General features: G+C 45.5%; 3 protein-coding genes across 15 annotated transcripts; 2 read left to right on the forward strand and 1 right to left on the reverse strand.

Annotated features, from left to right (window-relative positions):
• The first annotated feature begins 48569 nt into the window (after positions 1-48569).
• RHBDL3 (rhomboid like 3) lies at positions 48570-81028 on the forward strand. Its single transcript, XM_032591193.1, has 7 exons — positions 48570-48725; positions 52900-53124; positions 56075-56223; positions 58569-58681; positions 64159-64259; positions 74246-74306; positions 77476-81028. Exons 2-7 carry the CDS (start codon positions 52900-52902, stop codon positions 77745-77747), a joined length of 921 nt encoding a protein of 306 aa, XP_032447084.1. The 5' UTR covers positions 48570-48725; the 3' UTR covers positions 77748-81028.
• A 2388-nt stretch (positions 81029-83416) lies between these two features.
• Positions 83417-94780, reverse strand: CE1H17orf75 (chromosome E1 C17orf75 homolog). Of its 3 annotated transcripts, none has more exons than XM_030295823.2 (10): positions 94607-94780; positions 93836-93916; positions 92629-92754; positions 91606-91749; positions 91310-91367; positions 88938-89057; positions 87905-87969; positions 87615-87751; positions 86147-86250; positions 83417-85570 (listed from the first exon to the last, which is right to left on the reverse strand). In XM_030295823.2, the coding sequence occupies exons 1-10, from the start codon at positions 94744-94746 to the stop codon at positions 85355-85357; spliced, it is 1191 nt and encodes a 396-aa protein (XP_030151683.1). In that variant the 5' UTR covers positions 94747-94780; the 3' UTR covers positions 83417-85354. The 3 variants fall into 3 exon arrangements, with proteins under 3 accessions (XP_030151683.1, XP_030151682.1, XP_030151684.1); XM_030295822.1 differs by having other exon boundaries at positions 87615-87769; positions 94607-94774; XM_030295824.1 differs by having other exon boundaries at positions 85451-85570; positions 86194-86250; positions 87615-87769; positions 94607-94774.
• Positions 94781-99026: 4246 nt separating this feature from the next.
• ZNF207 (zinc finger protein 207) lies at positions 99027-116992 on the forward strand. 11 transcript variants are annotated; one of them, XM_030294699.1, is made up of 13 exons: positions 99043-99221; positions 100604-100730; positions 104764-104902; positions 106277-106447; positions 106573-106648; positions 107161-107208; positions 108272-108342; positions 110131-110288; positions 111445-111537; positions 112555-112797; positions 113401-113560; positions 113694-113840; positions 116967-116992. In XM_030294699.1, the coding sequence occupies exons 1-13, from the start codon at positions 99181-99183 to the stop codon at positions 116975-116977; spliced, it is 1485 nt and encodes a 494-aa protein (XP_030150559.1). In that variant the 5' UTR covers positions 99043-99180; the 3' UTR covers positions 116978-116992. The 11 variants fall into 11 exon arrangements, with proteins under 11 accessions (XP_030150564.1, XP_032447112.1, XP_030150559.1 ...); XM_030294697.1 differs by having other exon boundaries at positions 113694-113877; positions 116967-116984; XM_030294696.1 differs by lacking the exon at positions 116967-116992 and adding an exon at positions 114095-114544 and having other exon boundaries at positions 113694-113877.
• The last annotated feature ends 25482 nt before the right edge of the window (positions 116993-142474 follow it).

The following is a 142474-nucleotide window of genomic DNA, read 5'->3' on the forward strand; positions in this document are numbered from 1 at the left end:
TCCACACCCAGTGTGGAGCTTGGACTCAACCACCCTGAGATTAAGAGTTACATGCTCTACCCACTGAACCGGCCAGGCGCCCCTGTAGCCACTCTTTTAAAAGCACTGTGTATGATTTTTGTTTAATATTCTTAAACTGCTAATTTTGAAAAAATATTCTCTCTTTTTTTATTTATGGGTAGAAAAGTACCTTGGAACAGAGGCTCTACTAGAGGGGAAAACTCCTTGAATCGTGTTTTGTCACTGACTTAACTCTTTTTATCTCCGCTTCTCTAACCTCCCTCTCCAGCCTCCTGCACCCTGGCCACTTCTGGGTACCACCTCGACCCTAAGCGGCTCGGTGGGTCTTCACACATCTGCCCTCGCAGATCTCTTACTTTCCCCCCAGATTCTCCAAGTGTGGTCACAGTGCTCGGGGACTTGGAAGGAATAGGGTTCAGGCCCCACCCCAGACCTACTGACTCAGAAACTTGGGGGTTGGGGTTCAGCAAAGTGCGTGCTCACAGCCCCCCACCCTGGGACTCTGGTGCATGCTGCAGTTTGGGAACCCCTGCACTGGACACCGGGGGACAGAGTAGTTCGGTACTCAGTCTTGGCCTTCAAAAGGGGATAATGTTCATCTCAGATAACTGAGATGACAGGGGTTACAATTATTTTCCAACAGAGTGATTAAATTGTGCATGCGTGTTTAAAAAGTTAGCAAACTCTAATGTCTTTCCTCTCCTCTCGTGATAAAACTCAAACCTTAAGGTGGTTGACAGGGTCCTGCAGACCTGGCCCAGACCTTATTTGTCCCCAGACTTGCACTCTCACCTCTCACTACTACACTCTACACTCTAGTCAAAGAGATCTTTCAGTTCTAACAACACCCACTGTCTGTTGGGCTCTTTGCAGATGCTTCCTCCAAAACCCTTGTCCTCCCAGCTCCAAATCCTGTAGGTCTCGGGAGGGTCAAGGCCAGGCCACCAGTATCCAGGAGCTTAGTCTTCATCACCCATTTCATTGCCCTGCTTGCAGCATGGCTCCCCTGCCCTCACCTGTATTTTGTCCAGAGAGTCTCTTCTAACCTCTCTAGAGGCTCCATTAAAGGGTTTAAACAGGTATTAGGCAGGTCTTGGCAAATTGCCCCTTCCCCTGTCACTGAGGAACTGAACTCAGAGTAGCTGACCCATCTGTGTCTTACTGGTCGTGCACGGAGTCCCAGATATTTGCCCTGCTTGCTGTGTCCCTTGCCTACTCTCAGAGTACCCAGGGAGATACATGTCTGTCTCTTGTGTCTAACTTCATTTTCTTGATTTAAACCCTTTCGTGAGAAGCAGCTTTACTCAGTGACTGCCACCCTTGTGGGGACACTGACTAGCAGCTCTAGAAACTAAATGATCTCTTAGTGGTATTGGGAATTCACTGCGTGCGGGAGTATAAAAGCATGACCTTAAGAGGTAAGGCCTTGAGCTTGAATCTCAACTTTGCCACTTCCATTGCGCAAAGTACTTGAATTTTCTCGTTCTGTTTCCCTTTCCATAAAATGTTAGGATTGTTGTGCACATTCACTGAGATCTGTCCCTGGTTGTTTCACCTCCCTCTTTCCCCAGGTGAGTAAGAGAGCTGCTGTCCCCACAGCACACACCATTGGGCGGCAAGGCTCTGGTCCTCCCACACGTGAGCAGAGCTGAACCATTGCATCTGGGAGAGCAGAAGAGGCCTGGGCGACAGCCAGTTTGTGTGTGTGCATATCTGAGAAATGTCTTGATTAGGATGTCTGAAGGACTGGACCCAATAAAATGTCCCTTAACCCCCTGTTGCCTTGGCAGGTGGCACAAATAGCTGAATTTCCTATCTTTCTGGCTACCTTCTCTTTTTCAGTCTCACTTGGCTGCTTGACCTCTGCTGAACTTCTAGAGCCATTGGTGCGCTCCAAGGTTCTGTCCTGAGTTTTCTTACCCTATCTATACCCTGCCTCTAGGTGATCTCACTGAGTTCCTTGAACTGTATTTTTCTTAACTTTTTATTTCAAAATAATTGGAGACATCTTTATAAGTTACAAAAATAATAACAGAGTTTGCCTGTTCTGGACATTTCCTATAAGCAGAGCCGTCTAATATGTAGTCTTTTGTGACTGGCTTTTTTCATGTAGCATAATGTTTTCAAGGTTCGTCCACACTGCATTGTGACACCAGTTACTTCATTCCCCTTTTTTTGACTGAGTGATAACTCATTGTATGGATGTACCACATTTTGTTTATATTATCTGTTGAAACATTCAGATTGTTTTTACTTTTTTTTAACAGTTTTAATTTTTTACTTTATTTTTTTTAAGTAAACTCTACACCCAGTATGGTGCTTGAACGCAACAACCCCGAGATCAAGAAGTGTATGCTCTGACCCAGTCAGCCATGCACCCCTTTATTTTTTGACTCGTATGAATAATGCTCCCATGAACATTTGTGTACGGGTTTTTGGGAGGAGGTATGTTTTCACACTTCACTCGGGCATGTACCTGGGAGTGGAATTGCTGGGCCATCTGTAACTCCGTTTGAGTATTTTCCAAAGTGGCTGCACCATTTTACATTCACCCCTGCAATATATGAGGGTTCCAGTTTCTATGTATCCTCGCCAACGCTTGTTATGTGTTTTTAATTGTAAACGTTCTAGTGAGTGTAAAGTGGCATCTCATTGTAATATTGACTAATACTAATCTTGCCCAGAATAGTTATTACTGTGATACTTGCTACATTTTCTACTTCTATCATTTATTCCATGCTTTTTTAATTGGAATTGTGCTATAAGGAAAAACCATGCCATTTCCTCCATTTATTTACTCAGTTATTTATGTGCATCAGTATGGACTTGTGGATGTTTATTTTATGGGTCATAACCCATTACTTTATTTATTTATTTATTTATTTATTTATTTATTTATTTATTTATTATAAGTTTGTTTATTTTGAGAGAAAGGAGATGAGCTGGGGAGGGACGGAAAGGGGGACAGAGCATCCAAAGCAGGCTCTGTGCTGACAGCAGACAGTCTGATCCGGGGCTCAAACTCACGAACCATGAGATCATGAACCATGAGTTCAGGCCCCACCTCAGACCTGAAGTCGGACACTCAACTGACTGAGCCACCCATGCGGCCCTATCAGTGTTTATTTTGTTGCTCATCTGTTATCCCAGATTTGGGCATCAGGAGTGCCTTCATCTTGGTTCACGGATCCTTTCAACATGTACCCATGGTCTTCTTTGTGCTCCTTACTTTCTGGCTTCATAAAATGTTCCAGGCAGCTTTTGCACTTCTTTGCTCCCTTGGCATCCTTCTGTACTTAGCCCCGGTCCTAGCCCTGACACCAAAAATTTCTCCAAGGAACCTTGGTTCCTTTACTGGAGATGTGGTTAGAAACCAAGATCTGGCACTAGGTGTAGCTCATTGCTGCTAGCAACTCCTTGACTTTAAGTTGAATCCTCCAAAGACCCCCACATTGGTATTATCATCCCTAACCTCATTCCAGAAATCCACACGCCTATTCCCAGTTTCCTGCCTTTTGTTTCCTCTTGGATATCTAAGGCACTTTCAGCAGAGCCCTTGATATCTAGCACTAACTGCCCCTTTCCCAGTTTCCCCATTTTAGCAGACTACACCATCATCTATGTAGTTGCCCAATGTAGAAATCTTGAAGTTCTCCTCTGCTCTCCACCACCCATGCTGTCCATCAACAAGTCCTGTTGACTCTACTTTCAAAACCTGTATCTGTCCACTTCCTTGATCCACTACTGTCCCCTAAGTCTGGGCCACACGACTTTCCACCTGGACTAAATGCAAGTGACCTTCTAACAGTTGGTTTCCTACTTTGATTCTTTCCTTCTCAAATCCATTCTCTTTACAGCAGCCAGATTGCCATGACCATGCTTAAATTCTCTCAGTGTCTTCTTGGCACATTTTAATAAAATCATATTCCTTGCCTGCCTTCTAACCTACCTGACCTGCTCCTTGCCTGCTTCCCTGACCTTACTCTGTTTCTAGACTTTGCACCTGCTTGAGCCTCTGCCCTGGCTGTTCCCTACTCAGAATGCTTTTCTCTGATTTTTGCAAAGCTGCCTCATTCTTGTCATTCACATCTCAGTTTAAATATCACCTCCCCAGAGAGGAACCCTTCCAGACCATCTACTCCAAAAACGCTCACAGAAACATCACCCTGAATTCTTAGCATCTCACCGCCTGTGGGTTTTTTTCCTCATGTGTATCCCTTCATATGTTGAATGTCCCCACCCCCTGCTTGCTTGTAAGCTTTGTGAGAGTGTGGCCTTGTCTGTCTTTCTTTCTTTCTTTCTTTCTTTCTTTCTTTCTTTCTTTCTTTCTTTTGAGGTATAATTGGTAATATTAATTTCAGGTGTACAACATAATGATTCACTATTTGTTTATATTGTGAAAAGGTCATCATAATATGTTGTTCCTATCTGTCACCGTACAGGTACAAAACTTTTTTTCTTGTAATGAAGACTTTTAAGATCTACTCTTAGCAGCTTTCAAATACGCAATAAGGTATTATTAAGTAGAGTCACCATGCTGTACATTACATCCCCGTGACTTATTTTATAACTGAAAGTTTGTACCTTTTGACTTCCTTCATCCAATTTGCCCATCACACCCCAACCCCTCCCTGGCAACCAATCTTTTCTCTATATTTATGAGCTTAGTTTTTGTTTGCTTGTTTTTTAGATTCCACGTATAAGTGAAATCATACAATATTTGTCTTTCTCTAACTTTATTCACCTAACATAAAGCCCTCAAGATTCATCCATGTTATCTCCAGTGGCACAATTTCATTCTTTTTGGTGGCTGAATAATATTCCGGTGTGTGTGTGTGTGTGTGTGTGTGTGTACATCTTCTTTATCAACTCATCCATTGGACATTTAGGTTGTTTCCATATCTTGGCTATGGTAAATAATACTGCAGTGAACATGGGGGTTTTCATTTTCTTCAGATAAATACCCAGAAGTAGAATTGCTGGATCATATGGTAGTTCCATTTTTAATTCTTTGAGGAACCTCCATACTGTTTTCCATAGTGGCTATACCAATTTTTTGAAGATTTTATTTTTGGGGCGCCTGGGTGGCTCAGTCGGTTGGGCAGCCGACTTCAGCTCAGGTCATGATCTCGCGGGCTGTGGGTTTGAGCCCTGTGTCAGGCTCTGTGCTGGCAGCTCAGATCCTGGAGCCTGCTTCGATTCTGTGTGTGTGTCTCTCTCTCTGCCCCTCCCCTGCTCGCTGTCTCTTCCTCAAATAATAAACATTAAAAAAATTTTTTTTGAAAGATTTTATTTTTAAGTAATCTCTACACCCAACGTGGGGCTTAAACTCACAATCCTGAGATCAAAAGTCGCAAACACCACCAAATGAGCCAGCCAGGTACCCTTGTGGCTGCACCAATTTAAATTTCCAACAACAGTGCATAATGATTTTCTTTTTTCCACATCCTTACCAGCACTTGTTACTTATTGTCTTTTTGATAATAGCTACTTTAACAGGTATGATGTGATATCTCATTGTGGGCTTTGGGTCTTTTGAGAGAAAGAGCACGCACGCATGCAAACGGGAGGGGCAGAGGGAGAGAGAATCATAAGCAGGCTCCACACCTAGCACAGAGCCCAATGCGCGGGGCTCAACGCAGGGCTCGATCTCACAACCGAGAGCTCATGACCTGAGCCGAAATCAAGAGTCAGATGCTTAACTGACTGAGCCACCCAGGAGTCCCTCATTGTGGTTTTCATTTGCATTTCTCTGATGATGAGTGGTATTGAACAACTTGCCTGTTGGCCATCTGTCTGTCTTTGTTGGAAAAATGTCTATTCAGATCTTCTGCCCATTTTTTAACTGGATAGTTTGGCTTTTTGCCATTGTGTTATACGAGTTCTTTATATGCTTTGGATATTAACCCCTTATCAGATACATGATTTGCAAATATTTCCTCCTATTCTGTAGGTTGTCTTTTCATTTTGTTGATGTCTTCTTTTGCTGTGCAGAAGCTTTTTATTTAGTTTGATGTATTCCCATTTTTTTTTTATTTTTTAATGTTTATTTATTTGTTTGCTCTTGTTGACTTTACTTTTGGAGTCAGATTTTAAAAATCGTTGCCATGACCAATGAGAGGATGTCTTCAATCATCACTGTATACTCAGGGCCTAGAACAATAGTTGGCAAGAGTCAGTGCTCAATAAATATGTTTTGAACGAACAAATGAACAGGCAGAAAACAAAGCAGGCTGTTGGCCTTAAAACTCTCTGGGAAGTCAGTGCAACATACTGGACTGAGTAAGAAAGTAAGAACTAAAGGGAAACCGAAATATTTCCTGCTGAGATGACCCAGACAACTGAGCTGTGGGGAGGGGCCTCAGCAGAATTAACTACACAATAGCAGGGACTCAAATACTTTGGAGCCAGTGGGAGCAGCCCTCAGAATTGGGGTCTGGGCTTTTCTAAGCAAGTCATTTGATCAACTAGGCTCCTTAGCCTGAGCTCAGCGATCTCTCAACTACTGCCACGCTTGGTTTTATCAGGAGGGGTTCCATCCTGCTTGGTCATTCATTCACTCAGAGACACGTATATGGAGGCTTCTGTGTATAAAGTGCCAGGCCAGGCGTGAGAAATAAAAATGAAAGAGTTACAGGGAGAGAAGGTGCTGGATCAGAATATTTTTATCTTTATTTTATTTTTATTTTTTTTTAATGTTTATTTTCGAGAGAGACCAAGTGCGATCAGGGGAAGGGCAGAGAGAGACACACACACACACACAAATCTGAAGCAGTCTTCAGGCTCCGAGGTGTCAGCACAGGGGCCCTGCATGGGGCTCAAACTCGTGAACCGCGAGATCATGACCTGCGCTGAAGTTGGATGCTTAATCGCTTAACCAACCGAGCCACCCAGGCGCCCCAGATTCTTATCTTTAAAAAGGAAATATGTAAATAAGTGTCTACTGCAGGTAGAAAAATAACTGTAGGAGATAAAATCAAGTGCAATGGAAATTCAAGCAAAGGGGAGTTTTCTCAAGTTGAGGAGTCCCCCAAAAGTTTTATGGAGGAAGTCACGTTCAACTTGACCTTGAACAACTTATACATAAAAAGTATTCAGTTTCACTTGGGTTGAAGGAATCAAGTGCCTTCATGCTTCCAGGGCTAAAGATTAGCGATCACCCCTTTGAAGGACTTTCTCTGGCATGGTATATAAAAATGGAGACACTTGTATAAAAAATGTCAAAGTAGCAGCTGAATTTGAAAAATATGCTGCGTAGGGGCCGTGCCTGGGAGACTTAGTTTAATCCTCACATCAACTGTAGAATTTACTCAGAAAAAATAAAAAAAAATTTTTTTTTAAAGAAAGAATTGGGGTACCTGGGTGGCTCAGTCGATTAAGTGTCCAACTTTGGCTCAGGTCGTGATCTCACAGCTCGTGTTTTCGAGCCCTGCCTTGGGCTCTGTGCTGACAGCCCAGAGCCTGGAGCCTGCTTTGGATTCTATATCTCCCTCTCTCTCTTTCCCTCTCCCACTCATGCTCTGTCTCTCAAAAATAAATAAACATTAGAAGTAATAATAATAATAAAAAAAAAAGAGAGGCATGTCACCCGCCAGAGAGAGCCTATCTTAAGTAGCCAGGTGTATGGAGATCCCAAAACTGAGGGACCTCGGAAGCCGGCCAAGGAAGTTTGTCTTTGGATGTCTCCTGGCTGGTTTCTTTGTCCCTGGAGCCACCTATCTTTAGAGCTCCCTGCTGTACTCTGCTGAGTTTATATTTATGCTAGATCAAATTTTTGAACTGATTTTCTTTTTGTGAATCATAAATTTTAGAACAGAAAATATGTGGTTCTGGAATTTGTGAGAGACAGGACTGCTGTATGTGTTGCTTTACTGGGTGCTTGCTTTAGAGAAGGAAGACACCGGCCTCTAATTGTTCACCCAACCCAATATGGTTCTTTCTGGTCGTAAGGCTGCATTCCTATAAGAATTAACCTCTACCTCCTACCTCCAAGGAACAGCTCAAGTGCTGCTTACATTGTTTTTTAACTAAAGATCTCAAAAAAGCAAAAGGAAATCCCTAGAGTCTGACACTCCAAGCAAACCTAGGTCTGGGAGAATTGACAGACAAGGATTTAGGTGAATAGGCCCATTGTCCTCCTGTCTCACCTGAGGTCAGCTCACGTGTGGCAGGGGTGCTTGATGTGTCGGTATCCGCTTACTTCCTCTTTGTGTGATATTTAAGAGGTGATTACCTTACGAGGCGCCTGGGTGGCCCAGTGGGCTAAGTGTTCAACTTGATCTCAGCTCAGGTCTTGATCTTGGGGTCATGAGTTCAAGTTCTGCGCTGGGTGTGAAGCCTACTTAAAAAAACGAGGTGCTTACATTAAGGGAGTACTCAATCTGCATATCTTTCTTTACCCACTAATCGAAAAGAGTTCTTAAATTTGCAGCTAGCAGGTTGGATTCCCATTTATTCTGTAGGCAGGATGGCTCTATTTAGGGTTCCCCTTCTCAAAAAATAGAAACAGGGAAAGGCAACAAATTCTTCTGAAAAAGCATATGGGGTTATAGCAGACAAGGGTAAAATGCCTATCACAAAAGATAACCTATTTTACTCATCAATGAGCTGTGTGTCCTTTGACTTCTCAAGGTCCTGGAGAAATAGGAGTCCAGCTGGCAGTAATCTGTGGGGACCCCTACCTGTGCTTTAAGCAGTGGGTAGTTTAAAGTAGCACGCTGCCCCTCCTTGGTTAGGAAATGATTTCTGAGCCCTTGTAGGGGGCAATACAGAATAGGAAATGCTGGGCTGAAGGATGAAAGTGTCTGTGCTGGCAGGCTTCTGCCTTCAGGTTACAGTCTGGGGCCCTGCAGATGGAGGGACCCCCAAGCACTTTAACCTCTTGCCAGGACGGAAATGGAGGCGTGCCCGGAAGCCTCAAAATTTGTCAGGTCTCTGGTTTTTTTCTACGCCGCCTCTCTGCCCCACACACAGAAGGAAAGAGCACCTTGGCTCCCTTACTAGCAATATGGAAGAATGGCCCCCCACTCCCCATCTCAGGATCACCCCCACCTCCAGCCCATAGGAACTCGGATGCTTGGAGAACTGCTGGCCTATGAAATCAGCGAGCCCATCCTGCCCCATCCTCTTAGAATGCAGGCAGGGCAGAGTCTTGACTGAACTAATGAATCCTTTCTTCGGGATGTGTTCTTCCAGTTTCATTTTCCTTCCCGTGTTGCCTTTATTTCTAGAATTCTGGGAGCCGTACTGATCATTGTTTCTACCCATCATTATTAAGGGAGAGATAGGGAAACATTCCCATGGTAACAGTTTCATCTCAAAATATCTGAATGCTATTAGCTGCTTTCCCCTCCAGGGAAAAGACTAGATTTTTTTTTTTTTCATCTTCATCCTCAGAGTAGAGTTGACAAGTCCTGTCTATCCTGCTGGGAGGCCTACCCAGGTCAGGAGCAGAGAGGAAAGCCCAGACAACAGAATTTGTTTCCTAGCTGACCTCACTTTCTGAACAAAGTGAAAACATTTTTTAAAAAACTTAAAATTTATATGGTTCTCACATTGACCTAGGGAATTGCTGGTGGGAACACAGACGAAAATACCAACTTCTTTACTCCAGGGGAAATCATCACCTGAGAGCACCCGAGATGGGTGCCACACAGATGTGGCTCAAAGCCCCACATGCCACGCTATCTTACTGCAGAGGAACATGGTTTGAGCAAATTCAGACGTCTGTGCTGATCATCGGAGAGGCAGGGGAGAGGAAGGGACAAAAGGCACCATATTTTATATTCATGACGTACTTTATAGCCGGCAAGGGGCTTTTCGTATTGAAATAGGATGCTGAATGAGATGGGATGCATTTGTTTTAAGCATGGATATTTGTTGTCTCACAGTTTTGGTGGGTCAGACATTTGGGAGCAGTTGAGTTGGGTGGTTCCGGGTCAGGGTCTCTGATTAGGTTACAAACCGCCAGCTGAATGTTTGACTAAGGCCTCAGAATCCCTTTCCAAAATGGTTCACTCACATGGCTGTTGGCGGGAGGCCTCAGTTCCTCACCACATGGTCCTTTCCCCATAGGGCTGCTTGAGGTCATGGCGGCTCCCTTCACCCGAGAGCAAGTGATCCAAGAGATAGAGAACAAGGAAGAAGCTGAGTTGTCTTTTGTGACCTAGTCTTAGAGGACACACATTGCTTCTGCCATATTCAGTTCATTAGAAGTGAGTCACGAAGTCCAGCCCACACTTAGGAATCGAGGTCCACCTCTTGAAGGAAGGAATATCAAAGACTTTGTGAACATATTTTTAAATTGCTATATCATAGTAGTTATGAAAAAGAATGAGTCAGTGCTATATGTACTGATAATGAAACAATCTCCAAGATACATATTCAGTGAAAACAGCAAGATGCAGAACATTGAGTAAGTTTGGATACCATTTGGGGTTTTTAAAAGCGATGAAGGATATATATGCAAATATACCTATATATGCTTTCATATACATAGATTATCTCTTGGGGGATATTCAGTAAACTGGCCTCAAGGAGGAGGACTGGGGACAGAGGTAGGAGAGTGATTTGCTTTCTGTACCTTTTGAATTTTATTTGTGCAAGCATTTCTCTTCAATGACAAAATAAAATTTAATTTTAAAAATTGATTAAAATAATAGAAATAAAGGGGCACCTGGGTGGCTCACTTGGTTGGGCCTCTGACTCTTGGTTTCGGCTCAGGTGACAATCTCACGGTTTTATGGGTTTGAGACCCGCGTCGGGCTCTGCGCTTATAGTGCAGAGCCTGCTTGGAATTCTCTCTCTCTCCCCCTCTCTCTCTGCCCCTCCCCCACTTGTGCTATCTCTCTCTCTCTCTCTCTCTCTCTCTCAAAATAAATAAAATAAACTTAAAAAAAATGACAGAAATAGGGGCACCTGGGTGGCTCAGTCGGTTGAGTGTCCGGCTTTGGCTCAGGTCATGATCTCACGGTTGGCGGGTTCAGGCCCCACATCGGGCTCTGTGCTGACAGCTCAGAACCTGGAGCCCGCTTCGGATTCTGTCTCCCTCTCTCTCAGCCCCTCCCCCCCACCTCAAAAATAAATAAACATTAAAAAAAGATAACAGAAATAGATTACATTGTTGAAAGAACTCAGAGCAAAAGAATGACCAGCTTGAGATAGAGTTCATTTTTAAAAGCTACCAAGGTAGATGATCTGGGGGGTGTTAATGTGCTTGCTTGTTTATTTTCTTTGAAGCCAGTTTGCTTTCTTTGAAGGCATGTGTTGAGACAGGAGGCTGGAATCATGATGTTCAAGGAAAATAGACCGAGCTCTCTGAAGGAGGGCTCTTGGAACAGAACTTCCTCGAGCTCCCACACCATCTATAAACCCACCTACCTGTATTTGTATGTGGCTAATGTACTTTCTTTCCTGTTATTACACATAAACTGTCCACAAGGCAGCCCATTACTTCAGCACTGGATTCCAGCCCCTCTAATTTACTCCAGCAATTCTCTCTACCTCTTTCTCTCTCTCCCCTCCCACACCCACCCTCCTTCATCAACCATTTTTCCTCCTGGATCTCTCTATACAAATATATTGTTATCGCGGCCATCTGAAAACATTATCTTCTTGTCCTCATTCCTCTGTGCCCCTTTGTTGCTTGAAAGTTTCTCCCACATCTCCTCCTATTCTCTTTTGAAAACTTGGGATATAATTCACATACCACAAAGTTCACCTGCTTAAAGTGTGTGATTCAGTATATATATTCACAAAGTTGTAAAATATATTCACAAAATTGTAAAACTGTCACTGTGATCTGATTTCAGAACATTTCATCACCCCAAAAAGAAACCCCATACACGTTAGCAGTCACTGCCCCCCCACCCCCCTGGCAAACACTAACATACATTCTGTCGCCATGAATTTGCCTATTCTGGATCCTTCATACAGATGGAATCGTACAATGTGTGACCTGTGTCTCTGGCTTGTTAGCATGTTTTCAAGGTATATCCATGTTATAGCATGTATAAGGATTTCATTCCTTTTTATGGCCAAATAATATTTCATTGCATGGATATCCCACATTTTGCTTATCCATTCATCAGTCGATGGATTTAGGGGTTGTTTCCACCTTTTGGTTATTACAAACAATGCTGCTACGAATATTTGTATCCAGGTTTTTGGGTGGACATATGTTTTCAGTTTTCTTGAGTATATATTTAAGAGTGGAATTGCTAGGTCATGCTTTAACTTGTGTTTAAAATTCTGAGTAACTGCCGGACTGTTTTCCAAAGCAGCTGCAACATTTTACATTCCCATCATTCTTTCCCACTGTTAACACTTGTGATTGTCCTTCTCGCTTTTGTAGCCACATCCCAGTAAGTATGAAGTGGCATGTCATTGTGGTTTTTGATTTGTATTTCCCTAATGACTGATGACGCTAAGCATCTTTTCATGTGCTTATTGGTCATTTGTATGTTGTCATTAGAGACATGTCTATTCGAATCTTATGCCCATTTAAATTTTTTTCTTGCCATTTGCAGCTACGTGGACGGAACTGGAGGGTATTATGCTAAGTGAAATGAGTCAGAGAGAGACAAATATCATATGACTTCACTCATATGAGGACTTTAAGAGACAAAACATGAACATAAGGGAAGGGAAACAAAAATAATATAAAAACAGGGAGGGGGACAAAGCATAAGAGACTCTTAAGTATGGAGAACAAACAGAGGGTTGCTGGAAGGTTGTGGGAGGGGGGATGGGCTAAATGGGTCAGGGGCATTAAGGAATCTACTCCTAAGATCGTTGTTGCACTATATGCTAACTAATTTGGATGTACATTAAAAAACAAATAAAATTAATAATTTTTTTCTTTTTACTAAGCTATAAGTGTTACATATTCTGAATGCTACTCCTTTATCACATATATGATTTTCAAGTGTTTTCTCCCATTTTATGAGTTGTCTTTTCATTTTCTTGATTTTCTTTGAAGCATTTAAGTTTTTTTTTAATTTTTTTAAATGTTTTTATTTATTTTTGAGACAGAGAGAGACAGAGCATGAGCAGGGAAGGGGCAGAGAGAGAGGGAGACCCAGAATCTGAAGCAGGCTCCAGGCTCTGAGCTGTCAGCACAGAGCCCGACGTGGGGCTCGAACTCACAGACTGTGAGATCATGACCTGAGCTGAAGTCAGATGCTTAACCAACTGAGCCACCCAGGCGCCCCCCGCATTTAAGTTTTTTTTTTTTTTAAGTTTTTATTTATTTATTTGGAGGGGGAGAGAGAGAGCATGAGCAGGGGAGGGGCAGAATCCCAAGCAGGCTCCTCATTATCAGTGCAGAGCCCAGCGCAGGGTTCGATCCCATGAACCATGAGATCATGACCTGAGCTGAAATCAGGAGTTAGATGCTCAACTGACTGAGTCACCCACGTGCCCCATAAGTTTCCTTTTTTAAGTAGTCTCAACACCCAACATGGGGCTCAAACTCATGACTCTGAGATCAAGAGTCACATGTTGTACTGATTGAGCCAGCCAGGTGCCCCTAAAATTGTTCTCTTAATTTCATTTTCAGATTATTCACTGCTAGTATATAGACATGCAATTGATTTTTATATATTTACCTTATATCCTACAACTGAGCTCTAATAGTTGTGTGTATGTGTGTCTGTCTGTCTGTATTCCTTAAGCTCTTCTCTACATAAGATCATGTCATCTGTGTATAGAGATAGTTCTACTTCTTCCTTTTCAACCTAGGTTCCTTCTATTTATTTTTCTTTCTTAATTGCCCTGGCTAGAACCACTGTACAATATTAAATAAAAGTGATGAGCAGACATCTTTGTCTTATTCCTGGCCTTGGGGGGAAAATATTCCATCTTTTCAGCATTAAGTAAGTTATTAGCTGCAGGTTCTTTATAGATGCCCTTTATCGGATTGAATAAATACACTTCTATTCTTTGTTGAGTGTTTTCATTATGAAAGATTGTTGGGTTTTGTCAAATCCCTTTTCTTATCTATTGAATAATATTTTGGGTTTTATCCTTTATTCTGTTAATATGATGTTGACATCATTTTTTTTTAAGTTTGAGAGAGAGGCATGGGGAGGGGCAGAGAGAGAGGGAGACGGAATCCCAAGCAGGCTCCATGCTGTCATCACAAAGCCTCCTGCTGTCAGCAGGCCTCCATCCCACAAACCATGAGATCCATGACCTAAGCTGACATCAGGAGTTGGACACTCAACCAACTGAGCCACCCAAGCACCCCTTACCTTGATTTTTGTAGGTTGAACCAATATTGCAATTCTGGGATAAATCCTACTTACTTAACATGGTGGGATTTGTATATAAAAAGGACTTTAGGTTGGCTTCAGTTTGCTAGTATTTTGTTGAGGGTGTTTGTATCTATAAGATAAGGCCGATTGATCTGTAGTTTTCTTGTGATATTTTTGTCTGGCTTGGGTACCAGAGTATTACTGGCCTCACAGAATAATTTGGGAAGTGTTCCATCCTCTACTATTTTTTGGAACAGTTTGTGAAAGAGTGGTTTTCCTATTTTGTCTTGAATCCACTCTAATCAGGCTTTTTGCCTGCCCTATTGTGCCGAAACTGCTCTTGTCAAGATTTCCAATGACCTCCACGTCGCCAATTCAATGGTCCGTTCTCAGCCATCATCTTAAACTCATCAGCATCATTTGATACATTTTCTTCTTGAAATACTCTCTTTTCTTGACTTCCATACTTCCGTGGTTTTCTTTCTGTATCATTGACCACTCTTTGTGAATCTCCTTTGCTAGATTCTCCTCCTTTATCAGATCTTTTAATAAAGGGACCACAGGCCTTGACATTTTTCTCTGTCTTTTCTCAGACTTTTGGTGATTTCATCTGCTCTCCTGAATTTAAACACCAATTATGTGCTGAAGACTCCCAAATTTGGAGCCTATATCTGTCTCTGGATTTATATGTCTCCTGCCTAGTAGACATCTTAATGGGGATTTTGAATGTACATCTCAAACTTATCACGTCCAAAACAAAACTTTTGATTTGTCCCACGAAAACCTGCTGTCCCACCATCTTCCCCATCATATTCAGTGCAACTTCATCCTTCCAACTGCTCAGACCAAAAATCTTGAGTCATCCTTTTTGGCTCCTTTCTTTCTCTTACTCCCTACCCATTCCATTAGCAAATCCTGTGTGGACCACCTTCAGAATAACCAGAGTCTGATCACTTCTCACGACCTCTGTGAATAGATTATCACCCTGGTCTTTCTCCAGCTGGGATTGTTGGAATAGGCTTCTCACTGGTCTCCCTGCTTCTCTCTTTGTTGGCATTCAGTCTATTCTCAACGTGGAAACCACGCAGGAGTTTTTGTCATGCGTAGATGTTGAGTTTTATCAGATGATTTTCTACATCTGTTGAGATGATCGTTGTGCTGTTGTCTGGGTCGTTGTGTTTTGGTCTGTCAATGTGGTAAATTACATTGATTTGCAAATGTTAAACCAACTTTGCATTCCTCGGATTAACCCCATTTGGTCATGAGTATCCCCCTTTACATATATATTACATTTGATTTGCCAAAATTGCAAGAGTGTTTGAATCTATGATCATAAAGGATATTGGTATGTCATTTTCTTTTCTTATAATTTTTTTCTGGTTTTAGTGTCCAGGTAATGCTGGCCTCATAGAATTAGTTAAAAAGTGTTCCCTCCTCTTCAGTTATCTGGAAAAAATTGTGCAGAATTGGTATTTACTTTTAACCCATCTTTTTCTTTTCTTTTTTTTTTTTAAGATTTTACTTTTTTTTTATTTTTTTATTTAAAAAAATTTTTTTTTCAACATTTATTTATTTTTGGGACAGAGAGAGACAGAGCATGAACGGGGGAGGCGCAGAGAGAGAGGGAGACACAGAATCGGAAACAGGCTCCAGGCTCTGAGCCGTCAGCCCAGAGCCCGACGCGGGGCTCGAACTCACGGACCGCGAGATCGTGACCTGGCTGAAGTCGGACGCTTAACCGACTGCGCCACCCAGGCGCCCCAGATTTTACTTTTAAGTAACCTCTACATCCAACGTGGGGCTTGAACTCACAACCCCAAGATCAAGCGTTGCCTGCTCCACCGACTGAGCCAACCAGGTGCCCTTTAACCTATTTTTTATTTAAAGGAAGTTTCTTGTTGGGGCGCCTGGGTGGCTCAGTCGGTTAAGTGTCCGACTTCAGCTCAGGTCATGATCTCGCGGTCTGTGAGTTCGAGCCCCACGTCGGGCTCTGTGCTGACAGCTCGGAGCCTGGAGCCTGTTTCGGATTCTGTGTCTCCCTCTCTCTCTGCCCCTCCCCTGTTCATGCTCTGTCTCTCTCTGTCTCAAAAATAAACAAACGTTAAAAAAATTTTTTTTAATAAATAAAGTTTCTTGTAGATGGCATATAGTTAAATTGTGGTGGTTGTTGTTTTATATCCAGTCTTTTTTATATCTAGTCTTTTAGTGCTTGCTTTAGGATTTATAGTGTATAGCGTTAGCTTATCTCCATCTACCTTCAAGTGATATTATACCACTTTACGCACTATATTAAAATCTGTGGACAATACAGATAAAAGAGATTAAGAGGTACAAACTTCCAGATATAAAGTAAATAAATCACAGAGAGGACAAGTACAGCACAGAGATTATAGTCAGTAAGATTGTAAAAACATCCTATGGTGACAGATGATGACTATGCATATCATGGTGAGCCATAAGTATTGTAGAGAATTGTTCAGTCATTATTTTGTATAATCACATTCTATGTTAATTATACTTCAGTACTAAGAAAAAGAAACAACAACAAACAATAAAAACTTGTAACTGTGTATTTCTGTTTCTCCTGTCCTGGCCTTAGGGCTACTATTGTCGTATATCTTATTCTCAAATATGTTATATGCCCCATGATTCAGTGTTACTATTTTTGTTTTAAGAAATTCATTATCTCTGGGGCACCTGGGTGGCTCAGTCGGTTGAGCGTCCGACTTCGGCTCAGGTCACGATCTCGCAGTTTGTGAGTTCGAGCCCTGCGTTGGGCTCTGTGCCGACAGCTCAGAGCCTGGAGCCTGCTTCAGATTCTGTGTCTCCTCTCTCTGCCCATCCCCCGCTTGTGCTGTGTCTCTCTCTGTCTCTCAAAAATAAATAAATAAATATAAAAAAAATTATAAAAAGAAATTCATTATCTCTTAAAGATATATATATATTTTTTAAGATTTTATTTAAAAAATTTTTTTTAAATTTTTTTTTTAAACATTTATTTATTTTTGAGACAGAGAGAGACAGAGCATGAACAGGGGAGGGGCAGAGAGAGAGGGAGACACAGAATCCGAAACAGGCTCCAGGCTCTGAGCGGTCAGCACAGAGCCCGACATGGGGCTCGAACTCACGGACCGTGAGATCGTGACCTGAGCCGAAGTCGGACGCTTAACCGACTGAGCCACCCAGGCGCCCCAATTTTATTTAAAAAAATTTTTAACATTCATTTATTTTGAGAGAGTGTGCATGAGTGAGTGGGGGAGGGGTAGAGAGAGAGGGAGACAGAGGATCTGAAGCAGGTTCCACGCTCTCAGCGCAGAGCTTGATGCGGGGCTCAAACCCATGAACTGTGAGATCACGACCTGAGCCGAAATCAAGAGTTGGAAGCTCAACCGATTGAGCCACCCAGGCGCCCCTATTTATTTAAGTAATCTCTATGCCCAACGTGGGCCCCGAACTCACGATCCCGAGATCAAGGGTCGCAGGCTCTACTGACTAAGCCAGCCAGGCATCCCTCCTAAAGACATTTAAATTAAAAAAAAAAAAAAAAAAGACACAGGGGCGCCTGGGTGGCTCAGTCGGTTACGTGTCCAACTTCGGCTCAGGTCATGACCACGAGGTGCATGAGTTCCAGCCCCGCATTAGGCTCTGTGCTGACAGCTAAGGGCCTGGAGCCAGCTTTGGAATCTGTGACTCCCTCTCTCTCTGTCTCTTTCCCACTCACACTCTGTCTCTCAAAAAATAAATACATGTTAAAAAAAAAAAAAAAAAAAGAGACACATACTTAAGTACCCATCTATTTTTTCTGGTGTTCTTTGTTCCTCTGTATAGAGCCAGATTTCTCTCTGATATCATTTTCCTTCTGCCCGAAGTTCTTCTTTCACCATTTCCTATAGTGCAGGCCTGCTGGTGGTGACTTCTTCTGGCTACGATACGTCTGGAAAGTATTTCGCTTTCATTGCTTAAAGCCATGTCACTAGGTACAGAATTCCAGGGTCACGGCACCTTAAAGATCTTGCTCCGCTGCCTTCTAGCTCACGTCGTGGGTGTCGATAAACATGCTGTCATCTTATCTTGGTTTCCATGTGTCTAATGTGTCTTCCCCTCAGGCTGCTTTTATGATTTTTCTCTTTATCACGGGTTTTAATCAGTTTGCTTAAGAAGTGCTTTTGTGTATTTGTCTTCATGTTTCTTGCACTTGGGGTTCATTGAAGTTCTTGCATCTGTGTGTTTACAGATTTCATCAGATCTAGAAAATTGTTGACCATTATTCCTTCCTATATATTTTTGTCCTCTCCCTCTTCTTCCTGGGACTTCAAACATACATAAACATAAGCCTATCAGGCTGCTTGATGTGGTCCCACTGCTCACTGATATTCCATTAATTTTTTTTAGTCTTTTTCTCTCTCTGTATTTCATTTTAAATAGCTCCTATTACTGTGTCTTCAAGTTCACTAATCTTTTCTTTTCCTTCTGTTAATCTTTTTCTTTAATTTTTATTTATCTATTTATTTTGAGAGAGAGAGAGAGAGGCAGAGAGAGAGAATCCCAAGCAGGCTCCACTCTGTCAGCACGAAGCCCGACGCGGGGGCTCAATCCCACGAACGTGAGATCATGACCTGAGCTGAAATTAAGAGCTGGACGTCACCCAGGCACCCCGTCTTCTGTTAATCTTATCCAGCGTATTGTTCATCTAGATATGCATGGGACTTTTCATTTCTGCACCTTCCATTTTGGTCTCTTTTATATCTTCAAAGCTCCCCATCTTCTACTTTGGCCTATCTTCAGGCTTCTGTCAACATAACAGCCAGAGTGAGCCTATTAAAATGTAACATCCTACTCCTTGGCTCAGAACTTTTCAGGGGCTTCTCATCTTATTCAGATAAAAAGTCATATTTTTAAAATGACTTAAAAAAAAAAAAACAAGTTAGAGAGGGAGGGAGCCAAACCATAAGAGACTCTTAAAAACTGAGAATAAACTGAGGGTTGATGGGGGGGGTGGGAGGGAGGGGAAAGTGGGTGATGGGCATCGAGGAGGGCACCTGTTGGGATGAGCACTGGGTGTTGTATGGAAACCAATTTGACAGTAAATTTCATATTATAAATAAATTAATTAATTAATTAAAATAAAATGACCGACAAAGCCCTATGTGACTTCCTCTGACTTCATCCATTATCTCTCTGATTTTATCTCCTCCCCTCACTCCTCTCCATCTACTCTGACATCCTTCTATTCCTGGAATATATGAGGCATGCTTCCACCCCAGGGCTTTTGCACTTGCTTTGAGCTCTGCCAGAAATGTTCATCTCCCGTATATCCACATGCTTTCTCCTTCACTTCCTTCAGGGTCTTACTCAAATGTCACCACCATTAAGATCTTCCCTTCCCCCATTTTAAAAACTGCAGTCTCTTTTCATATAGACGTTTCCTGAATCCTTGCTTTATTTTTCTCATCATCTTACACACTGCACTCTTTTATTTAATTAATTGTGCTAGTTAGTCTCAACACCGTTAGCTCTGAAAGGGCAGAATTTTCATGTGTTTCGTTCACTGCTTTACCCTCTGCTCCTAACACCATAGTACTTGGCACATAGCAAGCACCCAGATATTTATTCAGCAAATAAATGAGAGTCTGTCAGTACAGAGGGTGGAGGAAGAGTTTAATAAAAAGGGGGAAAGGGGCCATTGGGTGGCTCAGCCAGTTAAGCGACCCGCTTTTAAGTTCAGCTCAGGTCATGATCTCACGGTTTGTTAGTTCAAGCCCCACATCGACAGCAGGGAGCCTGCTTGGGATTCTCTGTCTCTCCCTCCCTCTCTGTCCCTTCCCTGCTCATTCTCTCTCTCTCTCTCTCTTTCAAAATAAATACATAAACATAAAAAAAATAAATAATAAAAGAGGGGAAATTAACACATACTACAGGGCCGTTTCTAACGTCCTTTCTCCATATCATTCAATTCTCATAACTAAGAGGCACAGGCCCTATTATAAATATAACAGAACTTCAGCTAACGGAGTTAAAATCACACCTCTCGGGACAGTTAAGTAGCAGGACTGAGACTCAAACCGGCGCCCTCTGTCAGTTGCCATGACTGAGGTTAGCGCCCAGTCAACAAAGGCTTTAAGGGCTAGGCCTTAAGCTCCTTTCAACTTTGATTTCACTTGTGACCATTTCCCCCAAAGAAGGAGCAGGGTTTCTGCTGCAGGCTTGGTACAAGCAATTCCCTGATTCTGAGTTACAGCAACCTAGGAAAACTCCAGCACGGCAGAGTGAAGACACCACCTGCGGATACCCATGAGAGCCTGGGACTTATTTTTAGCCAGAATAGGAAAAGTGCCGGATATCTTCTAGGAGAGCTGGCAGCTGGCGGGCTGCTGATACAGCTGTGTTTATGTAAGCTGGTGGCAGAGGAGAGTACGAGGGTTAGCAAGGAGGCAGGAGGTGCTGAATCCACCTGACGCTTGCTGATGCTCTGATGTCCAGTGCCTTTCGTTGGAAAGTTGCGAGTCAAACGTTACCGCTGAGGAGAGAGGGTCCCGCAGATCCTTCAGAGACTGCAGAGAACATGGGAGCCCCTGGCTCCCCCAAGTCAGCATTTGTTGAAGCGGTCCCTTACAAGATCTCTCCCCTAGTTCCTGGCCTCTTCCTGCTCTATTATCCAGGAATAAACAAGAACAGAAGTGCATTCAAATAATGCATCTATAAAGCATAGCAGTTCATCTGATTCTGCCTGTACTGCTCAGACGTGCCAGGTGAAAGCAATCTCCAATACCTCATCCTACAGAAGTTGTCAAATAGCAGGCTCCCGTTTTCTCATGGGGGCAGCAGAACAAAGTTCTTTTTTTAAAGACATTTTTAAATATTTGTTTAGTTTTGAGAGAGAGGGTGAGCAGGGGAGGGGCAGAGAGAGAGGGGGACGTAATATCCGAAGCGGGATCCGTGTTGACAGCAGAGAGCCTGATGCGGGGCTCGAACTCACGAACCACGAGATAGTGACCTGAGCTGAAGTCAGACCCTTAACCAGGTGAACCACCCAGACGCTCCAGAACAAAGCTCTTAAAGGAGTCATCTGTGGGCTCTTCTTAAGAATCAAGGTCGAAACTTTTTCTAGTAGGGATTTTGTTTTTACGTTGAGTTGAAAATTTTCAAATATAAACAAAAGCAAAGCAAATTGTGTAATGAACCCTCATGTATCCCTCATCCAGCTTTAACAGTTAACATAGCCAGCCTTGTTTCATCTGTGCCCCCGCCCACTCTGAAATTATTTTTCAGTAAATCCCAGACAGCACATCATTTCATCTGAAACTATTTCAGTGTATACCTCTGAAGTATGGGTAATCTATAAAAAATAAACAACCACAATACTATCTTCACACTTCAAAAATGATGAATAATTTCTTAAAATCAAATATACAGGGTTAGAGTTCCCAAATCATCTAAACAAGCTTCCCCCCACCCCCTCACTTTGTTTAAATCAGTATCTCAAAAAAGGTTCATCTCTTTCCTCTCTTCTTGGCAATTTATTGCTGAAGAAAGCAGGTCATTTTTCCTATAGAGCTTTCCACAGTCTGGATTTTTCTGATCGCATTCCCCATGGTGCTGTTCAACATATTCCTCTATAAATTTATTAATTTGTTAGCTGTCAATTTGGTTCCTGTAAATTGGTGGTTAGGTCCAGAGATTTGACGAGGCTCAGGTTCAGTTCCGTGGCAAAAAATGTATCATAGGTTGCGGTGCCTGGCTGGCTCAGTCGGCAGAGCATGTGACTCTTGATCTCAGGGTCATGGGTTTAAGCTCCGCATTGGGTGTAGAGATTCCTTTAAAGAATACCTCAAGGTCATGCTGTGTACTTGTGTCGGAAGCAGCAAACGTCTGGGGTTTGCGTGTGTGTGTGAGATTGTTAGCAGCCTGGAATCATTTCCTCGACCCCATTAATTGACTGATGCCTCATGAATTTTCAGGAACAAATGTGGCTGCAGTGGCTGTCTCTGAGTAATGCATTCAGAAGAGCCTTTCCTGGAGAAGGTGTTGTTTGTCATTTCCGAGTCATGAAGACAGGGTTGGGAAACTGCGCTGGAGGCTGCGCTATGGCGCTGATCCGGGGCGCTTTAGGGAAACGGGCTTGTTGTGTTTGGTCAGCTCCGTGTGGTGTTATGACGGTCTTCCCCACTAGAGGACACTGTGGCTCCAGGACTTCACGTGATTCCTGGTCAGAGTTGTAACCTGGAGGCCCAGAGAAGAAGGCCAAACCTTTGGTGTGCATTTATTAGGCACCAACTGTGTGCCTCCTGCGTCAAAGGGAGAGATGAAAGAGGTCAAACGCAAAGTTCTGCGCCATTGTTTCCCCAGGTAGTCTCCTCGTATTTTCCTTTAAAAATAAACAGAAGTGTTTCTCCATCTGTTGAAACCACGTAAGCCCCCACAGGGCGGCTGCCTCCTGCTGTAAACCGAAAATTTGGTTACGTGGCCTTGGATTTTTTTTTTTTTAAACAACTGCAGTATATGGGCTTTTTGGAATGTGAATGTATCCAAGAAAGATGCCAAAGTGTATTCATCTCTGAAATAATTTATTCATCTATTCAACACCATGCATTGAGTATCCAGGGGGAAAAGGGAAGGAAAAAGGATGCTTACTTACTGAGAGCTACTCTGTGCCAGGCACTGTCCCATCCTTTTTATCTACATCCTACCAAGATGTGTCATATTAGCCTCATTTAAATACAAGGAAACTGAGTCTCAGGGAGTCTAAGTGAACTAACTTGGTGAAGGTTATCCTGCCAGATGCAAATGAAAGGCTGTGAATAAGTATGTCTGTTTTCCACTTAAACCCCTAGATACCACGCTGACAGCATGATACTAGAAAATAGAGAAAGCGAGGCGGTCACAAAGGCATGCTGTTCTTACGGAGGTCACCATGTAATACAGAAGTTACAGGTGCCCTATTAAGTGGGCACCCTCACCACCTGCAGCCTGCTGCTGCTGTGATGCTGTCCATCTGCAGGGAGGGGACCCACTGACCAGCAGAGCAACAGGGCATCACTGGGGCTCCGCAGGAGCTGTGTTGACTGCCCACCCGCCTCACCGCATCTGCCCCACGACCCAGGCTTGTGGGGGCATCTGCGTGACTGAGACCGTGACCACCAACCCACCCGGGATACGTAGGAAAACCACGACAGAGGTAGCCTGCAGTTTTCATGGAGGAAGACGCAGGCAGACACATGCATTATCAGGCAAAGGCAACGAGTTCGTGAAAATTCTGTGCTAATGTAGCCAATAATTTAAGATGCCCTTCCAGCTATTCATATTTTCAAACCCACTTAACCACCCCCGCCCCCAGCCTCGTCCCTATTGCCTTGTAGTTCTGTGCTGGGAGCACAGCTGAACTCACATCGTAAGAGCCCAAGCTGTGTAATTGACTAAATGCAGTCAAATACATTAAGGAAAGAGAATGACAGCTGGCAGCTGGGAAAATGAACTAACTGGCTTAAGCTGGGGAAGAAGATACAGGTGGCAGGTGTCTAAAGAAACACAGGAGTGCTTGGAGAGGCCCAATCCCGAAGGCCACTTCAACCTCAGGCAATCACAGCTGCAAGGTTCTGGGAAGAGGACGAGAGCGTGGGTGTGCTTTAAGCCACCACCCTCCTCCAAATGAGCCCTAGGATAATGAATGAGCCATCAGCCAGCGCCTTTGCTCTCCGAGGAAAGGACCTCCCTCTGCAGACCGTCCCTCTGCAAATACAATTGTGCCCCAGGAACCATCTGGCAAATGTGCCCGTTCCTTCAGCATTTCTGGTATTTCCCTGACTTGCAGCCCCCTTGTCTTGGATATAAATTGTTGCGGCAAGCCAAACCAGCAGAATGCTTACGGTGCTTCGGTGGTTTTCCCCGAGCCTGGTTAACGCCATGGTTCGCAGCCTGTGAGGCTGCTCACAGCTAACGGAGGTCTTGGATGCATGCATTTTCCTCTGCACTGTTCTTGTGTGCTTGGGAGGATGCAGAGTGGGCATGTGAGCTGCAGACCACAGCTGCAGCAACCAGATTGAGCGCATTTCCGTTGCAGGACGTCCTTCACGGAGAAGGGACAGGTTAACTCCATCTCTCTGCAGAGGACTTGGACTGCTCCCCAAGGAGCCACGACAGTCTGCCACAGCTGTAGGACAGATCATGTGCTCTGGCCACACACGGGAGGATGCCCAGCCACCCTGACTGCCAGCCTCCGGGCCCCATTTTGCACAGGGCCGCGTTCCTCTTCTGACCCGGCCTGATGGTGGGTCACCGGAAAAATTGTGGGTCACCTTAGGACCACTTGAGCCAGCCCCCAATTTCCAGCCTGCTTCACCGATTCTAGTCCGGAGAACAGATAAAGGCAGGAGATGGAAGGAGATACTCTTGTCAGTCTCTCACATCCTTGCTGTTGTGCCTCATGGACAGGGAGGCCAGGCTGAGCCATTAATCGCAAGCCCCCTCACCCCCATCCAGGGAGTGCTGGATCGTTCCAAAGGGGTGGGAGATTTGCAGTCAATGCAAAGACTCTCAGAATGTCCCCATCACCTAACAACGAGGAGGCAGTTTCCATGCAGATTTACACCTTCCTGCCTTAGTACGTGCAGTACCCTCCAACCTGAACACATCGAGCCTCACCCAGCTGGCGAGCTCCTACTTGGTCTTTTAAGATCCAGCTCCAGCATTGCCCCTTTGGGCCCCCTTTCTGCCAACCACATACTTGGCGGACATCTCTACTCAGTACCTATCACACTGTACCTGTAGGTGTTTTTAGCGTGTCTTCTCCACCTATCTTACTGCTCACTGTGGGCAGAGACTACGTCTCATTCATCTCCGTGTCTACAAGTTTCCATCTGCAAAGATGTTTATAAGCGCCGTTTTGGAATAGAAAGTTGGACATCATGGGATTCCAAGATGGATTCTCCTACTGCAGTCTCTTAGTCCCCAGGGTCACATGGCTAAACAGTGACAGAGTTTGGACAAGAACCCAGGTCTGTTGACTCCTGGGCCTACTCGCAAGTACTTAGGAATCACATCTTGATCTGTATTTCCCCCTTCCAGCCTGGGTGGGGAGCAAACACAGTTCTGGGTGAGTGGCAGGAAGGAGAAGGGTCCAAATGACCCAAGTGTATTTCAGGGCTGGAGGAGAGGTCACAGCTCATCTAGTCCGACCTCTGCATTTACAGGCCTACAGGGTTGAGGTGCTTTGGTCAAGGTCATGCAGCAAGCTGATGGCAGAGCGAGAATGAGGATGCAGGCCTCCTAATCCCCAGAAGAGGGGAGACTTACCCTCCCACCCCAGAGAGGCAATGGCCAAGCCCTCCAGTCCAGCGGCTATCCGAGGGGCAGGTTCCTGGAGTCCTCGACTCTTCTGGGCCTTTCTCTCCTTCTCCTGGTGGCACAGCACTTAAGTAGGGTGCGTTCTGCATAAATAATAAAGAACGCTTCCCTTCCAGGGAGGAAGGCCGCGTCTGGGCAGGCAGTGTGACAGATGGTATTTACAATGTGTGCGGAGAAGTTCTCACACAGCCTCACTTGGGCTGTGCGGCTGAGAAATGGAGGAGGCAGATCTGAGTGCCCACCGTCTCACTCCCCTGCCCGGTATCCCAGGCGGCTGCTGCCGCTGCTGTGTCCCCATCATCAGAAAGCCTGCCTCGTGGGCCCCAAGACATTCTTCACTACACCTCACCGGAGTAGGTGCCGGGTTAATGACATTCTTTCCCTGAGGAGGCCGAGAAGGCCCCATGAGGCCAGAGGCCAGGCAGACTTCCCAGGAATCCTGACCCCTGGCTTGCCTTCTTTGGCCTGGAGAAGTATAAATAGGACAGGTTTATTCACTGAGCAAATACTTTTTGAGAGCTTTCCATATGCCAGGAACCATTCTAGGAGTCACAGACACTGCTGTAAGCCAACAAAACCAAGTCCTTGCCCTCATGGATCGTACACTCGAGTGGAAAGGCTCACCATGGGCCTCGTGGCCGTTTCTTAATGTCTCTTCCTCTCCACACAGCTCGATGGACACCTCATAGGAGCCCGGCACTGTGCAGTGGTGAATGAAAGCAAACCATTCCCCTCCTTCTGGGAGGAGTTTGCACATGTAATTTTACGAAAAACAAAGCAGACAGACCAGTGGCTTTTTCTCTAAAGCCAAAGACCCCCCCCCCCCCCGATGCATACCAGCCCACAACTAGACAAGCCGCCCCACTTGGGCAACCTGATTCAGCCCTGCCCGGTTGCCCTGGGAGAAAGTCACTGCAAGCAGTAGTTGGGGCCAAGGGCACTCACCACATTAGGGTTGTTTTTTTTTTTTTTTTTTCCCCTTTGACCCTTTGTTTGTGTGTTTGTTTTTCTTTCTTTTTTTAAGAAAACTTCCTGCCCAGCTCGGAGCCCAACCCAGGACTTGAACTCATGACCCTGAGATCAAGACACGGATGTTTAACCAACTGAGCCACCCAGGTGTCCCACCTAGACTCTTAAAATAAGAAATTTGGTGAGAGGAATGGAGAATCGTATCTCCTCCGAGCCCAGGGGTTTTAGTGTCCCCATTTGTAAACTGGAGACAATTGTACCTATTCTGCTTTCCCTAAAAAAAGGCCAGCTTTTTGAGGATGAAATGGAATGACAAATGTAGAAATGCTTTGACATGAAGGCAGCAGGCAGACAATTGTATTTTTATTATGCAGAGGAATCTTTTCTCCACAACATAAAACAAGGAACGAGTTTCTTGTTGGGGGCTGAGAGTAATAACTATGTAATTAGACTTCGTGTCATATCAACAGACATGCTCTGTTTTTCATTAAACAGACATTTGTTCAGCTCCTACGGTGTGCAATGTTGCATATTGTGATGGATGTAAAATCGAACGGGCCAGATCCTCTCCTTCAAGGGACACGCATTCTTGGATAAAGAAGATAAAACTTAGAGGAAGGAGTGGTCCGTTTGGGCTGGAGGGTTAAGGAAGGGCTGGGGGAGGAGGGGCGTGCGTCACAGGTGCACAGAGAGGTGCACGTGACTGAACGGACAGGACTTACCTCTTGCATAACCAAAGGTCGCAGAGAGTGTGGGAAGCCCAAAGAGAGCCAGAAGTGGCACCCTGGGGACCAGCCAAGCCCCAAGGAGACAGAAGGAAGCTGAGAGCCAGCAAAGCAGCTTATCATTTTTCCCGAACATGGGGTTGGCTACATTTCGGAACTGGGAGAGTTTCCTCTGTGCCTTTCTGAGCTTCACTTTTGGGAGCCCACGCCTCTCTTTGAAAGGGTTTGGTGTCTGTGAACCTAGACATCTTTCAGTAATGATTTAAGTGACTCGGCAAATTGGGGGCCCTGGAGGGAGTGAGAAAGGAAGAGACGAAAGGAGAGCAACAGCGTTGTGCTGTTTGATCTCCAAGACAGCGGGCAATAAGGCAAGAATGTGGGAGCTGGGGTAGAGGGGTGGTTGGATTCCAAGTGGCAGTCTCCTCCCTGAGCGGCGTCTGCTGTTCGGACTTGCAGGCTTCAAACATGACTGGGGGATTCCTGGAAGACAAAAGAATTCAGGGCTGGGGCTTGGATCTCGGTCAAAAATAACTCATGTCTTCATCTCGGGCAGGCAAATGGCAGGAGCTGTTTGCAGGTTTCTCAGAAGATCGGGGCTCCACATGGTGGGAGGGGACCGTGAGGATCAGTTTGGATTTGCTTTAGGGAGAGAAAAGGGCCTTGAGGGGTGCATGCCTGGCTGAGGGAGACGTCAGAATGGGAAACTGTTGCTGGAGAAGAGGCCCAAGCCCCCGAGAAGTTCTGGAGAAAATCACCCCTGTTCACCCCCTGCTCTGCACGGCCATTTGCTTTGGGCAGTAATTACAGCCCTGAATATTCCTTCCCCGGTTTCTCATTAGCTCATGTTGTCCACAAACTCCTTGGCTCCCCACACCCCGCTTCCCCCTCCCAGTGGCTCCCTCTGGCTTCCCCCCCCCACCCCTCAACCCTGGCAACACCTTGTTCTGGCCCCCAGGTTCAGACCCTTAAAACTACACTCTTCCCTCTCTTGGTGGGTGCTCCTTAAAGACTCAGCCCCCAAACAGCTCTCCTCTTCCCTCCTTCCTTTTCTCACCAGGCTGTAATCAGAGGATTATCCGATTTTTCTCCCAAGAGGCCAGGGCCTGGGTCTTACTCCCTTTGTATTCTCAGCACCTCGGCCAGGGTCTGGCAAATAATGGCCACTCGCAATGTTAGATGAATTGCACTCTTGAGCGGCTGCCAACTTAATCTCCCTAAAATGCGGCTCTAGTTAGAAGCTATCACTGCTTCTCCATCGCCCACTGAGCAAGGTCCTTGCTCCTCGGCCTGGCACTCAAGGACTTTTGCTACATGGTTCTCACCCCCCGGCCACCCCAGTTTGTGCTCAATCACTGAGTTGTTCTTAACACAGTCTGTGGTTTTTCTGTTCCTCTGGTGCAGTTTGTACCCTTCCACCCCAAAGCTGCCCCATCTTTCAAGGCTCATCTCTGAACTGTGTTTGACTCTTCAGAGCTCAGACTGCTCTCCCCCAGGCTCTTACGCTGCATCGACTAAGAGTGTCTTGTTAGGGACTTGAAGAGAGGTCATGGGTGTGGAGTGCTTACAAAATGAAGAGCTGGGTATCAATCAATGCCAATCGGCCCTTGTTTGCTGTCATTTCCCACCAGACCTGGGGTTCTCTGAGGGTAGGGCCCCTGCACAGTTACCTCAGGGCATCTACAAGTGCCTGGCCCATGGCAGCCATTCAGTGAAGGTGAGTAGGCACTGATACCTATTCCTTCCTCTGTCCCCAGCGTGGCACAGAGTGTGCCGGTCCCCAGGCTATCTTAGTCTGGAGTGGCACAGAAGCTATCAGACAGCCTGGCCACTCCCATCCCTCAGAGGGGCCCCAGGCCCCATGTCCCGCTGCTTGCTGGGGAGTGGGGTGTACCTAGCTGCCGATTTCCCTGGGGCTGTGCGGTGAAATGGGCTGGCTGGCTGGCGAGGCCGAGGCAACAAGGAAGGCAAAAGGTGAGAGTGTGGCCTCAGGTTCACAGAGTTTTAGGTGTTACACCTCGTCTGCGAGTCCAGATGGCCATTCTCCTTCCAGCCAGGGCCAGGGTAAGGGAAGCAGTCTCCTGAAGGGAAGCTTCTGGTTAGTGGTTGGCAATTCTTTCCTAGGATACTTTTGGTGTGGGTGAAATGTTCCTAGGGCAGACAGAGGAACAAGCCGCCCTTCTGGATACTTCTCGGATCCTCCCTCTCCCCTAATTGCTGCTGCACTCGTGACCTCTTCCTTGGATGGCGTTGCCCCTCTCCCTATGCTCAAGCCAACCTCCTCCTGTCTATCTTCCACATTACAGCCGGAAGGATCTTTTAAAATAGGATTCTTGGGCTCACAACCCTTCAATGGCTCCCCTTTGGCCTTAGGTGGAGTCCAAGCTCCTTTCTCATGAAATTCACAGCCCTTCAAACCATCCCTTTGAGGCCGCCCTCTTCACATGAAATGCCCAGATCTCATGTGCAGCCACACCAGGTTGCGTGTAGTTCCCCTGCCAAACCAGACTGCTTCACGTTCCCAGCCTTTGCCCGCGGTGTTTCCTCTGCCTGGAATGCCTTCCCTTCAGGTGTCTCACTTTGCCTGGTTCTGGGGACGCATCCTTTGGGAAGTCTTCTTGGGCCCTCAAGGGCCCCGTCCTTTGGGTTTCTATACCCCCTGGACTTCCCTGGCTGTCTCCCCCAATCAAGCAGTTTCTGGAGGGCAGGGTCCAGATCCTACTTATCTCTGTATTCCCAAAGCCCTGTCACTGGCACTTAGGGAGAACTCCGTACATGTTCAGAGAACTGAACTGAGCCTGCCAAGGTCCCTTCTAGAGGGAATGACAGAGTCCAATATGTGGATAAGAGGTGCGAAAAAACCAAAGGCCAGCTGGGATCAGAACGCCATCCAGGGGCTGCTGGGTATCTCAGCAGAGTGGTTATGATGCCTCTCTGAGCCCTTCTTCTCCTCACCCCACCCCAGGCTTGTTGGCCCACTGGTCCAGTCCCAGAGATCTAAGTGTAACACAGCCAGCACCCATATGGGTCATGCAGATGATATCAGGAAGGTGGGGAGGAGGCAGTGACATTGACCTCAGGGCCGCATGCTTCCTTTTGTCCTTCTGGGGCTTCTTTCCACAAAGGAGTTAGGCCTCTCTTCTGTCCCCCTGAAGGCTGTTTTCAAAATCACACCCTAGGCAGACAGTTTTATTTACAAGGAAATCTTGGCAGGATCTTGACTTGTTAGTAGAGTAGGGATGGGGGAGGGTGGTAAGAAACAAAAATAGTTGAAATGATCACACTTTCTGAAACCGAGATGAAAATTGGTGTCTGTAGCAAACTCACCTAATTAGAACAGAGTTAATTTCCTCCTCTGTGTTTAAGGGGAGCAGTCCTTGTCGGGTGAGATGGTCACAGGTTAGATCCCGGGGCTGGGGTTATGTGTCTGCTTTATGATGATGAGAGCATTAATTGCAACTTTCGGTGTTGGAAAAGAGCCTCCCTCACTGAGAGGGAGCAGAGAGGAGCAGACACCAGTGAGTGGGTGGGTGTTGGGTGTTAGGAAGAGGACTGGGAGGGGACCACTGACCAGAGGTGAGCCCCTGTGCCTCTTGGGAGAGTGGCACCTGTCCCAGCAGACCACCAGACCAGTTTGCAGGCAGAGCCTCTGTTTCTGGGAGACGGTCTCTTGGGAGGTCCTGCAGGGAAACGACACCTCCCCCCCTTTTTTTCTTCTTTAAAAGATCTCCTATTCCTCCCATCTAACTTCATCACTATTTGCTTTAGCTTCTTTACCTCCCATCTCCCAGTTGGGGCACTTCTCTGGGCTTGCCTCTGTCAACCTGGTCAAATGAAGCCAGGGCGCTGTCAACATAGCTCTCCTGCAGGAAAAGAAAGACTTAGGATTGGGGATCCTGGCAGCCCCTGTCTGACTTCTCCCATCCCTAAATTACTGGACCTATCTGGATCTCTCAGAATCTGAGACCGAAAGGAGGGGAAGAGAGATGGAAGGGTGTTGAGGATCCCGTCCTCCCAGCATCCCGCCCCCAGTTCACTCCCAGTTAACCCCGACGTTGCCAACTTAGTGAAAACCTCGCCCCTGCCTCCTTTACGCATCTGCAGCCTCCGAGCGATCGTTAACCCGGTGGGTCTCGGGAAGTGGGCACTGCACCGCACCCCGGCCCCGAGACAAACCCGGGCCCCGGCTGGAGGCTGGTGGTAATGGGGCCACGGACGGCGCGGCGCTGCTCGCCCCCCCCCCTCGCCCGCACATCCCCCCTCCGCCCCGGGCGGTGCAGCCACTTCCCCGCCAGCCCCGCCGCAGCTCTGCCCCCTCTCCTCCCGGGGCCGCGCCGCTCTGACCGATTTGGCTCTGGTGGTGGCGCCCGGGGGGTGGGGGGGTGGGGGCGGGGGACGGCGGTCCCCGGGAGCAGCCCCGCCCCCGCCCGCGCGCCGCCCCCGAGGAGTCCGCGGGGAGGAGGAGACTCCGGCGCAGAGCTGGGGCCGCGGGAAGCGGGAAGGGAGCGCGGGGAGCCGCGGGGAGCCGCGGGGCCGGGGCCGGCCCAAGGGCGCCCTCGCCTCTGAGCCGGGCGTGGGGGCCTGGGCGGAGGCCGGCGGGGCCGCGAGCGCGGAGAAGTTTGGCGGCGAGGGGCCGGGCGTCCCGGGGTGGCGAGGCGGCGACGCGGGGGCCGGGGCCATGGGGGCGGGCGCGGGTGGCGGGGCTGGCGCGGAGGCGGCGCGGTGCGCACAGGGCCCCCGGAGCGGCGCGGCCCGCGCCGCGCAAAGTTAGCCCGGCGCGCCGGGACGAGCCCCACAGCCGCCCGCCGGCCCTGGACCCCGCGTCGGCATGGGAGAGCACCCCAGCCCGGGCCCCGCAGTGGCCGCCTGCGCCGAGGCGGAGCGCATCGAGGAGCTGGAACCCGAGGCCGAGGAGCGGCCGCCGGCGGCGCCGGAGGACGTGAGTGCCCCCTCCCCCGCCCGGGCAAACTTTCTGGGGGGCACTGTGGGGGAGCTGCCCCCGTCTCTCCCCCGCAGGGCAACTTGGAGGTTTCAAGGTGACGGCGGGAGCGCCCCGGATTGGCCGGGTCCCCGCGGGCGGGAGAGGGCGGAGGGACCGGTCTCCCCCAAACGCGCGCGCGCCACCCCCCTGCTCGGGCTCCCGCCGTTTCGCTGCGGGACACAGCCCCGCCGCTGCGCTGGGGACCCGTCTGCCGCCGGAGCCCCCTCCCCGCGGCTGGTGCAGTGCCCGGGACACGGCGTTTTCCCGCAGAGGCGGCCGCGTCACAGCAGTGACTCCCCCTCCCCTCCCACTCGCGACCTGCGGGCTCCCTGAGCCCGGGGAAGGAGCGGGCGCCGCAGAGTCCCCGGAACCCGGCAGCGCCGACCGGTCTGGCGACCCCCTTCTTCGCTTCCGGATTAGCTCCCTCCCTGCACCTGCCCTGTCGCGATACTGATTGAAATTCAAGCCGGCCCCAGCCCCCGAACCTGGCCGGAGGAGGAAGAGGGGGAGTACTGGGAGCCCAGGAGTCCCAGACCGAGTCGGTGCCTGCGACGGTCCCCCGGGCGAGGATGGGGAGGGGCTGCCCCAGAGGGCTTCCCTGCCATCTGCCGCCGGAGTCTCCTTCCCTTCGGTTCGGGGAGCCAGCGGCGGAGCCCGCGCCGGGGAGTCCTGGGAACTGGAATTTCCTAAGCTACTCCCTCCCCAGGTTAACCTGCAGACTGAGGGGAAAAACTGGGCAGACGCTCTGCCCTGCCCTAGCCCTCTCTCAGAATGGGAAATGGAGGTGAAGCCAGGCCCCCCAACCTACTAAACCTAAGCCGGCAAGTCTGAATGAGTGTGCCCCAGGGGAGCTTAACATCCTCCCTTCCCTCTGGCTCCGGCAGTTAAACCTCTCACCAGCTTCTGGCCCCAAAGCCCCGTACTCACCAATTAGACTCAGCCTTGGAAGGGACCACTTAGATTTCAGTGCTTTCCAGAGACCCCTCCTCCCAAGCTGCAGGCAAAATGCTAGCGTCTGTGCAGGCTGAGGTTTCCTGAGTAGGGGTCTCTGGCCCCTAGCACGTTGGGACGGTTCTGGCGGGTCTGATGGGATTGCACCTGGGTCAGCTTTCCCAGGTGTGGGAATAGACACGGCTACAAGCTTTAGGTGTAAGTTATTAGAGGCCCTTGGGGAGAGTTGAATGCCTTTATTTAGTAATTGTTGAGAATCACCCTTGTTCTGTTTATCCCTTTCTGCGTGTCTCCAAGTGAGGGACACCCCCAACCTCCCCAACCTGAGTTCCCTCCCTTTGCTTAGTGCAGATTCACTTGGGGAGCTCTTCCCACATTTCCCCTGGTGTCTTGTGGCGGGTCCCTGAGTCTGGGCAGCAACTGGGAGGCAGTGTCCGAAATCTCAGGGGGGCTAGAGAGTCCTTGGTGATAAGTGTGTGTTTCTCTCTCTCTCTCCCCTCTTCCTCCTCTTGTGCATGGCCTCCCTCTCTACCAGCACTGGAAAGTCCTGTTTGATCAGGTACGTGAGCAGTTAAATCCCCCCCCACTTCCTTCCAGCCCTCCCCACAATCAGTCTCCCTGCCTGCGTGGGCTTCCCTAGCTCTGCACTCCTGAGATGCTGACGTGGGGTGGGGGCGTGGCTTAGTGCATCTATGAGACCGAACACTGCTCTCCACTGCTCTCCAGGTTTCAGGAGTAGGCGGTGGGCTCCCCTGAGAGATCCTTGCCTCCCTCCTTCTCCCAGCTCCGCCTCACCAGAACCAGGTTTAAACCACATAGAAATTGGACAATAGGTATCGAAAGCCGGGGACATTCTCTATATGCCAGGGGATTGCAGTTGGGGCTGAGGAGGTGGGGGAAGGGCTGAGGTTAACATCCCCTCTCCTTTTGTACCTCCACCTTCAGAGATCCATGTGGAGTCAAATCTCTACCCTCCTTGGAGGATGACTCACAGTATGGGCTCTTTTGAAAGCTGTCTCTAACTTTGCGGCACGGATGAGAGTTAGGGGAAATAGTACGTGATTGTTTGCAATGCCTAGCGTCTAGGTGTGGGGGGTGGATTTGGAAATGCCACCTTTGGAATCAATTGATGGACAGTTGACCTTCGGCAAGGAAACAGTTTCTTCTTTGCTTGGTACTCCTGTTGAAAGCTTTTGTGTATTTCCCTCTCCCGCTCCATTCCTCGATGCAGAGGATAGGCAAGAGATGTCCCAGTGCAGGGGGAGTAGTGAACGCTGTGGTCCCGCGGTAAGCATGATTGTGCCACGAAGTCTGTGCAACTTTAAGAGCCCTGTCTGGTCGGGCCAGAGGGCACCTGTTGGATTGGAGAAGGAGATAGAGCTTTAAAAGTAGCTCGGACCAGACCTCGTCCTGTTGCACGCAGGGGAAGCTTTTGAAAGCTTTTTTAGCAGGGATCTGAGCAGTGCTTTGGGAAGGTCCTGTGTGATAGGATGGAGGCAAGGTGGGTTGCAGGCATGAGGGAAAGTAGTCAGGGGTCTGCCTCGGTGACGTAGTAGACGAGGTAAAAACGGAAAGGAAGAGGGATGTGACCGCGGGGGAATTGGAAGGCTTACTGCCCCTGAGTCAATGATTGAAGCACATAGATAAGTTTGAGATTCTGAACCTGGGAGGAAAAAGGGAAAGTCAGGGTGGGGGTCAGGTGTTGGCATAAATGACAGCTTTGGTTTCAGACCAGTTCGGTTTGGGGAACCCACTAAACGCAGGTGCCCAAGTGGGACTGAGACTTGGAATTACAGCTGGAAAGTCATGGCAGGCCTGGGGTGGGGCTTGGGGGGTGTCATCCGCATTAAGCATGAGGCCTGGCTGTGGTCTGGGGAGCATCCACTCGGCTCCTGTCCCAGTGGGGTGGCACATCTCTCCCTCTGCCCCCACATGCCACCCACTCTCCCTCCAGTTCCTAAGAGCACAGCCGCTGCTGGCCTGCCGCCCTGAGGCAGGAGGGGCCGCCTGCTGTCACCCATACTAAGACCAGCAAGCTGCCAGCCCTTCACACCTCCTGCCAGATTTAGAATCAGAACCTAGAACAAAGTGTTTCATTTTTTTCCCTCTGTGTCTCTTTCTCATTCGATTAGTTTTCTGTGTGTGTGTGTTTACATTTTAAAAGGAACTGTTTGGGTGAATGGAGGAAAACTTTTAGTAGGAAGACTTTGGAGCCGGGAGAGGGGAGGCTGTGCAGAGAGCAGAGAGGATGTGTAGCAACTAATAGCGGGTGGTCTGTGAAATCCATTTTCTCCTGCTGGAGGGAGGTCCCTAGTGTCACGACGACGAGCATGCCCCTACTTCTGGGAAGGCCCACCCAGAAACCTTTCCAGACAGACAAAATTAATTCTAGGAAGAAAACTCCCAGACATACTCAGGGCAAACCATTTTTTCTCACAGTAATTTCTTCCCCATCCCTCACGTGACATTAGAAGCCCATTTCTGTTGCCTTCCTTCCTGTGGGTGCTTTGTGTTTAAGGAGAGCCGCTCCTGGGCAGGGCTTGACCTCTGGCAGATTTCCTCTGTGTTCCTTCTCCCTCCTTTGTGAAGCTGCCTGGGGCCATTCCCGCATGGGGCTAGCTGGAGAGTAGGTAGGAAGCTTCACAAAAGGATGCGGAACTTCAGGATGCTAGGTTCTTCAGAAAGCTGAAGGGTTTTCCCCCTGCCTCTTCCGGTGGGCCTGCTTAAAGGTGGGACTCCAAGGATTGGTGAACCTGGTGCACTTAGGAAAGAATGTTTGGCTGGGGGTTCAGGCAGCGCCCCAACCATCTCTTACAGAACTAGACAGCCCTGGAGCACCTGGATGGCTTGGTGGGTTGAGCATCCGACTCTTGATTTCAGCTCAGGTCATGATCCCAGGGCTGAGGGATCAAGCCCCACATTGGGCTCCATGCTGAGCATATAGCCTGCTTAAGATTCTTCCTCTACCCCTCTCCTCCACTTGCGCACGCATGCTCTCTCTCTCTCTCAAGTTGAAAAAGAAAGGGAGGGAGGGAGGGAAGGAAGGAAGGAAGGAAGGAAGGAAGGAAGGAAGGAAGGAAGGAAGGAAGAAAGAAAGAGACAGCCCTAAGGAAGGAAGGAAGGAAGGAAGGAAGGAAGGAAGGAAGGAAGGAAGAGACAGCCCTGACCAGTTGAACTGTGGTGGGGGCGTGGGGCACATGACACCTATCAGAGTCCCTCCAAGCTGATGTGTTCACCTTCCAGAGGTCGATGGGATGAGAGGCTGGCCCCAGTCAGTCCTCCTTTCCCTCCTGGGTCACGGAAACACCAGTGAGCACCCAGTTTCAAACTGGGACCTGCTGTCTGGTTCTTTAGCACACAGAGTAGCTTTGACCCAGCATGAAGCTAATTAAGCCCCAACGACTGAAGCTGTTGCCCTATGCCTGTTGGTCCTGTGTGGTCAGCCCCCAACTAAATGGCCAGGATGCCTTTTGTGGGAGTTCCAAATGAAGAAAACAGGTGACCCCTGTCCCTTGGAGGTTTCCCTGCCCCACCAGGTGTTCTGGGAATCTGGCCCGCTCAAGCAGGAGAGTAACGTGTTCTCCCTCTTCACCCCACCCCTGGTTTCTTCCCCGCGGGTCCTGGAAGTTCTAGTGGGCAGGACACCTAGACATCATCACTCCAACCCCTAGACGCTCCATATACTTTCTTTCCTATGTGTACTTCTGCTGAGGGAATCGTCTTCTTATGTACTTGGGATCTTAATGGTTTCCCTAAATATTAGATTTTAAAATAACCTAAATATGAATCTGTGGTTATAGTGTAATATGCTGTAAAGTGTCTTATTTTCCTATAGTTGGATCTGTTGAGCTTTTCCTTCATGATTCTTCCTATTGCTTTGGACCCAAGACAGTCTTTATCTGTCTTTATTTTATTTTATTTTATTTTATTTTATTTTATTTTATTTTATTATTTTTTAAAAGTTTGTTTAGGGGCGCCTGGGTGGTTCAGTCAGTTAGGTAGCCAACTCTTGATTTTGGCTCAGGTCATGATCTCACGGTTTGTGGGTTTGGGCCCCGGGTTGTGTTCTGCACTGACAGGGCAGAGCCTGCCTTGGATTCTCTCTTCCTCTCTCTCTTTCTCTCTCTCTCTCTCTCTCTCTCTGCCCCTCCCCTACTCATTTTCTCTCTCTTTCTCTCTCTCTCAAAATAAACCAATAAACATTTTTTATTTTATGTTTTTTTTTTTTTTAATGTTTATTTATTTTTGAGAGAAAGAGCGCCAGTGGGGGAAGGGCAGAGAGAGAAGGAGACACAGAATCGGAAACAGGCTCCAGGCTCCAAGCTATCAACACAGAGCCCAATGCAGGGCTTGAACTCATGAACCACGAGATTGTGACCTGAGGTGAAGTCAGATGCTTAACTGACTGAGCCACCCAGGTGCCTGATTAAACATTTTTTTAAAAGTTCATTTACGTATTTAGTTAAGTAACCTCTACACCCAACGTGGGGTTCAAACTCCCAACCTTGAGACCAAGAGTCACTCGCTTTTCTGACTAGGCCAGCCAGGCACCCCATTCTTCATTCCTTCTTTTTTAGATTTTATGAATATGCACTTGTATTTCCTACTACTTTTTCTATACTAAAAAAATCATCAAACCCTTGACTCTATCCAGACCTTTTTCCTATCCAGTTATGCCAGCATCACTTTTTTTTTAATTTTTATTTTTTAATGTTTATTCTTGAGGGAGAAAGAGACAGAGTATGAGTGGGGGAGGGGCAGAGAGAGAGAGGGAGATACAGAAACTGAAGCAGGTTCCACGCTCTGAGCTGTCAGCACAGAGCCCGACGCAGGGCTCAAACCCACAAGCTGTGGGATCATGACCTGAGCCAAAGTCGGACGCTTAACCGACTGAGCCACCTAGGCACCCCTTGCCAGCATCACTTATTAAGAAACACTTCCTTTAGGTGTTGTTTGGAAAATTTGATCACTTGGTAAATTTTTATTTGTGGTTGGATTTATTCTTTTTTTTTTTTAATGTTTATTTTTGAGAGAGAGAGCACGCACGCACGTGGGGGAGGGGCAGAGAGAGAGAGGGAGACACAGAATCTGAAGCAGGCTCCAGACTCTGAGCTGTCAGCCCAGAGCCCGACGCGGGGCTTGAACCCAAGAATCTCAAGATCATGACCTGAGCCAAAGTCAGACACTTAACTGACTGAGCCACCCAAGCGCCCCAGGTTTATTCTTTATTTCTCATCTATTCCCCTGCTGTTTGTAATTTTGCAGGTAATGTACCCTTCAGTTTTTGCTTTACATTATTACATAGGTTCCCTCCAGGCTCCCTTTTTTCAGGTTATGCTTGGAAAGTCTCACTCTCAGTCCCTTCCTGAACCCCGGGGAAGTGCCCTCAGGGGTCTAAGGTCAAATAGTGAGTCAGTGGCAGATAGAGGACCCATGAAGGGCTTCCAGGCTGGGAAAACCATTTTTGGGTTCATCCTTAAAATGCCTTCAAGATTTACAAATGTTTAATGAGCAAAAGTGTTTGGGGGCAGAGTTCTGCTAAGTCAACAAAGCACTATTACTTTTGAGCACAGATGAGCAAGAAGAAAAGGAAAGATTGAAAGTAATTTGATTGTGCTTGTGTGTGTTCTCCCCCTTCCACTGAGAGCGTGAATTTCTCAGAACCCCCAAAAGAGCCCCAACTGCTAATCTCCCAGAAGGAAAGTAGACAAGTTTTGACTGTCCCACCACTGAAATTATAAACATGCTACAACCAGCTTGAAGAACAACTTAGGCAGCCTCTTGGGTCCAGAACCCTGGATTTGGACTCACAGAGACCTGGCTTCAAGCCTTACTGACTTTGTGATTGGGGGCAAGTGACATTAGTGCTCTCAGCCCGATTTCCTCATTTGTAAAACAAGGACAGTAATCTTTTTAAAAAAATTTTAATGTTTATTTTTTGAGAAAGAGAGAGAGAGGGAGAGCATGCACAGGGGAGGGGCCGAGAGAGACACACACACATAGAACCTGAAGCAGGCTCCAGGTTCTGAGCTGTCAGCACAGAGCCGGACGCGGGGCTCCAACTCATGAACCACGAGATCATGACCTGAACTCAAGTTGGACGCTTAACCGTCTGAGCCATCCGGGCGCCTCAAACAAGGGCAGTAATCTTGAACTCCAGTGGCAACTGTGGAAATTAAATGGAAATGGAGACTCTTCATAATGTCTGATACCCAGTGGACATTTGACAACTGTCTCTTGACTGGGACTCAGACTTTACTAGAAGAAGCCTAGGGCTGCTTCTGAGATCCAGGCCCCCACCAGGAAGGCAGTGGCCTCCCTAAACCAGCTCCTTCCCAATCTGGGCTCCTCGAAAGAGAGCCACTTCTGAGTCCAGAGGACTTTCTTGCTTGCTCTCCCCAAGTATCTCCCCTGCTCAGCCCCCTTTTCTCCAGTTTGGGGTCTTCCCTTGGCCTGACCCTAAAGCCTACCTCATTTGCAATTCTCCCGCACGCTGGCTTAAGTTCTGGGAGTTGAAAAGAGGTTCACACGGGGCTACTGAATGGATTAGTGAGGGGCCATGGAGAAAACACCTGCCCCAGAGACAAGGCATTGATGGCGGCCCCCGGAACACATGATTAGCCAGCAGAAAAGAGGTTCCCAGAGAAGGACAAAGCCGTAGATTTGACTGGAGCCCTTGCTCAGGCTCTGTACCTCCACTCCATTATCAGGTGGCCTCCAGAGCCCTTGAGGCTATGGAAGTCCCTCCACCACAAAGCCAGCTTTCCTACCCTGCTCCTGTCCCAGTGACCCTGGCAGTCATGCTGAATTAACCCTTGTATCCCTGACCACTCACAGAAGTACATGTGGTAGCAGTTGAACAGTGGGGCCAAGGGATCTGAGACTGTGTGCTGCCTGCCACATAATAGGCAGCCGTCCTGTCAGAGCTGGGACTAGAGCCCAGCTCTGCTCCCCTCTGACCTGTGTTCCCACCACCAGGCCATGCAGACTTCCATTTGCTCACTTGGCGTCCTGAGTGACTAGGACAACGAAGAGGACACACATCTGGCTCAAGTCCCAGTTCTCCTGCCAGCTGCATGGCAACGGGCGAGCCAGGCAACCTCTCCAAACCTCAGTTTTCTCATCTGTAAGCTGCCTAGAATAATATCCTTCCCTCAGGGTTGTGGTGAGGCTCCCGAGAGTGTGTGTGTGTAGCACTTGGGGCAGTAGGGGCAGTATGCAGGGAGCACCTGAGAAACCTGGCAGTTGTATCGTCTTACTGGGACTTAAGGAAATGGACACTGTTTTCATTTCGAAAGAACATGTGACGTGTAAGGGTCACAGGTGTTGAATCAGCATTCAGATCCCCAGGATTCCGGTGGGGTTCATCCTATCCTATCAAGCTGGCTTCAGGGCAGGAGTTGAACATCCACATTCCTCCTGAACTTTCCACAGGAAAAGAAGAGAAGCTTTGGGACAAAGGCTGGCTGGGGTGGGGATGATGCCCAAGTGTCCCCTCTGGTCACTGCCTGGCTGCCTGCGTGGCTGAGGGTGAACGGTCCCGCCAGTCAGGTGACCAGAGCCCAGAGCCAGCCTCCTCGACCTGGCAGTCCACTGTGAGAATAGGGCACTCTTCTGTCTATGTGTATCTTGAGTTGTGAGCGCCCCAGGGGGAGCCACCACCTCTGCCCCCCCAGCTTTCCTGAAGCACGTTGCAGGTTTGAGTCAGTAAATATTTCTTCAAGAGAGCAGATGTTGAGTGCCTACTGCATGCACATAGCTCAACTCATTTTGATCTCTCAGCCACCCTGTGAGGTGAGTGGTGCTAGACCTTCTTTACAGAGGAGGAAACTGAGGCCTGAGGGGGCGGGGCCTGCCCAGAGCCGCAAAGCCAAGGAGGATCCTCTGCAGAAGGGGTTGTATGTGTTTCTCCACAAGGTGGCTTCTGAAACAGGGTGGAGGGCCCAGGAGGCGGAGGAGTTTGGTGACCCTTTATCCTACCTTATCCTAGCTCCCCACCCCCACTCCCTCCTCTGGGGCTCTCAGCCTTCTCTTTTCTCGGGAATGAGGGACCAGAGGGACTCTTTGGTGGCTTCTAGGAGCAGCAGGAAGTGGGTTTAGGCTGAAGGGAAGGGAGGGATGGGACAGATGTAAGCCCCTGCCCATACCCAATCCTACTGCACTGACCCCCCCCTCACCCCGCCTGTGACCTGTGACGGCCCCCCCTCCCTGCCAGGATGCCCGCCTTTGTGGCTGATGCTGTGACTCAGCTTCAGTCCCCAGGCGGCTGTGATGGCTGTGCCTGGATGAGTCAGCATGGGCATTATGTCTGCTCCTGGGGACCCAAGAGACCTGCCTCTGAGTCACAGCCCCCAGCTGTCTCCCCTGCCCCCCGAGTCTCCAAGGCCTTCTTTGGGGGGCTCTGAAAAAGAAGCAGAGTCTTCCAAGGGGCTTTCAGGGTGGAAAGAGACAAAGCCTGGAGGAAAGAGGGGCCCCACCCCTCATTGCCCTCCTAACCCCAGCGTCCTGCATCCCAGGGAAAGTCTGGGAGCGCTTCCCCTCCAGTCCAGGTGTTGAGCACATTGGATGGTTTCTGGAAACATGCCCATTATCCAGCGACTCAGCCTGGACTCAGGCCAGGATGCCCGCTTCTCTGCTGAGGGAAGGGTGTTCTAGCTCCCTAACCAACCTCACAGCTCCGTTCAGCTGTTTGACTTGTGGGGAGGAGGGTTGCTCAGGGGCCCTCCTGAGTGACCCCCCAAGGGGGGGGTCTGGGCAAGCTGTTTATCTCTGTGTCCCTCAGTTCCTATGTCTGTTAAATGGGACTAATCACACTCACTCCAGGGTTGACGTGAGAAGAAAAGTAATAAAAGATTTGTGAAAATCAGTATTTCATAGCAAAGAGAAGTCAGGGGAACAGTGTGAGGTAGTTTTCTCTACGGGGAGAATTAGCATCCTCTTTTGCAAGGAGGGAGAACTGGAAGAGAAAACTGCTACTCCCATAACCTCACCTCCTGACCTCAGCAGCTGCAGGCCTGGACCTAATTTATGGGGCAGTAAATATCCATAATGGGCCCAAGTTCCCTGGTGAGCTCTGGCTGTTGGGTGGGGACAGCTCTGCTGAGCGTAAGCCCCTAGGTAGCCTGGTTAATTGTGCAAGGACCCAGCAGATGAGCCTTGGTAACCGCCCCCCAAGTGAGGAGGGGCAGCTGTTCATATTTTCCCCTGCCCACCCCGCACGCATGCCATGTGGTCATTTCCCAGGGCTCCTTCTGTCTTGAAGGACAGCGAGGGCACGCAGTGGGGCCAGGAATGGGAGCCTTCCCTAGATTCCAGGTCCCGACCTTCCAGACTGCAAGGCACTCCGGGTGCTGCCTTCGGTGTCCTTGGAGGTGCCCACACCCTTCACTGGCATCCTGGGGCTCTCTAGATCAAGGAGAGGGAGGGGGTCGTCCTAGGAGCAGGAAGGAAATTCGAGTGCTGGGAACAGAGACCAGACGTGTAATTGTCCTGGAAATGCAGTTTGTACAATTCACACATACATAATAGATAGAAAATAAGTGTGTGTGCGCCTTTCTTCTTTCTTGGATTCTTTGCTGCTGCTGGGTAAACTCTGAAACCTTGGCCTGGCTCCCCAGCCAGCACGAGGGGTTGGGGGGGGTGGGGTGGGGAGGGAGGAGTGGCGCCGCTGTCCTGGGTGCTGAGCAGACAGATCCTGGCTCCCGCAGGGCTGTTCTCTGAGAGCTCAGCCCAGCCGTCCCTTAGGCCAGTCCTTGATTCTTCAGCCTCTCCCTGGTGACACCCCCCTCACCCCTTGGGCTGTGGCCTGGGTCCCGCAGATTTCTAAACGCTGGGGGCCTCCAGACAAAGTGTCAGTTGACTTGAGGGCCTTTGCCACTCAAGTGATGGAGGTGACAGGCTGGTTCGGAACCATGGACAGAGGGTCAGGTTCCACAAAAGGAAGAAATTACTACTCTGTAGTGGACTCATGCGTTTTTCCCAAAGGGTGTCTCATGGAGTGTTGGTGTGAAAAATATGATGCTCAAAGGTCCAGTAAGTTTGGGAAATGCTGGGCTGAGCAAAATCAGGTCTCTTCACTGTGAGCCCTTAGTATGCTTTTATGCATCAGGCCCTTCCAAAAGCGTTTCCCAAACTTACGAGACCTTATTTTAGGCACCATCTTGGGCCTGATGTTCACAAAACCCCGAGCCAGAGGCTATATTTCGCATGCAGGACGGCACAGAGAGACAAGGAAGGGCAAGGCTAGAGCAGGTTCCCATGGAGGAGCCCAGAACTGTTCCTGTCTTGACCACTAAATCGCTCTGTAACCTTGGGCTACTTTCTTTTGCTCTCTGCACCTGTGTTTCCCTGTCCAGGAAATGCGGTGTGGTGCCTGGCACGTAGTCGATCCTTGGTAAATATTTGTTAAATGAACCGAGGAGAGGATTAGACTGGGCTCTCTCACGCTTTTTTTTTTAGCTACACTGTCCTAATGATGGGAGAGTGCAGGCTCTGGGCCCCTTCACCCGGACGTGAATCCAACTGCACCAACGATGGGCTGTTCAAACTTGGCCAACTCAGCTCTCCACCTGCTTCATTTTTCTCCCCTGTAAGATGGAGCTCATGATAGTATCTACCTGAGAGGGTTGTTGTGAGGGTTAAATGGGGGACTCTATATAATTTATCATCCAAATTGGGACCATTTTGAGGGGGAAAGGGGCGCTGGTAATAATCATGCCCAGACAATAGGTATAAGCCTATTGACTGTCTCAGCCAAACCAGGACATAGGGTGACCTGAGGTTTCAATGAGGTAGTGCCTGAAACCTAGCAGCCATTCTACATATGTAGCTTCTATCATGTTGTCGTTCAACAAGTGCTGTGCAGAAGGCCAGGACAGGAAACAACTCAGAGTGGGGTTGCCCTAAGTTTCTGCAGAGCAGTTTGAGAACCATAGAGATTCCTTTCAGCTCTGCTGGGCCATACGTTATGATCCCCTGGCCTGCTGCCCTTCTCCCCAGTGTCCCCGGGTCTCCCTGACAGCAGAGACCTCACCCCCTCCCATGTGAGCTGCCTCATCCTGATCCCAAATTTCCCATCAGCCCTTTGACGGAGCAAAGATAGAAGACTGGCTGCCTCTGTGTGCTGTGTGGGTTGTGGATTTCTCTTTCCCCAAGCCTCATTTGCATATGGTTTGCTTATATGTGCAGCCATGGGGATGGACTTCCTTACATACCCTGAGAAGGGAGAGTTCCTACCATGTGACTGGAAGAGAAACTGAGGCAGTGTGGTTAATGATCTGCCCAAGACAGCACAGCAGGTGGGACAGGGCTCCTTTTGAAACTCCCCCTACTCCTTTGCCCCAAAGAGGGAAAGAGCCTTAAGTGGTACAGGACGTGATTCCCAGGCTTTTTCCCAGCCTAGGTCGTAAGTGCACAGGAAGGGATCCAGGGCAGGAGACAGGGTATATGACAGAGCGTGTGTGGGGCCCCAGGCGGGGGAAAACTGGCAACCTGGGGGATTAAGGGGCCAGAGGGCTGGGTGCTGCTGGGATTAAATGTCCCTGAGGAGCCTCTGGCAGCTCTTTTCATGGCGGAGGCAGGTGGGCGGGGAGCCTGTGGGAGGGTCAGCTCTCAGTCTGTGCCTTTCTCCTCCCCCTGCTGCCAGCATCCTCCACTCAGGCTGAATGTGGACTTGGCCTGCCCCCTCCCTCCGCAGTGCTGGGGGCCCTATTCAGGAGGCAGCTGCGAGGATGCTCCTGACTCCTGGCTGCCTGCTGGGCCCCTGCCTGCAGCCCTTTCACAGCCACTGCCCCCCACGGCCCCCACATCAGCACCCCCCCCCCCCCCGTCACCGGGAACCCACCCAGCCAGACCTCATCCAGAAGGCGACCCACTGCTAACAGTGGATGAGTACAGGGCACAGGGCACATGGCAGGGGGGAGCTTTGGGGTCCTCAGTACATTATTAACAGGGAAAATTGCATTTGTAGGGTTTATTTTCCCCAAAGCTCCAGACCATGGATCTTATCCCCCATACCTGGCCTTGAGGGAGGCCCAAGGGCAGGAAGTGAACCCAGGAGGGGCAGCCAAGCCCCCTGACACGGGTGCCCCCTGCTTCGCTCTGAATGAGGCAAGTAGAAGTGGACACCAAGTCCGTGAAGCCCTCGGCCCTGGAGAGCGGCTGCCCCCACGTTTGCTTTAACCTACTACAACCTGAAGGGACATTAGGCATGCTTGATAGATGGGGCAATTATGGCTTGAGATGTTTACCCTAAATTATATAAACTAGTTAGTGGCTGAAACAAGAATGGGATCCCTCGTTCCTTGTAGCCTCCTTTCAAAGCCCTCGGCTTTCTCCTGGGGCATCAGAACCTACCTCTGTCCACCTTCTGCTTGCGTCTTCTCTCTGTGACTGTTTCTCCCTTTGTCTTCCTCTCTCTGCACCACCCCCATACCCCATGCCCACTGTCTGCCTCTGCTGTCCTCTTCCCCAGGTGGTGGAGGTGGGGGGCAGAAGGCATCCTTTGTGGAGCCAGCCCCTTTCCTGTGTCTCTCTCCCTGCTAGGCACCCTTCTTCATCCCTGAGGCCTCGTTATTAGGGTAGTGATGACCCCCATTGTCTGGCTTGTCTGGCCCTGGCATGAAAGGTAGAGTTTTGGCAGAGAAGGAAGACTCGGCCTGTTTCCAGCTCATTCTCAGTAGTCTGGAGCCTGTAATGTGCTTGGGGCAGGACTGGCAGGGGGTGGGGGCTCCCAGAGCCACAGGGCAGCCCCTGTCACTAGGACAACAGCAGGGAGCCCTGGAGGGGGAGGGAGAGCTGGGGAGCAGGTGGTTCTTTGTCTGGAGCTGAAACAAGGGAAAGGGGCCCTTGCCTGATCCCAGCCCCTCCACCCCACTGCCCTCCCAAGCCCCTGGGAAGCAATTGGTGTCACTGCTCTTGAATGAGAGGGCTTGCTCCCCCCGGACCATGTCAGGAGAGACTCTATCCTATAAGCATATCAGTGCCCCCCCCCCCACCACAATGCTCATAGAGGGTGGCAGTGGGGAAGAGTGGATGTTCCCAGGACACAGGGCTGCTTCTCAACTTCCACCCCTCACCCCTACCATCAGCCCACCTAGCACAAAGGGGCCTGTGTGAGGCCAGGCTGGCGAGTCAGATGTCCTGCATCAGCCCTTGGGGATGCAAGGGGTCCCAGGCATCAGAAGGAGACCCTCGCTGCCTGTCATTGCCACTTTCCTTCTCCAGGCCTCACTTTCCTAGCCGAGCAATAAGGAGGTCAGAACTGTTGCTATGTGAGGCTCTGTCCTGCTTTCAAAATCTTTGTTTAGGATGGGGCCATGAGACCCCCAGAGCCCCCTCCTCCCCCTCCTCTCACCACGGTGATCCTTCACTTTTGCTCCAGGGCAGCCCCCGGAGGCTGAAGGTCAGTGGCCACCAGTGCTGCTAAACTGTCTGGGTGGAGAACACCGCCTGCCAGGCACATCGTCTAACCTCTCTGTGCATCCCCCTGTGCCTCTATTTCCTCCTCTGTCCTATGGGGATAGTATAGTAATAGGACCTCCTTCAGGAAGGTGTCATGGGGGGGGGGGTCAAAGAAATTATACACATAAAGTGCTTAGAGAGGTATTGGCCCCATGAGACAGTCAGCAAATGTTAGGTGTTTTCATCCTTAAAGATCTTTGTGGCGCAGGGAGTGGCTGAGTTTCCTGAAATACTCAGTGGTGTGAACTAAATAGGTGTCATCCCTGGAACCTGGTATTTGGACTTCAGGGTGGGGACACAGGCAGATTTTTAAATAGACCTCTTTAGAGATGTCCTCCCTTGTTGAGTTCTGGGAAGAATTGAAATAGCCCATGACTTGTGAGTCTGGGCTGTTTCTCTTGGATTGTCTTGGAGGTACTGAACGCGGGAACAGCCTTCCTAAGATAGTCTCCGTTGACCTTATCTAGAAAAGGGGGAGAGGTGCCTGGATGGCTCAGTTGGTTGAGCCTCCAACTGTTGATTTCGGCCCGGGTCATGATCCCAGGGTCGTGGGATCGAGCCCCACATCGGACTTTGTGCTGGCAGCACGGAGCCTGCTTGAGATTCTCTCTCCCTCTCTCTGCTCCTCCCCTGCTCACGCCCTTTCTCTCTCTCTCTCTCTCAAAATAAATAAATTTAAAAATGAAAAAAAAAAAGGAGTAAATGTGGGTTTGGTCACCTGGACTCCCCTGTCGCGCACACACGGACGCCCACTGTTTGCTTTCTAAAATCTAAGCAGCTCACCACAGCGTGTGTAGGCACAGCGAATTCGTGTGGGGAAGCACTCTCTGAACAGGACAGCTCTCAGCAGTGGCGACAGACAGTTGGCATCATTCTCTAGCAGGGCGTGTGCTGTGTGGGGGACCCCGGGACGGCTCGGTGAGCAAAGAGGGGCTGTGGAAGAGGCACGGAAAGGCTATGGGCTTCTCTGGGAGAGACGAAGAAGACCGATAATACCTTCCCTGGAAGATCAGTACCTGTCTGTCCATCCCAACACCCACTATTTATACACCCAAGAAATGTTTGCTGAGTGCCGATCATGCCCGACTCCTGCTAAACGCTGGGGTACGCGGTGCGGCCGGTGCCAGTGACCCAGCAGCCCGGTGAAGAGGCGCAGGGAGGAGAGTGAAGGGCCGGGTGGGCTGGCGGCCCGAGGTCTGTCCGATGTGCAGGGGGCCAGCTAGAGCAGCCTGCGTCCCGGGGAATCCCGAGACTGCACGGAGTAGCTGGGCAGGGTGAGTGGGAGTCTCCCTGGGAGACGAGGGTGGAAAGGGACCCCTGGGAGGGGGGGTGCAAAGCTGCACGGGGTCTCTGGGGAGCCCCCACCGAAGCCCATGTGTATGGCTGTAGGTGTGCCTGCATGCAGGTGTGAGAGGCGCCTGCAGTCAAGTGCAGGAGGATTTGCAAGGCTGGGCCCCTGCTCCCCAGGCCCGGGGCCTCAGCATTCCCCACTGGGGTCCCTCTGGCCCGCACGCCAGAAGTTCCTCATCTTCCTTCCCTTCTTGCCTTTTCCTTCTTGCTTTCCTCTTGTCCAGGGTCAGGATTAGGGGCGGACAGGATGGAGCTTGACCTCTCTGAGCCTGTTTCCCTGTCCATGCATGAGATGGTTGGGTTGGGCGATCTCCAAGGGCTCTGGGGCCTTCTAGGACTTTTAAGTGGTCGTCCATGCCCTATTTGGATGTTTCCTCTGGGGGCCTTGGAAATATCCCAGAGGCGGCCTGGACCTCTGTTGGCAGAGGGCTAGGGACAGGAGCCCGTGCGTGGGGATGGAGGTGGGACACCTGCAGGGCCCCACTGACCCCACTGCTATGTGTGCTTCTCCCTCAGTTTGACCCTGGGAACACAGGCTACATCAGCACAGGCAAGTTCCGGAGCCTCCTGGAGAGCCACAGCTCCAAGCTGGACCCGCACAAACGGGAGGTGCTCCTGGCTCTCGCCGACAGCCAGGCGGATGGGCAGATCGGCTACCAGGATTTTGTCAACCTGGTGAGCATTCTGGGGCTCTTGCTGCTGGGAGGGACCTGTTTGGGGTGTATGGCTTAGAAGACCAGGGGTGGTCCTGGGTGACTCAGTCCGTTAAGCATCCAACTTTGGCTCAGGTCATGATCTCATGGTTTCGTGAGCTCAAGCCTCGCTGCCGACTCCGTGCTGACAGTGTGGAGCCTACATGGGATATTCTGTCTCTCCCTCTCCCTCTGTCTCTCTGTTGTGGGATTCTCTTTCTCTGTTGTGGGATTCTCTCTCTCTGCCCCTCCCTCGCTCACTTGCACCCTCTCCCTCTCAAAAAACAGAAAACAAAACAAAACAAAAGATCTTTTTGGGCAACTAAAGGGAACTGTTGACTTGCAACATTGAAAAAGTCCAGGCTTCAGAAGGTGGAAGGACATCTCTGAGGACCTGGTTTCTCATTGTCACTCGGTTCTGCCTTCTGCAGCATCAGCCCATACTCAAAGAAGCCCCTGGCAGTTCCAGACTCTCCGTGTGGCAGCAAAGTGGCTGCAGCTGTTCCAGCCCTTACACCCTCAGGCCCTCACCATGCAGAGGACGAGAGGGACTCTTCTGTTCCCGCACAAGGCTTGGGATTTCCTCCCGCCTATTGGCCTAGATTGGGTCAGTGGGATGTGTTGATTGACGTAGGCCAATCGGTGCCTACCCATGGAGCTGGGGGTGGGGTCAGTTCCACGGAGAGGAAGGGCTAGGAGTAGGAAGTGGGAGGTTATCACTGGAAGAAGAAGAGCTGGAGAGTGGATGCTGAGAGCAATGGGGCACTTGGGTGAAGGCCAGACCTCGTCAGACCTGCTGGCTGGGTACCTACCGTTCTGGGTAGTCGGAGGGGCTGGAGACAGGCGGCCTGTGAGCCCTGCCCACTGGTCCAGTGTCTTGGAGTAGAGACTTCTCCCTCAGTAGGAGGTACTGCTTTGCTGTCATGGGGGCCACTGTGGTGGGGTTGGGATGGCGTTCAGGGGGGCTCAGCAGGAAGCATCCCAGCAGGGATGCGGATGGACAGGACAAGAGTAGAAGCTGTATGAACTAGCTGGGTCAGTACAAGGCCAGAAGCCTCCTCCCGGTTTCCCTGTTGGTGAAGTGAAGATAGTCACCCCTTTTCTTGCCATCCGTGGAAGGGCAAGAGTGAAACGACTCGTGCGAAGTCCCCCAGGCTCCTAGAATTCAAAGGCACCGGTGATGGGGGGGTCAGTACCGCCCGTGCCTGCCATTTTGCCTGGTGAGCTCTCTGACATGGGTGTCCAGGCTTTGGGGCTATTTTAATTGCCTGGTGATGGAGACCTGCCTTTGCTCGGAGGGTAGCATGATTGCAGGGAGCAGCTGTAGGGTTTTTTAGGGCTGTTCAGAGTGGAGCCAGAAAGCAGACCTCCGAGAGGGTGGGGGATGGAGCTGAGCTAAATGGAGGAGTCAGGATTCACAGGATGGGTGGTGGGGGTGAGCCCTGTGACCTGGAGCCCAGCAGTGGCTCGGGCCAGTCCTGCGTGGGCCCATCCACATCCACACCCGGAGTGCCAGCACGACTGCCACATGCCCTGCTCAGTCTCAGGCCAGAGGGAAGGCTTGGCTGGGCCCACGAAATGCTTCTCTCCAGCTGAGGATCTGTGGGTCTTCTGCGTGAACCCCAACGGCAGATTGCTTGTTGCTGTCAGGATTTCTGTGTTCACGCTCTAAGCCGGAGCAGCCAGCCAGAGCCTGGATTTGTGTGAGCAGGGCTGCCTGGAGACCGGGACTAAGGGGGGGCTCGCCAGGAGGGGAGCTCTGGGTAAGGCAGCGTGCCCAGAGAGGACCTGGGTCCTGCTCCTGCCCCTGCCTTTGCCACTCACCGAGAAAGATCCTCTGAGCCTGTGTTTTCTCATTTGTAAAATGAAGCCAAAGGATACCTTCCCTCTTCAGGATTGTTGCGAGGATTAAATAACCTGGAGTATTAGAAAGATTTTGTTATCTCTAATGTTCCTTTACCAGCTAAACCCGCCTGCATCCTTTGTGGGCCCTTCCCCAACCCAACCCAGGTAGAATGAACCCGCCTTATCCAGAGCCCCCACAGTGCTTTGCCCAGGCCTCTCTTCTAGCACAGACCACGTTGCATTACACCTGGGTGGCCAGGGTTGTCGTGTACGGGTGTGCAGCTTGTGTACTGTACAAGGATGCCTGCCAGTGAGGTGAATGGGGACTGCAATCCGGCCTGGGTTTTGTTCACCAAGGCCTAGAATGGGTTCATCCACCTGGAAGAAGCGGCTCCCTTATCTAACTGGCACAAAATGGACTCTGGAGTCAGATGTAGCTGGATTTGAATCCTGACTCTTTGGAGAAAATCCTGGTGTTTGGGAAAATTACTCACCTCCAAGCTTTAGTCCCCATCTTTGTAACGTGAGGATAATCCTGTGCACCGAATAATTCACGTGTGCCTCTGCTTGTAAGCTCCATGAGGCCTGAGACGCGGGGTGGCCCTAGACACATCAAGGGTGCGGGCGAATGGCGAGTGTGTGTGCGCAGTGCTCGTGCTGAGCCCACCTTGCCCGGCTTCAGGGTGTGGCTGTGGGTGTGCTGTGAGTATGTGTGCTGTGCCCACTTGGGGATTGGGAGAGAGGATGGTAACAGGGGCTACAAAACAGTTTGACAACGTGATCCTGTCTCGGGTTTGCAGTGAACACGAAGCCCCAAGATTGCCTCCATTTACAGAACTCCTGCACCAGCGAGAGGAACCAGATCCGAGCTTTGTAGGCATGGAGAGAATGAGAATAGGGGATCAGTGGGAGGGGTTCATCTGGAAAGGCCTCCTGGAGGGGGTGAGCTTTAAGCCAGATTTTGAAAGCGAAAGACCATGGAACCCAGGAATGGAGCAGGGGTGCTGCAGACAGAGGCTCATTCTACCTTAAACCCCCGTGCCTTGGTCTGGCCTGGTTCACCAGCCAGCCCTCTCTGGGCTTCTGCCATCAGGTTTAGCCAAATGTTCCCTGATAGGGCCACAGTCCCAGGAATATGTTGATAACCCCCACCCCAGCTATCCAGTGGGGGTACTGGGGGTGGGAGAGTTTTATCTCCCCGTAAGAAGGATCTGGAGTATGGTTGTGGAGGACGGGTGGGACGCCACAGAGGCCCCAGGAGGCTAGAAGTCAGCAAGGCCGGCCGCCTGGTTGCTGGGAGTCAGGCTGACCACAGAGCGAGGCCGCCAGGACTCCAGTGAGGATGCATCGGGCAGCCTGAGGCTGCGGACAGTAGGGCCGGTCCTCAGACAAGGCTCTACAACCGGTCCCTTGGCGCGCCAGGCGTTCCAGGCACTCAGGAGTGATGACCTTCCACAAACACAGCTCTGGGTTCTCGTTCTAGAGACCTCTCTGCAAATTGGTCCACCTCACCAGGGCTGCCCACCTCTTCCCAAGCTGGCATCTCTAAGGACTCGAGCTCCTTCTCATCCTTCAGTTCTCGCTCAGTTACCCCCTCCTCGAGAAAGCCCTCCCTGACCACCGTGGGACAGGGCTGGGCTGCCTCCTGCGTGCTCCCCCAGCAGCCTTCACGCTGAGCCGCGATTGCTGGTTTCTTATTTGTCTTAAGCACCATTGTGTCCTCTGTGCCTGGCAATGTGTTGACACTCACTTGTGACGGATGGATGATGGGTAGGTAGGTGGAAGGAAGGTACGGTGATCATTGGTACAGGTTCTGAGTTTGAACTTGGACTCCTAAACCTCTCTCTGATTTTGTAGAATGAGGATGTTCACCGTCCTTGTCTAACAGGTAGACTAGTTAAGAATATCCAAGGAGGGGCGCCTGGGTGGCGCAGTCGGTTAAGCGTCCGACTTCAGCCAGGTCACGATCTCGCGGTCCGTGAGTTCGAGCCCCGCGTCGGGCTCTGGGCTGATGGCTCGGAGCCTGGAGCCTGTTTCCAATTCTGTGTCTCCCTCTCTCTCTGCCCCTCCCCCGTTCATGCTCTGTCTCTCTCTGTCCCAAAAATAAATAAAAACGTTGAAAAAAAAAATTAAAAAAAAAAAAAAAAAAGAATATCCAAGGAGCCCAAAACAAGTTGCTTTAGAACATCTGCCACGTGGGACCCGTGTAGAAGAAAGAGAAAGGTGGGATGAGGCCTGGTCGGTCCAAGGTATGTGCTGAGACCCCGAGACCCCAGTTCTGAGCCCTTCCCCCCGCCCTGTTTCCCACGCAGATGAGCAACAAGCGGTCCAACAGCTTCCGCCAGGCCATCCTGCAGGGCAACCGCCGACTCTGCAGCAAGGCCCTGCTGGAGGAGAAAGGGCTGAACCTCTCCCAGCGGCTCATCCGCCACGTGGCCTACGAGACCCTGCCCCGGGAGATTGACCGGAAGTGGTACTACGACAGCTATACCTGCTGCCCCCCGCCCTGGTTCATGATCACGGTCACGCTGCTGGAGGCAAGCACAAGGGTGGGGAAGGGGCTGCCCAGCCCTGGGGTGGGGGGCGCGGAGGGGGTGGGCAAGAGGCTGTCTGAGATCAAGACAGGAAGGGCAGCGTCTCCTCCACCACAAGGTGGCGGGTGAGGCCGAGTTGCCAGTCAGGCCATGTTACAGGGCCCGTGAGTGTTGTTAGAACCCCGGGACCACAAGGATATTCCGAAGATTATTATTGCTGCAGCAAAATCCCCATATGACCACCCCCTACCAAAACAGCAGCAGCAAGAACAATGTCCTAAGCTTGTTGACGTGGGGGATTTGGCCAGGCTAACTCCTTAAAACTAAGTTATTTTAGTTCCTCCCTGGTGAGGAACGTGGACCAGTCGTTTGCTCCCCCAGAACTCCATCCTCCCCGCCTCCCGTAGAGCAGGGATCACCAGGCCCGCCTCCTTCTCCCATAGAACTCCTCTATTTAGCGCAAGAGTGCCTGGTGGCGCTTTCTGAACACAGAAGCATTACCCAAAATGCATATGGGAGGGAGTGTTTATGAACAGGTAAATGTGGGCTTAACGTATTTTGAAAGAACGTTCTCCCCTTAGGGAATCATCCGTCCCTATCGTTATTCTAAACGTCTCCTGCTTATGCAGTAGAAGTCAAAGGTACCGTTTTCTGAGTGTGTGCCCCTGTGTGAGAGACTGAATTCTTTGGCTGCTGAGCCTAGAACCCGTGGGCCCCCAACCCCAGCTCCTGAATGGTGTTCCGTAGTCTGCAGCATTTCTCTTCCAGAGCCACGGGCCTAATTACCACCACGGCATATGTTCCTATAAAGCTGATGCCGAATCAAGTGGCAGGATCATTAAGCTCCATGGCGATCTTCTTCTTTTTTTCCTGAATCAGAATAGCTGGTCTGCAAGGCCAAGCACTCCTCTGTTTGTTGTTATGGCTTCATCCAAGCGCATGTTGAAGATGCGATGTTTCTGAGATATTCTTGGAATCGTTCTCCAAATGCTTACTGTGTTGGTCTATTTATTAAATTCTATTTGAGGACCAATAATAATGAGCTGCCTTGGGAGCTGTATTTGCTGCCACACCACCCGTGTCATGTAAGATGGACAGAACGGCTCCCCAGAGAACCCAGGGGAGTTCATCTGCTGGAGGGTGGGGATGGGGACGCTGGGAATGGCACAGGTCCCGCCCAGGAGGCCCGAACCCCACACCGATTACAGCCTCATTCGCTGAGTACATGACACGCACAGCTGGCCCTTCCTGTGCTTCAGCACTTTTCAAACCTCATGACCACCTGGAAGCGTGGGCATCCCCATTTCCAGATGAGGAAACCAAGGACCAGAGCGTTCAAGTAATTTGCCCAAGGTCATCCAGAGAGGCGTCCAGGTTGGTTTCAAATTTCCAGAAACTGCAGCTCTGTAAACTCAAACCACCAATCAAGAAGAAAATGCTAAAATAACTGTTTCAGAGTACTTGTACTAAAGCCCAAAACTTTTGTTTTACATATAGCTTCAGTAACTTGGTTTCCTGGGTCCACAACAGGGAATGGGAGGGACGTGGTGGGAAGTTATTAGAAGGGGCCCACAACCAGCCAGCAATAGGGAGTAAGAACCTGGCTGTCATACCAGGTTTACAACCTGCTGACAACCTGGCAGTATGGGTGAGAACAAAAGAAAATTTCGAAGCCGACCTGAGTCTTAAAGAAACACGCAAATTGGGGCCATTTACTGTAGGACTGAAAATCCCAGGGATGCCCGGCTGGCTCAGTCAGAGGAGCTTGCGACTCTGTCTCAGGGTCATGAGTTCAAGCCCCACGTTGGGTGTAGAGATTACTTGAATAAATAAACTCTAAGAAAACAAAAGCACGTGGGTGGCTCAGTCGGTTGAGCGTCCGACTTCGGCTCAGGTCATGATCTCATGGTTTGTGGGTTCAAGCCCCATGTCAGGCTCTGTGCTGACAGCTCAGAGCTTGTTTCAGATTCTCTCTCTCTCTCTCTCTCCCCCCCTCTCTCTCTCTCCCTCCCCTTGCCCCTCCCCCGATTGTGCTCCCCCTTTCTCTCAAAAACAAATAAACATTAAAAAGAAAAAAAAAGAATGGGGTGCTTGGGTGGCTCAGTTGGTTAAGCGTCCAACTTCAGCTCAGGTCATGATCTCATGGCTTATGGGTTCAGGCCCCGTGTCAGGCTCTGTGCTGACAGCTCAGAGCCTGGAACCTGCTTCGGATTCTGTGTCTTCCTCTCTCTCTGCCCCTCCCCTGCTCACGCTCTGTCTCTGTCCTTCTCTCTCTCTCTCAAAAATAAACATTAAAAATTTTTTTTAAAAAGGAAGGAAATTTGGACACATGCTATAACATAAGTGAATCTTGAGGACATCATGCTAAGTGACATAAGCCAGCCACCTGTGTGAGTCCGCCTAGATGAGGCACCCAGGGGAGTCAAATTCATAGAGACGAAGTAGAATGGTGGTTGCCAGGGCTGGTGCTTAATGGAGACAGAGTGTCACTTTTGCAAGAGTTCTGTGGATGGTGGCACTGACAGCTGCACAACATCGTGAACACACTGGATGCCACTGAGCTGTATGCTGAAAACTGATGAAGGTGGCACATTTTATGTTATGCGTATTTTACTGCAACTCAAAAAAATCACCTTGTGTAGAATTGCCTCTTCCCCCAAACGGGTATGTAAGTTTTTGCTGCAATTAGTTGAAACCCCCCCGAGCCTTTCCCGCCTCGCACCGAGGAGGTGCGGGCAGAGCCCACGTGACCATTTAACACAAAATAACCAAACCGAAGTGGGGTGAGAGGTGGCCGAGAGCTAGGCAGGGTGCCGGCCATAGGGGCTGTCCCTCATTCTCCGAGGAGGAAAAGTGACAAGTTCCTGCAGGGGATTCCGAACGTTAGCACCAGAGGGGCTCCTGGCCAGTTTCGCGTCTAGTAACAGGCCCCTGCCATTCTGTTTTCATCCAGGTTGCCTTTTTCCTCTACAACGGAGTGTCGCTGGGTCAATTCGTGCTGCAGGTAACCCATCCGCGATACCTGAAGAACTCGCTGGTTTACCACCCACAGCTCCGCGCGCAGGCATGGCGTTACCTGACGTACATCTTCATGCACGCGGGGTGAGTGCCTACCTTCGTTCGCTCTGGATAGAGTCCCCATAGGAAAACAAGAGGTCCAGAGAGCCTAGAAGGAAATATGTTTCAGTTTGTTTTTATCTTCCTGGACACAGGGTTTGAGGTGGCTCCTTGAAACTTACCTAATACCAGAAGGTAGTTCATTACTGACACAGTATGGAAAAGGGGAAATAGATGGAGGAAAATGCTAAGTTTAAGCCCACAGTGAAAGCGGTACAAATGTAGGTTACAAGTTCGTTCTGAGCTTCCTAGTGGCCAAAGCAAAAAGGGAAGTGTCAGCTACCAAGTTCATGATCCATAAACTGTGTGTGTGTCAGTGCCCCCAGAAGTGGAATAAAGGACAGGTTTCTTGAAAGCGCCTTTCTCCCAAGGTGGTCTCCATAGGTGGTGAGAGTCTTTTTGAGGAATTCTAGCAATAATTATAGTATCTGTTGATGGGATTCCCTGCCCAGGCTGCCCAAGCCTGTGACTCCACAGTGGGTAAGACTGCTGCCTTATTTCCAGGACTGACCTCTGGCCTTCCTTGATCTTTTGGGGTGAGGAACAAGAATGGACAAAGCCTCCAAAGCCTCTTTGTCCATTCTCTGCCTCTGGGAGCTAAAAGCCTGGAGGCCAAAGTGGACAGTGCACAGAGGCTCTTAGCTGAGGCCCATAGTGGTGGCCTCAGGCCTTTCTCTGGCTATTGCTTCTAATGGGGCAGTGCCTGCCTGGGAGAGCCCTTGGAGGAGTTTCTAGGTCTGTGATTTTGAGGGAGGGAGGGGCTCTTGGCTGGCGCTGCAGCCGACAGGAGATAGGGACAGCTGGCCAACATCTGGGATGAGCCCAGCCAGGTGACCTATGATCCAGGGGCCCACTCTGGACCAGTGAATCCAGTGCGGTAGAGAGGAAGGAGTTCGGATTGGGACGCAGGAGCCCTGAGTTCCCCTCACCGGGTGTCTTCTAGTCTCAGGCTCTTGCCTGTAAACCAAGATGACAGGACCGGAAAACCTCTGCAGTCTCTCTGTGAATCTGATGCTCGCATCCGGCTCTTTTCCAGTGCGTTTGTCTGACACTTCTAACCCTTCGGCTGGCAGTCAGGGCTGGAAGATTCCAGGCATGATAGGAGTGTAGAACAGAGCCCCATCTGTCTGAGCTACCTTGCAGGTGCCCTCCTGGGTAGACAGGTACTCACGTGTGCCCAGCATGGCACAGTGATTAGTCTCCAGGCAGGGCCTTGCAGACCAGGCCCAGGGCTGTGACCCAGGCCAAGGTCCAGACCCCTCATGATGTGCTCTGTTACCCTATAACTTAAACATCTCCAGGAAGCTGTGCAGGTGCTGTGGGCTCAATTTACGTGAGACAGTGGATGTTAAAGTGCTTTGTAAACTTGAAAGCACACACTGATATAGCAATAGTAACATGACAACTTTTTCCAATAACATAGGCATTCGGCTAGACACCAGTTAGCAACAAGATCTGGTCGTAGATGTATGATAGTATAAAAAGGAAAGTATTCATAGGGTAAGAAAACCCAACCCTGAGTGTTGGGTAGAATGGGATTTTAAGGGATTTCATGATATTTGAAGGGATAACTTTGAATTATTAAGTTCTAAGAGATATCTCTAATACTTACAATTGTTTTTTTTTTTTTAACGTTTATTTATTTATTTTTGAGAGAGCGAGAGAGTGAGCAAGGGAGGAGCAGGGAGAGGGAGAGAGAGAATCCCAAGCAGGCCCCATGCTGTCAGCACAGAGCCCGACTCGGGTTCCATCTCACGAACCGTGAGATCGTGACCTGAGCCGAAATCAAGAGCTGGATGCTTAACTGACTGAACCACCCACGCGCCCCTCTAATGCTTGCACTTGTCTTGAAAACATCTTTCTCTTTGAACATCAGTAGCTCTTACAAATGTGTAGTGAGCCAGAGTAACTTCGTGGCCTGGTGAATGGAGCAGATTCTGCCCATCAGGAACCCGGGCTGTGTGACTGTAAGCCAGTCAGTGTCCCTCTCTGAGTCTTGGCTTCTCATATGTGAATGGATGGATTTGCTGGATCTTAACCGTGGTGAGGCGCCTTCTCACTATGGCAGGTGCAGGCATTGCCAAGCACTGCCCAGGCCCTGCACTGTTCCTTCCTGTCCCAGGTGGCAGGCAAGGTATGCTGTTTCCAAGACGACCTGTCTGCATTGTAATTCCTGTCCCTTAGACCCAGACCATGAGCTCCTCAAGGTAGGTATAGGGTCTTATTCCCTGCTGGATCCCCAGCATCTTGGCATACAGTGTTTGTTGAATGAATGAGTGAGTGAGTGAATGAATGAATGAGTGTATGAATGGAGTGGTCTTTCTGTACAGGATAGAACACCTGGGACTCAACGTGGTGCTGCAGCTCCTGGTAGGGGTGCCCTTGGAGATGGTGCACGGAGCAACCCGCATTGGGCTTGTCTACGTGGCTGGCGTTGTGGCAGGTAGGCAGGTGGGCTGCAAGTCCACAGGGGTAAACTTCCCCAGGGTGGCTGGGAGACCCCATGGGATTGGGCAAGCCCCCGGCCTCCAGCGATGCAGGACTCCCATCGCCAAGGCTCGTAACTACCAGGGTTAGCAAACCTCCTCTGGAAAGGGGACTACCATCCAAAGAGGGAGGCATGTGATGGCAAGGGGAGGAGACCACAGGATGTGGAACAGGCAGATTGACCGGGGTTTCTGTCTTTATACTGCCATGTTGTAGCTGTGTGAGCTTGGGGAAATTCCTTAACCTCTCTCGGCCCCCTTAGGTTTTAGGAGGGAACTAATAAGATCTGCCTGTAGGGTGTTAGGAGGGTGGAGTGAGGTGACAAATGGAGTAACAGTGCCATATAAACTGCACAGGCACAGTAAGATCCCTGTAGGGACATCCAAGGTGTGGGTGGAGCCAGGCCCACCCACCAGGCCTACACCTGTCCCCTTGATTGACCCCCTGCTGACAGGAAGCAGGTCTGGCCTAAGAGGTAGTGAGCACTCACGCCAGCTGGAGGAGACTGGGGCCCTAGCTGACTCTGCTCACACGGCGAAGGACCATGACCTTGAGGATGGCCGGCCCTGTGGCCAGTGGGACACCCCCTCTCCTTCCCTGGAGGGAGGTTAGGCTGGCTGGGGTGAGCCGGGGAGAGCAGACTGCATTTCTGCAGAAAGAGTCTGCACCAACCGGGTTTCTGAACAGAGGGATCTCCCTCGTGATGTTTCCAACCTTATAGCTGGCTGCTTCTCCTCCTCCTCCTCCTCCTCCTCCTCCTCCTCCTCCTCCTCCTCCTCCTCCTCCTCCTTCTTTTATTTATTTATTTTTTTATACAAGGTTTGCCGCCTCAGCTCTTCACCTTGACAGCTGTGCCCAAGGGAGCTTTGTGTGTATGTTTAAGTAAGATCTTAATCCTTTCTGAGTGGCATTAAAGTTGTCATCAGGAGAGCAGGGTGGCATTGACCTTGTAAACAATGAGCAGACAGGGACCCTGGGAGTAACTGAGGTGGCTTCAGGAATCCAAGAGGGAAGAGTCCCACCCCACTCACCCATTCGAAGCTGGTCTGCTAGTTCAGGAACCCTCAGCTTGGGAGATTGGCCCCTCACCTTCTTCATTTCTCTGTGTGCTGCGGGTGAAAACTTGGCCACCTTGGACAGCACCCACATGAGCTTCCCCAGCATCCAGCACCTTCCACATCCTTTAGCAAAGGTCTAATGAGGATCTCTGTGTGCCAGACTTAGCCACCCACGCAGTCCCCGAGTCTTGACATCTGGAGATTCATAGCCACATTTTCTATACCTACATACCCAGAGACCCAGATGGTTAATGGCGAGGAACAGGAAAGACACTCATAACACTTGCAGTTAGTAGTCAATTAGATGGGAGTGCCAATAACCCAGAAGACGGAAGTAAGATTCAAGATGACTCAGGCCTCACCCAAACTGATGACACCCAGCAGGAAGGCAATGCAGGTGTCACTCGCCAGTGACCCCGGTGCAGAGTGGGATGGTGCACAGACAGAAGGGATCCTTGCCAACCAGACAGGAGGGGGTGGGGCTGTATCATAAAGCAAACAACATGTACTATTCTGTCTGAGGCATTGATTCAGACCAGAGGTCACTCTGGTCACCATAAATCATGTCATTGATCTTCTGGACTGAGTTGATTGATCTGCCTGCACCCCTTCCTTCCCTGTCTACTCTGTGTGCATCCCAGCTCAGAGAGGCAGCTCCATTCACAGCCAGCCAGACCCTGACCGGATAGCCAGTAGTTAGCAAGTGTTGGCCATGTGCAGGCAAGCAACCCCTCGAGGCAAGTACTATTACTCTCCCCTTGCTGCAGGTGCAGAAACAGCCTTAGGGTGTCTCAGGGACTTGCCCGAGAAGACCTAGCTGTAAGTGGCGGAACTGGCCCCAGACCCAGGCTGCCTGACCCCAAAGGCTGTGCTTCAAACCACTACCGTATGTTATGAGAACCAGAAGGCAGGCCTTGTCCTTGTGCATGTTATTTATTGTCAGAAACCAAGGGAAGTCTTTTTTTTTTTCTAATGTTTTTATTTTTGAGAGAGAGAGAGAGAGAGCAAGCAGGGTAGGGGCAGAGAGAGAGGGAGATAGAGAATTCCAAGCAGGCTCTGTGCCGTTATCTCAGAGCCCGATGTGGGGCTCGAAGTCACAAATTGTGATATCATGACTCGAGCGGAAGGTGGGTCGGACACGAACCAACTGAGCCACCCAGGCGCCCCACCCAGAGAGGTCTTAATAGACATCAGACCCCACCATTTAGCTCCTGCCCGATGAAAATATTGCAAAGGCAAGGCCATCACATTTTGTAGCAATGACAGCCAACCTCTGCTGAGAACATCCGATACTCTGGGCCTGTGATAGAGGATGCACATACGTTTTTCCTGTATTGGCAAATCTTATGAGGTGGGTACCGTCACCTCCATGTCACAGGTGGTTCAGAGAGGTGAAACGACTAGCTCAATTTTCTTAGAAGGACGAGGGAAGTACTAGAAGTGAGTGGGAGCCCCATGCTTCTAACCAATGCTTGACGTGTCTCTTGCTTCTAGCTAACTATCACGTGGCTAAAATTTAGGTACTTTAAAAACCAGTATTTCAAGGGCTCCACCCAACTTTTCTTATAGATTATATAGATGATACACCACGTGTGCATCCCCAGAGACTTAACTCAGGGTTTGGCATATGTTAAGCAGCAAATATTTGTAGAACAAAGGAGAGACTACATACATAAATAAAGTTATATTGCTCAAAGGTAGATGTTCTGCTGATTTCTATTTGGATTTTTTTTGTTTTAATGGCCAAGGGAGACGTTGGAAAACACCTGCTTTAAATTATTTCAGGCTAACATCGCAGCTGTGCATTATGATAAAGTCACCAATTTATCTGCGTGCTGGTGTGGGCCCAGAACTTTTTCAAGAGAGTTCATAGTCCAACCAGAACTAGTCCCTTGGCCTGTGCAGAGGTGCGTTTCACTCCATCTTGCCATTCTATCCCCATCCTCTGCCCCATGACGTCTGGGGCATTCATACTGGCCTTATGGAACTGTCATCCATGAGGCTAGGTTCCACACAGCTTGTCCGGAATCCTGCGTGGCCCAGGCTTCCTGCCCCAGGATGACCTTTATTACTATATTGATATGTATGCATGCCCTTGTTCCCAGTCCCTCTAGTCCAGGGCTAACCTGCAGCCACTTGAGGAAATCTTTCTGCCATACACGGAGGACCGGTGAGTCCAGATTGTTACTTTCGGGATTCTAGAACCAGGATCCAAACCTCGGATCCTGGATCCCAGAATCTCCGGCTGTTGAATCTCTCTAATCTGGAAGGAACTCTTGAGGCCCCCTCCAGTGGCTGCCAAATTTTACTCCCCAGGCCCCACCCCCACTCAGCCATAGGCTCTCCGTGCTCTGCTCCATGGGGGTAGGGGTGTGGGTAAGGTTTCCTTTGAAAAGAGAGTTTCACTGCTCAGAAGTTGGTAAGCCTTAGACCTCTTTATGTCACAGAAAGCTGAAGCCCAGAGAATGCAGGGGCTGTGCCCAAGGTCACGCAACTAGCCAGCCACGCCCCCATTCCAGACTCCTGCCACAATCCCAAATTGACCCTTGACCCCGGGGTCGTGGACCCCTCTCCATAGGTAGGGTGAGAGAAAGGTCAGGGTGGGGAGGCTGGACCCTGGGGGCTTCCCCACTGCCTCCCTACCGCTGCGGATGCCCCTGCACCCGGGAGGCCGACAGAGCAGAAGCTGGGCCTGCGAGGAGGAAAGAGGCCAGCCCAGGGAGGCTGGGGCTTCCTCTGTCCACGCGGTAATTAATGAGCGGCTCCGTCTCCAGTGGCCAGCCCTCCACAGCCCCGCAATGCAGCCTTCCTTGCGGGCCCTGCCCGGAGAGCGTGGGAATCCTTTGTCATGCAGATCCCACTGCCTGTCTGTTTGCCACCCTGGGATTATTTTTTTTTTTTCTGTTATATATGGCTGACCCCTTGGCTAGGCAGAAAAAAAAAAAAAAAAAAAAAAAAAAAGAAAATGATCTGACAATAGATCAATACCTAATTAAAGCCAGAGGGAAGGCATGAAAGGGGAGAAGAAAGATTTATAGTCACCCTGGGAGGGGAGAAGGACTTGGGAGTTCTCGGTTCATGACAGTGCTTTTTCCTGGGAGATCACATCCCCCTTGAGACCAAGAATTTGCCATAGGGATCTCCCAGCGAGCTGAGGAGCCTTGAGAGAGGTCTGAGGGGGCAGCGAGGCAGGGGAGAAGGTGGATGATGTTCTGGGGGCTCCCGATGCCCAGGTGTGTCGGGCGCCCAGGTTCCCGGGTTGAGCCCAGCCTCCTCCTAAGTAGCGGACCCTACACTTGTATGGAGCCTGCAGTTTGGCACTTCTGCCCATCTCCACCCAGGCAGCGGCTAATTGGCTCCCGAGCCTGCGGGCATTTTCCAGTGGTGGTTTCTGCACACTCACCCAGGCCAGCCACCTCAGCCTCTGAGCCCTGGGCTCTACCTCCTGGTTATTTTTAGTCTCTCGTGTCCTTCCCTGGAAGCCAAAGCATTGATCACACTTAAATGAGACCAGAACAATACATTTCCCTTCTCCTCTCTGCCCAGCTTCCCTTCCAGCACAAAAGTTTGTCATCCCCCAGACCAAAAGTCTACCCCCTTCTCCCCCCAGAGGGTATGACATCATCTCTCTCTCTTCCCTGGGACTTTTCAAGGACATTTTTCCTCTAGCGGAACCCCCACTCTAGAGATTCTGTTGGCCTTTTGTCACTCGGCCGGAGGGAGGGAGGTCGGAGGTGAAGCCAAGCGGGTTTCTAGATGCCTTTGAGCTGAGAAATGCTCTGGAGCGATGGTGGAGGGTGGAGGCTGACCTCTGTCTGTACCAGTTCGGGGAGTGGCTGCCGTTGAGGCCGCGAGCGTGGACTTTGTGTCGGCAAAGCAGGACTCAAGTCCTGGTTGCAGCCCTTCCTACCAGTGACTCTGGGCTCAGCCTCCTCACCTCTGCATTGAGGCTGCTGTCACCCTCCTCAAAGGGCGGCCTCGGGGGTTAAACGGGCCGATGTAAGTAAAACGCGTGGCCAGCGCGCCATACACGGTGGCCCACGCGTGGCAGCTGACCCTGCAGTAAGTACTGCTACCGTTTGTTATCGCTCAGAACCCCGAGGTAATGCCAAGCGGGGCAGAGTTGCAGTGACAGGCAGGTGGTCCCTTCCCTCCACTGGGTCTTCTGTAAAAGAAGTTCGAATCAGATGGCTCTTTCAAGCCATGAATTTAAGCTTCTAGGAGGCCCCAGGGCGACACCGGATGAAAGGAAGAGATAGAGCCTTTGCTCTGGGGTCTCCCCCCCCCCCCCCCAGGCTGCTGCGTGTGAGGGCCTGGGGCAGGGGCGGGGAGTGCGCGCCAGCACCCTTGAATTCCTGATGTCTCTCTGTACCAGGGTCCTTGGCGGTGTCTGTGGCTGACATGACTGCACCAGTTGTGGGCTCCTCTGGAGGGGTGTATGCACTCGTCTCTGCCCATCTGGCCAACATCGTGATGGTGAGCACCTGCTGTCCCAACGTGCCTATCTCGGCCTCCCCTCTGCATGTCAGTCCTCGCCGGGGATCTTCTTCGACTCCCCGGCTCAGGCCCAGAAATGCCAGGCAGACCTGGCTGGTATGAGGGCTCAGTGACACTCCTCACTTTTTGCAGGCTGATTTCAAATGGGGCTCTTCCATATACGATTCGTATTTTTTTCCTTCTTGCCTATGAAATTACCCATTTCCCTATGCTACCCCTTTCCCATTCAGCTTTAAAAAGTGTTACAGTAGGGGTGCCTGGCTGGCTGCGTCAGTAGAGCCTGCGACTCTTGACCTTGGGGTCGTGAGTTCAAGCCCCACGTCGGGACTAGAGCTTAGTTTTAAAAAAGAAAGACAATGTTAGGTGTCCCTGGGTGGCTCAGTCTGTTAAGCACCCAACTCTTGATTTTGGCTCAGGTCATGATCTCACAGTTCATGAGTTCGAGCCCCGCATTGGGCTCCACGTTGACAGTGCAGGGCCTGCTTGGGATTCTCTCTCTCCTTCTCTCTCTCTCTGCCCCTCCCCCTTTCTCTCTCACTCTCTCTCAAAACAAACAGATATTAAAAAATAATTGAAAAAGGGCGCCTGGGTGGCTCAATCAGTTGAGCCACCGACTCTTGATTTCCTCTCAGGTCATGATCTCTCGGTTCATGAGTTCCAGCCCCACATTGGGCTCCATGCTGACAGTGCAGAACCTGCTTGGGATTCTCTCTCTCCTTCTCTCTCTCTCTGCCCCTCCCCCTTTCTCTCTCACTCTCTCTCAAAACAAACAGATATTAAAAAATAATTGAAAAAGGGCGCCTGGGTGGCTCAATCAGTTGAGCCACCGACTCTTGATTTCCTCTCAGGTCATGATCTCTCGGTTCATGAGTTCCAGCCCCACATTGGGCTCCATGCTGACAGTGCAGAACCTGCTTGGGATTCTCTCTCTCCCTCTCTCTCTACCGTTCTCCTGCTCTCTCACTCTCTCTCTCAAAATAAATAAACTTTAAGGGGCGCCTGGGTGGCCCAGTCGGTTAAGTGTCCGACTTCAGCTCAGATCATGATCTCACAGTTCATGAGTTCGAGCCCCACATCGGGCTCTGTGCTGACAGCTCAGAGCCTGGAGCCTTCTTCGGATTCTGTGTCTCCCTCTCTCTCTGTCCCTCCCCTGCTCGTACTCTGTCTGTCTCTCCCTCAAAATAAATAAACGCGAAAAGAATTTTAAAAGATAAAATAAAAAATAAACTTTAAGAAAAATAATAAAAATTAAAAAATACAACTTTAAAGAGTATTACAATCCTTGACCACTAGCATGCGTCGTAATTGTAATTCGTTGCTTGTCACAGATGATTAAAAGTAAAGGGACCTCAGCAAAATTCTCAAAAAGGAAAGGAGCCTCTAAGAGGTTAAATGATTTTTCCACAGTCACAGTGAAGATTGTGGCAAGTCGGGACTTGAACCCATACTTCCTGACAGCTACTCAGGTGTCATTCCCTTACACCAGCCTCTCACAGTGTCGGGACATGGCCATTCCTTTCCCAGGCTCTTTTTTGCCTTTTCCTGAAGGGCATTCTTTTGTTAAGATTTTGTTTTCTAAGTCATCTCTGCGCCCAACATGGGGCTCGAACTCACAACCCCGAGACCAAGAGTCACACACTCTGCCGACGAGCCAGACATGCCCCTCCTGACGGGGATTCTAGCGTGCTAGCTGAGAGCCCAGGCTCCGGAGCCAGTCACCCCAGATCTGAGTCCTGGCTGCTTACTTCCCAAAGAGGCACCTTGGGCACATTACTTAACTGCGCTGTGCCTCAGTTTCTACATCTGTGAAACGAGTGATATTGATAAATGAGATAAAGTGAAAATAACCTATTCAATATAAAGGTTAACTCCCTCCTCCTCCAAGAAGAGGCCAGGGTTGGACCCTGAATGGAGACAGAGTCTTTAAGGAGAGAAATAGGAATCCGTCTGATAGTCCCAGAGGAGGCCAAAGTCCTTGTTTTAGAGGCAGTCGGGAGGAGGAGTCACTGGGAGCAGCCCTGCAGGCCCGATGCCCACCAGGGAAGGCCCAGGTTCTACTCATCCCCGGTGCCTGGCCCAGGGCTGGCCAAATGGCAGGTGGTGCCAAGTAAATTTTTTTAAGATTAAAAAAAATGTTGATTTTGAGAGAGCACACACATGTGCAAGCGGAGGAGGGGCAGAAAGAGAGGGAGAGAAAATCCCAAGCAGGCTGCACGCTCAGCACAGAGCCCCATGCGGGGCTCAGTCCCATGACCCCGAGATCATGACCTGGGCCGAAATCAAGAGTTGGATGCTTAACCGACTGAGCCACCCAGATGCCCCAGTTTTTTTTTTTTAAGTAATCTGTACCCCCAACGTGGGGCTCTAACTTACAACCCCGAGATCCAGAGTCGCACGCTCCACCCACAGAGCCAGACAGGCGCCCTCCTCCCACCCCCAACTAAATTTTGAATGAAGGAAGGAAAGAAGGAATGAGCAGTGTCTAGAAACGGCATCGCTTCCCCCCAGGGTCCTCCTGTTCTCACCTCCCTCCTCTGTCACTGTCTTCACCCACGTGGAGGATGTGTGAATGCTGTTACAACGTCTGGAGTTCCTAAATTCTCCCATTTCTTCTTTATTATTTATTGTCACTGTCACCTGCCAGGCTCAACACACCATCCCTTTTCTTTTCACCAAAGTCCCCTTTGTACATCGAGAGAGAGAGTGAGCGAGCAGCAGAGGGACAGAGGGAAGGAGAGGAGGGTGGGGGGGAGAGATGGACCGACAGACACCAATGACACTTACTACTCATCTGAATTTTGGCAACTTCACGTGAGCACCTGAAGAGACACAGCAGGTGTAGGAAAGCTTGCGTGGACGTGCGAGTGTGTGTGTGTGTGTGTGCACGTGAACTTACGCATGCGTGCGCGCGCGCGCGCACACACACACACACACACACACACACACACACGGCCCGGTCCGCTGAAGATCCTGACAGCACAGGGCTGCCTCACACAACCCTTTTAAATGGGTCATTCTGTATCGGTGCCACAGCTTTCCCCAGACACAGCTTTTTCTCTGGATTCCACCTCCGCCGCTCCCCCCTCCCCCTGCCCCAGTTCCCTTCTGGAGGGGATGGAAATGCTAACAAACTCCCCTCCCCGCCCCCCCCCCCAAGATGTGTACGTGTGTGAGGGGACCGACAAGCACAACTAAGAAGAAATAAATAGTTCATAGAGAGGCCCTGTTTCCACCCCCTTCCCTGCAGCATGGGAAACAGCCCTGGGGCCCCAGAAGTTCCCATGGTGAGGGCAGATCACCCCAAGAACCACGGGGTGGGGCATGGGGCTCGAGGAGGGAGGTGTGAAAGCAGTTTTGTTCCCGTTTACGCTTCTTTCTGGCAAGCAGCCCATGGCCTGTGGTGGTGGAGATGAGCAGTCCCATCCGAGAGCCCACTACCCTTCTAGAAGGACGTGGCTTTCGCCGGCCAATTGGGAGCGTCGCAGTCCCCGGAGCATGACATATGGTAGCCTTTCCCTAGAAAGTTGTGTGGTGCTTATCTGATGGTGAAACAAACCTCGTTTTCTCATTAGAAAGGTTGGTTTCCTTTCAACAAGAGGCCGCCTTTACCCAAATTAGCTCAGCGGCCCAGCACTTGAGAGATGCATTAGCACGAACCCTATACATTGGCCATTTCTGTGGGTCAGAAGCATTTAAACATTGGCAATTTCCATCTAATAGGTATGCTAGAATTTTGAATTCCCAAATGAAGACTTGTGTGTGAGTGCGCGTGCGTGCGTGCAGCGAAACACCTTGTCAGAACAGACAGGAGAAACAGCATGCTAGTCAGAGAATCTAGACGTGAGTACTGGACCGACCATCTTAAAAGCTGTGAGTTGCTTCACTTCTCAGGGTCTCCGTTCCCTCATCTGCAGCCCCTCTTTACGGGGTAGTTGTGAGACAGACATGGAGAGTGAAAACAGTGGATGTGAAAATGCTTTCCATGTGGCAAATCACCACACAGCTGGGGGATCGTGTGTGGGTGTGGGTGTGTGTTTACATATCCTTGAATACGTATAATTTTCTGTGTTTATCAATTTTGCCTGTTATCTGTAGGAGCAATTAGAAAATGTGTCCCTTTTACATCATACACAAAACAGAAAAAGTGTTCAACACTTCTGTTCTCAGGACTAAGTGAGGATTCTGCCTTAAATGAAAGCATGTCTTGTTTTTCATGAAAACTCTCTGGGTTCCAGGGGTGCCTGGTTGGCTCAGTCGGTAGGGCGTGACACTCTTGATCTCAGGGTCATGAGTTTGAGCCTCATGTTGGGTGTAGAGATTACTTAAAAATAAAATCTTGGAACACCTGGGTGGCTCAGTCAATTGAACGTCCAGTTCTTGGTTTCGGCTCAGGTCGTGATCTCACAGTTCATGAGATCGAGCCCCACGTCGGGCTCTGTGCTGACAGTGAGGAACCTGCTGGAGATTCTCTGTCTCCCTCACTCCCTGCCCTGCTCACGTGCGTGCGCATGCTCGCTCGCTCTCTCTCTCTCTCTCTCTCTCTCTCAGAATAAATAAACTACGTAAATAAATCAATAAAATCTTTATAAAAACCCCACTCTGAGTTCCAAAAAGCTTACAGTTTACATCAAGGGATTAAGTTCAGAAAATATTTCAACAAAAAAACCGGATGGCGTAAAAAACTTGCAATCAAGACTTCTTAGCTTATTTTTTTATTATTAAAATTTTTTTTTATTTTTAAATTTTTTTTATGTTTATTTCTGAGACAGAGAGAGACAGAGCATGAGTGGGGGGAGGGGCAGAGAGAAAGGGAGACACAGAATCGGAAGCAGGCTCCAGTCTCTGAGCTGTCAGCACAGAGCCCGACGCGGGGCTGGAACTCACAAACGTGAGATCATGACCTGAGCCGAAGTCGGTCGCTCAACCAACTGAGCCACCCAGGCGCCCCTATTAAAACTTTTTTTTAATATTTATTTATTTTTGAGACAGAGCGTGAGCAAGGGAGGGAGAGCAGAAAGAGGAAGACACGGAATCTAAAGCAAGCTCCAGGCTCTGAGCTGTCAGCACAGAGCCAGACGCAGGCTTTGAACTCGCAAACTGTGAGACCTCAGTTGAAGTGGGACACTTAACCGACTGAGCCACCCAGGCGCCCCAAGCCTTCTTAGTTTAAAGACTAGATGTGTTAAGATACACATAATTGAATAATTTATTAATTGCCTTTTGCTGGGGCCCACAGGCCAGCAAAAGTGATTCCATGTAGGAGATATTTACTTACACTCTCTTCTATACGATAGCTGCTTCCCTAAAATGTTCGAAATCTCAGTTTTTGCAATGGGACCATCTTGTCAAAGCACAAAGAGAGAGCGTTGTCTAAAAGACACTGGAGATCTCTATGTCGTAAGGTTCATTTCATTACTAAAAATCCTTTCACAGGAAATCAGTCCCCAATTTGTCTGTCATGCTTTCCCCTTTCCTGTGCTGGGTCTTTTTGAGGTCTTTTGACAAGATAGGTGAAACTGTGAAGCTCCCACCTGGGTTCCAGCCTGTGAGCTCTTAACTGGTTGGCTGAAGGAGATGCCCAGGGGACTGGTTACCCCCTGGTTTGCTGAGGGTGGGTTCTTTCTCACCCTGCAAGGCTCTGGGAGGGAAAGAAATGAAAAGGGGCTGCAAGAGACTCTTGCCCTGGGGCCGCAGGCATTACCACATTTATAGCCTCAGCAGGGCAGCAGGGCTGCCGTCCTGTTGTTTCACTGCAGTTTGGAGGGAATAATGGGGCGGGGAAATGAAGCAGCTGGTGGGAAGGGGTGACTGGAGTTTAACCCCTCAGCTGCTGGGAGAGGAGTCATTTCCCCACGTCCACTCAGCTTTGGAGGCAGGTGGACACACAACAGCCAGTGGGGACAGATGGCACAGACAGAACATGACCCTCAGAAGTGTGGGCAGATGGAGCTCTGGACTGTGGGCCCTAGGGACCTCGACGTTAACTTACCATGACCTTGAACCAGCCCTCCTCCACTCCCCATTTCTTCTTTGCTAAAGTGCAGGAGATGTGACTGGACCAAGCCGGTCAACTCCAATGCCTTCAGGGCCAGTTAGGGATTGTAAGCGAGGCTGGCCTGGGGGCCTGGGGAGCGCTGGGGTGAAGCTGGAACTGCCCTTCTAGTCCAAGGTCATTCAGAAGTTTTAAAGGTGCTGTGCAGGGCAAACCCACTGTCTTTGCCTCAGGTCTAGATGATCACGTCAGACACTTACGTGACGCTTACCACACGCCAGGCAGTGTTCCTGGTGTTTTATGCGTATGAATTCATTTTACCTTCGCAACCCGTGAGGTAAGTAATTGAGGTAGGCACTGATGTTGGCCCAGATTTACAAATGAAGACCTTAGCCAGAAAGAAGTTCTGAGCCACCTCACCGCTGGCCTTGCCAGACCAAAAATATGGACGGTGCTTTTGAAGACAGACCCCAGATAGGGCCTGAAGGAGGGAGGTATGGACCTCAGCTGAAGGAGAGAGCGGCCAATATGTTCTAGACGGATTTTGCCTGATATTATCACTCAGGACACAGTGAAAGAGACGCTGTCTTAGGTAAGATATTCTTCCTGAGATTTTTTTATTTTTTATTTTAGAGAGAGAGAGAGTGAGTAGGGAAGAAGGGCAGAGGGAGAGAAAGAGGGAATACCAAGCAGACTCCGCACTCAGTGCAGAGCCTGATGTGGGGCTTGATCCCAGGACCTTGGGATCATGACCTGAGCTGAAACCAAGAGTTGGATGCTCAACCGACTGAGCTACCCAGGCGCCCCCAGAGGGTTTTTATGAGGAAAAGGAATATTGGGAGTGTTTTGTATCACTTTTTTTTTTTTTACATTTTTAAAATTTTTATTTTTGAGAGAGAGACAGAGCATGAGCAGGGGAGGGGCAGAGAGAGAGGAAGACACAGAATCTGAAGCAGGCTCCAGACTCTGAGCTGTCAGCACAGAGCCCAACATGGGGCTCAAATCCACAAGCCGTGAGATCATGACCTGAGCCAAAGTCAGACGCTTAACCGACTAAGCCACCCAGGTGCCCCTCACTTTGGTTTTTAATTGTGGTGAAATACACACAGCATAAAATTTATCATCTTAACTTTTTTTTTTTTAATGTTTGTTTATTTTTGAGACAGAGAGAGGCAGAGCATGAACGGGGGAGGGTCAGAGAGAGAGGGAGACACAGAATCTGAAGCAGGCTCCAGGCTCTGAGCGGTCAGCACAGAGCCCAACGTGGGGCTCGAACTCACAGACCATGAGATCATGACCTGAGCCAAAGCCAGAAGCTTAACCGACTGAGCCACCCAGGCGCCCCTCATCTTAACCATTTTTAAGTATACAATTCGGTTGTGTCAAGTACATTCTCACTGTTGGGAAATCATCACCATCCATCTCCAGAACTCTTCATCTTGCAAAACTGAAACGCTATTACCCATTAAACAACTCCCCGTTCCTCCCTCCCCCAGCCCCTGGCAACCACCTTTTACTTGATGTCTCTATGAATTGGCCACTCTCTGTGTCTTGTAGGAGTGGACTCCTGCAGTATTTGTCCTTCCGTGACTGGCTTATTTCTCTGAGCATAATGTCTTCAAGGTTCGTTCGTTAGAACATGGCAGGATTGCCCTCCTCCTTAAAGTGAATGACATTCCCTTGTATCTCTGTCTGTCCATCTAGGGATACTGGTTTGCTTCCACTCTCTTTTGGTTGTTGGGAATCAGACGGCTAGGAACGTGGGTGTCACTGTTAGGGGAGAATTAGGATCCGTGGGTGGACATGACAGGGAGGCAAAGCCTGGCCGGATGAGAGCAGGAAGAACTTTTCAGTGGTTAGAGCCCCTTCACAGGGCTGCCCCAGGGGTGTCACGGGGCTGGGAGGGCCATTTTGTCAGCGGCTCAGCAGTGTGCCCTCCTTTGGGAGGAGCTGGTCCTTCCGTCAGGGACTCCCCAGGCCCTGCCCATCCTACGGTTGCATCCCGGAGAGGAGCTGAGGGGTCGCCCACCGCCAGCTAACTGCTCTAGGTTAGGTTGGGTTGCCAGATCCAGTGGCGGGCATCGATTCCTGTTGTTCCCTGTCTTCTGGTGGGGCTTCTCTGTGGGCAGTCGCCAGCAGGTGACAACGTCGCCTGCCATCGGCTTGTTAGCATAGAACACGTCAGCAGGCGAAGATGAGACTTCCCCACCTGAAGAGCAGCCATGTGTCGCCACCTTACCTTACGTGAAGAGGGCTCTCCAGTCAGTGAAGAACAATGGGGAAAAGGGAAGTGATGGGCAGGAAGCTGAACGCCTTCTGCAGGATTTCACCCTCTTTTCGGCAGATGCCCCGCAGCCTGCTTGCTCCACCGAAGGTTCCATAAACGTTATTGTATGTGCCAGTGCTCAGGGCCTTGGTAAAGTTTAACACGTTCCCCCAACATCAAAGGAGTGCGAGACGTGCCCTCAGCTGGGCCTGGGCCAGGCAGCAAAGGCAGAGCGGGTGGGTGGGAGGGAACAGAAGCCCCTGGCTCTACCCAGTAGCCTCCTTCCCTGTGGCTGGTGTGTTCCAGGGAGATTCCAGACTTGCTTCTGTGCGTGCCTCTATAAATGACACGGTGCTTTGAATGCGCCGCGGGAGAGCCCCTCAAAGGAACCCTGTGGCAAAGTCTTTTGTAAAGTGAAAAATCCTTTTGTAAGATGAATAATTGTACTCTGTCTATCTGCTTTGGAGGTTCAGAGTGTCCTGAGATTCTCAGGGGAAAGAGCGATTTGTTTGAAGGCCATCTGGCTCCCCCTTTTTCCAATGCCTGATCTTGTACAGCATCCCCCTCCAAGTGACGTAAAGCCCCCGTTTGGAGCTCTCAGTGATGGGAAACACACGATCCCCCAGGATGGAGTGTTCCATCTTTGGACGGCTCTTGCTTATTAGAAATGGAAACATCCCGAGCCTAAAAAAAATTCTCTGATGTTTTCATCCATTGAATTCTCCACTTACAGATCACACTGAATATGCCCTTTCCTTATGGTGGCTCACTTGATACTTGATAACAGTGAACTTGACCCTGGGTCTTCTCTTCATCTGTTTCTCACATGCAGGATTTTGGTTTCTTTCATCATCCTGATGGTTCTGCTTTGACTTTGCTTGGTTGCCGTCCTGCATCCCTTTGGCAAACGTGAGACCTGACAATTAAGGCAGCTTTCAGGTGTTGTCAGCTCGTGTAGAGAGGGCAGGGACCTTATCTTCTTAGATCTGGATTATCTTCCTTTCCTTTCCTTTCCTTTCCTTTCCTTTCCTTTCCTTTCCTTTCCTTTCCTTTCCTTTCCTTTCCTTTCCCTTCCCTTCCCTTCCCTTCCCTTCCCTTCCCTTCCCTTCCCTTCCCTTCCCTTCCCTTCCCTTCCCTTCCCTTCCCTTCCCTTCCCTTCCCTTCCCTCCTTCCCTCCTTCCCTCCTTCCCTCCTTCCTTTTTTAATTTTGAGAGAGAGAGAGAAAGAGGGCGGGGCAGAAAGAGAGGGAAGGAGAGAATCCCAAGCAAGCTCATCATAGAACCTGATGTGGGGCTCGATCTCACGAATTGTGAGAACATGACCTGAGCTGAAACCAAGAGTCCTATCCTTAACTGACTAAGCCACCCAGGCACCCTATGATGTCAGGTTTTCTTTTCTTTTTTTTAAACTCTTTTTTTTTTAATGTCTTATTTATTTTTTGAGAATGAGAGAGCGTGCCCACGCGTCCACGGGGGAGGGGCAGAAGAGGGGGAACAGAGAATTGGAAGTGGAACGGACATGGCTGACAGCAGCAAGCCCCAGGCGGGGCTTGAACTCACGAACCCTGAGATCACGATCTGAGCCAAAGTCCGACACTCAACCAACGGAGCCACCGAGGAGCCCCGATGTCAGGTTTTCTTAAACAAGATACACCCGCGGAGGCGTGGTCCGATCTGGAACTAATGGAACTTTCTCCTTTTGCTGTAGAACTGGTCAGGCATGAAGTGTCAGTTCAAGCTGCTGCGGATGGCTGTGGCCTTGATCTGTAGTAAGTACTGACGGGGCAGGCTGGGTGGTGTGGAGCCCTGCGCCAGGCCTGGAGGATATAAAGATAGCACAGTCCCCGCCCTTGAGGGGTGTGTGATCAAGGGGAAAAGGGAGACATGTCAATGGTATGTGACAAAGTGGGGCTGTTAGGAGAAGTCTGGCCCACTCTGCTACCACTTAATCTTTCTTAAGCTTTTTATGGACTTATCACATGGAACCAGAAAGGTGCGGGATGAGTATCCAGCTCAATGACCAGCACCCAGGTCAAGAAAAATAACTTTTTTTTTTTTTTACATTTATTTATTTTTGAGAGACAGAGTGAGACGAAGTGAGAGTGGGGGAGAGGCAGAGAGAGAGGGAGACACAGGATCGGAAGCAGGCTCCAGTCTCTGAGCTGTCAGCAGAGCCCGACGCGGGACTCGAACCCGCAGACCGTGAGATCATGACCTGAGCCGAAGTCAGACGCTCAACCGACTGAGCCACCCAGGTGCCCCAAGAAAAACAACTTCTTAATAATTTTTGGGTCATGGAGTCAGTCCTTTGAGATCTGTTAGAAGCTAGAGACCCTATCCCCAGGATAGTACGTACGTGCACATGTGCGCGCACGCGTGCACACACACATACTAACTTGCAGTTTAGCAGGTTCACAGGCTGTAACTAATCCTCGAATCCCTGTGTCCAGGGTGTGGTGGGGCTCTCATCGGGAGAAGTCAGTTCTGCCTGCAGAGGTCATTTTGAGTGTCCAGAACAGAGACCAGCTGCAAGAGGACATTTCCGGCAAAGAAAGATACAGTGTATGGAGGGAGGGTCATGGCTGTCAAGTCAGTTGGCGAGACTGACACGTGAGGTTTGGGACTGTGTGTGTTAGTGGTCAGAGATGATAGGAGTCAGGTCATGAGGGCCGTAAATGCAAAGAGAGAGGTTGGAGTTCATCCTGGATGTGCCAGGAGGCCGCTGGAGGGCTTTAAGCAGGGGAGTAACTGGCAGATTCAAGATTCAGGAGACCAGTCAGGCTCAGAGTAGAGAAGGAGTTGGGGGTGGGGAGTGAGACCAGAGGCCTTATAAGAGGCTCATTTGAGGTGATGAGCCTCTTCCAGAAGCGATGGAGGCAGAGAGAAGAGGGGACACACGGTCTGTCATTCAGGCCTCAGAACACGGCCATGAAGAGGGTATTTTTTTTTTAATTTTTTTTAATGTTTATTTATTTTTGAGACAGAGAGAGACAGAGCATGAATGGGGGAGGGGCAGAGAGAGAGGGAGACACAGAATCTGAAGCAGGCTCCAGGCTCTGAGCTGTCAGCCCAGAGCCTGACAAGGGGCTCGAACTCACAGACCGTGAGATCGTGACCTGAGCTGAAGTCGGACGCTCAACCGACTGAGCCACCCAGGTGCCCCGAAGAGGGTATTTTTTATAAGGCTTGGTTTACAGGTAGACAGACACTGGGGACACACTGCTGGCCCAGGGCCACCCAGCTGGCGGTGATGGAGGCAGAATTCAAAGCCAGCTTGTGCCATTTCTAATGCCCGCTCTTTAGCCAGGCTGGGCAGGAGCACCTGGGCTGTCTGCCTGGGTCCACCTGCTACGTGGGGAAGAGGAGGGTGGGCCAGAACAGCCATGGGCCTGTGTGGACTGCACTTCTATCCACTTACACATCTCTTGCTCGAAGGCCCACAGATTCTTTGAGCCAGGTCAGTGGGGGACGGCGGGGTGCAGTGGAGTGGGGGCGGGGTGAATGTTGCTTCCCTGTCTGCTCAGACTCTGTTTGTATGCAAGGAAGGGAGGAGAAGCCTGAATCTTGCTGTTTAAAACAGTCTAACTCTAAGCATCATAAAAACAAAAATGCTGATTTTGGAGGTGGGGACCAGTGTCTTTCAAACCTCCTTTGTGGCACCCAGGGCCTGCTAAGCAAAGTCAGGAAGATACCCCAGGGCCTGGGTTGGGGGGGGGGGTGGTCAGGGAGGACACAGTGTTGGTTCCCGGCTGCTCCTTCTCTGCCATCTATCGGCCATCCTTGGAGTTGCAGGGCCCAGGCCAGAAGATTAGGCAATTCCCAGGGGATGCTCATCCCTGGAGGTGCTGGCACCCCCGCGGGGAGTGGTTAAGGCGGAGAAGACCATAGTGGCTCATTAAATGGCACCTGAACAAGTGCAAAATTCACCTCAAAGGACTTCCTTGCAATCCGTCAAATTTGCCTTGGTTTCCTCATCTGTGAAATGGGGATGAGAAGGCCTTCCCTGTTGTTTTGGTGGTGGGCAATGAAGTGGCAGTTTCCCAGCGACTGTCCTTTCAAGAGAGTCCATCCCATTGGACTGGCTGACTCAAGACATTCATGCAAGAAGAATGAATTGGAGAATGGGATGGGGGCTTTTTAGACTCTGTTAAGAGAGAAATTCTAGCACTCTGTTGGCACTGTCTATTCCCGGTCCTTCGTTGCCCTTTTCTCCTTCCATCCCATGTTTCCAGTCACAAAAGCACTGGTTCTGAGGGTTTTCTAAAGGTTTTGAAGCAATACATGAAAACACTTTATAAACTGTAAAGTGCTAGCACATATTGAAGTTGTTATTGATGCTCCAGCAGTGCGGCCTGGTAGTTAGAGGCTGAGACTGTACAGATGGGAAAACTGAGCCTCCAGGACCCATGAATGCAGAGGAGCAAGGGTCTTTGGGTTTCGGCACAAGCTGTCCCCTCTGCCTGGAATGCTCTTTCTTCTTAGGATCTTCTCTTGATATTTCACATCTCTGCTCAAATTTCATGTCTCTAGGGAGATCTTGCCTGATTCCCCAAACCAAAGGATCCCCCTCCTTAGGCCCAGCATTGATTGAAAGTCACCTGTTTTCTCCCCCATAGAATTTTTCTTACTGGAATTATGTCTGTAATTGACGCTGGTCGATTGCCAGATCTGTAAGCCCTGGGAGAACAGAGGTTGGTCTGTCTTCACTACTGTGTCTCCAGCGCAGAGAACAGACAGTGCTCAGCCTAATGGGTAGTGAATGAATTAATGGGTGGGTGGCTGAGGCAGGGGGTTGGGTGTGTGGATGGATGGATGGATAGATGGATGGATGGATGGATGCATGGATGGATGGATGGAGTGTGCGAGCGAGCGCAAGGCGTCTCTCTCAACCCCTGCCCAGTGGCCCTCCTGTGACTTCTCTGTCCTTCCTCCTTGCAGTGAGCATGGAGTTTGGGCGGGCTGTGTGGCTCCGGTTCCACCCATCAGCCTATCCCCCGTGCCCTCACCCCAGCTTTGTGGCGCACTTGGGCGGCGTGGCCGTGGGCATCACTCTGGGCGTGGTGGTCCTGAGGAACTACGAGCAGAGGCTGCAGGACCAGTCGCTGTGGTGGATTTTTGTGGCCATGTACACAGTCTTCGTGCTGTTTGCTGTCTTCTGGAACATCTTCGCCTACACCCTGCTGGACTTAAAGCTGCCACCGCCTCCTTAGGAGACTGGGGGACCGAGGTCAGGGAGGGGAGGGAGAGGCAGCAGCAGGAAGGAACATGTACATTCTTGTTCTCAGCGCCAGCTCCGCCACGCTGAGGAGGAGAGGACAAGATGCTCGGCCGCTGTGATGTTTGCGTTCAGGTTTGGACAATGGAGCTTTTCTGAAAGGTGCCTGCTGGATGAGTTGGATGTGGTTACCATTGTTTTTCTACACTGTTCTGAGGACATCGGACCAAGGCGAAGGCCTGGGGTGCCCTTCCCTTGGGCTGAGCCTGTTCCGTGTGTTTAGGGGACCCCTCTCGTCACAGATTGGGCTTTCCTTCTCCCTCGTCCACACACTGAGATGTCAGGAAGTCCCGAGGATAGAGTAGCCAGGCGGACTCTTGTCCAGCGCAGGCCAGGAAATGTTCCCTCCGCAGCTACTAGGTTTGGAGCTCTGGAGTGGAAGAGGGCCAGGTGGTGGACATGTTAGTTTGAGTCTAGAGGAGCCCGGGGTCCCCGCTGTTGGTGGGCACTGGGACATGGCCTCTAGTGCCTGGGGTAGGCGGAGGAGGGAGATGCTGTAAGTCCAGGCCTCGCTCCTGCCCTGGAGGTGTCCAGTGAGTGAAACCCAAGAGGAGGGAATAAACTTCATCCCAAGCCCCACCCTAGGGAAGGCCCCATACCAACTTTGGCCTTCTCCCTCCCTGTCTTCCAGAATGCTGACATTTCACATCAGTGCCCCAGCGCCCCGTGGCCTGCCTTGTTTTTAGAGCCTTTTCCTTCCTTTCCTGACCCTACATTGTGCCTCTCCTTTGTTCATGGGGATGTGTGTGAGTGTGTGCGTTGTATGTGTGTGGTGGATGAGGATGCCTGTGTGATGGTAGGAGATGCCACGGAAAGGACGTGAGGGGAGTTGGAGGCTGCGGAGGAAGGCTGTGGGGGGACTGTGGGTGTGCGGAAGGGTCTGCGTGAAAGGAAAGAAAGCACTGAGAGGTGGGAGGGTGTGACTGCCGAGGATCTTACTTTCAGCAAAGCTAGCCCCTTCCTCCCCGTTCCTCATCCTTTCCAGGCATCTCCCTGAGCGCCACTGACCAGTGGGAGACTTGTCCACGGCGGAGGGAGCCCTTGGGCCCTCCCAAGGACCCTCAGGACGCCGCGGTTTGCCTTTGCCCAATTCCGTTCTTGTTTTCCTCTGGAATGACCTTCACGTGTAAAAAGGTTCTGTTCTCTTTCCCTTAGGAGGGCAGGAGCTGTGGGGGTGTAAGGCCGGGGCAGGAATGTTGAAGCCATGTGTCCATCTGAGTAGGGGGGACAGGAGGCTGCAGTCAAAGGAATTCCAATTTAGGCAGAAAACTGCTTCTAGAGAATTGTTGGGGATTCGGATGAGGGTCCGAGGTGAGGGCAGCCCATAGACTCAGATACTCCAAGCCTGGAGGGAACTTGGCAGGCTCATCCCTTCCTCTGCCGCACAAGTGGGAAAGTGAGGCTCAGGGAATGACTCCCAGGCAGGAGCGAGTGCAGGCCCTGAGCAGAGGGGAAGGGGAAGAAGGCCTTTGACAAAATCTGTGATTCCCTTTATACTGCTCGCGGAACTCCCAACCACTGACAACCCAGAAGGACGAAGAACTCCCGTCTGGGAAGCAGAGGGACTGGGTCCGCGCAGGGACGAGGGCAGGAGCTTGGTCCAAAGTCAGCTGGGCCAGGCAGTTGGGGATCTTGGGCCACTGTGGCTTCCTGTCCTCCGTGATCACACATGAATGAGCAGGGTCTTCATTCAGCCCCAGGCTATGCCAACCGCTCCCCACCCCGTCTTTGCCCAGTGCTAAATACATCATCCCGGTCCCCACATGTGGCTGCCGAGGTCATGCCGCACTCAGGCTGACACAGTACTGAGGACTGCCCACCCGAGCTGGCGTGGGCCCAGATCCGTGGCGGAGCTGCGTCTCCCTCGGGCGTCTTGTCTGTGTCCTGACAGCCTGTGTCTGCCCTGTAGAGAGAAGGGGTGTAGTCAGCTTCCTAGGAGGAGACCACGCTGGGACTGGGGGCCGAGAGGACTTGAGTGAGGATGGAGAGGGCGGCCCTGGCCATGGGCCACAGCCCCTTAACCGGAGCAGTGCTGTCCCTCACTGGAGGAGCGGGGAGGCAGGGCTTCCCTGCAGGCACCCGGGTGCTCTGGGTTGTGGGTGGAGGGAGCAGTCACCCCTGCCTTCTCCAGGTGTGGCCTGGAGAGGGTCTTCCCCTCTCAGGGGCGAGAAGACTGTGAATAGAAGGCTCTAGCAAGCCCTCAGAGAAGCACCCAGGTCCCTCAGGTCTCCAGACGGGAGCTTGCTCCCGAGAAGGACTGTCTGAGGCGGAAGTCCCATTTGCCGTCCTGTCTGAGACGCACGAAGGGAGCCTCACCTGACTTTAGGCCGCCAGCCGCAGCTGTTCCCTGTCAGCAGTGTCCAAAAGTGACCCCGAAGCTCGTCAGTCTGCTTAACACCCCCCTCTCCACCCTTGCCCAACCATCAGCTCCAAGCAGGGCCACCCAGTGGTGTCAGCAGTCACTCCACACAACCCAGGTCTCCAAACCAGGGCCAGAGACAATCGTCTGGTAAGAAAGGTTTCCTTTTTGGTGTCTGGCTTTCTCACCCTCCCCTCCCCCCCCACCACACCCCCAGGGCCTGGCCAGCAGCACATCCCCATCATCCCTCCTTCCCGGTCCAGCACAGCCCCTGGCCCAGTGTGGAGGGCAGTGTGCTATGGGGCCGGGGAGGGTGGCTGGTCTTGCATCCATAGGATACAGAAATTGAAAGCCGGGGATCCCCCAAACAGCAGCCATAGATTTGCCCGCTCATTAAACAGAAGAGGAATCACAGAAACTAGGGAAGGGAAAACAAATCTTCAAAGGAGAAATTTTGCTTTAATGACACCATTAATCATTCATTTTTTTAATTAGGAAAAGCTCCCTAAAGAGGCATTTTTGCCAGCTAATAGGACTCTCCATTTCCACGAGGACCGTTCCTACCCAGAGGATTAGGAGAGTCATTGCTCACAAACCCAGATCTTCTCCCACAGTGTCCAATTTCGCTTGCAAATAATGCAGATTCCCAGGTGCAGCGGAAGCCATCTCCTGGCTGCCTTCATGTTGCTCCTGGGGCTGGCCGGAAAACACCGACACTCCTCTGCCTTAAAAACCGTGAATTCCACCCCCAAGGACTTGAGTAAGTGGAAAACAAAAGGAAACACAAGCTGCAATGTTTGTTTCTAAATATTTTTGTATTGTGTACATTCTGTATATTTTTGTCGTAACATATTATTCGAGCACAGATTCCATTAAAGATTTTTTTTTTTTAAGCCATCGGTTATTCAGGAAGTGGCATAAAGGGCTGGCGTGGGAGCCCTGTTTCATCTTTGGAGGTGGGAGGTGGGGTGGGGGGACAGCAGCGGTGCTGGGCCTGTGATGTGCACAAGACAGAGCTGGGACTCGGCGCTTGGTGCTGCTGCTGGTGCTTCCAGTCTGGTGGAACCGTTTTTGAATTGCTGAGCTCTTTGGAATAGTTGATGACAGCTAGGTTTTCTCTTGCCCTAACAATGCGCAGGTAGACAGTTTTGTGTACAATGTGGAGGGGGGAGGTGGTTTGCAAATAAGGAAACTCACTCAGCTTCAGGTCAAGAGCTTTTGTGCCAGCTGTGCTCGTGGGGGCCCCGTCTTCCCCTTCTACCCTTACACGGTGGGAGATTAATGTTTTGACTACTGTTATTGTCGTAATCTTTGAAATACCTAGGTACTTCGTTCTTTACCCCAATAGCCTAGTCTGTAGGTCTTTCTAGGGGCAGTCAACATTCTGATCTGGAGGAAGGGATAGGGAACGTTCTCAGGGTGAAAGGACATGGTTCACGTACAGAAGGGGAAAACAAGAAGGGCGTAAGCGTGAAGGTCCAGTGCTTGGTAGGTTTAACAACCAAATGGGCTTTGAATGGATGAAGTCTGAGGAAGTGAGTTGTTTACTCCAGCTTTTCTAAACCGATGACAGCGTATGTGGTTTTGCAATTCATAACCGTTAAATTTCATTCGGGGATTAAACTACTCTGTTAAATTCAGCACGGGAGTCGTTTCCCATAATGTTCTTTCACATCAGTTTCCTGTATGTTATTAAAAGAAAAAAAACATTAAAAAAATTTTTTTAATGTTTATTTTATTTTTGAGAGAGAGAGAAAGAGAGAGACGGAGCATGAGTGGGGGAGGGACATAGGGAGAGGGGGACACAGGATCCAAAGCAGGCTCCAGGCTCTGAGCTGTCAGCACAGAGCCTGACGCAGGGCTTGAACTCATGAACCGTGACATCATGACCTGAGCAGAAGTTGGACACTGAACCGACTGAGCCACCTAGGCGCCCCCCCCCAAACCACATTTTTAAATGCTGCAAAAGTCATTCTAGAACAACTTGAGTACAGCTCAGGCTGAAGGTCAAAAAACTCATTTCTCTTTCAAGTGTGGATAACTAACTTCCCTAGAGGGAAAATCAGGACCCTGTCTGAGCACCCGTGCACCCCCTGTACCCCATCAGTTCCAGGCTCCAATACCTGAAGCACTGACAGACAAGCTCCCTGAATAGCCAAAAGCTGTTTAGATGGCTTTGCCTTTGGCTCCCTATCACTTCCCCCTTCACTTTTCTGGTTCCTCCCTTCTACCAGATTCTCATTCTTCCCATAACTTTGTAAGACATTAACCAGTGATAAGGTAATTATGAAGACGATTTACTGGTTACTTAGTATGTGCTGGGCACTGGATGAGGCATTTTCAATGTATTATTTTCATTTAATTGCATAGCTACTTGTGTGAAGTGAGTATAAAATACGCCCATATTTACACATGAGGGGAAGGCTTAGAGTTTAGTGACTGGCAGGTGCTTTATGGCATAGATGGCTTCATACTATGGTTCCAAAGTTCATGCTCTCAACCCTCAGCTGTTCATCGGGTGTTCAAGGACACTGAAGTGTCAGGGAGTTTGTTTAAAGATCCAGTCTCATTGCATTAGTAATAGTAATGAACCTTGGAATGTTTGTTCGGTGTTCACTTAATAGGATCTCTTTATCAGCCCTCCTGGAAGTGGTTTACAAGAAAATCCACAGCTATGAATTCATTACTGCTCCCTAATCACCCCTGACCCCCAGGATCTAGCATCGATGCCAACTCAGAATGATACGAAGTCTGTGACCCATTTGGGAAGGCTAGCAGTTGTAGAACTGGGGCTGCCCTCCTAGACCTCCAAGTAGAGAGACCGTCGATGTCAGGGGTGGGTCTCCACTACTGAGAAGACGCATGGTTAGGAAAACGTGGTCCTAACTGAATCTTAGCTCCCAGATGCCTGCAGGCTTTCCTTGCATCCGGTATACGTGCACCTCCGGTAAAGGACATGCGTTCTGTCACGTTAGTAATGAGTGAGAGTGAGGGGAAGTGACCTGCATTATTGGGTCCTACAGCTGTATTTCCTTGGACAGTGAGTAAAACACTGCGATGGAGACTGCCCTTACACTGCCTGATGCCTCCTGCGAGGTGCAGAAAGGTGTATGCTGGCAGGTGGTGTGATTTTCTTCAACAGGTTCCTTAGCGTAACAGGTGTAATTTCCCCATAAACTTGTTGCGGATGAATAAAAATGTCATCGTTGAGAATGGAGATAGTTAAATAAAAATGACTCTGTCGGTGAGAAGCTAAGTCAGTTTATTATTATTATTACAAATCTAATTATAGGTAAACTGAGGCCATTTTTGATACATGACAAACATACATTTCCTCTGTGTGTCGAGCACACAAGTAATACATAAATCTATTCCGTGCCTGGACAAATCCTGTTTAAAAACTTTAAAAGTTAATTCATTAGCTTATTAAAATTTGAGTACAGTACATGTTTCTGGTCATGAGCTCTCTGAGTTTCTTCTCATGGCCAACCAGCTATCCAGTTCCAGGTCACCATTGTCCTTGCCTACAGTAGTGATAGTTCATCACAGGCTTTAAAATAAGACTGTATGGTATACAACTATGTAATGTAGTGAGCCTGCATCACAAAATAAATACATATAAGTACACATAAGGAATGTACAGTTATACCTTGACTATATCCATAAATAGCTTGAAGCAGGTAATACATTTACTTTTAAAGGCCATTTACATCATGGGCTGTTGATATGTGAATTTGAAAATGAAAAATATTTTTTTTTAGACTCCAAATGTTGAGGTCCTAATGTTGTCTATTAAAAAAAATTGATTTCTAAATGAGCAACAGAGTACATTAGAAAAAGATTCGAGGGTAGTGCCACAGAATTGCCTGTTTCCCATAGTCATTCTGTAAGTAATGCTATAAAAAATGCTATTTGGAATTTTTTTTCCCTATACTGCCTACAATCCAAGTTATTAAAGTTTAAAACCATAGGAGAGCCTTTATGAAGATCCTGAATTGTATTTCTCATTAAAGGAAAAGAAATGGCTTGGTGAGTCATGTTCCTCGACTTCTGTAGAAGAGAAAGCAGAAGGCCATCGTCAGTCATTCTGAAAGTTAAAACTCAGCACTTAAGTGAATTTAGATGAGTTTAGGAGAGGATTTTTACGGGCTTGTGTTCCTCTGAGCATCCTGACGGCAGTGAGAATGGGACTTCTGATCTTCTAAACAAAAATCATTATCAAATGGATTTATTAAAGAGCTGCGCAGAACAAACTGCCATCATATGTGTGTAGCTACGGTTGGCTTCCGTGGGAATTATAAATGGCTCCAGATGAGGGCACGTTCAATTGATTCAGAGTAAAACAACGTGAGGCTTGTAACAAATATTCAAAAAACTGAAATCAATGAGTAACTGTGATATGAAGAATCTGTTTGCGTCCTTCATGTTACAGTCTGCTTGTAGAATTTATGTACTGTTTCTGTTTTAACATCTGAAAACTAGCATTTTCATAGAAAAGACAAAGTACAGGCTGTTGGCAAAATACCTGTGAACAAATGAATGATGGGGGCCACTTCCGCAGTAGCTTTCCATCCGAGATAAGGTTTTATCTTGAAGCTAGTGCGTCTATTTTTAAAGCTCATTTAATTTCTTACACACTCATGATTTGTGTATTGACTTAAAAGCTGGTTTTATCATCCATACCATTATCAATCAGACCAAAAAAATCTATCCAAGCACCCACAGGATGCACAGATCTATCTTTGAAATGGTGTTGGAGGGCTAATCTTGTCCTAGGACTAGGAGGACATTTTTTTCAAGAAGCTATAATACATTGAAGAAAGAAGTATTACAATTTTTCTGGGAGGAAAAATTGCTAAATACTGCAGCCAACTTCTCAGAGAAGCCACAGAATTACTGTTCAAGATTTTTGAGCATCAACCCCCCGAAGTCTAGAATTTATGGGGCCAGTGGTATACTAAAATTCCACGACTCTAACACACGTGCGTCTGGGACTCAGTGAAGACGGTCCTCGGATTTTTATGTCTAAGTAAGTTAAGTTTTACAAGTACAAAATGAAAAAAATCTAGAGTGGGTTTCAACTAATCTTAAGTAGCAATCCTATGACAATTATGACAAGTGCAGTTTCAAACACCAAGGCTTCAATGTACGACTTCACAATACAATGATCTCAAAACGTGTGATCACAAACTTTGGGCGAGGGCTTCTTTCATAAATTCCTCGAGGACGGCCACCACGTTCTTGGCCTCGGGCATTTCTTCGTGTTCCACTTTAACAATCTTCAGAAGGATATCTCCACTCCCACAGTTCTTCAGGAACGTGTAGCATTTAAACAAAGCATAATGATTCATTTCTGCCTGTCGGATAAATCTCTTCAAATTATTTGTGTCTTGTATGGCCTAGAAAAAGATTTCCCAGTTAAATATGTGCTTAGTGAGATAATAATGAAGCCTGAAAAATATCTCCTATCCAGCTGAGAACTCAACTTACATTGCTGAGATGTTTTTTATTTTAAATATTTCTATCATTCTTACTGCTAATATGCTTTGCCCATGGGAGAACAAAATTTCTTATGAAATTGCTTTATAAAAATACTTTTAAAAATACTTTTAAAATCAACTAAATAAAGTAACAACATTCCTCCCCATCAGAATTCTGAACCCTTAGGCACCGAACTGGGGTGTGTGTGCACACGCGTGCACGCACAGTTCCCAACTAAGATACATCACAAATTAGAAGACTGATGTGCCTGAGATGCAAGCAAGCGTTCAACCCAATTAATTGGAAATGCAAGGATATAAATGCACAAGCTCCTGAAAAATATAAAGTAAATGGCTTCTGGAGATTCTGGTTTTGAGAACGTCCTGTTTAACAGACATCACAGCCGTAAAGCAGATCTGTTACTCTCTCACTGGTACTAATGAAAATTCAGACAAAAATTATATGTGGCATTTGGCACATAGCCAATTAATTACCTTTAGTTTAAAGTTCTCCAGTACTTGTCGAAAAAGAAAAGGGTTACCTCCTTCGGTGCCATTCAAAAAAGCCTGCATCCAATCCTCACAAAACCGGTTGCTTCCTATAAGGTATTTTAGAAAAATTAAACGAATAAAAATGAAATCCTACAAAGCATAAGACATTTGTTCTATTTATTTCATTTATTTATTAACAGGTGTAAATGACATATATTAGTTTCAAGTGTACAACATCATGATTCAATATGTGTGTACGTCGGGATTTTCTTTCTTGATAAAAACACTTATAGTGAATTATTTAAGACTTCTATAACAGTCTAAAAAAATAATTTAAAAAAAAAAATTTTTTTTTTCAACGTTTATTTATTTTTGGGACAGAGAGAGACAGAGCATGAACGGGGGAGGGGCAGAGAGAGAGGGAGACACAGACTCGGAAACAGGCTCCAGGCTCTGAGCCATCAGCCCAGAGCCCGACGCAGGGCTCGAACTCATGGACCGCGAGATCGTGACCTGGCTGAAGTCGGACGCTTAACTGACTGCGCCACCCAGGCGCCCCCTAAAAAAATAATTTACTCAACACCTGGCTAAGAAATACCAACTGGCGGGGCGCCTGGGTGGCTCAGTCAGTTAAGCATCCAACTTCAGTGTAGGTCATGATCTCGTCATTCCCAAGTTCAAGCCCCACGTCGGGCTCTGTGCTGACAGCTCAGCGCCTGGAACCTGCTTCAGATTCTGTGTCTGCCTCTCTCTCTGCCCCTCCCCTACTCACACTCTGTCTCTCTCTCAAAAATAAATATTAAAAAACAAAACAAAACAAAAAACAACTGGCTGGAGCCCTGTGTGCCTCTTCCCAATCACACTCCCCTCCTTTCCCATCAGAAAGGATTATTATTCCCACTTATTTATTTTTAAATATTTTTTTTTATTTTTGAGAGAGAGCATGAGCATAAGCGGGAAAGGGGCAGAGAACTTTTGCCACATACTTCTTTTTATCTCTAAGCCCTAGATAGTATTACTTTGCATACGTTAAAATGTTATGTATTTTTCTTTAATAGCTGATTCACTAAATAGTATGCTTCTGAGCTATACCAAGGCACACGGCTCTAGTTCATGCATTTTTGCTGCTATGTAGAACTCCACTGTACAAATGTAAGTTTTTCAATCTTCCTGTTGATAAACATTTGCTTCCAGTCTGCTATTTCAAATGACGCCTTTATGAACATTTTTGTACTTGTTTCCTTATGCACACATATGAGAATTTCTCTATATACACAGGAGGGGAATTGCCTGGCATGGCAGGATTTCCATGGATTCTATTCTAACCAGCAATCCTGGTTCTAGGATTGCTATTGTTTTTGGTGAGTTTGAGATAAACATGTACAAGTGCACAACCAGGACGGATAAATTTGTATCATGTGTTTTCAGTGCAAAAACAGGCTCCCAAGAGTGCCTCAGAAGTTGCGCTCACCTGCATTGTAGAACTGGGGCTGGGAGCTACTACAATCGATGACCACAGATTTACGCGGCTCCTCTGTCATGGCCATGCACAAAGACGTCATGGTGCCTTCGTGGATGAGGCCTTGAAGACTGGCTACGCTCAGAAACCTGCCGTACACACAAGTTCTTTTCCACACACAGTATTACAGGATAAGAGGGAGAAAGCAAATTCATTCTGGGGTCGGTGTGGGGATGGGGAGTTAAAGATGTATATCAGGCTTGCTGTGGAAAAGTTTCCTTCCTTGCAAAACTGTTCTTTACCTGTTAATGTCTCTCTTTGTTTTTTCATCTGATTCTTTAACTTCAACAGGGGTATAACTGAGAGCCTACAAGAGAAAAATAAAGCCTAATTGATACATGTATCAGTTTTCCTTATTGAGCAGCTACTTGAGACTAAACTTCAGCTTCCCCAATAACCACTGCACTAGCCCAGAACTCTCCAGAGCCTTGTTTTGTTTTTTTTTTAATTTTTTTTTTCAACGTTTATTTATTTTTGGGACAGAGAGACAGAGCATGAACGGGGGAGGGGCAGAGAGAGAGGGAGACACAGAATCGGAAACAGGCTCCAGGCTCCGAGCCATCAGCCCAGAGCCCTACGCGGGGCTCGAACTCACGGACCGCGAGATCGTGACCTGGCTGAAGTCGGACGCTTAACCGACTGCGTCACCCAGGCGCCCCTCCAGAGCCTTGTTTAGAGGCCTCAGTGGGCAGTCTAAAACGTGCTTTACCACCCTGGTCTCATGGACCATCCAGTCTCCACTGAATTTACCCACCACATATTTACATAAAAGCCTGGCCATATACTCTAGCCTTCCCCATTGCCTGGATATGTTAATGCATTTTTCATTTTTCATCTGGCATTTTTTTTTTTTAAGTAAACTCTATCCCCAATGTGGGGCTAGAATTTACATCCCCCAGATTAAGGGTTGTACGCTTTACTGACTGAGCCAGCCAGGCGCCCCTATTTGGACATTTTTATATGGTTAAAATCACTTTGGATTTTTATTTTCCTTTTCAAATTGTTTTGGAAATTATACCTCTCCCAGATCACTTCAAAAAGTATTATTTAAAAATGTTCATCCTATTAGGAAGATTTAGTATTTGTGATTCTACCTTAGGAATAGAACTTTCTAGATCTCAGTAAACAAAGTGGTCTATCCCGATTGCAAGCATAGTTTGAATATTCAGGAGGGAAAAAGTAATGTTCAGAGACAGTGAGTATGTCTTTAAATAATCCAGACTCCGTCAACGTGACTCTCAATTAAAGAAATGCTTTTGTTTGGGCAATACTCACGGCATGCAGCAGAAAGGTAAGCTTCTCCTGAAAGAGAAGAACCACCCTTTGGATTGGGCATACAACATCCTCAAACCAGCTGCTCAAGTAGGATTTTATATGGTTCTCCAGGCCCCTTTCCTAGATTAAGAAAGAATGTTATTTGGTTTAATATAAGCCTTCACTTTAGTGGACTTAACATTTTCTTCATGATATGTAGTTATCTATTTATTTGTTGAGAGAGAGAGAGAGGGAGCACACACACAAAGGGAAGAAAGGCAGAGGGAGGGAGGGGGGGGGAGAGAGAGAGAGAGAGAGAGAGAGAGAGAGAGAGAGAGAGAATGAATCCCCAGCAGGCTCCATGCTCAGCACAGAGCCCGATGCAGGTCTGAATCCCACTACGCTGGGATCATGACCTGAGATGAAATCAGGAGTCAGACCATCAACTGACTAAGCCACCCAGGTGCCCCAATTCATGATACTCTTTACAGTGTAAAGAACTGGGGATAGACACTTCCTTTTTTCAAGCTAACACGACCAACTCAAAAAAGGAATTGTGATATAATTTTCCTAGGCTTGCTGAGCACAGTGGGGATTAATTCTGTACTGAATTTCTTAAGGAGCACCTGGCTGGTTCAGTTGGTAAAGCATGGGATGGGACTCTTGATCTCAGGGTTGTGAGTTCAAGCCCCATGTTTGGTGTGAAACCTACTTTAAAAACAAAACCAAACCAAAAAAACACACACACTTAGAAATGCATTACATAAAACAGGGGCGCCTGGGTGGCGCAGTCGGTTAAGCGTCCGACTTCAGCCAGGTCACGATCTTGCGGTCCGTGAGTTCGAGCCCCGCGTCAGGCTCTGGGCTGATGGCTCAGAGCCTGGAGCCTGTTTCCGATTCTGTGTCTCCCTCTCTCTCTGCCCCTCCCCCGTTCATGCTCTGTCTCTCTCTGTCCCAAAAATAAATAAACGTTGAAAAAAAAAAATTAAAAAAAAAAAGAAATGCATTACATAAAACAAAGAGACCAAATCAATAGGGTTCCATGCTATGTTGTCACTGGGAAATGTCGAGCACTTACTTGTCCATCCCCCCCCCCCCCCCCCCAGTATACCGTGTGCACTCTGGAGATTTTCTTCTTTTAAGATTTTATTTTTCAGTAATCTCTACACCAAAGGAGAGATCGAATTCACAACCCGGAGATAAGAGTCATGCTCTACCAGCTGAGTCAGCCAGGCCCCCCAGGAGATACTCTCTTAATAATTCTTGTCTCTCCAGCACCTGGGAGTGCCTGAAACATCCACGTGTGAGCTTATAAAGCACCTGCTGAAAGGCTGAAGGAATGAGATAGTTCATTCACATGCGAACGGGATCAGAGAAGGACACACAAGTTAGCTCATCAAAGCACTCCAGCTGTCAGACATGCTGCATATCTGGTTTTCTGGGCTGTGCATATCTGGGCTGAGCATATCTGGTTTTCTGGGCTGTGCTGCTCACTGGGGACTAGCAGAAGAGCTCCACTCTAGGAGAGCAGCTTGCCCCGGACTCATTGCTCTGGCTCACTCCTATGCTCTCCTTCCTGCAGGAACTTGTAAGCTCATGACAAAAGGAATTGTTACCACGTGTAATGGGTAGTAAAGTCGTAATTCTTTTTTTTCAATGTTTATTTATTTTTGGGACAGAGAGAGACAGAGCATGAACGGGGGAGGGGCAGAGAGAGAGGGAGACACAGAATCGGAAACAGGCTCCAGGCTCTGAGCCATCAGCCCAGAGCCTGACGCGGGGCTCGAACTCACGGACCGCGAGATCGTGACCTGGCTAAAGTCAGACGCTTAACCGACTGCGCCACCCAGGCGCCCCGTAAAGTCGTAATTCTTAACGACTTTAGCAACTGCCACAAGTGGAGTGTGTAGTTTTTTAAAGGTATGGATAAATTAATCAATACAGATGTGTCTAATTCACAAAAGATCGATTAATGAAAAATGGGATTTTTCTAAAAATCTTTGATGTTGAGTTCAAGGGCAGTTAGACCACTATATAGCATGTCTTTGGTGCCAGAGGCTTCTTCATGGGCATTAGTTCTGACCAGAATATAAATCTTAGGGGCCTAGAAGCCAGGAAAAGAGCATACTCTTCCTTCTTGGCAAGTTAACCATATACACTGAATTTAATAGAGCATATCTTTCATGGATACAAAATATTAGAAGCAGTCTTGTGAAACTTAGAGCACTTACAGGACTAGGTTCCCTGCTTCTCTTAACAAGTACCCTTCTAGCCCATAAAGCAGTACATTTTTAGAATCTGTGTGTCTTTGTATCCACCTGTTTGGTTTCATAAGTACAGCAGTTATAGTATGTTAATCATCTCAAGCTGAATAGTTAAAACAATCATCTTACCTCACAGTTCATGTTATTTTTCAGGCCTTGAATGTACTTGTCCAATTCAAGCCTGAAAGTATGTTCTTAAGGAAGCAATAAAGGATGGATCAAGACAGTGTTTTTATCTCTCAATGGGAAATATAAAATCTCTCAATGAAAACTGTAAATTCAAAGACAAAGTGGTCATATGAAGGTATGAAACGAAGCAAACACTTAAGGGGTAGAAAAGCTCTTAAGAGGTTGGTAGTAATACTCCTCCACCTGGCTTTCCATGTTTTTCTTCCTGATACCATCAAAGACAAAAGAAAGGATATAGCTCAAGTCCTTTTTCAGACCCTCCTAAAAAACAGACCACATACTCTGAAGCGTTACGTTCAGAGTCCACTGTTGCTGTTTCAGGAAGCAGTTTTTCTTGCTGGAAAAGACAGTAATAACAACCGACCCGGTAATCTGGAATCCTGGAAAAGAAAAACCAGTAAAATGTAGTATTTTGCTAACTCATGCACCTAATTTTACGGACTGCTCTGAACCCTGATCATCTGGATCTGGCAATACTGTTAGATTGCAAACGGGGTCGGAACTTCCTAGACTCTTCCTTGGTTTACTTGTAATAGCAGAAGAAAATTAACATGCACCATCATGGGCTTTAGCAAAAGCAGCACCTAACAGAATTCCTTTGAATTCTCCTCTCTTACGTGAAAAACACATACAAATTCTCTTGTCATTCTTGGTATATCCACATTTACATAAATATAACCATGTTCTCTCCCCTAAACCCTGACGCTCCAGGCAGATACAACATGTTTATCCTGTGGCTTTATCTTTGGCCTGTGGCTGTCCTCTGAGGGGACTTGATGCTAAAATCATATTCTGAAGTGAACTACAGTCAAGGGATGTAACGGAAAGATGGCTGGAATTCAACGGAGGACACCTATGTTTACACCTGAACTCCATCAACATGACCAGCCTTGTGATCTTAGTGTCTTTGACTATATTTGCTTCTCTGCTCTTTGACCCCTTTGTAGAGAGAATGGCATCAAAGTTTGTGAAAGCTCTTTACAGACTGTCAAGTGTACAATTTTCGTTTTGGTAATTAACTCTCTTCTTCCAAGTGCAAGACTAAATAAGTGCACTTAGGAGGCAGAGTCTGCCATTCAAGTAATTCCATTCCACAAATGTGTGTGTGTGTGTGTGAGAGAGAGACCCAGTGCTCAGGCCGCCAGGGAACAAAGATGCACTTTGCAAGTCTAGTAAGAGCTGATCGTTTGGAATTTCTCATCACTTCTCATATTTAGCCCAGAAAGAAAAATTCAGGACACAGCACATTTTACACTTACCTCAGCTCCACAGATGCAACATTACCCAGCCCTTCAAACACTGCTCCCTTAGAAAGACGCTTAGCAATGAAACTACGCAGGTCTGGCTCCGCTTCAGATGGCAGATTAGTGTCCACCAAGGAGAGGCTTGACAAATAAATAAAAGACACACATCCCTTACCAGTGGACTAATGCACGCACACCCCGTAAGGCAGAATATTACCAAAAGCCCCAATCTCTTTAAGGACTTGAAAAAGCTTATGTTTCCTGTTGGCGAGCCTTCTAGGAGTGTATGTCGCCGAGTAGGATCTACATCATCAAACACTTAAAATAATCCTACCTTTCCAGCTCATTCTCTCTAGTATTATGACTCCACTGGAATCCCCTCCACTCACCTTACCTACTTTTCACAATACAATACTATTGCAACACCTGAAAAATTCCTTAAACCATCCATCATCCAGTCAGTGAACATATTTTTGTAGTATACCCTACTTTGCATCAAGTGTTAAGGTTCATTAATTCATCCATTCATTTATTAAATAGGTATTAAATGTCTACCCTAAGGGTTCCTGGGAGGCTTAGTCGGTTGAGTATCTGACTCTTGGTTTGGGCCTAGGTCATGATCTCATGGTTCGTGGGATCGAGCCCTGCGTCAGGCTCTGTGCTGACAGTGTGGAGCCTACTTGGGGCTCTCTTTTTCTTTCTGTCTGTCTGTCTGTCTCTCTCTCTGCCCCTCCCCCGCTCACACTTTCTCTTGTCTCTCTCAGAATAAATAAACCTAAAAACCAAACGTCTACCCTAGTACCTACCTAGGTGCCAGGTAGGGAGATACCAGTGAACCAGAGAGACAACAATCTCCTGGAGTTTACATTCTAGAGCATAGCAGAGAAGCTCTGAAAAGGTATTGAAAGGAGGGGGAGGAAGGGAGGATTTTAAATCACTTTATACCCATATGATATTGAATCTCTAATGCAGTTTCCAATCAAGAACTAAGATTCATTGCCTCTGGCTAATCAGCAGGGGCACCACCAGTATTTCAATCTGCCTAGCCTTGAATGAATGAACTAATGAGGAAATCCAGATGAGGTTCCTAGGGGATAGGTGGGCTTGATGGTTTGACTTGGGGAAAGCCGAATGGAAATAGGATACCCACTGATATCTAGAGGACAGAGAGATGCACAGAAGATAACTGCACACGCACGGGTTATGGCCAAGATGTTTTTACCTGAAATCATCACCAGAGGGAGTTCCTGCATTTGTGCCACTTGGGCTTCCATCGTCACTGTCCCCTCGCTGCTGTGCCAACCTGCACATGGCAAAAGCAATACAGCTATCAATTATGGGCTATAACTCAAGCGGAGTATGGCCCCTACCCCTGTAAGCAGGGTGCGGGTGAACAGTCAACTAAAATGCTGCAAGGTGGAAGTGCATGGATCCTCCATTGCCTATCCTCATGGCAGGGAAAACCCATGAAACAGTGCTGACAAAAGCCCCTTCTCTCTCCAGGCCGTTAAGGGCTGGAGGAAAGGTTAAATTAGATATCCACAAAAGTCAAAGAAATTTCTTCTAAAAACCAGACTTTACAGGGCCCAGAGAGCCCCAGGGATGTCTGCCCCAACAGAGGAAATAGAGGCAGCGAGGGCAGAGGATAATCGGGGGGGGGGGGGGGAATGTGTGGGGTCAATGGAAGAAAACAGGCGATAGTAACAGGAAGGACAGGGGTAGAAATTGACGTTAGAGAGCGTGCGAAGCACTGCGCCAAAGGGCAGGGGCGACAGGAAAGGGCTGAGAAGACGACAGGGACAGTTGGGGAACGGAGGCTTAGGAGGGGCACGACAGTCCAGGACGGTGGCCAGGAAGAACGGCGTGAAGCGAGCTTAGGGCCAGACACTCTAGCTAGCCGAGGGGAAGAAGGCTTTTCGAGCCGCCAGGGACGGGATGCGGGGCCGAGATGCGGGGCCGGGGCGGGGCCATAGAGACGACCCGGGCGCTGCACCTGCTTCCGCGGTAGCTGTAGAGGCAGTAGTGGCTGCTGGGCGGTGGCTCGGGTCTTCGCTCCTCGGCGGGGCCTCCCTCCTCGCTGCTCTCTAGCTCCTTTTCATCCCCATCCAGAGACTCTTGCAAGGAGGGGAGCATCGCGGCGGCGGCGGCGGCCTCCGAGCGGCCCTGTGTTCCCGCCAAACCACTCCCCCGCTGCCGTACAGTCCTGCGAGGCCGGGCTCGTGCGGCTCCCAGCCCTCGCACAACTGCGTTCCGCCGGTTTCCCGGGTCGCAGGTCAGGAAGCCGGCTGGCCTAGGAGCGCTTTTCTCCTCAAAGGGGCTCGCGGGTGCGCCGAGTCACGCAGAATCTTTTACCATTCCTCTTTTGGCTCCTTTTCTCCTCTGGCTAGCGTTCAAGACGTCTAGGAGACTTAGCTAATACATATGGTGCAGCTAGCTAGCCACGTGGAAAAGGTTGAATCTGTCCTCCTACCACCTTTCAGGGGGGCGTGGACACGCATTCACATTCACCAGTTTGATAAAAGATTTAAAAGAATTTTAAAATGCTCCTCCCAGGTGAAAATACGGGAGAATTTTAAAGATTCTTGAAGAAGGCCTTTCTAAATGTTTGAAACACGTAGAAGCCACATGGGAAAAGATTAATAAATCTGACTAGGTAAAAAACTAAACACTTCTGTGTGGCTCAAAGTCAAAACACAAATGACCAACTAGGAAAAATATTTGCAACATATATAATAGATGAATGGCTGTCGTTCGTCAGGAAAAAAAAAAAAGACAGTAGGCAGTTCACAGAGGAAATAGAAATGAAAAATAAGTAAATAAACTGTTCAATTTCAAATGAAATTGATGGTATATTGTACAAGTTTTCACCTGACAGGTTAGCAGAGATTTGAAAGTTTGATGGTACCTTGTGTTGAGGTATGTGAAGAAGCAGTCAGTCTCATAAACAGTTGATAGGAATAAAATTACTACACGCGGTTAATTTTAATTTTTTAGGATTTTTTAATTAAAAAAAAACCTCTTTTTAAGTCTATTTATTTTTGAGAGAGACAGAGACAGCATGAGCAGGGGAGAGGCAGAGAGAGAGACAGGTAGAGAGATAAGAGAATCCCAAGCCAACTCCACACTGTCAGCACAGAGCTGGACACAGGGCTCGAACCTACGAAACCATGAGGTCATGACCTGAGCCGAAACTCCGAGAGTCCCACGCTTAACCGACTGAGCCACCCAGGTGCCTCAATATTTTATTAAGTAATCTCTGCACCCAATGTGGGGCTTGAACTCACACCCCTGAGATGAAGAGTTGCATGCCCTGCCAAATGAGCCAGCTGGGCACCCCAATGCATATGGTTTAGAAAAGGAATTTGAAAATGCTTGTCAATATTTTAAATGCACATACCCTTTGACTATCAGTGCAACACCAGGACATCATCAAATGGATACAGGCATATAAGTGTGAAAATACATGAGTCCAAAAATATTCCTTGCAGCCTGGTTTGTAATGATGAAAAACTAGACACAATCTGAATGTTGGTCAATAGAAGACTGATTATGTAAGTTTCGGTGCATGCAGTGGTAGGCAGAATACCCACCCCCCAAGATGTCCATGTCCTAATCTCTGGCAACTGAAAATATGTTACCTCACACAGCAAAAGGGATTCTGCCGGTGTGATTAAATTAAAGAACTTGAACTCATGGTTCATGAGTTCAAGCCCCACTTCAGGGTCTGTGCTGACAAAGCAGAGCCTACTTGGGATTCTCTCTCTCCTTCCCTCTCTGCCACTCATGCTCTCTCTCTCTCTCTCTCTTTAAAATGAATAAATAAACTTTAAAAAATATTAAGGAACTTGAGGGGCACCTGGGTGGCTCAGTCGGTTGTGTCCAACTTCAACTCAGGTCATGATCTCAAGGTCCATGAATTCAAGCCCTGTGTTGGGCTCTGTGCTGACAGTTGGGAGCCTGGAGTCTGCTTCAGATTATGTCTCACTCTCTCTGCCTCTCCCCTGCTTGCACTGTCTCTCTCTCTCAAAATTAAATAAACATTTTTTAAAAATATTAAGGAACTTGAAATGGGAAGACTTTCTTGGATTATCCAAGTGGGCCCAGTGTAACCCACAAGTCTCTCTAAGATGGAGGCAGGAAATCAGAGAGGAGAAGGCAATTGTGACATATAATGCAGAGACTGAAGTGATTTGGTAACCAAGGAATTTGGGCATCTACGAGAAGCTAGAAAAGGCAATAAATGATTCTCACCTAAAGCTTTCAGAAAGAATACAGGCCTGCCAATTCATTTCAGAATTGAAATGGATTTTCAACTTTTTTTTCATGTTTATTTATTTTTGTGAGAGAGAGAGAGAGCACAAGTGGGGAATCGGCAAAGAAAGGGAGAAAGAGAGAATCCTAAGCAGGCTCTGCACCGCTGGTACAGAGCCAGTTGCAGGGCTCAAGTCCACAAACTGTGAGATCATGACCTGAGTCGAAGTCGGATGCTTAATCCACTGAGCCACCCAGGCACCCCTCCATTTCAAACTTCTACCTCCAGAACTGCAATATAATAAATCTGTATTGTCACTAAATTTGTGGTGAATTTGTTATAGCAGCAGGAAGAAATACATGTGTACTAGAAGACTATGCAACTATCAAAAAGAATGAATTAGAATATGTGCACATATAGAAAGACAATCCAGTATTTAAGTTGTTGTCCTGGCACACACAACTGAAGGAGAAAAGGCATGCACACCGGGAGGGGCAGAATGTGACTACTGCCAAGAAAGTAATGCAGACAGGGTGATCTTACGGAATCTCATCGCTGGCTTCTTGACCATCTACGAACACAATCTGAGGACGTTAGTCTTTGCGAGTTGGTCTGTCAAGTGTCAATAATAATGTGACAATAATCATATGAATACAGCATTTATACTTTAATAGTTGTCATTTAGTTAGCAGTAACCATGGGCCAGGTTATTTATGTTTTATTTCATTTATCCTTGACCGACTCTGTAACAGAGGGGTTTATCCTCACTTTATAGATGAGAAGAAAACTGAGGCTCAGTCAATATAAGTGATCAATCTATAATCTTAACTGCTATTTTGTATTGTATTCTCCTGCTCGGGTCTTAGAAACAACTCTACTAAAAGGGCTCTTATTATGTGATGCACGGAGGCCTTCATAATTTAGCCTTAATTCCCCCTCTGTCTTCATTTCCCATCACCCTCTCCTTGCTCACTCTGTCCTGGTCACATTTCCTGTGTTTCTCAAATATTTCAACCCCCCCCCGCGGCCCCCCCCCCAGTGTAACAGTTTTTTAATTTGCTCTTCTCTCCGTCTGGAATGCCCCCAGATATTTGCATGTTTTTTTTTTCTTCTCCCTCGTTATTATTCGGTTTTCTGCACAAATGCAGCCTCCTGAGAGAGACAGAAAATGCCCTGTACAAAAAAACATCCCACACAAATCTCTGCTGTCAAACCATCAGTCTCTACCGTGCCCCCTCATATTGTTTAGTTCTACTTCAGTGCAGTTATCACTCCCGACATGACGTACTTAGTGTTTCCTCTACTAGAGTGGCAGCTTGCTCACCGCTAAAAGCCACATTCTGAGGCACTGGGGGTTAGGGCTTACTAATTTTTCTTTGTGAGTGAAGTTCAGCCCGTAACAAAATCATGCGATCTGCGAATACGGTTTTACTTCTCCCTTTCCAGTCTGGATTCCCTTTTTTCTCCCTAGGATAGTCTCTTGCCACCAGCCCCACTGCTATGAGTTCCGGTCCGAAAACCCCTGGTGTGTTTCAGGCGCTAAGTCTCAAAGACTTGCACGTTTTGCTCCTTCAATGAGATCCGCTCTCCTCCACCTCCCTTGCTCCCATTAACTTTTCAGTTCAGAAAACCTTTCTTGACTCCCCCGTGGCCTCCAAGGCCCTTTTCCTGTGTTCCTCTTCTGTCCGCAGCCCCTTGTATTTCCCCCATCACAGCGCTGACCACACTGCCTCGTTTACTCATCTGTCACCAACCTGCAAGTCACCAGGCAGAGACTGCGACTTCTTTGACTTAGCAGGCAAATGCCCAACCCTTAGTACAGCAAGGATTAATCCGGGCAATGAAACAAAATTAAAAATTGAGCGTTCTCTCATTATTCTTTATTTGTAGTCTGCCCTTAATTACGCTGGCAATCTTCCCAGGTTTTTTTGTTTGTTTGTTTTTTTCCTTCAATTCGCGAGTGTATCGGTGCACCTCGGCCGCCAGCTCCCTCACAAAGGAAACCGGAGGAATCAGCCAACGCAAGCAAACAGGGCCGGGACACCTTAAACGGACAAGATGGCGGCCGCCCGTCAGCCGCCACGAGTCTCCACCCACTCAGGGAGGAGGTCTGCGTCATGTGACCCTTCCCTGCCTGGCTCCGCCTCCGGCCGCAGTGCCTGACGGGAGCAGAGCGGCGAACGAGGGCGTCGGCCATTTTGTGTCTGTTTCCTGTGGGACGCGGTGGTGGCCGTTGGGTCGGAAGAGTGAGCGATTTTTGCCTCGTTTTTCCTGTTAGTTTTCCCCCCCTTTCACTTTGTCGGTAGAGCGCAGTTATGGGTCGCAAGAAGAAGAAGCAGCTGAAGCCGTGGTGCTGGTATCCTTTGTGGGTTTGAAGTCGAGGCCGAGCGGGGGCGCCGGTTGGTGGTGACTGGGACTGGGAGGCCTTGCTTTGGCCTGTGGCTGAGAGTGTCTGGGATGTAGGCCTCGAGGTGGGTGGCTTGGTGGCTGGAGCCGGATCTGGGAAGGTTTCGTGGGAACTGAATTCCCTAGGGCGAGAGGCTCTGGCAGTTGTGGATCGTGGGACTCCGTGACTCAGGAGGTTCTTGCTTCGGTGCGAGCGTTGACCTAACCACTGGGAGGCGGCTTGGACCCCTCCACCAAGGACAGTGTCCCCTAAGGATATTCTGCCACATTCTGTTGTTTTGGTGACGATTCAACAAAGGGACTTTCTTCGAGTATAATACGCTGATTGACTCTGGAGGATTAGGGGAGAGCTTCCGGAGTGTGTCACCCACTTTTTCCGTTTAATTGGGGAATCGGTGGTTTAGGGAAGGCTTGTGTTAGTCAACCATGGTTTCTTTCTTTCTTTTTTTTTTTTTTTGGCCGGGGGTGGAGTGGGGTGGGGGAGAACTAGCTTCCGCGTCTCACCCGCTGGCGCCTTAATCTTCAAGAAGCGTAAAGGGTGGAGTTTCTTGTGTCTATCACCCAGCTTCGTAAGACTGAAAAAAAAATGCTTTTTATTTTTTAGTAAAACGTGGCGTCTTTTTAATACTTTTTTCGGGAAGGGCTAATACCGTTTACGTTAAAATTGATTTACTTCTGTCTCGTACCTAAAAACGGTTACGGAACTGCATTTGTTTATATAATGGTTGAAAAACGGTCACGAATTTCTTTAATGAGCTTTTAGGAAAGTCTGCCCAGTGAGAGAAAATTTCTCAGTTTTATTAATGTAACTTATCTGTGAGTTTAGATACATGCCATGGCAACATATTCGTAAGAAGTTGCAAACAACTTTGTGGATTATTCATACGAAATTGTGTCATTCTTACTGTGAGTTTATTCTTGGATCTAAATAAAATAAATATTCCTAAATTCCATATGTTAGGTAGATTTTTAACATTTTGATTATTTTGTTTTCTAGTTAATGAGTTCTGTTTTGAAATCCATTCTTGACATAAACTTGGGGATTTTTTGACATTGAACTGTCCAGTCCACAGCGTGCATTTGTAAATTTTGAATATTGAACAGAAGTTATTTTACCCAATCTTTGTAAAATACGGGGATTTTACAGTAATCTTGCTGATTACTGAGATGTGTTCGTTTAGAGATGGTGAGAGATTATGGGCATAAAGTACCTTCTTGGTTTTAACTGCTCTCATGTTTTAATGTTCCTCTTCCTAGTCTCGTAATATGACAGGTTTTTTTAATAGGTAGTGTCATTTTGTGCTATTTTTGTACCTTAACAATATTGATCAGGTATTGTAATAGAGATTTTGATGATGAGAAGATCCTTATACAGCACCAAAAAGCAAAACATTTTAAATGCCATATATGTCATAAGAAATTGTACACAGGACCTGGCTTAGCTATTCATTGCATGCAGGTAAGGATTTTTTTTCTGTCTTTAACTTTTAACCCCTTGTGTGGAAACAACATGAAAAGAAATTATTTTAACAGTTGTAGGGTTTTGTTTATTGTGAAAGATTAGATATGGTCAGTCAGCTTAAAAAAAAAAACTGTTTTTTGGCCATTAAGTTAAATAATTGATTTTTTTTTTATGTTTGAAGAAAACTTATGTTCATAGTGTTTATCTTTAAGTTATTAATAATATTTTTTATTTTAGACTGGGAACAAGTTGAGGTCCCAGAGTATCTCCTCAGTGACTTGAGTTAGAGAACAAAGATCAGTGATTTAAATTTTGTGGTCTGACCAGTTCTAATCCCATGAGAATAATACATAATTAGCTACCATTACTCTCTGCCATTGAAGGATTTGTTACAATTTCTTGCCTGAGGATAGGCTTACTTCAGTTATTATTCCTTGGACCTCTTTTGGAAAGGTAATGTGTTTCATTTAATGATGTCTGGGTTTCTTGAGCTTTTCACTACTTAGGTAGGGAGAGCTTTGCAATTTATGTTTTTAAGGATCTAGTAAGTGCCTTTATGTCTTGTTCAACATTATTTCTTCTACTTTGGCCAGTCCTGGTGCTACCTGAATTTTTGCCTAATTGGACCCTAGAGAGAGATGAGATGAGCAAATCCCTATTTATTGGAAACTACTGTTGGTAGGAGGCGGGGAGGTAAATTAAAATAAGATGTTGTTTCCCCTAGTTAAAAAATAAGTTTATTTAAAAAAACAAGTTTATATAGATCCTCTTCAGTTATGTCACTGTAATAATAACTTAATACCCATTCAGAAATATTTTAGGGCCTGCTATGTGCTCGACCCATAACTTTCCACTGTGGCAATCACTAGTTACATGTGACTACTTAAAAGAAAATTTAAAAATTAAAAATTTAATTTCTCCACATTGTAACCACATTTCCAATGCTCAGTCACATGTGGCTGGTGGATGACTTGTATTGGATAGTACTGATACAGAAAGAATATTACAATTTATCACAAAAAATTTCTGTGAAACAGCATTGTGTTAAGACAAGTGTTTTAGGCACTAGGTGTACAGCAGTGAAGGAAACAGTCACCATCATGGAGTTTAGATTTATATTGTGGAAGAAAACACTGCAGTATTTAGTTTGCCTTTTCACGATAAGTGATAGAGAAAGCTAAAACTAGGTAAGAGGCATAGGTAGGGCCACAAGATAGGAAAGACCTGAATGAGAAGCTGACATCTGAACAGATCTGAACGGAAATGAGAGAGAGCTTCCAGAGAACAGCAAATGAAAGACCCTGACATACAGGAGCATTCTTCTATATTGAAAAAGAAAGGGGAGCAATGTGCTTTATGTAGAAGGGTTTACTTATTATAGGCCATTTTATTTCATTCTGAATGAAATGCAAGGTTGAATAGAGAGAGGTGTAGCATATTCTGGTACCTTTTCTTTTTCTTTTTTTTTTTTGAAATAAGGATTCTCCTGGCTATAGAGTTGCAAATAGACAGACTGCAGAATGCAGTGAGAACACTTAGGATGACTGGAGTATTCCAGGCAAGAGGTGATGGTGACAGAGACCAGAATTTGCTGATAGATTTAGATGCAGAGTATAAGAAAGTGAGGAGTTGCAGATTGATCTGAAGGTTTTTGGCCTGAGGACTGTGAGAAATGAGTTATCGTATACTAAAATGTTGAAAGCTGCAGGAAGACTAGGCTTAGAGATGAGGATGTCACGATTGTGTTGTGTTGTTAATTTTGAGACAGGTCTGTTGACTATCCAGTTGGAAATGTCATATAAACAATTGTATCTGTAAGCCTGGACTTCAGAGAGGTTGGAGCTGGAGGTAGAAATTTGGAAGGATGCTGTGGTGAGCATAGCTATTTTAATCCATGATACTAGATGTCGTTTCCTATTAGAGAGTAGAATATAGATCTAGAATAGGTGCAGGGACTCCAGCTTGGGCCACTCACAGCACTTAACGGTTAGAAGATTAAAAGAAACCATTCAAGGACATTGAAAAGGTAGGAAATCCAAGAGAGTAGTGCCCTGGAAACCAAATGAGATGATTAAAGGAGTTACTTAACAGTGAAATGCTGGTGGTAGGTCTAGGAAGATGAGGACAGAGATTGGATTTAATCAAAGTGGAGGTCATTGGTCACTTGCCAAGAGTGATTTCCTAGAGTGATGAGGATGAAAGCCTAATTGGAGTACTCTCAAGAGAAAATGAGAAAGTAGAGGCACTGTTTCAAGAAGTTGTACTATAGAGAAGAACAGAGAAATGGAATGGAACTGGAAGGAGATCAGTTGAGAAACTATTTTAGTGACATTGTTGATTGACCAAGTGCTTTTTTTTTTTATGGTTTTAGTGTAATTTCACAGCAACCTGTGAAATGGGCCTGGCAGTTAAATCAGACACATCCTCCAATTTTATAGATGATAAACTTAGGACGTTAGTAATTTAGATGGTTCACATCAGTGCTTGCTCCACCTATCTTTTCAACCAAGATCATCATTATTTCTACTAGGCAAGGTTGTAAGAAGTCTAATTCTGGCTAGGATATTGTGAGGTAGTTAAGTAAATCATGTTATTTTTCTTCTCTTTCCAATAGCTTTTGATTAGTATATTCTTGCCCTTATCATTTAGAAATATAACAGAATAGTTAATGTGTATGAATACAATTTTATTACTTTGAGGAACATAGGAGTTCCTTCATCAGCATTTGTCAAGCACAGTAACATGCCAAAAAACCGGTGTGATTAAGTCCCTTGTTGAGAAGCTTTGTTCATGGATCTTTTAATCACAGTAAGGAACAATGGTTAAAGATCAATCAAAAATTAAGATAATTCTGAATTTGATTTGCATGTCTCTGTTTAAAGTCTTTGAGATATATGTCTTAAGAAGAAAACACTTAGTTTTCTTTACTTTTCTGTTCTTGCATGAAAATGTTTTGGGAGGAAAGAGAAATTGAGTATGAGACAAATATGTCCCCCAAAGCAGTGGTTCTCAAGCTTGGGCATGCCTCAGGATCACCTGCAGGGCATGTTAAAACAAATTGCTAGTCTTAACCAAGAGTTTCTGGTGGAGGGGGTGGGAGGCCTCTGAGAATTTGCATTTGTAATGAGCTTTCAGGTGATGCTGATAGTCTAGGCAAAATACTTTGACATTTTTTTAGCCTAAGTTAAGGCAAGTTGCTGAAGAAACCAAGACTGACAGGAATTTTACCATATTGGCAGAAGTTACCCATGTTTGAGGGTTAGAAACATTTGATCTAGCAAAAACCATTAGTAAAAAAAATCGTAGGTTTCCAGTGTTTTATAATAAAATCTCTTTCTCTTTGTAATCTGTCAAATTTAGTGTAATGACAGGATCACTGCTGTGGCAGTGTTAAGTGCCTCAGGTAACGCATTAGTTCTGGATATGCTAATTATAAGTGCCACTTTTGCAATTTGTAACTACCAGCTTGTCTCAAGATCAATCTTGGAAATTTTATGTTAATTCTTCATATAGTAAGAACTTTCATAAACTGTGCTTAAGTCAGACTTGAACCTTCTCTCATTTGAGTGGGACTGCTGGTTCATTGCTGATAATTCAAACAAGCCAGATTACATGGTAAACAATGTTTATTGAGTCCTTACTATGTGTTAGACATCCTGCCAAATGCTTTCTGTATTCACTATGTTTTATTTAACATATATAATTTAATACCTGTAACGTAACAGGTATTAAATAGTTTTATATATTTACTTACATAATTATATAAATTGTATGATTTAATGCATTTATTCCTAAAAATGATGCTAGATGTTAGGTAGTGTATATAGGTTGGATAATCTTAAATCAGAGGATTTGCGTAGTCTCACATACCTAGTAAGTAAGCAACAAAACTGGGGATTGAATCCAGATAGTCTCACCACAGAACAAGTTATTCTTAATGATTATACTAAGTGTTCTCTGAGTAATTTCAGATTGCTCTTAAAGGACTTTATGAGACACTTTATCTAATGGAAGTTTGTTTTAATGTTAGGTGCATAAAGAGACAATAGATGCTGTACCAAATGCAATACCTGGGAGAACAGACATAGAATTGGAAATATATGGTATGGAAGGTATTCCAGAAAAAGACATGGATGAAAGAAGACGACTTCTTGAACAGAAAACGCAGGGTAAACCTTAAGATGTGTGCTTTTTCTTAACACAGCTTCACTAATGAGAGTATTACTACTACTTTGAGGTATAAATTTAATAGTGGATGTTATTCAAAATTCCAATTTTGAGGGTTTTTTTTAATACTTATTTGAGAGAGCAAGCATGTGCGTGAGTGGGGGAGTGGCAGAGAGAACTCAATAACTGAGATGATGGTCTGAGTTGAAATCAAGAGATGCTTAACTGACTTAGCCACCAACACTATTTTTTTCAAGTTTATTTTGAGAACAATGGAGACAACACAAGTGGGGTCGGGGAAGAGAGGGAATCCTTAGCAGGTTGCATGCTGTCAGCACAGAGCCCCATGTGTGGCTCGAATCCATGAAACTGAGATCATGTTCTGAGCCAAAATCAAGATTCAGACGTTCAGCCGACTAAGCACCCCAAGCATCCTGAGTTTTATTGTTTCTTATGTCTTAATGTTTGAAGTTGTATATTTGATTTGTATATATGTAATATCACATGGATTATTCCAAACACTTTATTATAATATAGTTTTGTTCATAACTGCATTCTAAGTGGAATTAGCAAGTGTTGAGGTTTCTGAAAATGAAGGTAGCTTGTTTTGATTTGATTATATAACCACTAATAGTAAATTTTTTGGTAATGCTGTTACTTGACTTGGAATTTACAATCACTTATTATCCAGATGGTAGAAGTTATCAATTATGAAAAAAAAATTTTTTTAAAGTAAGCTCTACACCCAACGTAAAGCTTGAACTCGTAGCCCTGAGATCAAGAGTTAAATGCTCTATTGACTGAGCAAGCCAAGTGCCCTGAAAGTTTTTGTTTTCGAAAGCATTGTAGAAAGGTCAGACCTCTTTGTCATAGTTTACCTTTTGAGATGGAATAGAAAGCTGTTTTGTTTTTGTTTTTCAAAAAAAAAATGAGGAAAATTATTTAAAGTTTACTTCTTTTGAGAAAGAGAGCACAAGCCGGGGAGGGGTATGGGAGGAGGGACAAGAGAGAATTTCAAGCAGGCTCTGCACCATGAGCATGGAGCTCATTGTGGGGCTCGATCTCCCGAACTCCAAGATTATGACCTGAGCTGAAGTTGTATGCTTAACTAAGCCACCCAGGTGCCCCGTAGGAAAATTATTTTTTACCTGTCAGAATAGGGAAAGGATGTTAACCTTCTTGCTTAATAGAGATTGAAAACACATTTGAAGAGTAAAAAGAATAATATTGACTGAATTTCTTTGCAAGAAAAATCTCATGAGCTAATTACAGTGAAATAACTTTTTTTGATGTTGAATGTCTTAAGCTTGCTTAGTTTTTTTTTTTTTTTTTTTTTTTTTTACTTCTTGGGAAAAATTAATTAAAACTTTTGTTAGCAGAGAGTCAAAAAAAGAAGCAACAAGATGATTCTGATGAATATGATGATGATGACTCTGCAGCTTCAACTTCATTTCAGCCACAGCCTGTTCAACCTCAGCAAGGTTATATCCCCCCAATGGCACAGCCAGGACTGCCACCAGTCCCGGGAGCACCAGGAATGCCTCCAGGTATCACATAAGGGTTACGATTTAACATTCTTAGGACTTTGTTGATATGGTATAGAAGTATTAAAATTTTTCTCTTAACCCTTTAATATTTGTGACTTTTTTGTTGGTGAAATTTTTATTTATAGGCATACCTCCATTAATGCCGGGTGTTCCTCCTCTGATGCCAGGAATGCCACCAGTTATGCCAGGCATGCCACCTGGGTAAGAAAACTTTTAATTGACTTGTGGGCTTGTGCCTAGTAATAATCTTTTCAACTTGGGTGTTACATGAATTGTAAAATGTTACTTTGCCTTTTTTCTTTTTTTTTTTTTTTCTTAAAGGTATGGGCTCCCTAAACTTAAACTTGTCTAAAAAGGGGTCTACCAATAAACTTAAGGAATATAAATTTGCCTCTGAAGAGAATAGATTTTTGGGTTTTAGGATGTGTGTAGGCAGCCATCTACTTCAATTGCCTCTGATGTAATTAAAGTAGTTGGTTGTAGATTTGTGTTTCTGAGATTCAGAACTATCCATGACACTTTGTAGTTGTGACAAGAAGCAAACTCTGTAAATGATTTATTTGTCAAATCATCAAGAACTAAAATGAATATGAGGTGCTCGTGCCTATCACTTTTACTTAAAAAATTGTTGGATGTGAGAGGTATACAATACACTTTCCCACTGTATTTTGAAAATCACAGTTAGATTTTGATTTTGTCATACATTTTCACAGATTGCATCATCAGAGAAAATACACCCAGTCATTTTGCGGTGAAAACATGTAAGCATCTCATTCATAATGTAATTCAGGAGGTATAATCATAATGTCATTTTTTTTGTGTGTTTAATGGTATCTATTCAGTTGACTTCAGAAATTTTCTAACCTTCCTCACTAAAACTTCTAGAATGTGCAAGCTGGTTGACACAAGTCTTAATGGAGGGGAAAAAAAAAGACATTTGTGAGGAACTAGTAATAAATAGACCCATATAAATAAAGCATTTTCTAAACGTGCAGCTGTTTTTCGCCAGACTGCTAAAGTAATGGAATTTAGTAAAAAGTGTTGATATTTAAGAAAGAATAGATACTCTTTTGCCAAATTAACATGCGTTATTATAGAAGGTAATTCGGTTTTCTTGTAATGAAATCTATATATAGAAGTTAATTTTCTAATAAAGTCCTCAATTAAGAATTCACAAACTTGTAAATGTTTTAAGTGAATGGACACTGGTATTTGAAGGTGAGCTCTTTTAGGGGAAGGAAAATAAATATGGGTTATGTCTTTAGTCATGGTTTAGTGTTAGGTGGCTGTTAGAAATTAGGCAATTGTGTGAGGTTACTTTTGACTGTCATTAATTTTGGTGGTAGTTTTTTTGTAACCCTCCTCCCAAGAATCTTTACTCCACAGTGTATATTCAATATTTTCTTTTTGAAAGATATAATGACTCTAAGTTAATTTTTCTTTTTTATTTATATTCTGTATGGGTATTTTCCAAATGAGACCAAAGGTGATTATGATTTCCAATTACACATATTTTAGATGAGGCCTCTTGTCTGTATTGAGGGTATAATTGTTCATAGTGACCTTAAATGTATGAAAATGTTTTGTAAGAGAGACTGGTTTTTCCCCCTTACTTTACTGATAAACCCAAGAGGTTTGATGGTTTTTAGAAGACTTACTTTGATAGAATTGTTCTAGTGTTGTGTGTTCTTTCAGCTTGATTTTCAATATTAGGGGTCAAATTCAAGTCTTTTATCTATTGTTTCAGGCTTTAGCCAAAATGTTTTCTAATAGTTTATACTGTTGATTAACTTGGTTTGTTTCTTGAAATTTGCTTTCTAATAGAATGATGCCAATGGGTGGAATGATGCCACCTGGACCAGGAATACCACCTCTGATGCCTGGTATGCCACCAGGTATGAAACATTAGACAATAACCTTTTTACTAGGACTGGCATGCTTTATTCTTAGGTATTGTGGACAGTAGGTTTGTGGACATTGGTGCAATTTTAATATTAAAATTTAGTTCTTTTTTAAATTGGACAAGTGTTAGAATGGATCCTTTTTTTTTTGAGTTTTGAAATAGTAAACAGGTTTCAAAGCAATCAGAAATGAGTCACAGAACCTATGCACCAAAGCTCATATACCTAAAAGGGGTTTTATTTGTTAGGAATTTTTTAGATAAGTAACGGAGAGTCTTACAAAATAATAGGGAACCGTAACAAACTGTATTACACAATGTAGGCATTTATGGCCTCCCTCAATGAAAAGTGGTAGATTCAGTGGCTGGGGATCTCAAGAACCCATGTGTTTAAAATTTTCTCCTTTGCACTTGAGCTTTTCTCCCTGGGACATGTTGCTCAGTTGTTACAAGATAACTCAGGCAAGAAAGGGTGTCAACAGCAGTGGGCTCTTGTTTTAAGTTTATTTATTTTGAGAGAGAGTGCACGTGTGCACACATAAGCCAGGAAGGGACAGGGAGAGAGGGAGAGAAAAGCCCAAGCAGGCTCTGCACTGTCTGCACAGAGCTTGATGTAGGGCTCCATCACATGCCTGTGAGATGATATGAGCCGAAATCAAGAGTCGAATGCTAAACTGACTGAGCCACCCAGGCACCCCACCTTTTTGTCATTAGGCAGCAAAATAACTCTCCCAGAAGCTCCTTAGCCTCTTACAGTTGACCAGAAACAGGGCTAATGGACCCTTTGGCTGAAACGGAGCCTGTGTTAAGAACTATCTTGACTCTATTCCTATAATGTGGGGAACCAAATTTCATTAGCCAAGTAGGTGTGCCACACAGGCCTTCATGAGGCTTTCTCAGTTGGTTGCCTTTTTTTTGTATGTAATCCTAGCAAGTTTGGTGTGCAGTCCATAGCAGATTAAGAAGCATTCAAGTGATAGTTGACGTAAAAGTAACAGGATAAATGAGGCAGCGGCAAAATGTGCATCATTGCCAGGACAGGCATTAATTTATAGGCAATAGCTCCACATGTGTTCTGAGAGAATTTTAGGCATTTAAAGGAATGTAGAATAATAACCAATGTTCAGTTGATAATGTGAAGTTAGTAAAAGTTTTTAAGTTATGTTTAGGAACTTTGAAGAACGTACTAGTAATGGATTTTTAGGAAAATTTACTTGAACTGCTTTAAAGGAGGAGTGCCTGGCTGGCTCAGTCAGTAGAGCATGTGACTTTTCACCTCAGGGTTGTAATTTTGAGCCCCATGTTGGGTTTAGAGATGACTTAAAAATCTTTTAAAGTGTTTGCAAGAATAAGTTTCCTGAAAAAAAATGTATGGGTATATGACCTATCAAAAGTTTTTACAATAATTTGAATTGAATTTGAGTTTAGAGAACATCCAGCTGTTGGATGATTGTAACAGTTCTCTTACGTGTTTCACAAGGTTTGCTAAATCAGGAAGATTAGTAACTTACTTTCTACTTTTCCTATACAAGGAGTCTCTAGTGTCTTTCACTTTCCAAAATTCTGAAGAGATACAAAGGAATAGAAAGGTTGAGGCAAGATTGTTCCAAGGAACAAATGCCTAAGATATTTGGACTTCATTGAATTGAGCAGTTCATCAGTAACTTTGTAGTGTAGAATTGTTTTTTAACATGGTATATTTTAACAAGAAAGCCTTGGAAAAATACTTTTTCTGAATTAAAAGTTTCAACAGCTCCCTTTCTCCAATATTTCGTCTTTACAGGTATGCCCCCTCCTGTTCCCCGTCCAGGAATTCCTCCAATGACTCAAGCACAGGCTGTTTCAGCGCCAGGCATTCTTAATAGACCACCTGCACCGACAGCAACAGTTCCTGCTCCACAGCCTCCAGTTACTAAGCCTCTTTTCCCCAGTGCTGGACAGGTAAGGTGAAATTTCTGAAAAGGAGTGCACTTGTATTTAAAGGTAAAGTTGTAGTTGTTTATAGAAATCCTTTAAATCGTCATAGGTCAATTTTTTGTTGATAATCATTTTCATACAATTTATTAAATACAAAGAAGTGTCCTACTCTCTTCCATGTTTGCACACATTGATTTCTTCTAGTCAAAAAAGATTGGCTGGAGCCCAATAGTGTAGTATGTTTTTTGTTTTCATAGCTGTGAATTCTGGTCATTCTTAGCTTTAGTTAGAAATGAAAGTTTAATTTCTGGGGACTTAAATACATAATAGTGTTTAGAGGTCCTCCTTCACATCTTGAACTATGAATGGAATGAAATCAAAGGCAAAGGTGAAAATCCTAAGACCTTAGCAAATCATTCGTTGCACTCTTTAATGTAGAACAATGACGAAACACAATGCTGCACTTTTGCAGGAAGGCATCGTTTGACCTAGTTAGACTTCTCTTTCCTACTGACCTTGTCTATGTTCAGAACTCAGAAGCTAAAGATGCTTTTGTTATATATAGTAACTGTATAATGGTGGTTACTTTTGGGCTTTTCCCCCAAGTTGTATTCAAAATTAAGCAGATGTAATCCATTCAGAATTAAGGTCGGGATGTATGTTCTTGTTTTTTTCTTTTCACTTTAACGTTATCCCATAGAGGTTTTCTTTTCTCAGTTTTTTTGTTTGTAGTTGCTAAGTTAAAAGTACTACTTTTTAAGTCCCTTTTAAACACATTAACTACGTTTTTGAGGTGGGTGGGGATTTTGTTTATTGAGAGATGTCAAACTTTTAGCAAAAATCATTCAATTAGATTGAAGTGTCAGTAATGCATCTTTAGTCTCAGTTGAAGGTATCATTTTTGAAATATCACAGTGCAAAACACATCCAGTTTTAGAAAAGAAACTGGTTAATAACTAGGTTTATTGGTGTAGAATTTAAAAAATTTTATGAGGCTCATACTGTCACTTTGTTTATTGTAAATGCATTAACTGCCTGCCTCTTAAAATAAATCTGATTTGATTGCATTATATTTTGCATTTATAAAAATGCAATCTATACTAAAAAAAGTCTACCACATGGCTTATTTTCACCCATTTGTTTGGAGACTTTTCATTGTTTCCTTTCTTTTATGCTACAGATGGGGACACCTGTAACAAGCTCAAGTACAGCTTCATCCAATTCAGAAAGTCTGTCTGCATCTTCTAAAGCTCTGTTTCCTAGCACAGCACAAGTACGCAGGAAGTTGCAGTTTAAAATTGTTAAAATGGCTTTATAAACTTAACCCTTTGGACCCTACTTTAAAACTAAATCTTTTCTGAAAAATATACTATGTTTAATTTTTTTTTTAAGTAAAGTTAATGGTATAAAAATCAATGGTATTTGAAAATTTGAACTCGTACCAGTAGAAAAAAATGTACCCCAAACTCCTATGGTTCTAAAGGGTTAAAAGCATGTAAGCAGTAAATGCATTATAGTGGCCAATGGTTAGCCTGATGCATGATTAAGCTTTTTTGATTTATGCTGTTTAATCTAATGCATCACATACAATGTAAGGAAATTTAGTACTCTGCGTTTGGTTCTAAAAGTTGGCCTACTCTTCCTATTTCAGTTGTTTGGTATTTTGAAAAGTAACCTATTTACTACTGGTAACTTTATGTTTAAAAGTTCCTACTAAACCCTTTTGTCCATGATAATCATCTAGCCGTTGTTAAGTGGGAGGACATTGTATTATCTATATAAAGAAAATTTGTGAAGGACATTTTTTAATATGTCATCACTGATGCAGTTTATGTTATGCTTGGTAATTGAAATTTATCCAAGCATTTGTATTCTGTAATTTCTGAACTTTTTTGTTTTGAACTGCTTGGTAGATTGATTAAACAACTAATTTAGAATAGTAACAATAGAGCATACTATTGTGATACAGTGTGTTTCATCAGCCTGAAATAAATACACAGCTTTGTAAAGCAAATAAACTTTGGTGAGAAGGTAGATAAACTCTTAGAAGTTACATATGCAGTCTTTATTTCTGCTGCTGAGTTTTGGATGTGACTTTGACCCAGCATCTTTAGATATTCTTACATATTATCTTGATTTTTGTGGAATTTTTATCATGTTAACTTTGTTTTAATTTCATTTAAAGTTTGGTCCTTTATCGAATGTTGGTGTCTCACTTTTAGGTTAATTATAGTAGATATACTCACTTTTGGGTTTTGAAGTTTCGTTAATGAAAGATTGTGTTTTACAGGCTCAGGCAGCTGTCCAAGGACCTGTTGGTACAGATTTCAAGCCTTTAAATAGTACCCCTGCAACAACTACAGAACCCCCAAAGCCTACATTCCCTGCTTATACACAGTCTACAGCTTCAACCACTAGTACAACAAATAGCACTGCAGCTAAACCAGCAGCTTCAATAACAAGTAAGCCTGCTACACTTACAACAACCAGTGCAACCAGTAAGTTGATCCATCCAGATGAGGATATATCACTGGTAAGTTTTTCACATACAGGTTTTTACTAGCATAATTTGAATACTGTTGTAGCATCTCATCCTCCTCTTGAGAAGTGTTAATTTGTACACTGATGGTCTTATAATCTGATTTAATGCTTACGCTGTGGTTTTTATCATTCTGATTTCTAAGAACCACAGAATAAATATTGCATGTGTGTGTGTGTTTTGATTTTAGACACACTCCTCCTACTCCCAGACTGTTTCTTAAAGAAGACACTAATTTGGGTTCTTGCTGTCAAAAATCATATTAGTTAACATAAATTTGTAAATTAAACAAGTGTGAGAGGTAGAATCTACAGATCCTTTGAAACTTTACCTACCTTTCTCACTAGACCCTTTCTTGCTGAGGCAGGTGTATATTTCCTGGAAAGTTATTAGCCATTCTTCAAATATGAAAATAGGTGAGGTTTTCTTGAGGCATTGAGATTTTAAGTAGTCAGTCTGGTTTGTGGAGCGAAAGTAATGGTTGACAAGGGTACATTTGTTAAAGGTTACTGTGTAAGATTTTAGATGTTTGCCTTTTATGCTTAATGATTCTCTCTGCATTCAAGTGTTTAACATTGTGTTCATTTTTATTCATAGGAAGAGAGAAGGGCACAGTTACCTAAATACCAACGTAATCTTCCTCGACCAGGACAGGCTCCCATTGGTAATCCACCAGTTGGACCTATTGGAGGTATGATGCCACCACAGCCAGGCATCCCACAGCAACAAGGAATGAGACCCCCAATGCCACCTCATGGTATTTCTTTTTATGTTTATTTAGTGGATTTTCTGAGTATACACATAAATTTATCTTCAAAATACATTGCATTTAAAAGTACAGTGCACAGACCAACTCAATCTATTTTTTGTGTTTTAAATGTGTTTTTTAGGTCAGTATGGTGGTCATCATCAAGGCATGCCAGGTTACCTTCCTGGTGCTATGCCACCGTATGGGCAGGGACCGCCAATGGTACCCCCTTACCAAGGTGGGCCTCCTCGACCTCCGATGGGAATGAGACCTCCTGTAATGTCGCAAGGTGGCCGTTACTGATCTTACTTCATCCAATCTAATAGGTTTGGAGATTAAACCTTTTCTCAACTTGTGCTGTTTATATAGCCAAGCTTCCGTCAATAAGGCTTCATTGTGACTTTAACAAACATTATCTTCCCACATACCAGGAACTATTGGACATTTATTTTACATGGGAAAAATTATTTGGAATAATAAAGCAGGAACTTTTCCTGAAGTTGCAATTTATACTGTATGGCTTCTTTTTCATGTTTCATCTAGGTTTTTAGAAGTGAAGTATAGTAAATTTGGTTCGTTATATTGTGAAGGCGCTGGAATTACATGAACATACCACCTTAATAAAGGCAAGTTCTGTAAGCTTACATTGCTATTTGTAAAGTTATGCCTTCACAGCATTTCAGATGCTGTTGGACTTCATGTCCCCAACCTAGCTTGGTGAGGGCTGTAACTGTTTCCGAGACCTGTACATTGGAAGTCTGAATGTATAACAATATTTAATGTATTTAGAGTTCCTCATGTTGCAGGGTTTAAGAAATCTGACCCACCAAGGTCATGTGACTTTTCTGTACTGTTAAACTTCATTGTAATAAAATGAGAGAAAAACTTATGCCTTTTTATTCATAACCCAGCTGTGGACCACTGCCTGAAAGGTTTGTACAGATGCATGCCACAGTAGATGTCCACAAAATAAAATTCATAGTTACCAATACAGTTTTGATACATCATTGGATTCTGTCTTTGAATTGTAGGTTGTTCCTTAGCTGCATGTTTTAAACTGGACAGTATGTATAGACTTGTATGTTAGTGCTTAAGTTGACAGAAAAACTTAGTTACATATGAGCCATTACATAGTGAGTATGAAATCTTTATATTGTGTCACCTTTCCATGCCCTTGGTGTCACTACATGTTAGATGTCCTAGATATTTAAAACGTAACTTTAGTGTGCCCTCTTTCCTGCTGATGAGGTTTAGAGCCTAGTGCCAGACCCATTCATTTCCTTCTGATTATTTTTGAGACTGCAGTACTGCGTGGACCTCAGAAGCTTTTCAGGTGCAAACTTCTAGAAGCTTAGGTGCATGCAGTAAGAGTTTTTTGTGTTTTTTGTTTTGTTTTGTTTTGTTTTTTACTGTTAATGGATTGGAATCTTTTCTAAATGTAATGCCAAATAATCTAAATGTGCCTCCGTTAGGATGCTTAACAGATGGATATAAAATTTTTTATTATGTTCCTGGAAAATTACATTATTTCTTTGATTAGATGGTTATCTTCTGTTATTTAGCCTAAATGGCTTCCCTATTAACCTTTTCATCTTGGAAATTTGAATGTTACTATGTCCTGTGAAGAACTTTTTTGTAGAGGTGACTGCTATTCATATCTTGTATTGCACGTCTCATACAGTAATACCTCTTGTTGACTTTTTGGCATCCATTTTTAAAAATCTTTTGCAGGGCAGTTTCGTGGTTATTTAAAGTATCAAGTGATCTGTACAAAGCATAATTATTAATATGATGAACTCAAGTTGAGTTTTTCTCAACCTAAAGTTAAGACTTAAAATGGTGATAAGTCTTTATAACCTATATGTGAAGGTATAGATATGACCCGAAATCAGAGTTTTTGTCTTTGAAAAAAAGTTTTAACCTTGTAGGAAGATGTTGAAAACTGTTTTAATCATCATAAGAGTCTGTATTTAAGTGACAACTAGAAGAGATTGATTTAAACAAAACCTACAAATATCTACAAAGCTGAGTGCTAATTTAAGTCACACATTTTGCTCCAGTGAAATGTTTTATAGCTTTTTTCTTATGATACCATTGAGGTTCAAAAATTCATAGCTTGAAAAGGCAACGTCCATGTATCACCGAGAATGCATTTGTTCGTCTGCCAGCAGCGAAGCCCCATACTTTTTCTCTCACCTGCCTACTAAGTAGTTGTGGGATTAATACATATTTCTTAGATTTGGCAGCACGTTTATCATATTGCCAAAGAAGAACCTGTGTTGAAAATTTGTAAGGTAAAAAGGGCATGATTAAATTTAGAATGATTAAATAGGAAATGTTTTCCCAAACCACGTCTCAAGCATTTCATGTACAGGTTTATCAGCAAAATACAAATGGGTTAGTAATGTTTCAAAACTTTTATAAAGTTTTATTTACATTTAATGCAAAGATGATATATTTTATGCCAAGGTTTGTTTCTTTCTGAAGACTGAAGGGAGAAGATACCAGTACTTTTAAATAAGTGGTAGAATTTTAATTAAAAGTTAATCCAAAGTGTTACGCATGGCACTAAAGCACACCGTCTTCCTGTGTCGTGTTAGGTATATATAGCTCAAGTGGTGCCCATTTTGGTATTATTTATAGTGTAATTTGTGCATGCATCAGCATAATTAAGCTTCTAGAAAATACCTTTTACCTAACTGCTTCTGGGGTCCATAGTGTGGTTAAAACATGAGTGTAACAAATCATGTTGAAATAACTCTTAACTTTGACTTACGCTGCTTTTAAGTAATAGGGGGGTTGAGTTGACGTAAACTATCTGCCCTCACAGAAGACAACCTTTAGGACTTGTTACATTCAGGCAGGCATTGTAATTGCCATAATTTAGGAAGTTGTAAGACTAGTGGGACTGCAAACGTTGGCTGTCCCTTACGTCCACTCCTATATCCTCCTTTTTTAAAAAAAACAAAGTGACTTAACGTTTTGTCTGGCACTAGTTTCTATTGTGTGTAGATTTTACCTAACTGTATGACAGAACAAGACCAGCAGGTGAGGATCAACTTTTGAATGGCTGCTGGAATTCTCATTTAATCTGAGTACTTCTATATTTTAGTAATAATCTCAGACATTTTCCATTAGGATTGGGGAAAATACTCTTCGTGTACTCCTGTTCCACTGATTGAGTTATATATTGAGCGTAAACTCAGTTTAATTGAACTTAGTTATTTGGGGGGAGATCCCCAACAAAAATAAGTATGGGTTCAGAGTGGAATTATAGCAGACATAGCTTTTTTAAAAAAAAAAGCTGCTCTTTTTTCCTTTGCTTGCTTGATCATTGGGATTTTTTTTTTAATGCATGTCTTTTAAATTAATTGGGTAATGTTTTTCTAAAATTAAAATTTTCTTCTTCCTATAGCCCTGCCATAGGACAGGCTGAGGCTGAGTCTCAGTGTTGCCCTGTTCAGTCTGAGGCAAGTGGGATTTATTTTATTCCTTATAGGGGCTTTCACAGCTTTATGGCTGTTGGATATTTATGTCCCCAAACTTGCAGCAAGTTTGGTGAAGGCCCCTAAATTTAATTAAACTTAGGATTTTTATACTCTTTTGGCAGAGAAGGCTCTATATTAATATTCACGTTTGACTGTGGTGTTAATAAACATAAATAAAAATATTTGATATATGTAATTTACTTTGTGTTAACAGCCTCAGTAAAGCTGGTATAGCTATATCGAACTTCAGTAAATTAACAAAATTTGACGGTTTTGATTTGGAGGCATGAAATGTTTCGTTCAAATTTTCCACTTTCACTTTTAGGAAAAACTTGTCATTTTCTTACCAAACTGTTAAATTTAACCTCATGGATAAGTTTGATCATTGGAAATGCCACTGGTTACTGAAATCTGCATTCTTAATCCCAAAGTCAATGCTTTGAACGTTAAGGTTGAAAGGTCATGTGGAAATGCTTGTGATTTTTTTTTAATATTTTCATACTTCACCACATTAGAGCAAATGTTAATGTAGAGCCCTGTGAAAGGTGGGAAGGTGGTGTGTGTGTGTGGTATGTATGCATATACACTACACATTGATAAAATAAAAGTAGTACAGACCTGTCAGTATGGGTAGATTACTATTTTTCAAGTAGCCAAACTGAAATTGAATCATGTGGTAAAGTTAGTACATTGAACTGTGGTTTTGGAACAGTCATTTTGAGGTTCATTTTCAGCCTTAGTGAATGATATTTTATGCAATATGCACACATTAAAAGTATCCACATTTGTTCCCAACTAAAATTTGCTTATATTTGGTGTGAAACATGTTTATGTGTGTATGTTGTGGGGGTAAGAAGGAACTGGAAGAGAGGCCAAAACATGAACCTGGATTACTTTTCGTTCTTTCCTGTGTCTAAGCAACTGTTCTATCCAGATAGCATTTTCTTTCAAACAGTAACAGCATATAATACAATGTTTAGCTAACCCAGGATTGTTTTCCTCGTGGTTTTAATTCTTGGAAGCATAAAGAAAAATTACTCATTACGTGAATTCCAAATTTTCAGTGTGTAATTAGAATATATGATTTTTCTCTGTAACTGAATCGTGGAAAGAAGAGTTTAATGTTTGAAGAAAATTTTGTTGCAACAAAAGAATACATTCATACCTTTGTTCAGTAATTACACCTTTTACATCTCCTTAACTGGAGATGTTTCTATTGCATCCACCATCCCCCAGTATAGTGAAATGTTCGAGTGAGGCTGCTGCTTGTGCTAATCTAATAGTGATAGTTGAAATAATTATAATTGAAATAGGCTCTTACATACTTGACTTCTGGGAGTTGGAGGGTCTCAGGGTGGCATAAATTGTTGAAGTTAATTTTCTTAATATCTCTGAAGTAGTATGATTTTGAGAATTACATAACTTTCAGGTGTCTATTACTTCCACTGGTGAACTTGGTAAATGAAAGGAAATGTGATAAAATTTTGTTTTGAGTAAACTGATACTTGTATTGGTTAGGGGATATAAAGAATATTTAAAATACAAAATTTTTGTATAAATCAGGTATGTCTTTTTAAAGAGGCAGTATTTATCTGCCTAATATTAAGTAACCTTTGTGTGTTATTTCAAAACAAAATCGGTTTTCTCTTAACTGTAACTTTTTATGGAAAAGTCTTCTAAAAGGAGAGCTTCAGTTATAAGACTATTGACTCTGAGGCAGTTTTGTAAGTAAACATTCCCCTAGTTACACTTCTGCTTGCTATCTCATGACTTGAATATTAGTGAAGGTTACTCTTTTTTTTTTTTTTAACCCTTTCTCAGTATTTTATTTTCTGTCATCTGAATCACTTTAATAAATGACTTTTTTTTTCCTAGCGTAGAAATCCTCTTTGTGCTATTTCTTGGCAAAATAATAAACAGTTACTTTAATGATGTTGTGTATAGTGTTATGCACATAGTGGATATTCACAATTTTGTGATTAATGTTGAATTTTCAGAACAGTACTTTTAATATCTTGCTCTTAGGCAACCCCTATTATGGATCTAACTCAAACTATTGTGTAGGAAATGGGGAAAGCGGGATTTCAGTTTGAGCACCCTAATACTTGAAATATCTCCAACTTTACCCCAGTGTCTTCATGTTCTTACTTGGCATTTTTGTTGAGAAATAATCAGCTTGAAAGTTGCAATTTTTTTTTAAAGATTTCTTCAGTAAAACTCAGGAGAATTGCTTCTTATAAGCATTGTTTTTTTGTTGTTGTTCTGAGCTCTATACATTCTTGCATAATAATTTGGCCATAAAGGGAAGAGCCTTTCATTTTCTAACCGTGGAAAAATAATAGCTTGAAACAATATATTAATTTGAATTTTTTAAACAATCTCTCTTTAAATGTGTTCAATTAATCTTACGTACCTTCGGGGAAATATCTTTATTTTACTAAAGCAGGATGTAGAAGTCATATTAAGGCAGAAATTGAAGATCTAAAGGAGCTCTTCACTGAAGCTAATTTGAACTATTTCTATCTGAAGCAAATTGAATACTGTTACTATAAATCAAGACTGGTTCCTGGTTAGGTTCTTTAGAAGGCATATAATCAGCTATATTAGAATATGTTTGTGTGTATATTTTAATTTTGATCAAATTAACTACAGAGAAGATACATGTGAGTAAACTATTTAAATGATTGATAACTTGGACCCCATCCATTAATTCTAAATGCTGTAATGGTGTGTAAGGTTGTATTATGGCACAGCTTCAGTAATATGCTGTGTGTTTGGTCAGGGGTTTGTGTAATGCTGTGTTTGTAAAGAGGGAAAGGCCTTTTTTGGAATTCTCCTGGCCCTTTGGCATTCTTACTGTGTCTGAGTTTTGTTTTTTTGTTTTGTTTTGTTTTTAAGCATTATTGTATTTAAAGAATCTGTATGCCTTCAGATTTAACTTTTGGTTAAATTTGAGGAACTGGCAGCGAAAATTATTGATGCTCAACTTTGATAAAAATGAAGAATGATGTTCATACAGACCAGTATTATTTGGGGGAGAGGTCTAATTATATAGTGTTATTAGGCTTAAGAACCTTAAATGTAGTGAAAGTTAGCCCTCCGGGTTTGCATTTGTGATTAAGGTTTCATCGAATCCTTTATTCCAGTGTAGCTTATTCTTAACATTTTATTCCTAAATGCTTGAGCAATCAGATGGAAATAAAATATGCAGCATCATTTCCTGTCTCTACTAATAAAACAAGTGAGCCAAGGGAAGAGTTACTGAAGTTTCTGTAGGTTTGAGTTAGAATAATATGGGGTGTGTGTTTATTGAGCAAAGCCTTCCTTTTAGTTAGTAGTTTGTTAGTATACTTCGAGGAGAAACAATAGGTTTACTTTTCAGCCCATGTTTTAAATCCACAATCTCTAATAAAATGAAATCAAGTATTTTGAAAATTGAATTTTAAACTAATAAAAGTTGCTTTCCTCTGTTCGAGTATGTCTACACACACTTAAATTTAGAAATTACCATGTTGAGATTTTTCCCCCCAAATCTATGCCCCCCCTTTTTTAGAGTAACCAAAACTTCCACATATACATATCGGAATACATAGTTTATTAAAAGTGAGGTATGTCCAATAGATACACAGTGTTTTAAAGTCATTCTCATAAAGTCACTCTAAATAAAGAGCCAATGTAAGGTTACTTTTGTAAGACTTAGGGAAAAAGTTTAAAATGTATTAATGTCAGGCTCTGAGGAAATTTAATGCACATTGACTTTTTAAAACTATGGATTGAACTCCTCAGTTTAATACAATTTGTGTTTTTGTTAACTAGCAGCAGAATTTCAGCATTTGCTACTTACTGGTAGAGAAGAAAAATCCCACAGCCCTGCCAGTACAGGTTAGTTTAATCTGTAAGTACCTGATGTTCCTATTTTTTTCAAACATATCCATATAACCCACACAAGGAAGAAAGCTGTGCAGTTACTTAAATATGAGTATAACTAATAATAGATCCATTGGACACTTTTAAACACTCAGTTCTTGGGCCAAAGTAGCTCTAGGTTTGCTAATAACCTCAGTTGTAAGAGAGGTGTATTACTGCTCTTCTATATCTGGTTGTGGTTGACCCTAAATAAATACATTGTACATAAAAGGAAAAGATGGTGAAAGTTTCAATTGGCTATACACACGTGTTGGCATGTGATCTGGAGTGCAGGGCTTTGGGTCCAGGCTCTACTGAAGCCACTCTCATGGTGGTTACTCATACTTACCTTTTAACTTTTTACAGTATGAATCAACCTAAGAAAAAAGTCAAGTTTCCTTACCTCTAGCAGTGATAAATGGTGTGCAGTCATAAGCTAGAAAATGTTTTCATACTGTGTATTTTGTTAAATGTTTGTAGTAGCTCTTGCTGTAAATAAGTACTAATTTTGTTCACCTTTTTTTGTAAACTATAACCTATTCTGTTGTTGCACCACCACTGTGGGCTCATTTTACTTTGAATTAAGAATAACAAAATTTTTTAATATTCACATGAAAACTGACTACCCATCAAGAAACCTAGACAAATTCCTTGTATGTTCCTTTTGAGGGGCAGTAAGGTCATAATGGCTTGTAAAAAAACATGTTAAGGTTTTTATTACTGTCATTGGTTCTATCAGAATTCATTGTTGTCTTGAACCATCTTTGAGAGTTTCCTTTAACCTTTAAATATTATGCTTTTGTGTTGCTAAAAATTTTAAATGCAAAGGTAAAAAGAATAAAGCATACAATTTGGTTTGCACAAGCCTGAACCATCCTTCAACTCTGTAGCATTGACTAGGATGCATGGCTACCTCCTTTACACCCTAAGTGTAATGATGTCTAATTTGAGAACATCTATCCATAAAACTAGTTGATCTTTTATTCCTATTAATTGGGGGTGGTGATTAGCCACTGAAAACAGACCATCTTAGTGTTATTTTGTTTGAAAGTCATGCATTTAGTTAATTAAAAATCTCAATATATCAACTAATAATAAAATTTTAAGATATCCACTTGTTTTTTTAATATAAAATTGCCTAAGGGCTTAAGTTTCATTGCCTTTCACAGTTTAATCTGTATAAGAAATGGCGTAGATACAGTGGAAATGGTTTTCCTTAAAACCATCTCTATAAAGCTGCCTTTCTGGTGAGTACTATTTTATACTTATATGTCACAATTTTTCCTTTTAAGTTTAACTGAAATGGGATACTGATCAAAGAAGTGAGCAGTCTGAATTTGTACACTCTTTAGATAATATCTGAATCAGAAATGTATTTTATTTAAAAGTTGAATATTTCACTTCCTGACATTTCCCTAATAATCCAGGATCACTTTCTGACTTTGATTTAACAGACTAACTGGAAAACCTATTAACATATAAATTGTTTCCTTTTAGTGAGATGGAAAAAATGTTTTTATTCAGAATTATCTAGTATTTTTACAAATATTAAGATTTTCCTTTTAGCTAACAACCAAAAGTGCTTTCTCAATGCTTTCATTTCCCACACTGCATAGGTGTAAAAGTTAAATAGCAGAATTTGTCTGTTCTCCGTGAAGCTGTTGTTGCAGTGATTCATGAGCTATTAAAGCCAAGGGTAGGGTTGAAGAAGGACTTGCCTGAAATGTTCCTGCAGACTAATGCTTTACAGGATTCCCTTTGAATGAGCTTAAAAATTTCAAGTGTATTTTTAAATCTCTCTAACCTTGCATGGAAAATGTGGATTATAAATGCTGGTTTCTGAGACTGTGTATGCCAGCAGAAATTAGCCTCTGGGTATATTTCTAATTACTTTATGCCCTGTTCAGTACTTTCCTTCAGTGTAACACATGGATTTTTTTCCTCTCTAGTCTTAAACCACATCCTAGATGATGTCAATATAAGCTAAGGATGTTTTCATATTGTATTTCCTGCTGTTATCTTTGTAAACCAACAATGAACAGTAAGCTCCTAATACTTTTTAGTATGGAAAATGATAGTCTTCTCTAAAATAAACCTGAAAATTGATGTCTTGAGTATGTGATAATGGTGATGTATTCTTCTAGATAAGCACTAAACAAAGTATGGACCCTCAATTTATGTCTTTAAGATTTAAAGTGAAGTAAATTTCTAAGGAATTCTGTCCTTTCCTAGCAAGGATAAGCAGACATTGAAAATGTGGTAAGTATGTAACTGTGAATGCATGTAATAGTGGTGAGAGTAAGTAGCCAAATTTCCATAGCATAAAAATAACTTAGACATAAACAAGATTTCTTGAATTTCCTTTGCGACTTAATGTATGTGTGTCTAGCATTTTTACAAATTTGTGTGCACAATGATTAAATTGGAATGTACCTTACTCCTTTGTCTGGTTTCTTTTTGTTTTGTATGGTGCTTTAAATACTAATTTTATTTCAAGCTTTTTTCAGGGTAGAAATAAGTGGCTGATAAAGAAAATACCTTCAAGAAGAATTATTTAAATGTTCCTATTTTAAAACCCAGTGATGACTTTCAGTTTTCTTAAAGCGTTTTGTTTTTCAGCTCCAGTTAAAACTGACCATAGACAGCAGATCAGAAATGGGAGAAAACAAAAACAAAAACCTTTGTGCTCATTCTGAAATATTGTAGGAATTCATTATTGTCCGATAGTAAAATGTTGTTAAGCTAGTATTTGATTTTCATGGAAGCAGTGCTTTTTTAAAATAAGAGAAAAAGGTGATGAGGTTTGGAATCTCCCCTATTCTCCCTGGGGTGTTGTATTAAGAAGAAGATAGTAAATGGAAACATTTCACTTGATACATCATGGAAGGTGATTTATTTCTGAGTAATATGTCCATTTCTTTTCAGACTAGCATTGTGTGAAGCAGTTCAGGATCCCAAAGGGTTTGTAGTAAAGAGGAGGCCCTTCTCAGTTCAGTCTACAGGTTTTATTTACCTTAGCATTATACTGGTAAGGAGTAAAATGGAAAAGCAAGTTCTACAAGGGGTATGATGGTAAGGGGGACCCGAACAAGCAAGGGAGAATAAATGGCTAGTCCATTTGTATGGTTAAATGATCTAGCTACACAAACAAATTGGGTAGCAAAGTTTTTAATGTGGGTAAATGAACTTATTGAATGTTGTAATTAAATTTTAACTCTAAAAATTTACCAACATAAAAGCTCTAGTAATTAGTCTATTTTTATGGTTTGTGGGGAAGAGATGTTCCTTAGTGTATAGAACCATACACTAAGATTAAAACTCACAAAAGGCACTGAAGTTTTTTGTTTCTCTTTGAGGTAGTCTGGCGGGGCGGGGGGGGGGGGTGTTTCCTAGGCTTTGAGAAAACCAAAACTACCATTTAAGAAATGGTGTTTTTTATTTTGATAGCTGAAGCAATTTTCAGTCTGTGTTTTCATCTAAAAGTTGAAGGATATTTGCTTCTTGCTAAAACTAAGCCTCTTTATTCCAGGGTTATGGTTGCCCATTAACATTTGAGTGCCTGTTCTTTACAAAAATAAATAAAATCTTTCATTTATTATTTATGATACTACTTGTCTAAGCCCATTTTATTAAGTTGTATCCAGAACAGTTTATATTGAGAATGATTAAAATAATAAGCATCAACTGTCCTGAACAGTTTTTTGGTGTGGAAAAGACAGGGCAGTTATTTTTATTAGAAATGGTGTGTCTAATGGGAGAAAATAAGAGGTAAATGAGGATATTTAGACTGTGGGTATATGGGGTATGTGATAAAGTGTTAATTGAAGTTGAACAGGTAGAATGAACCACAAGTGGTGTAGTCGTTTAGACTAAGCATAAGATTAGAGCCTGGTTTTATGACCGTAAGCAAGTTATTTCTCTCAAATGATGATAGTTACAAATTTCCCAGGCCTGTGAGAAAATGTAAAGGCACTTAGCCTTGTCACACCAGTGGAGATTGCAAGGATGGGGTGGAGGCAGGCTGGATACCTAAAAATTTTTCATTTAGGAAATGCATATGAATGCTTACCATATGCTTGGATGCTATCCTATGTACAGATAGATAGGAAATGGATCTGAAAGGGGACCTTGGAGCTGAGGGTTTAAGAAGTCAGCCCTTGCAGAAAGTCTTGCTGGGTGACCATATGCCAGGCAGAAGGGATAGTTGGTGTAGAAACCGGAAAGCATCACCTTTTTTGGAAGAACAAACAAATAATGAGTGGTGGGTTAGGAGGGGTTGTGGTGTAGTATGAGGATTTTGGAAAGGTTAGATAATAAGATCACACAGGACTGTGATTTGAATTTTATTCCAGTGGAAGTTATTGAAGGACTTTGAACTGGTGAGTAAATACATCTTTGGATTTTTAAAAGTGCACTCTCTGTTGTGTGTGGGTTGGGGGTCAGTGGGCATTATAAACACTAGTTAGAAAGCAGGAAGAACCCTGACTCAAGACAGAACTCAGCAACTTGTGTTACAAATTACTTTTCATTGGAAAAATTAGATGATGCCAACCCTCTTTTAGGAGCAATGAAAAAGGCAACAAGGAGATTTGGAATTTAAACTTTTTTACACATGTCTGATCTGCAAGACTTTCCTTTAGGAAATATGTGCTGAGATCTAGTAAGATACTGAGACGTAAAAACAAAACCAAACTTATGTCTTCTTTAGAGTTGGGTAGATACTAATAAAGTCAAAATGCCTCCCAGTGGATGTCAATTTTGGAGAAAGGTAATTCCACGTGCATTGTGTCAGGATAAATGTGGCATTTGAACTAGGTCTTGAAGGATTGTTAGGATATGGACACATTGAAAATAGTGTTCAGGAAAGAGGAAAATCCAACAATATATAGAGTTATGTGAAAGAGCATAGGATAAGGTAATTTGAGGCTAATGTGTAAAGGTCTTGAATACCACATTCAGGATATACATTTTCTCTAGGAATTGGAGTGATTTAAAGAAGTTAGCACTGAATAGAGCTATGGTTTTGGACTTCACATCTCAGAAGTACCCCAGATCTGCATTCCCGCATCACCAGAGGCTGCCATAATTTCCTCATTACTATTGGCCTGGTGATATGGGGGCAGTAGGATTCAGAAATTATTAGTCCTGACTGCTATTGAGCTGGACAAGTTAAAAGAATTTCTTGGGGTGTCTGGCTGGCTCAGTAGAGCATGCAATTTGATTTCAGCGTCATGAGTTCAAGCTCCATGTTGGGCATAGAGTTTACTTAAAACACTTTCTTCTGTTCACCAAGTCTAGCTTAAAATGTTTTAGAAATCCCGTGTACCTCCGATCTTTGTTTTCCTTGGTTACCTTCCTGTAAATGCCTCAATTTTTTTTTTTTTGCCATTTTTCCAATGGTAAGACCTTGCTCCCCTCCCTCAATAACCTTTCTGTTAACGCCCACAGAAGTCCTGTTGCATATAATTGAACTCCCCTCTTATCTGAATTCTGCATAGAACCTTCCTGAAAATTGATTCTCCAGTGAGGTACAATGTCTAATATTTGTTTTGAGTGAATGTGCTATTCATCCTTCCAGATTATTTGTACCTGGAGTTTGAGAGATCAAATCGGTGAGGGCTCATTACCTAAAATGAAACGAGTCATTTATTAAATACATGCATTCTGTTTGCCCTCAAGACGTCTTTATCCCTCTGCCTTTAATCCACAGACTCCTGAAGTTCCCCTTCATTGAAGTCTTTGGTATATTGTGTCGTGGGTGCTCAATAAATTTGAATGAATGGTTAATATTCTTTCTCTTTGAATATTAGTTTTAGTGCTGTACTACTGAAGACAATCATGTAACCTTCCTTGCAATTTGGTGTCTAAATGTATAATTGGTAATTAAGGTGTATAACGTGTAAGACTACATTTCAGTGTTTGCTGGGTTCCTGATGGTGCAAAGCAATTCCGTATAAGGATCTAGTCACCTTTCCCACATCTCTTCAAATCTTTATCCATTGCCAACATCACCCGGTGCCACTACACATGCACTTGTCTGATGACTTTGCCCCCTAATTCATGAAGATAATAAAATCCAAGGCCCATAACTTTTAGATGCCCTATCTATGAAGTAACCTACAAATACCTACATTTACATTTTTTATTGGTTTGGACTAGGTATCCATTTTTTAACGGCTGAGGCTTTTTGCTACATTCTGGAGTAGCATCACCACTTTTTTTTTTTTTTTTTTTTTAGAGCAGTTTTAGATTTACAACAAAATTGGAAGGAACGCACAGGGATTTATCTTACACTTTCTGCCCTCACACATGTATAGCCTCTCATTGTTTACCAGAATGGCACTTTTTAAACCAAGGAAGAACCTACACTGATCTGTCACTGTCACCCTGTCGTTTGTACCGTAGGGTTTGCTCTTGGTGTAGTGTGTTCGTTCTACATGAGTTTGGATAAAAGTAAGATGGCATATATTTGTCCTAACAGAGTTTTCATCCTAAAAATCCTCTATGATCTGCCTGTTCATCTCCCTCACTCCCACACTTAGCAACTACCTATTGTATTTTCTTTTGTTACTGATTCATTTTCCTTTTTTGTAAGAATAGTTGACATGTATTAGTTTCAGGTGTACAACATAGTGATTGGACAGTTACATCTGTTATGGAATGCTCACCATGGTGAGCATAGTTACCATCTGTCAGCATAGTTATTACAGTATTATTAACTGTATTGCTTGTACTGTGCTTCATCCCATTGACTTAAGCTGGAAGCTTGCATCTTCATTTCCTTCACCTTTTTTGTCCATCTCACCTCCCTCTTTGGCAACCACCGGCTTGTACTCTGTATAAGTCTATTTCTGTTTTTGTTTTTTAGGTTTTACGTATAAGTGAAATCATACGTGTTTACTTTTCTCTCTCTTTTTTAATGTTTATTTTCGAGAGAGAGTGCATGAGTAGGGGAGGGGGCAGAGAGGGAGACAGGATCCAAAGAAGGCTCCGTGCTGACAGAGAACCCGATTGGAGGCTCAAACTTTCAAACCAGGGTATCATAACTTGAGTTGAAGTCAAGACGTTTAACCACCTGAGCCACCCAGGCTCTTCTGCCTTTCTGTCTTACTTCACTTAGCATAATACTCTTAAGGTTCATCTTTTGAATGGCAAGATTTCATTCTTTTTAATTATGATTGAGTAATGTATGCACACTATCCATTCACCTATTGATGGACACTTAGTTTGTTTTCCTATCTTTGCTATTGTAAATAATGCTGCAGTAAACATAGAGTTACATACAACTTTTCAGAATAGTGTTCTTGTTTTCCCTAGGTAAGTAATCAGAAGTGGGATTGCTGGACTCTATGATACTTGTTTTTAATTTTTTGAGGAACCTTCATACTGTTTTCCATAGTGGCTGCACCAACTACATTTCCACCAGCAGTACAGAAGGGTTTCGTTTTCTCATCCTCACCGACACTTTGATCATTTTTTGTCTCATAGTTTTGCTTTTCCAGAATGTCATATAGTTGGAATCATACAATATATAGCCTTTTCAAATTGGCTTGTTTCACTTAGAAATAAGCACTTAAATTTCCTCCATATCTTTTCTGTAAGAAACTGCCAAACCATCCTCCACAGTGTCTGTACCATCTTCCCATTGCTCCATTGGTCTCTAGTTGGTGTTGTCTGTGTTCCTGAGTTTGGCCATTTTAGTAGGTACACAGTGTTAACCTCATTTTACTTTGTATTTCCTGATAACATATAATGTAGGGCATCTTTTCATATGTTTGTATCTTGGTAAGGTGGGTGTTAAGGTCTTTGGTCCATTTTTTAATTGGGTTGCTTATTGTTGAGCTTTATGAGTTTGTTGTATATTTTTGACATACAGGGTCCTTTATTAGGGACACCTGGGTGGCTTGGTGGGTTGAGGGTCTGACTTGATTTAGGTGATGTTGTGGTTCCTGAATTCAGCCCCGAAGTAGGACTCCACACTGACAGTGTGGCACCTCCTTGAGATTCTCTCCCTGTCTCCCTGCCCCTCCTGCACTCTGTCTCTCAAAATAAATAAAAATTTTAAAAAGTCCTTCGTCAGATGTGTGTTTTCCAATTGCTTTCTCCCAGTTTGTGGCTTATCTTCTAATTTTGTTGATACAATTTTTTGCAGAGTGACTTTCACCTCCTTAGTAGTCTCTACATTATTATTATTATTTTTTTTTTTTGGTGTATCTTCATGTTTCTCATTATTTTAACGATTCCTCTTTTCCTTAAGGATAAAACTTGAATGATTGGAGTGGCATTAGGGGTAGGAGTAATGAATGACACTCATGTTTTACTTCTCTATTTGGTTTAGAAGACCTTTCATAATCTGAGAATCTGGTTGTCTTCCGAGCTTCATTTCTTGTCATTCCCCCTGTGGTTCTCAGCCCAAGCTCTTTTTCTTCCTGTATCTCCAAATCTCCCTATTTGCCTTGGTTAACTTCCACTTCCTCATGTACCAAATTTTAGCTTGGACGTTATTTCTTTTTATAAACCCCCAAGTCTTCTTGATGACCTTCATTTGTGCTTTATTGATCCAGTTGTTTAACCTTTAATTTTACTTGTTTGTACTGGGTACAACCTCCTTGAAGGCAGGAGTATGTCTTATTCACTGCATTCCTAAAACCTAGCTTAGTGCTGCATGGTGCTTAATTAAAAAGGGGTACTCAATTGCTGAACCCAATTAACTTGCCAGTAGTGGCAAGTTATTCAAGTGGCAATTGATTCATCACAACAGATGAGAGGTCCATATAGGTGCACGCCTTTATTTGAACATTGTGCAATCGAAATCTGACTCATGAGTCATGCTGTTATTTTTAAGTAGGCTCTAGAAGATACTTATTGATTGGCCAAAGAATAACCGATTTTAACAGCAGAGTTCTCTTGGATACAGCTGTTGTCAAAAACAGTGTAATTTGTATTTTTGCAGGAAGATGAGAAGGATTTTTTTTCATTTTTGTAGGATTTTTGTGAAGTAACTTTTCCTGTGTGATGTCTGCCAGAATAAAAACTTCCTGTTTCCTGGGACACCTGGGTGGCTCAGTTGGTTGTGTCTGACTTTGGCTCAGGTCATGATCTCGAGTTTCTTGAGTTCAATCCCAGCATAGGGCTCTCTTCTCAGAGCCTGGCGCTTGCTTCAGATTGTGTCTCCCTCTCTCTCTGCCCTTCCCCTGCTCATTCTCGGTCTCTCTCTCAAAAATAAAAGAAAGTTCCTGTTTTCCTACTTGGTGAAAGATTAGCTCTAGTTTAAGTTTAAACACTTTATTTTAAGAGTTTGGTGCCTGGGCGGCTCAGTAGGTTAAGCGTCCACTCTTGGTTTTGGCTCATGTCGTGGTCTCACCGTTTGTGAGTCCAGCATCAGGCTCTGCACTAACAGTGAGTGCAGAGCCTGCTTGGGATTCTCTTTCCTGCTCTCTCTGCCCCTCTCTTTATTCTTCCTCTCTCTCTCTTTCTCTCAAAATAAGTAAATATAGGGGCGCCTGGGTGGCTCAGTTGGTTGAGCGTCTGATTTCAGCCTAGGTCGTGATCTCGCCATTTGTGAGTTCAAGCCCGCGTCAGGCTCTGTGCTGACAGTTCAGAGTTTGGAGCCTGCTTCAGATTCTATGTCTCCCCCTTTCTGCCCCTCCCCTGTTCATGCTCTGTCTCTGTCTCAAAAATAAACATTGAAAAAAATTTTTAATGAATAAATTCAAAAACCAAAAGGAAAAAAAAGTATGACATGTGCAAGTGAGGGACGGAAAGAGAATCCCAAGCAAGCTCCACACTGAGTGACCGGCCGGGGGCTCAATCTCATGAACCTTGAGATCATGACCTGAGCTGAATACCAGAGTCACGCTCAACTGACTGAGCTACCCAGGCACTCCTTGCTCTAGTTTAGAATAAAGGTGGGCTAGGCTAGGGATTGCAAGCTAAAATACCTCCAAGAACCAGAGAAGTAACGGAAATGAGTCAGGCCAATTGGAAAGTAGTGAACTCCTGTCCTTCTAAACAAGGTCCATGCCATGTGTAATCTTTAGTCAGGTTGCCAGATTGCATTTTTCTAGGGAATGTAGAAATCTTTTCAAGTTTGGCAAAAAAGATAGTTTTGTTTGAGAACTTAAGGAAAGCCTGAGTGGCCCAGTCAGTTAAGCATGCAGCTTCAGCTCAGGTCATAATCTCAGCGTTGGTGAGTTTGAGTCCCCCCCCCCCCCCCGTGGGCTCTGTGCTGACAGCTCAGAGCCTGGGGCCTGCTTCAGGTTCTATGTCTCCCTCTTTCTCTCTGCCCCTCCCCTACTTGCACTCTGTGCCCCTATCTCTCTCAAAAATAAATACTGAAAAGATTGTTAAAATATGAAACCCACTTGGGGCGCCTGGGTTGGATGCTCAGTAGGTTGAGCATCCAACTTTGGCTCGGGTCATGATCTCATGGTTTGTGAATTCAAGCCCCACATCAGGCTTGCTGCTGTCAGCATGGAGCCCACTTTGAATCCTCTGTCCCCCTCCCTTTTTGCCCCTACCCTGTTCATGCTCTTTCTCTCTCTCTCAAAAGTAAACATTTAAAGAAGAAATAAAGGACACCCACTTGCAGGCCAGTTGTATGGGTTACCAGTGTGAGACTTCTTGGATGGAAGCTGATATTTGTGGGAATTTAGTGGCTGCCCAAAGCAAGAAACTCAGTCCCAGGGACAAAGATTTGATAATAGAGAAGAGGCAAATGATCTGTCAGCATGATGGAGCACTATGTGAGCAGGACTGAGACTGCAGTTGAGCCAGTAATTGGCCACTATGATCCAGCTGCAGGTTGTAGGTGGGAATAAATGCAGGTGTTCAGTATTATTTCAGTTCCTAGGAGGATTTTTGGGCAATGCAGTACACCAAGAGTATTGAGATCACAAAAGTAAAACTTCAGAACCATCAGTGAACATATTTGGGTGGGAGAGAGCATATCTTGGAAATAGTCTATTGACTTGAGTTTATTACTTTAGTTTTTGAAAAAGAGGTCATTCTGCCTGTGGTTCATAGTGCCTTTGCAACTGGCACTAAATGGTTCATCCCTATGATATCACCCTCAAAAACCTTTGATAACTGTCCGGGTATGGACAGTCGTCTTTCTCAATCAACAAATAGTGATGAGACCACGTATTTCACTCTACGAGTTCATAATTACCAAGAGCACATAATCATTTACCTAGTCCCTGGAAATTTGTACAAAGTTCATACTGTCTTTTTAAAAAATCTATATATCCTTTTTAAAAAAATTTTTTAATGTTTATTTACTTTTGAGAGAGGGAGAGTGAGAGAGCAAGTGAAGAAGGGGTAGAAAGACAGATAGAGGATCCTAAGTGGACTCTGCACTGACAGCAGAAAGCCTGATGTGGGGCTCGAACTCATGAACGGTGAGTTCATAAACTGAGCTGAAGTTGGATGCGTAACTGAACCACCCAGGTGCCCCCATACTGTCTTTTTTAAAAATAAAAATTTGGGGGGCGCCTGGGTGGCTCACTTGGTTGGGCGTCGGACTTCAGCTCAGGTCATGACTGCGCAGTCTTGAGTTTGAGCCCCGCGTTGGGCTCTGTGCTGAAAACTCAGAGCCTGGAGCCTGCTTTGGATTCTGTGCTTCCCTTTCTCTGCCCCTCCCCTGCTCACACTCTGTCTCTCAAAAATGAATAAACATTAAAATTTTTGCTGGGGTGCCTGGGTGCCTCGGTTAAGTGTTCAGCTTCAGCTCAGGTCATGATTTCTCAATTTGTAGGTTCAAGTTGTATGCAGAGCCTGCTTCAGATCCTCTCTCTCCCCCTCTCTCTGCTCCTCCCCCACTTGTGCTCTCTCAAAATTTGAAAAAAAAATTATAAGGGACGTCTGGGTGGCTCAGTTGGTTAAACGTTGGACTTCAGCTCAGGTCATGATCTCACAGTTCATGAGTTCGAGCCCTGTGTTAGGCTCTGTGCTGACAGTTTGGAGCCTTCTTCGATTCTCTCTCTCTCTCTCTCTCTCTCTCTCTCTCTCTCTCTCTCTCTCTCTCTCTCTCGGCCTCTCCCCTACTCGTGCTCTGTCTCAACAGTAAACATTAAAACAAATTTTTTTTAAGTTAGAAAATAGGGAGAACATGTTATTGGAGAAAGGTAGAATTAATATTTTGGATCTCCTAGCCGCTGCTTACAAACACAGTAAACTAGTTCAATCACTTTGGAGACCAATTTGGCAAAATTCAGTGAAGTTGGAGATGTATATATTCCTAGACCCTCTGTACAAGGAGATGTACCAAACCTTATTGTGGTATTTGTAATTGAAAAGTTGGAAACAACCGAAATGTTCATCAATAGAGAACTGGATAATTTAAGGATATATAGAAAAGTGCAGAAAAATACAGTTAAAATGAACCATGAGTTATGTGTATCACTATGGAAAAAAAATAACATTGTCCAGTAAAAGGTTGGGTAAAGGTATGTACCATATTGATGACCTTTAATTAACATTGGATAACATGCAACATGATAGTATTTATGCATTGGTGTATGTGTAACAAGTATGAAGACTTACATGTGAATGAGAATACTAAATACACATAGAAGTTACCTCGTGGGGTAGGGTGGATAACATGTTTTACCTGTATCTCATATTTTCTTGATCTGGAACAAATAGGGGCGCCTAGCTGTCTCAGAGGAGCATGTGACTCTTGGTCTTTTTTTTTTTTTTTTGTAGCATAGACATTTTATTTTCTATTTTTTTATATATATATGAAATTTATTGACAAATTGGTTTCCATACAACACCCAGTGCTCATCCCAAAAGGTGCCCTCCTCAATACCCATCACCCACCCTCCCCTCCCTCCCACCCCCCATCAACCCTCAGTTTTGTTCTCAGTTTTTTTTTATCTTTACGATAACTTTATTTTTTTTTATTTTATATATGAAATTTATTGTCAAATTGGTTTCCATACAACACCCAGTGCTCATCCCAAAAGGTGCCCTCTTCAATACCCATCACCCACCCTCCCCTCCCTCCCACCCCCCATCAACCCTCAGTTTGTTCTCAGTTTTTAACAGTCTCTTATGCTTTGGCTCTCTCCCACTCTAACTCTTTTTTTTTTTTGTTCCTTCCCCTCCCCCATGGGTTCCTGTTAAGTTTCTCAGGATCCACATAAGAGTGAAACCATATGGTATCTGTCTTTCTCTGTATGGCTTATTTCACTTAGCATCACACTCTCCAGTTCCATCCACGTTGCTACAAAAGGCCATATTTCATTTTTTCTCATTGCCACGTAGTATTCCATTGTGTCTATAAACCACAATTTCTTTATCCATTCATCAGTTGATGGACATTTAGGCTCTTTCCATAATTTGGCTCTTGTTGAGAGTGCTGCTATGAACATTGGGGTACAAGTGCCCCTATGCATCAGTACTCCTGTATCCCTCGGATAAATTCCTAGCAGTGCTATTGCTGGGTCATAGGGTAGGTCTATTTTTAATTTTCTGAGGAACCTCCACACTGCTTTCCAGAGCGGCTGCACCAATTTGCATTCCCACCAACAGTGCAAGAGGGTTCCCGTTTCTCCACATCCTCTCCAGCATCTATAGTCTGATTTGTTCATTTTGGCCACTCTGACTGGCGTGAGGTGATACCTGAGTGTGGTTTTGATTTGTATTTCCCTGATAAGGAGCGACGCTGAACATCTTTTCATGTGCCTGTTGGCCATCTGGAAGTCTTCTTTAGAGAAGTGTCTATTCATGTTTTCTGCCCATTTCTTCAGTGGGTTATTTGTTTTTCGGGTGTGGAGTTTGGTGAGCTCTTTATAGATTTTAGATACTAGCCCTTTGTCCGATATGTCATTTGCAAATATCTTTTCCCATTCCGTTGGTTGCCTTTTAGTTTTGTTGGTTGTTTCCTTTGCTGTGCAGAAGCTTTTTATCTTCATAAGGTCCCAGTAATTCACTTTTGCTTTTAATTCCCTTGCCTTTGGGGATGTGTCGAGTAAGAGACTGCTACGGCTGAGGTCAGAGAGGTCTTTTCCTGCTTTCTCCTCTAAGGTTTTGATGGTTTCCTGTCTCACATTTAGGTCCTTTATCCATTTTGAGTTTATTTTTGTGAATGGTGTGAGAAAGTGGTCTAGTTTCAACCTTCTGCATGTTGCTGTCCAGTTCTCCCAGCACCATTTGTTAAAGAGGCTGTCTTTTTTCCATTGGATGTTCTTTCCTGCTTTGTCAAAGATGAGTTGGCCATACGTTTGTGGGTCTAGTTCTGGGGTTTCTATTCTATTCCATTGGTCTAGGTGTCTGTTTTTGTGCCAATGACTCTTGGTCTTGGGGTCATGAGTTTGAGTCCCACATTCAGTGCAGAGAGCTTACTTTAAAAAAAAAATAAACAATAGTTTTTCCCTGGCTTGTAAACATAGTTATGTGCATTTTTCACTTTTTGTTCTTGTTTCTCTGAAGTTCTTTTTAGAGGTGAAGGAGATAGGGGTCACATAGTAATATGACGTTTTTATTCTTTATACTGGGAATTTGTAATGTAAATTTCTAAAGTATTTAATCATCACAGAGACTTAAAGCCTCATTTTTTTCTTAAAGTTTTAGATTTATTTTTGAGAGTGTGGGGAAGGGGCAGAAAGAGGGAGAGAGAATCCCAAGCCGACTCTGCACTGTCAGCATGGAGCCCAACAAGGGGCTCAAACTCCCGAACCGTGACATCATGACGTGAGCTGAAATCAAGAGTCAGACATAACCAGTGGAGCCACCCAGGCACCCTGAAGCCCCATTTTATATTAAAAGTTTTCCTTAAATTTCTGTGCATTAGAATTTTATCAGGGGCACATGGGTGGTTCCCTTAGTTAAGTGTTCAACTTTGGCTTAGATCTTGATCTTGCAGTCCGTGGGCTCAAGTCCCGAGTTGGGCTCTGTGCTACAGCTCAGAGCCTAGAGCCTACTTCAGATTCTGTGTCTCCCCAACTTGTGCGTGTGCACTCACTCGCTCTCAAAAAAAAAAAAAAAAAAAAAAGAATTTTATCAGGAATGTCCTACCTTCCTGGAAATGAACTCTTAGTTTGCCAATTTATTATACTTAACATACCTTCCACCCTTTCAATAATCAGCTTTATGTACAACCAAATGGCATCTAGTGATTTCCTTCTCTCCAACTCCGTAATTGCTGTACTTTTTATGTGTTTTTTTGATGTCAAGATTTCTAAAGAGTACCACATACAATGTTTTATTTATTTTATTTTTATTTTTATTTTTATTTTTTTAATTTTTTTTTTCAACGTTTATTTATTTTTGGGACAGAGAGAGACAGAGCATGAATGGGGGAGGGGCAGAGAGAGAGGGAGACACAGAATCGGAAACAGGCTCCAGGCTCTGAGCCATCAGCCCAGAGCCCGACGCGGGGCTCGAACTCACCGACCGCGAGATCGTGACCTGGCTGAAGTCGGACACTTAACCGACTGCGCCACCCAGGCGCCCCCACATACAATGTTTTAAATTTTACAGGAGCCTAGGAGTGTCTGGGTAGCTCAGTTGGTTGAGTGTCCGACTTTGGCTCAGGTTATGATCTCTCGGCTGTTGAGTTCAGGCCCTGCGTTGGGCTCACTGCTGTCATCACAGAGCCTGCTTCCAGATCCTGTGTCCCCCGCACGCCCCACTATCCGGCGCCTCTCCCCTGCTCATACTTCTTCTTTCTCTCTAGAAAATGAATAAACGTTTAAATTTACAGGAACCCAACCAATACATTGGCCTTAATTTTATTGCTGACAGAACGTATCTAAATGTGAAAGAAAAAAGGTGATGCATCTAACTTCAGAAATTCACATTCTGTTGAAAATTGTGTTCCTGTAAGTTTGTTTCAGTTTGCTCATCTCCAGGCTGTGCTCTAGTCTTCCACTCCCCAGGGCTGAGGTAGGTGCTCTCTTTCTATTCTCCTAGAACTTTGCTGTACTTCCAGGAATGGGGATAATAATGAAACTTGCCTCATAAGATTATTGTGAAGGTTAAGATCAAACGTGGTACTTCATGCGAAGAATTTAAAATTGTTCTTAGCTCAGTAAAAGTAGCTGTTTTTTTTCCCACTTAAAAAATTTGTTTTTATTCTTAAGTAGGGTTCTCTCTCCCGTAGGGGTCGAACTCATGACCTCGAGATCAAATGTCTCATGCTCCGCTGACTGAGCCAGCCAGGCTCCCCTCTTTCCTTTTTTTTTTTTTTTTTTTTTTAACATATCCAACACAAAAGAATATACAAACATGCTTATCATACTTTTGCTTTTCTTTAAGTTGAAGTATAACTGACTACTTTTACTTGTAGAGTTTTATTATTCATTACTTATATATAGATACAAGATAGATATGGTTCTGTCTGTCTCTAAGCTGTGGGAGATTGGAATCATGGGATGCTAAATCATAATAAGGTTCATCCATGTTGTCTTGTTTAGCCATAGCACATTTGTTTCCACTGTTGTACAGTATTCTGTTGTGCGATATACCAGAATTTATTGATCCATTTTCGTTTTTTTTTAAATTTTTTGAAAGTTTATTTATTTTGAGAGAGTGAATGGAGGAGGGGCAGAGAGAGAGGGAGAAAGAGAATCCCAGGCCGGCTCTGTGCTGAGCCCTATGTGGGACTCAAACTCACGAACTGTGAGGTGATGACCTGAGCTGAAACCAAGAGTAGGACACTTAACCAACTGAGCCACCCAGTCCCCTCGATCCATTTTCCTTTTGATGGACATTGGGATTCCAGTTTTTTGCCTTTATAAACAGTATTGCTGTAAGCATTATAACCTCTGTCTCCTGGTGCACACATGAAAGGGTTTTTCCAGGGGTGGAATTGCTGTGTGATAGAGAATGCCAATAATAAACTTTATTAGGAAATGTCAAATGGTTTCCCAAAGTAGTTGCATCAGTTTATACCCCACCAGTGATATATAAGGGTTCCCATATAAGAATGTCCTCTTTGGGGCACCTGGGTGGCTCAGTTGGTTCAGCGTCCAGCTTCAGCTCAGGTCATAATCTCATGGCTCCTGAGTTTGAGATCTGCATAATACTCTCTGCTCTCAGCACAAAGCCTACTTTGGATCCTCTATGTCTCTCTCTCTCAAAAGTAAACACACACATAAAAATATCTTCTTCAACATTTAGGGTTCTCAGATTTTTATTTTTAATCTTTTTCCCTCCCTCCCCACTTGCTGGTTTTCACATTTTTATTTAACATTAAAAAAAAGTTTAATGTTTACTTTTGAGAGAGAGAGGGAAACACAGAATCCCAAGCAGGCTCCAGTCTCTGAGCTGTCAGCATAGAGCCCGATGCGGGGCTTGAACTCACAAACTGTGAGATCATGACCTGAGCTGAAGTAGGACACTTAACTGACTAAGCCACCCAGGCACCCCTAATATTTTATTTTTAAGTAATCTCCATACCCAGCATGGGGCTTGGACTCACAACCCCAAGGTCAAGAACCACATGCTCCACTGACTGAGCCAGCCATGAGCTCCAAGGTTCTCACATTTAAATATTTTTTTGCCAATTAAGTGTGCATAAAATACCTTCTGGTCTCATCTTTCACTTTTTCAGCTAACTTATTCTCTCTGATCCTCTTTCTTTTCTCATACAAAAATAGATTTTTTCTTTGTTCTGATTACAAAATTGACTCATACATAGTCATTTTTCAACAAATAATTGTGTGCCAAAGTGTGCTGCAACATCCTAGGGGAGAGATGAAGACAGCAATGAAAAAACAGGCAAGCCTCTCCCCTCACGGAGCTTCCATGCCAGTGTCAGAGATTAGCAAGAGGCAAAGGAAGAGAAAAAAGCTAATTTTGAATTTCTGATACTGATAAGATGCTGTGAAGGCACTTCACAAGGTACTAAGGTAATAATGGTAAAATAATAGTGGTTGGTGGGGATGGAACTGCTCTAGACTGGATGATCAAGGAAGGCCTTTCTGAGGAAATGAATTAATTATATGTGAGCTGTATCTGAGTAATGAGAAGGAGACAGCCACGCAGAGAAGGAGTTAGCTTAGCCATGTGAAGAATGAAGGTAGGCTAAGAGTGTTGCAGGCAGTGGGAGCATGGGTGGGAATCATGAGGTGAGAAACAAACTCGTAAAGAAATTGGAACTACCCTCAATCCAATGATCCAGAGATAGTGTGTTAGATTTTGATGCGTGTTCTTCCAGACATAGCTGTGTGTATTTTGGTCTTTCCCTCCAGGTTCTGGCATATTAAGTGGTAGACTTTCTGCTTTTATTAGTGGTTACTTTTTTGTATTTTAAGATAATGTTCATATACATACCTTGATTCATCAAGAATGAAATTGATTCACTCTATTAAATGTGAGGAAATTATCATAATTTTATTTTTTCCCATCCTCCTACCCAACCTCTTGGGTTTTTTGTTTTTTGTGTTTTTTTTAGTATTAGTGGATTAACATTGTGGGCTTATTCATGAATTGTAGCACATTTAATTTTTTTAAGGTTTATTTTTGAGAAAATGCAAACAGGGCAGGGGCAGAGAGAGGAAGACAGGATCCAAAGTGGGCTTTGCACTATGAGTTTCTGTAGTGTAGTGGTTACCACGCTCACATAACGACAAAGTGGACTCCACACTGACAGCAGTGAGCCAGATTTGGGGCTCCAACTTGAGAACTACGAGATCATGACCTGAGCCAGAGTCAGAAGCTCAACCGACTGAGCCACCCAGGTAGCATATTTCATTTCTGCTTCATAGCCATAATTACTAATTTAGCTTTAAAAGCGTAAACATTAACTGTTAGTCCTTTGATATCACAAATTCCTTGGGGCACCTGGCTGGCTCAATTGGCAGATCACTTGACTCTTAACTTCAGGATTATGAGTTCAAGTCCCACGCTGGACATGAAGCCTACTTTAAAAAAAAAAAAAATTCAAACCAAAAATGTGTTTTGTTTTTTCACTGGTTGGTTAGCTAATTCAGGTGCATTTTTTTTATAGTTTACTTTTTTTTTTAAGACTACTTATTTTGAGAGAGAAGGAGAGCATGAGCAGGGAACAGGCAGAGAGAGAGAGAGGGAGAGAGAGAATCCCAAGCAGGATCCATGATGTCAGCATGGTGCCCAACATGGGGCTCGATGTCACCAACTGTGAGATCATGATCTGAGCCAAAAGCAAGACTCAAGTCAGACGCTTAACTGACTGACGCAGGTGCCCCCAGGTACATTTAAAAAAAAAAATTTTTTTTTTTCAACGTTTATTTATTTTTGGGACAGAGAGAGACAGAGCATGAACGGGGGAGGGGCAGAGAGAGAGGGAGACACAGAATCGGAAACAGGCTCCAGGCTCTGAGCCATCAGCCCAGAGCCTGATGCGGGGCTTGAACTCACGGACCGCGAGATCATGACCTGGCTGAAGTCGGACGCTTAACCGACTGCGCCACCCAGGCGCCCCTCCCCCAGGTACATTTTAGAGAAAACCGTATATAGTTGGTGTGTGTATGTATTTGTGTATATACATATATACACATATATATGTGCGTGTATATATATATATATATATATATATGTATGCACATATATATGTATATATACGTGTGTGTGTGTGTATATATATATATATAGTTTATTTTATTTTGGAGAGAGAGTATTAGTGGGGTTGGGGCAGAGAGGGGGACAGAGGATGTGAAGCAGGCTCTGTGCTGACAGCACAGAGCCCAATGTGGGGCTCAAACTCATGAACTGTGAGATCACGACCTGAGCCAAAGTCAGATGCTTAACTAACTGAGCCACCCCATAGCTGGTATATTTTTTGACTTTTTATATTTGAGAACATTTTTCTGTTGCCTTCAAACATGGTCAGCAATTAGGCTGGATCAAGATTTCCTATCAATATTCTGTAAGTTTTGTACCTACTGGTGTCTAATGTTGCCAAGAATGAGACCACACCCCCCCCTTTATATATAAACTAATTTTTGTCCGCATTTTTTTAAGTTTATTTATTTTGAGAGATGGGGGAGGGGTAAGGGAGGGACAGAGAAAGAGGGAAAGAGAATCCCAAGCAGGCTCCATGCTGTCAGTGCAGAGCCGGATGTGGGGCTCGAGGTCAGGAACGCTGAGGCAAAATCAAGAGTTGGATGCTTAACTGAGCCACCTAAGCACCCCTGTCTGTATTTTTGTATGATTCTTTAGATTGAAGTAAAATTGGTATATAACATTATATAAGTCTGGGGTATATGACTTTTAAAAAAGATTTTTATTTTATTTTATTTTTTTTTTAATACAATCTATACCTCCAATCTGGGGCTTGAACTGAAGACCCTGAGATCGTGGGTCACATGCTCTACTGACTGAACCAGCCAGGTGCCCCATATGTGACTTACTTGGTGTATGTGTGTGTGTGTGTGTGTGTGTGTGTGTGTGTGTGTGTGTGTGTGTGCATATATATATATATATATATGCACACACACACACACACACACACACACACATACATGCTCTGTGCTGACAGCAGAGAGTCCAATTTGGGGCTCATGAACTGTGAGATCATGACCTGAGCCAAAGTCGGGTGCTTAACCGGCTGAGCCACCCAGGTGCTCCTAATATGCTTTCTTTTTAATCCATAAAGCTCACTGCCTTAACCAAGAGCTATATTTTGTTTATCAGGTTTGTGTTTGTTTTTGTTTTTTGTTTTTTTTGGTGTAAGATCAAGCTGTGACCTACTTAAACAGACATATAAAATTAAGTTAGAATTCTCAGAGTTCCTGTACAACCCATGGAGCATTTTTAAGCTAGATTGAAGAGGTATGTACTGGTCGGAAGGCTCAGAGTAGGGAATGGCAAATCTCTGCAATTAGTAGGATCTACTAGCTTCCTGGAGGGCTATTTTGAGAAATGTTTTGAGGCAGACTACGCTTATTGGGAAAGAGTACTGTGACTGATTAGTGATGTCTGCCTCGGTGAGGGAGAGTATAGTGGTATCTAATATGCCAGGACACTGCCATCTTGCCGTCCCTAAGGTAGCTTAGATTGTCCTCATGAAGAGATTAGGGACCTGGTTGGAGACCACTGAGGGCCCTTTGAATCCAGTGATGCCAACCTGCATCCAAAAGCAGCAGAGGCCCCAAGGATTCTAAGACCACAGACCCAGAGGACTGGCGCTGCTCTGTGTCAAAAGCCGTAGAAACCCCCCCTATGGCCTACAGCATAATGTCCAAGTGCCTTCTTAGCCTTTTGTGGCCTCCATACCTTCTTTAATATATCCTGTGGTATAGTTACCCCAAGCCAATCCCTGGTCCCTATACATTTTTATAATCTTTTCTTAGCGTTTGTCTACTCTGCCATGGTGTGTGGAATGTTCTTGGAGAATTAGGATGTCAAAGTTGGAAGAAATCTTAGATATCACTTAGATATCCAGGGCTCCCAGCCCTGGGTATATAGCAGAGTCACTGGGAAAGCTTTTAAAAAATATTTTCAGGGGTGCCTGGGTGGCTCAGTTGGTTAAGCGTCTGATTTCAGCTCAGCTCATGATTTCACAGTTCGTGAGTTCGAGCCCCGCATTGGGCTCTGTGCT

The sequence above is a fragment of the Lynx canadensis genome, chromosome E1 (genome assembly GCF_007474595.2).
Source record: "Lynx canadensis isolate LIC74 chromosome E1, mLynCan4.pri.v2, whole genome shotgun sequence".
NCBI classification, from domain to species: Eukaryota; Metazoa; Chordata; class Mammalia; order Carnivora; family Felidae; genus Lynx; species Lynx canadensis.

Excerpts from the sequence above, each read along its gene's own strand:
- RHBDL3 (XM_032591193.1), top strand. The coding sequence starts at position 52,900 with ATGAGCAACAAGCGGTCCAACAGCTTCCGCCAGGCCATCCTGCAGGGC. Across the intron at positions 58,682-64,158 it reads CGTGGCTGGCGTTGTGGCAG|GGTCCTTGGCGGTGTCTGTG; the intron begins GTAGGCAGGTGG and ends TCTCTGTACCAG. Across the intron at positions 64,260-74,245 it reads ATCTGGCCAACATCGTGATG|AACTGGTCAGGCATGAAGTG; the intron begins GTGAGCACCTGC and ends CTTTTGCTGTAG.
- CE1H17orf75 (XM_030295822.1), bottom strand. The coding sequence starts at position 94,746 with ATGCTCCCCTCCTTGCAAGAGTCTCTGGATGGGGATGAAAAGGAGCTA. Across the intron at positions 93,917-94,606 it reads TACAGCTACCGCGGAAGCAG|GTTGGCACAGCAGCGAGGGG; the intron begins GTGCAGCGCCCG and ends TGCCATGTGCAG. Across the intron at positions 87,770-87,904 it reads ACAAAGAGAGACATTAACAG|AACTTGTGTGTACGGCAGGT; the intron begins GTAAAGAACAGT and ends TGTGTGGAAAAG.
- ZNF207 (XM_030294697.1), top strand. The coding sequence starts at position 99,181 with ATGGGTCGCAAGAAGAAGAAGCAGCTGAAGCCGTGGTGCTG. Across the intron at positions 106,448-106,572 it reads AGCACCAGGAATGCCTCCAG|GCATACCTCCATTAATGCCG; the intron begins GTATCACATAAG and ends TTTTATTTATAG. Across the intron at positions 107,209-108,271 it reads TCATTTTGCGGTGAAAACAT|AATGATGCCAATGGGTGGAA; the intron begins GTAAGCATCTCA and ends GCTTTCTAATAG.